Source organism: Phoxinus phoxinus (assembly GCF_949152265.1).
Source record: "Phoxinus phoxinus genome assembly, chromosome: 8".
Classification (NCBI taxonomy): domain Eukaryota; kingdom Metazoa; phylum Chordata; class Actinopteri; order Cypriniformes; family Leuciscidae; genus Phoxinus; species Phoxinus phoxinus.
Genome location: NC_136883.1, coordinates 2933153 through 3057624, shown reverse-complemented (window position 1 = coordinate 3057624; position 124472 = coordinate 2933153). Strand labels below are relative to the sequence as shown.

Below are 124472 nucleotides of genomic sequence, written 5' to 3'. Positions count from 1 at the left end.
TCAATAGTGTCAAAAACGTCAATAGATTTTCGCCATAGTGTTTGTCAATCAAAAGTTTTTTTATTGAGTTATCATCTTATAACTCAGATGAAAAATCTGATTATCACTGTATTCCGGAAAATAAATCTTTAAATCAAGCGGCATGTACAAATGCAAAGAAATATATATTTGTATCAATAGGCCAATTGTTTGATCAGTTCAAGCCTAACTCTGGAATGGTTGTTATCTTTCTTTAAAATGAATAGCATTGTTTGACATTTTGTTGCATAAGATTTTTAAATGTGACTTTGGAGACATCCAGTCCTCTGGAAGTGATGTTCACCCAACACACAGGCCTATATACTCCATAGACGGAGAACAGGGCCACCGTACATATGTCCGCTGGTTTTCAGAGTATATATTTATATGAAAACATGCTGTCCAATGGTGTCAGGATGTACGTATTTATACAACAATATGGGTTTGTATACATGGATACGTCACAGTTGAACATGTTGGTCTTCCTTTCTCTTCTCATTGTTTCAAAACAAATAGCAATGACCAGCGGCCAGGGCTGTTCCCGATTCCCAGTTCATTACCATATTTGGGCATGAGAAACGGATAATGAATACTCCTGAATAACAGAAATAATATTAATTCGGCTGATTATAAAATTAGCAATATAACAATCGAAACATTATGTCCTATTGAAATTATATTTTCCTTGTAAATTCCAAACAACATTTCTTTTCCAAGAGGATTCAAATGAGAAGAAAGAGCACAGACTGCGGTGCCGTCGAGAAGTCATGCACTATTAAGAAATGCAATGAAACGCAGAGAACAGACTTGTTAGTGCTGTTTGTTTGTGCAAATTTAAGTTGGCAAGGGAGAGAAATGCACCGCCGACAGCCTTTCTGCGTCAGATTGAGAGAGAAAATATCTGGGATCATTACAAAGTCAGATACACACGACTTCGGCTTCTTCACACCTGCAGTTAACATGCATCGGGTCACAGTCAAACGCACTTGACCTCAGTAAAAGTCAGAAACGGTATAAAACACACAGGACTAACACACACGCGCTGATGGTCATGGATGGATTCTGTCCACATTTGAATAGATGCTAATGTGTTTTTCTTAATCATACAGAGATGTGCAAGTAATGGGCCTGCATGTGAGTAGCTTTTATCGGATTTAATTCTGACATAAAAGAGTAGCTTATAAAGGTCTTAGCAAAAATTTGAGTTTCATCACATATGTGACCCTGGATCACAAACCCAGTCGGGAGTCGCACGGGTATATCTGTGGCAATAGCCAACTATACACTGTATGGGTCACAATTATCCATTTTTCTTTTATGCCAAAAATCATGAGGATATTAAGATCATGTTCCATGAAGATATTTAGTAAATTTCCTACCGTAAATATATAAAACATGTATTTTTGTGAGTGAATGCAGCACAATCGTGAACATAAATGCACAACTTTAAAGGAGATTTTCTCAATGTTAAAATGTTTTTGCATCCTGAGATTTCAGATTTTCAATAGTTGTATCTCGGACACATGTCCTATCCTAACAAACCACACATCACTGGAAAGCATATTTATTCAGCGTTCAGATGATGCATACATCTCAATTTCATAAAATTGACCGATGTGACTGGTTTTGTGGTCCAGGGTCACATTTTTTATTATACATCTCAGCTGCAATTACATTTATGCATTTGGTAGACACTTTTATCCGAAATAATTGACAGTGCTTTTTATCAGGATTTTGATCAGCATTGGTGTTCCCTGAGAATTGATCCCGATTGGTTTGTCTATCAGAGATTTAGTCTAGTGTGCATTAAATCATCATGTGTTAGACTTATACAACAATCCTAGATCAAATCCCTTGGTCAAGTCTAACCCTCCCACATTCAAAAGTTTCTTCTGCAGTCCTCCAGACATTTCTGATGCTGCGATCTATTTGAGAGTCTAGAAAACCGACCAGAAAACAAGACTCCTTCACATGAATCACACAACAAGCCTTAAAGCAAACATTGTTCTCCATGAAGAGCTCAGAAAACTGCTCAGTCACGGGCATTCAAGAGATCTTAGCCAATTATTACAGACAAACATCAAAACTGATCTTCCACTATTTGCTCAAGTGGCAAAAATGAAAATGTGATTTAAAAAACTTGCATTCAATGCACCATTTTTCTTGACTGGCATTTGTTGTCGAGAATAGAAAGGCAAGCAAAAGAAAAAAAATATTTAGAATTGATTTTTTTATTCTGTTTCACTCTTTATAGAAATGCAAGGTTTATTCATGTAGTGAGACTCTATACACACACACACACACACACACACACATATACATTATATATGTGACCCTGGACCACAAACCCAGTCTGGAGCCGCACGGGTATATCTGTGGCAATAGCCAACTTTTTTTTTTGCAGCACAATCGTGAACATAAATGCACAACTTTAAAGGAGATTTTTCTCAATGTTTCCATTTTTTTTGCTCCGTCAGATTCCAGATTTTCAATAGTTGTATCTCGACCAAATAGTGTCCTATCCTAACACACCACACATCAATGGAGAGATCATTTATTCAGCTTCAGCTATCAATTTAAAAAAATATATTATTATTTATATATATATATATATATATATATATATATATATATATATATATATATATATATATATATATATATATATTGATATATGGAGGGAGAGAGAGAGAGAGAGAGAGAGAGAGAGAGAGAGAGAGAGAGAGAGAGAGATAGAGAGAGAGAGAGAGAGAGAGAGAGAGAGAGAGAGAGAGAGAAAGAGAGATTTTGAAAATAATGTTTAATATATTTACACTCACACAAGGTGTAGAACAAAATGTTATAAATATGTTATTACATTTCACTTGACGCTTACACCATCACATGGCATTCCTTTCACTCTATTTCACTTATTCGCTTTACATTTTTATTAGACTTGTTGTTAGTGAATATCAAACACATCATTATTATGCGGCGAGGATGTGTTTGTTATGGATGAGCATTTATATGTTTATCTATGAGTGAAAGTAATCTGACACCCACAGCAGTTTCCTGCCGGAACATGATTTCTCAGTCTCATCACGGAAAACATGCATTTTTAAAGCCACATCTGCACAGAAACGCTGCGAACAGAGATCTGCTGCTCTTGCTCGGCTCGCAGACACTAAACAGGGCTCAGGTCTGTTCTGATCGCATTCAAAAACACGCTTGATGCAAACAATAGAGTTTATATAACGGAGCACAGATTGACTGGATTAAAATCCTAAACCGTTGAAATAACGCCTGTGCTCGTTTGAACGTTCATTATGGGTAATTGAGAGTTGAAAGAGACAGGTACTCTTAAATCTGACTGCCAGAATTGATGGATTTCAAGCACCACAGAATTATGCAACGTTTCCATCCATGAGTTGATCCGTCGCAGAGATGCTTTTCACACTGTGCAGAGGACAAAAGCATCTGTGGAAAATGGCTGCACTAAACAGAAAATCCGGATGATTTTCAGGGTTTCTCTCTCAGCTCCATCAATCCTGGAACGAGAACATATGGCTGAGCTGAGAAGGAAAACCTCTATCAATAGTGCGGCAATAATCTCTCCGAAGAAACCAGAGCGATAGGAGAGGATGAGCAGGGGTTTGAGTCGACCTCCGTGTGTTTGCTGGAGTGACTTCAGGAGTTTTCTCCAAAACAATGTGAGGGAAAGGACATGTGTACAAGCTGACGGTTGGAAGCGGCGAGAGAGAAAACTAGCTATGGATGAAAGATAAGAGCCTCGAGCCCAAACACCATGCAGAGAGAGAGAGAGACAGAGAGAGGGAGAGAGAGGGAGGGGGGAGAGAGAGAGAGAGAGAGAGAGAGAGAGAGGGAGAGAGGGAGGGGGAGAGAGAGAGAGAGAGAGAGAGAGAGAGACAGAGGGAGGGGGGTGAGGGGGGGGGGACTTATTAAAAAAAATTATATCAAACATATTCAGACTTTGTGTGTTCACACGTTTTTGTTACTATTATTTATTTGTTATTTATATATAGCCTATATTACTTTACTTTATACTTTATTGTCAGACTGAGTCTGAAATTTTTTTTTACATGACAGTATATTGCAGGATGGTTCAGAACATTTTTTAGATGTTTCTCGAAACATGAGTGTGTGTGTGTGTGTGTGTGTGTGTGTGTGCGTGCGTGCGTGCGTGCGTGCGTGCGTGCGTGCGTGCGCGTGTGTGCGTGTGTGTGTGTAGGGCTATTATAAACACAAAAGTTGTGGACCACCAGATGCAGTTTGGGCCCAGAGAGCATGAGTCAGACTGTTTATAAGTGTGTGTGTGTGTGTGTGTGTGTGTGTGTGTGTGTGTGTGTGTGTGTGTGTGTGTGTGTGTGTGTGTGTGTGTGTGTGTGTGTGTGTGTTATGAAAGTTGTTTTGGAGTATACTGTATGTGGGAGTGGGTAAGGCCGACCTCTACAGCTCGGCTAAAGGGACTAAGAGCCTTATTTATGAATAAAAATATCTCTCTAAAAGGCCTCTCTCATCGAGTGGCTCCCTCGTTTCCTCACTATCTATATATAAGTATCCATGAAAAGGCTGAATCTCAGAGGAGCAGAGTGACATTTACAAATGATCATTGTCATACGGTTACGTTTTCCCGCATTAGAAAGCATTGCGTAAACCACGCAACTGTACACTAAAGGGAAATCTGATTTCAGAAGAATCCTGAATATCGCATGTTAATTAGAATATTAATTATAATTTACATATATTCATGTTTCTTCCAACTGAAGAGTAAATATGATTCTAGAACATGTTAAAGGAATAGTTCACATTTATATTTAAGATTATTGATTATATCTATGATTCTATCATTTACTAATGTACTACCCACCCGCCTGTATCTTAATAGGATGAGTTGGTCTGTTTTGGACAAATTTACCAATATTGAAGTTCATAAATGAATCATTATTTTGAGTTGGATCTTTTCAGTGAATCACTTTATTTGGTTCAAATCTGTGTGGACCAATTTGATCCTGTTATTCAAGCAAGCATCACAGTCTAAGCAGTTTTTGTGTTCAACAGGAGAAAAATATTGTCATATGGAACAACATGAGGGTGAAAATTTGATGACAACTTTAGATTTAACGTGAAATATGGGTATGTTATATAACATAGGCTGTATGGATCAAAAAGCTTATTAAAAGATGTGCAGAATTAACTCTCAAAATGAAAAAAGAAAATCACATATGGCTTTTTTAATTGGTTGCCTGAAAGACAGGACTGCACACAACTAAAATAGTTCAGTCTGATATAAGCGATTTCTGGAAAACCCACTCCACCAAGAAATGTAGTACAGCTGCAATGTCTGTTTCCTAAGAGCTCACAGTGTTGTTGTGTTTCTGTAAAGTCCTTAGAGACTTAGTTCCTCTTGTCACATCAGAATCGCCTTGTTAGACCCTTAAAAGCCATAAATGTTCTTCACCTATGGCTATCTTTGACCTCGGCCTCGCAGACATTACCTATTCATTGGCAGGAAGCCAATTAAATTCATCTGAGATCTTCATTGTCGAGGTTAGTGTGCACTTACTATCCTTCCTTCAGCTCTCCAGATAGATCTACAGATCACAGTTATTTTTAAATCACAGTAGAGGTTACTTATTTGTGGTAATGGACTCTTTTTGGGATGAATGAACAAAGAAACGGAGACGAAAGAGACCTAGACTGATTCGTTGTGCTGCCAGCCCTTTTGTCTCGGTTTCTTTGTTTTCACAGTTTTTATAGCGTGATCTAATCTCTTCTGTGGCTTCTGAGTTATGCAATACCATATGCCTTATCCAAGACAGTGATTATGGAACATAAGCCATTCCTACATTCACTTCTATAAGCACTGAACTCAAATAATGAGAATATCCCAGATCTAGAGAGTAAGAGAACTGTCCAGTTTCTTATCGGAAAGAAATATATTTCCCTGTTTTCACCAAATAAAATAGTTCCAAGCTACACACAGCAGGGGAGCGTTTCCCGAAAGCATCGTTAGCCAACGGGTCGCAAGTTCTGTCATTATCAGCAGTTGAACGAGTCGTGTTTCCCGAAACCATCGTCCTAATGAACATCCGCAAACAGCATCACAAACTTGTGTGTGTGGTTAGAAGCAGTTTCTTGTTTTCATGACATGTGGACTCAATAAATCCTGATCTTGAGCAAAATAAGCAAGCTGACATTCAGTGCAATCTGTGTATTTTATTTAGAATACATGCAAATGTCTTTTACGTCTTTTAGTTTGTCAAGAGATTTAAAGTGTCGTTCTTGAAGCGAGCGCATGTGTGAACGAGCTCTAGTGTGTAAGAACGACTCTGAGTGAATCTGGAAATAAAGCAAAATAACTGAGGTAAATGAGAAATAGTCCTCAGGTGCATGTCTGTAATATAGAGGTTTCGAGAAACAGTCGTGAGTTGATTTCTTCAACGATGCACCGCACTACGGTAGTGAAGCAGAGAGTTACGCCGTTGCGCGGGAAACACACCCCAGAACAGTTGTGTGTTTTCGAGTTTAGTTGTGTTTGCTCACTAAATTAATCCACATTTTGTAATGAATCGTTTGAGTGAATGATTTAATGACCTATTCATAAGGGTTGTGTTGATGTCACGGGGTGACAAATAATCCCCGGAACTGATTCCACCAGAGAAGTGTTCCCGCCGGGACACTTTTAGTGTAACACTGTCCCCGGGCTTGTGTGTGTGTCTGTCGTCATGACAACAAAACGGCAGATTGGCAACAGGTGCGGGGACTTCACTTTGAGTGCCTGATTGAGGCCACGCCAGCATTCTGAGAGGATAAAACACAAGGGGAAGAGAAGGCTGGTTGTTGTGTTTTTTTCTCCGTTGATCTGGAGTGTTCTCTCTCCGCGTTGTGTGGTTGTTTCTTTGTCTTCCCCCGGCGATCTGGTGTGGTTCTCTCCCGTTGGGAAATGTTTGTGGAGTGTTGCAGCTGAAGGACCATCGTGAAAGAAGAGGAGTGTTGCTTGTGGGATCCGAGGGCAGTTGTGAAGAGTGGAATTCGTCGTCTGGACTGGGAAAGAGTGAGATGAGCGATTGACAAATTGAATCTCATAACCGCATGTTTTCTACACTAAATTGGATACTGGTTTGAAGTGCTTGGATCACGTTGTATACATCGCACTGAGTGAAATATACTGATTCCTTGTCGATCTCTAGCCTCCCCCTCGGCCATTGAAACCAGCGAAGTGAAGCCGCTTGTAGTGGTGAGGAAATTATTCACCGCATCTGTCCCAACTCTGACTATCATCGGCTCTTCAGATCGAGACCTCTGGGTGAGTGTTGGCCTTACTTTGCACTTTGAAGAGTGGATTTGTAGTGCTGAAATTGACGTTTCCCATCACGTTGCATGTTTGGAATTGGACTGTCGTGTGTGTGTGGAAGATTTACCTTTTATCGCCGTGCACTCCCCATGTGTTATGCTGGTCTACCGTCCATCATAAGAGTCTAGCAAGATCGATTGCAGTCACCTGTTGGATGTCAGAAGGAAAAGCCCCCGTGTGCACACTACACGTGAGAACTGGTTACCTCTGCTTGAAGTTTGTATGCTGTCTGTCCCAGTGAAAGCCCGGCTCAGCTTGTGACTTTGTCTCCTGCCACCCCTGTGAGAGCTGTTCACCTCTATTCGAAGTGTTGATTCCGTCTGTTCCAGTGAACGTCGCTCAGCTTGTGACTTTGTCCCCTGCAACACACGTGAGAACTGTTTACCTCTGCTTGAAGTTGTGTGCTGTCTGCCCCAGTGAAAGCCCTGCTCAGCTTATGACTCTGTCTCCTACCACCAACGTGAGAGCTGTTCACCTCTATTTGAAGCATGGACTCCGTCTGCCCCAGTGAAAGCCCTGCTCAGCTTATGACTCTGTCTCCTGCCACCCATGTGAGAGCTATTCACCTCTATGTGAAGTATTGATTCTGTCTGGGCCAGCTAAAGCCCCGCTCCGCTTGCGACTTGAGTCTGCTGTAGCCCTGAAACCCACCTGTATGGTGCGAAGTGCCCGCCCTTTACAACTCCTGTGAGCCCGGATCCACCTACTCACCTGCGATATTCACCTGTGATACTCACCTGTTCAGCGAGTTGGCACCAGCGCCAGAAGGAAGTAAGCCTGACTCAATTACTTACCTGCGATACCCACCCGTGCAGTATCTACCACTGTGAGTTGGCACCAGCGCCAGAAGGAAGCAAGCCTGACTCATTTACTCACCTGTGATACCCACCTGTTCAGTATCTACCACTGTGGGTTGGCACCAGCGCCAGAAGGAAGTAAGCCTGACTCGTTTACTCACCTGTGATACCCACCTGTTCAGTATCTACCACTGTGGGTTGGCACCAGCGCCAGAAGGAAGTAAGCCTGACTCGTTTACTCACCTGTGATACCCACCTGTTCAGTACCTACCACTGCGAGTTGGCACCAGCGCCAGAAGGAAGTAAGCTTGACTCAATCACTCACCTGCGATACCCACCTGTTCAGTACCTACCACTGCGAGTTGGCACCAGCGCCAGAAGGAAGTGAGCCTGACCCCCCACTTGCCTTGGATTCCTGGGAAGAGGAAGGAAGAGGAATTTTAGATTAGGATTTTCAAATTGTTTTTATATTTAATAAAGCCTGTCATTCTTTTTATTCCTGTCTCCTGCCTCCTCCTTTGATACGCTCCTCAGGGTGATCCTGGTCTAGGGGTGGGTGCAGTCTGGCTTGGCCCACCTCGACCTGTGACATAGACTTTATTCTTAATTTTATATCACTTTATTCTTGTATGACGCTGAATTAAGCAGTGCATGTGTGTTTTCCTTCAGTACTAGGTCTGGGATTGTGGTGTATTCTTGGGTTTTCTCCGATCAATTTTTTGCAGGTCCAATCAGCGAACAGAGGGAGTGGCTGAGAACGATGACGTTGAGGTCGTGCGCTAGTTTGAGTCGTCATACGTCACGACCAAACGTTAGCGATTGGTTATGGCAGATCCAGAGTGACTCTGGGCAGATCCAATAGTTTTAAACTTCAAAAGAGTACCCGCCTACAAGGAAGTTAACGCTTGTCAATGGAGAGAGGCCAGACTCTCTGTACAAATGAAATGTGTGTGAGTCTGGTAGAACCAGGCTACCGCACTACGGTAGTGAAGCAGAGAGTTACGCCGTTGCACGTGAAACACACCTCAGAACAGTGTGGTTTCAAGTTTAGTTGTGTTTGGTCACTGTTTGGTGTTTTGGTGTTGACTTTATTCTTAATTTTATATCACTTTATTCTTGTACATGAGGGCGCTGAATTAAGCAGTGCATGTGTGTTTGACATATATTGCACCTAATCCACTTTGTCTGTGATGAAGTATGCAAACACAGTGCAAGCGTCACTCGGGAAGCAGACAGTGTCCGACTTGATGGATTCGTTTTCAATTTCAGGCGGCAACTCTTGCCAAACGGTCCGTGTGAAGTCATACACACTTGAAGACAGTCTCTTGCTTTATTACTGAATGAATAGGTTGAATGAATGATTCAGTTACTCACTCATTTAAACAGTCTCTTGCCGCCACCTACTGGTGGTTTTAGTTTCATATTTAAAAGTGTGATTTATTTTTCCCGATAATTTTATATTTTTTGCATTCAAAATTGTATGCTCAAAACATGATTCTAACAATACAAAGACCGGGTTTTGATTTTCATGGGATGCATGAACCGATAACACACTGATTGCAATGTACGTTCCAAATGTAATATATATGTGATCACAATATAAGGCTTTATTAAACCTCAAATATCTCTCTCTCTCACACACACACACACACACACACACACACACACACACACACACACACCATTCTCTGTTCTCTCTCTTAAAAACAATGCCCTGGGCCTGTTTATTCTGAAGATATTAGCTTGTTTCAGCATCTGCTGCTTCAATCCCCCAAAGAGTCACAGTCACATAGAGAACAGAAATATGAAAGCAGAGAAAGTGCAAAAGAATACCATTTATTTTGACTTATTTCAATTATATGATTCAATAAAAACTGTTTACTTCCCCTCTTGAAGTCACTGTGTTTCTGTGGGGTGGTTTGTCCCAGTTTAAGATCATCTGTAGGATCTAAATGACCGAGTATGTTGAAGAAGACAATATATTGTCAGTTTTTTTTAGAAGAACCTCTTCATAAAATCATGGTTCTGCTGAAAAGCAACTACTGTAAGCAGTCACACAACTCATCACAAACTTATCGTGACCCCAACCAGAGCCAAAGGTCTAATAACTTTATTACATTTCGACAGAACTGGAGTTAGAATGAGTGTAACTGTCAGAAAGAGAAAAGGGAGCGAGGGAGCGAGAGAGCAAGAGAGAGATTGTCTTTCAATCGGTCTTTTTCCCTTTTCCCCTTCTCGCAAATGAAATCTTTCACTCAGCAGTCAAACTGAGGCTAGTTAAAGTTTAATTACAACATCAATAGATGGATGTGTGCCCGCTCCAGTGTTCTCCTCTAACAGTGCTTTACTTCTGCCAGGAGAAGCCATTGGAAAGGAGAGTTTTTGTTATCCAATTTTACTTGCTGGATTTTCAACAAAATGCAAAATTGAAATTAAATTTTCTCCGAACTTTTATCTCAAATTGACCCTTCACAGGGAGTTTGATTGACAGGTGATTTGACCAATCATACTTCGCCATCCGCCATTTTGTCAGACAAAGCAGTCAGGAGAGTTAGTAGATTAACATGGGAGGATTTGAGCATGAGAAGCGGAGTGTACTGACGTCTTTCCGTGGTTAAAACAACATTCCTTCTGATGTTCATTCATGTTTATTTGATGCTATAAATGAACTAGAAGGAAGAGATGATCGGTTCACGAGCGGCTTTAACTGAGGCGACACAGCGATCTGTCACACACATTAAAGAGCCACAAAACGGTATTTAGTGTAAAAATTTATTTTAAAAAATGACCAAATTTGAAAGGTGAGACTTTGTTTAATATCAAAAGTAACTGAAAAGTAAGCTGGTCTGTGTCTGTCAGTGTGTTGTCCGTGTCCTCTCTGCTCCACGATGTGTTTTTCACTGCATGAGAACATGGTGTGTGTGTGTGAGAGTGGCGTAGCTTGTCAGACATAGCAACAGTAACTAAGGGTCTTTACGAACGGTCAATTGACACAAAATATAATAACAATTAAAAAAGTAAAAAAAATTAAAAAAGAACAATTTAATTTAATTTCATTTATAAAAATGTTCAATTGCTTATACACTAAAATTAAAACTTTCCCACAATTAGCAAAACCTCACACTCAAGGAGCAAAACACCGGTCTAGATTTGCACAACTGTAAGCACATTGTCAGCTTCACACTTTTTGCAAAACACTAAACACACTTGCATGCATTTGAGACAGAAATTTATCATGATGTCATTTCCTTGCAATTATTTTTTTATTTTTTTGTTGTTGTTGACTGACTTGAGTACATGAAATAAATAAAGATTTTCATTAGTCTGCACAATTGGTGTCATGTGGTGTTGTGAATTTATTTTGACACTTTCTCTGTGTAAATGCTAGAAGTGTTTTAGGTTGAGAGTGTTTACAGTTTTTTTGGATTGCTTACACACTAAAATTAAAAGTAGTACACTATTAGCAAAACCTTACACTCAAGAAGCAAAACATCAGCCCATATTTGCACAACTATAAGCACATTGTCAACCTCACACTTGTTGCAAAACTCTACACACAGTGATTTGCAAAACACTAAACACACTTAACATACATTACACACAAAAATCTATCATGAAGTCACTTCCTTGCAATACCAAAGCACTGACTGTCAAATTACCGCACCGTCAAACCAATTGGTTCAACACAGTCATCAGGTGTGCAAACACTTGTCTGCTTAATTGTAGACACACCAATCAGGTGTATAAGCACTATAAAAGGCAGCAGGTGAGTTCATCGGTCTTCAAGCACAATGGAAAGAGTCAGATAAAGAGTAAGACGAGGAGGAGAATTAGGAGAATTAGGAGAACAAGGAGGAGGAGGAGGAGGAGGAGGAGGAGGAAGGGGAGGAAGATGAATCAACAGAGGAAGAGGAAGAGATGGAGGCCATGCTGGAGGTAGAGGAAGAGGGAAGACAAGAAGGTGCTCAAAGAGGACCGAATCTGACAAATGAGATCCGCGCAACACTTGTTGACCACGTTGTCAACCACGGCCTGACGCTGAGGGAGACTGGGCTGCGAGTACAGCCAAATCTAAGCCGATACACAGTGGCAAGTGTGATAAGAACATTTCGATTGGAAAATAGGTACTAGATCTACACTGAACTACACAATTTTGCCTGACACTGTTCTTCAGAGAGTTTTACGAATGGATGGAGAGGAGATCCAGCATGAGTTCATTTACGTAGATGAGGCTGGGTTCAACCTGACGAGAACACGAAGGAGGGGAAGAAACATCATTGGCCACAGGGCTATAGTCAATGTCCCAGGGCAACGTGGGGGTATTATAACACTGTGCAGCCATTACACAGAATGGGGTCCTCCACCGCCATGCCCATTTGGGCCCTTACAACACAGCACTCATACTTACATTATTGGACCAATTGCACAACGTTAACAGCAGCAAATCAAATCGATCATATGCAGAGTTCATATGCAATACATTGTTGTCTGGGACAATGTGTCTTTCCACCGCTCTGCTCTGGTTCAGAACTGGTTTCAGCAACATCCACATTTCACCGTCCTATATCTTCCACCATACTCTCCATTCCTCAACCCTATAGAAGAGTTTTTCTCGGCATGGTGGTGGAAGGTATATGATCTCCGTCTCCAGGCTGAGGTACCCCTCATCCAAGCCATGGAGGAGGCCTGTGACCAGATGGAGGTAGCAGCAATGCAAGGATGGATTCGTCATTCAAGATGTGTCTTTCCAAGGTGTCTTGCTAATGACAACATTGCAACATTGCTTGCGATGAAATTCTCTGGCCAGATCCAGCTAGGCGAAGAGACAATGTCTAGTTTATTTTATTTATTTTATTTTTTTACAGTAAACTTACAGTACAATACGTAAAGTGACATTTTGTTACAGTATTATGAATCTCCATGTCAACATTTTGGGCGTGTTGAGAAATAAATGAGTTTCTTCAGTCTGCAACATTGTCTTGTGTAGTGTTTGGTGAATTTACATTATATATACTTTGTTGATGGTAGCCTACTCTAATCATAGGGAAGTAGAAGTGCTAAAAGTGTTTTAGGTTTATCACAGCAGAGTGTAACTCGTGCAAACAGAGTATAGTAATGTGAAACGTGTGTGTTTCATATGGTAACAAAGTGTGGTTTTTAAACAGAAGTGTATATTTTTTACAAGTGTGTTTAATTATGCAAAGGATCTGTAGTGTTTTGCTAATTGGGTTTGTGGTTCTGCTAATTGTGTGTAGTGTTTTGAAAACACGGGCCCTGTTTTGATAATCGTGCTTAAGCAATCCAAAAAAACTGTAACTGATGAGTCAGACCATATGATGGTTGTGTTTATGTTATGACAACAAAATAAGGTTTTTATAAGACACTGTATAGTTCTGACAAAAGTGTTCCATTTTGCAAATGATCTGAGGTGTTGTGATACTTTGCTGTAGTGTTGTGCTAATTGTGTGTAGGGGTTTGAAAACCCGGGCCCTGTTTTCAAAATTGTGCTTAAGCAATTTAATTTTTTTTTTTAAGAGATGGATATTATAATAAGAAATTAAATTTCCCCTGAACTTTTAAAGATGAAAAGACTACCTATAAAACAAAATAAAAATAATAATTAAAAATAAAAATAAAAGATTAGAAACCTCAGGAACTTTTAGGTATTCCAGAAGAGACTTTGAGGCCGCTCTGTTATTAAAGATCCTCACAGAACCGCAGACTGCAGAATCTGTTCTCGCTGCTGGTGATTGGATGAGATGAACTGTGTCTTTAGAGGGAAATGAAGCTGTCACACACTGGGACGATCCCTTTCTAGCCAGAGTCTGCCGAGGAACACACAACCTCAAAAACAGCCGGATGATCCACATTGTTCTTTTTTTCCCACATCCATCCTTTTTTCCATTTATTTCTCTGTCTCTGCTGAATAATTCCCTCACTGAGTATTTTGAAAGTAAGAGGAATCTTTTTCTGTGTCAGTGATGAAATGTAAGTACTGCATTTCATCATTGACACAGAAAATATTATTTTTATCAACTTCATGAAAACCGAAATGTGTTTTTTGTACCAAGTTTACAAAGTGCCAAAATGACACGGGAGTTGCACATTTTATATAATGTTTTATGTTTTATTTTTTATATGTTATATGTTTTATATATTTCACAATAAAATAAAATATAATGCAATAAAATATAAAACAAAACCCAAAATCTATCGGAATGGTAAAGAGAAGACTTGTATTCTAGCAGATCTAGTAGCTTATATAGTACAGTTAAGAGCCATTGAGTTGAAGTATAGTCCACTTTTTCAGCTGTCTTGATTCCAGAAGTACCTTTCCCATTATTTTTTCCCATAATGCTCTTTGAAAAGTCTTTGTTAAAGAGTTATATTCCATGAACCAATCCAATCAGCAATGAGGTGAACCACAACATTACAAACAAGCAGAAAAAAGTATTTGAGAATCGACAAAAAGACAACCCAGACAGCAACATAGTGTGAGCCCAGATCCAGCCCACATCCGGCCCACATCTGGCCCATATCCAGCCCTTATCCAGCCCTTATCCGGCCCACATCTGGCCCACATCCGGCCCACATCTGGTAGGTGCCGGATCTGGGCCGACACAATGTTGCTGTCTGGGAAAGGTATTTTAAAGACAAAGACTGAAGGAAGTAAAGGAAAGAACTACAATCACATGAAGCATTGCAAATTATATAATCGAATTAAAAACAGCAAAGAAATATAGACCGATAGATGTAGGCTGTTGATTACATGTATATAAACAATATATTTTACATTTGTTGCAAAACGTGCGCACATGTATAAAAGTAGTGACATTATTTGCAGTCCTTCATGGGAGTGGGCGGGCAATAAAGTCTTCTTTTGGTTTGACTTTCTTGTTTTGATTCTCTGATTGGTTGAGATTTGTCTTTGCAGAATCATGGGTAATGCAGTTTCTCACTAGCACTTTTAAAAATGATTATTTGACAAATATACATTGAGATAATGCTTTATCAAAAAGCAAATGCCATCGATTAACAATGTCATAGCTCAAGGTATGTCTGTCTTTAACCGTTTTAAGAGTTATCCAATCTTCATTTCCATATGTGATTTTACTTACAGAGCCTGACTGCTGCACTCCATTTGGCATAAATGGTTAGAAAAATGTATTCTCTTATAAATGTAAAAATGTCTAAGGCTCGTGTCAGGTTAGAATGGTTTAAAACGCACACATATTAGGTGGAGCTGTGGAATGAGTAGGAGAGGAACACAGGTAGCCTGGAGCCAAATACTTCAAACTGTAGACATCCCTCTGTGAGGAACAGTTTGCAGAAAATCCAATATTTCTCCTGACGCATCAAACACAAGGGTCAACAGGTACTGGACGTATTGTTCTGGGACCTTCATGATTACGTCAGAACCCAAAACCAAGCTGCTATATGAGTCTCCACTCCTCCACATCGGTGTAAAGCTCTTGAGTAACTGTGCTTCATTACTATACGTAAAACAACACTAAAGAACTGTTCCTCTGCGGTCGCCCTACAGGTTGGAAGCGGAATTGTCCATTACTGCTGCCGTAAATAATTTAGCCTACCGCCGCTACTGTCGCACACACACTCGCTGTTTATCCAGCACCGGCTTAGGAATGAACGATGTCCACAGACAAGGTTGAGTATGTTGCATGATTTCATGAAAGTATGATGTATTGCGACATCAGAAACAAAGAAAAACTAAATAATGACTATTGTAACGCTTGACGTAAAGCAAGTCAAATTTGTAGTTTTCTTATGTCTCATTCGAACTACAGAAACACGACCCGATCTGGCAAAATTACATAGTGCGGTTATAGCGGATAAAGGACCGCAAAGCCAGTCCAGAAGTGCCGTTCACACTGTTACGACTTGATGAACCGTTGAAACGATTTTGGAAACATTATTTTAAGGTAAAAAATCTTCTTTAGTGTCAACTTTTACTAAGAACTCTCTTTAGAGTATTAGTAGACTGTTAGATTAGTATCGGGTTAGTAGAATAAGTTGACATGTAAAGTTACCTATAGTCAGTAGAATATCTGTTGAGGAGCATCAAAATAAAATGTTAGCAGATATTAAGCAGATTAATACTCTAATGAGAGTTAGTTGACATTGCAAAGTTATTAGTAGAATGTCTAAAGTAAGACTTTATTGGAATAAAGTCTTACCTTTTCTTCTAAGAGTGAGTAATTGCTAGTAAAACTCACAAATAATTACAAAGAAATGGCAAGTAACACATTGAATTGGACGTAGAAGTAGAAAAAGACTACTCCAATAATCTTTATTTTATTCACAACTTTTTTTGACAGTATAGCTAACAAGTCCATATTTCCAACTTTAGCTTGATTTCTCAGTGTGATTCACGCTCCTGCTCTTCAACTTGCATTCCTTTCCCAGAAAATAAACAGAAAAACAAAGTGATAAAGACTTTCCCATGGGATCGCAGAGCTGTCTGTATATTCGGAGGCTGCGATGGCAGAACACGGTAAAGCAGATTGGACGTGTCAGTTATTATTCAGTATTCAGAATGGATGAGTCCTCCAGCACCTACGAAGAGTTATAATGGAGTGGAATTCAATAGGATGAAACCGTTTCAAATCAATAGCCTGAAATGCGTCAGTAAGAGCTGGATTTTCACAATGAATGCCGTTGGGTGTGGATTTTGTGTGTGTAAATTAGTCCAGGAGCTCAGGGACTTCTGTCCTGCAGCTGTATCTCTGTGTCTCTTCCCTCAGGATAATCATCATGTCCTCAGAGACGCTCTATCTCTCTCTCTCTCTCTCTCCTTTTCGGTGTATTGGAAACCTCTTGGGCACATATTCCTGGAACTCCAGCCACGGGAGAGAGGAAAAGAGGAGTAAAGGTACAAAAGATGAATTATTCAATCTGTCCTTCAGAGTTACATCGGATAAATAGACAGATAGATTATTCATGTTTTATACCTGAGGTCTCTGAGACACTGATCAAAAAATGTCAGCTGTGGTCATCGAAATGTACCGTGAAAAAAATACGGTAGCAACATTTTTTGATTTTGCTGTCAAAAAAAAAAATATTTCATCAATTGCTCTAATGTTAATATACCAACTACCACTTTTATATACTCTAAAAATCACCTTAAAACACAAAATATAAGGAAAAAATCAGAAGAAGAAAATTTTAGCAGCAAGCAATGAATACGGCAAACTGGAGGAGTGGCAAAACAATATAATTTTAAACATTTTTAAATATTGAGTCTTAATGTAAGATATTTAATGTGATCAAAATGAGGAGAGTAATCAGGTATCAATAATTAAATTAAATAAATACATTTGTTTCTATGACAATGGGTTTTAAAGTTATAACAACAATTTTAAAAAGTCATTTTTTTTTACTGGTGGTGGCGCTATAGAGTTGGTCCCAGAGACCCCACATTTGGTCGGATTACGATTCACGACCACTACTATAAGTGTGCCAAATTTCTTCATTTTTGAAGGTACGGTTCCTAGTGCCTTTGAATCTCATTGGGGAGGAATAATAATAAAGAAAACCCAAAGAAACAAAAGGGGCTTCAGAACATTCAGTGCTCGGCCCCTAAAAAAGTGCTGGTCGTCTTCTGCCAGGACATTATCTATTACGTTTACTGATATTTCCTTTAACACAACACAATGCAACGCGTAACACAAAGTACATGCAAAAACACCTGTGAAAAAAATTCAGATTAACAGTACAATGTGCCCTAGTTTATCATTGTGCAGGTAAAGAGAAAGACACATCCTGTATTAAACATGTACAAAACACCATCATGGTAACACACATGACACTGCAATTATGCAATAAACATTAATTAAACAACATAAGATGTAACATGAAACCCTAATGCATATAAATGATAGGGGAAGGGGAGAGTTATTTTGATAAAAAAAAAACTGTCAGAATTCTGAGTGTCAATTCACACTTTTTCACTGTAAATTATGAGAGAATTTCATATAAGATTAATACAAGTCAGCTGAACCTAACCTCTGACCTTTTCGCAGATTGGGTTAGTATGTTGATGTGATTAATTTGACCTACATTTAAAATGAGAATAAAAAATAATGTCCAACAAGTAAACAACATTCTTCAGGTCTTCACAATTTAACTTTAATGTTTTTGATTCAACACAATTGATTGAAATAACATTCATGATGTTTTTCCCCAGCTTATGTTACAATTGACCATCCGCAAAGACCCGCCCCCCTTAGTTACCGTTGCTATGTCCGACAAGCTACGCCGCTCTCACACTCGGAAAAAATGGCGGATGGCGAAGTATGATTGGTCAGATCACCTGTCAATCAAGCTCCCTGCGAAGGGTCAATTGCCCCAAACCTCACAGACACGAAGAAAATCCTGTAATATGAGTGACCCCAGCAACATGTGTCGGCCCAGATCGCGGGGAGTCCACATGTACCAGATGTGGCCTGGAGCTGGGCCGGGTTGCATAAAAACTGGAGATAAATACTGGACATGCAAAAAATGTTAAATTTATGCATTTGGCAGATGCTTTTATTTAAAGCATTGCATTCTTGATGCACATTTTATAAGCTCTTACTTTCCCTGTGAATCGAACCTATGACCTTGGTAGTGCACTCTAAAAAATGCTGGGTTGTTTTAACCCAAATCTGGGTCAAATATTGATGAACCCAACCGTTGGGTTAACAAATTTAATTAAAAAATGTAACCGAACTGCTGGGTTTGTCCATATTTGACCCAAATTTGGGTTGAGTGTGCCATGCTTTACTGTTTGAGCTACAGACAAATCTATTTTGTGCCACAAAATAATATAGATATATGCACAATGAGAGCTGTCCTGAGCATATTGAGGGGTGATGTCGAGTTAGCATTAACCCCATCACACTTAAATACAAGTTTGATTAAAACTCAAATGTTTGCACTGCTTGAACTCCCGTGCACTCGCTGAATGCAGCATTTGTTTAGATATAGGACATCTGTCTTGTTATGGGATAACCCGTCATCATCACCTGCTGAACGCTTCTTCAGTCACGAGTGTTGCGGCAGAACGTCGGCGTGCGGTGCCATGACAGAGAAACAGAGCCTGGCATCAGCAGTGCCGATCCATTTACAGTCAACACAATGCTCTCAGGACACCGTGTTTGGCCACACACAAAGAGCTTCAGGGAACATGTTACGGAGAACTGGCCGTATTTACATCTCGGACTTCCTTGAGGAGTATCAGTTCTCCTTTTTTGGTATGAGAATTGCAGAAGACCTTTTGAGACACTTTGCTTACTGTTTCAGTATTTATGGTGGGAACCCCAGAGATACCCAAAAAATAAATTTATTTTTAAAATAACCTCTTAATTTGACCTAATCAGTTCCCAGAAGGCGGATTTTAGGCCTGTTGCAGCTTTAACCCGTCTGTTGCATCATTCAGTATATGCACTTTTCAGCAATGGGAATGTTATCCAATAAAACAATATGAATTGGACCAAGAGCTGCATGATTAATCGTTAGAATTGCAATCTCGATCCAAACACCCCCGCAATCTTATTCCTAAATGACAGCGACTCATCTCCGTCTATTAAACCTTTGACAAGTAGCCTACGATCACAGCGAACACTCAGATCTGTGCTGGCGGGCGCTATGGTCGTCATGAGGGTTTAGACAAGCCGTCTTTTCAGCCACACAGTATCAGTGTTTCTGTGTTACACTTATTCAAATTATCACTGAAAAACTGGAAGAAAAGTTTGGATGTAAACACTGATGTCTACGGTAGCGATCAAAATAGTGCAAATCACCGTTTGAAAGTAACTTGATGCTTCAAATAGACATTGTATCAAATACACATACATCAACAACTGTCGACGACTGTAAAACATATTCGTCATTGAATCATTCATTCACGAGATGCGTTCAAAAACACTGATTCATCTAATAAAACAAAGTATTTGAGTGAGTCATTGAATCATTCATTCAAACCGATAAAAAAATTATAATTAGTGAAATACCTTTTTCAGGCAGCAATTAACATTTTGTCAGAGCCTCTTGTAAATTACATGTTATTTTGTTTAGTTTTCTATATAAAAAAAAAAAAAAAGATTTGCACTTTATCCAGAATCGTGCCGCTCTAATTTGACCCCACCAAAAAAACTGACTAATCCTAAAATACAATGATGATAGGCTAATAATAATAATAATAATAATAAAGCAAATTAAAAATCTAAACAACATAAAACTATATTATGGCATGTGAAAATGTATTTTATAGTTAGAGCCGTTATGTAGAATAACATTTTCTCCAAGGATTTTTTTCGCATATTTTTTGCAAGTGAAAATAAAATAATCAAATAAATGTAAAATCGTATTATATAAAATAAACTTAAAGCATTGTATTTATTATCAGTTCTCAGAAGATCAGTTCAATTCATTAATAAATATGCAAATAAAAAACATGATAAAGGTTACGTTTTATGCACATTCCGCATGTATAGCTGAAAACATCTGATTTTCACTAACAGTTAGTCATGCACGCACATGAGATACGTGTGTGTGTGTGTGTGTGTGTGTGTGTGTGTGTGTGTGTGTGTGTGTGTGTGTGTGTGTGTGTGTGTGTGTGTGTGTGTGTGTGTGTGTGTGTGTGTGTGTGTGTGTGTGTGTGTGTGTTACAGTGGCGGTCCTTAATTGTGCATTCTCGTTCAGGTGTATACAAACGATGTGTACTGAACAAAGACATGAGGGCATTCCGTCTGAACAGCTGGGCTCAGTGTCACAGCGCTACACCTCAGTGAACACCGCCAGGGAAGACACAAACACACACATGAGACGTGTTGAGGAGGAGAAGCCGCTGATTCCAATCACAGCACTGATTTCAAAATCCGGTCGCTGAGGACACTCGCGCAGTTGCGTAAACATACGATATGAGATTCGTAGACAGGTGTGTGTTGACATGTAGACAAAGATTGTGATCACGTAGTTTCTGGAGCAGGGAAAACCCTGTGCAAACCTACCAGCATCCGAGTCGTGACCTGAGTTTCATACGCAGTGCATTTAGGACGTGATTAGTCTCAGCCTCAGACGTCACGCCCACGGAACGTTGGCTAAACGTCTGATGCATATGATACACTTAACCGGAAACACTTCAGGAATGTCGAAGTCGTCATCTGATTGGTTGAATTTTATCGGATTTCCGGGGGGGGCGCGAGTGTCGTGTTTATTTTCGGTCCGCCGGGAAACAAAGCGCAGACGGGTGATTGCGGAAGAAAAACTGTTGTGTTTACATGAGTGACAATGAGCATTTATCAAGATCAGCTAAACGTAGAAAGTATGCGAGGTTCACGGCATAGACTCTTTAAGAGATGTCCAGGAGTTTTGTTTGAGGCACTTAGTGGAGACTTGTTGCACGCCGGTCTGTTGGTGTGGGGACATTTCCACGCCCCGAAACGTGACGCTGAACGAAACGAACTGTAATTGGTTGTTTGACATGTCGGTCAAACGGCCTTATGGGCGGGCCTTGGCCAAAGAAAGCTGCTATGAATTCCAGACCTTCAGCCGTCAGTCTTTTTTCCAAAATCTCGCTAGACTCAGGCCGCATTTACACTGCAGGTCTTGATACCCAAATCTAATTAGTTGACTATGTATCCTTTTTTTATGACTAGCTTATCTTCTTTTAAAAGTGACCCGTATCCAGTATGTGCATTACACATTTGGCGAAACAACCCAAGGTAGACGTACTGAGGCTTAGGAGAAAGGGAAATAAACCGAAAATGGTGCGATTTGCAATGGACGCAGATTAAATGATAATACAAGCTTTTGCTCTCCACACATCTATAAAGGTCAGCGAATCATACGCCATTCATCACCGTCACTTTCTCCATGACATACAACTCACATTGACAGGGAAATATCCAACCTGTCCGCTTACATGACAGATGCAAATGCACGATTTATTTACACGTAATATGAATGATGAGGCGAGGGCTGCACGATATATTGAACAAAAAAAACCTCACATTGCGATATCTTGTTTTTCTGCAATATATATTTTGATATGAAAAGCGTTTTCTCAGATGAATAGCTCAATTTGGTAAAGAATGAATCGTTCTAGAATGATTGGGTTGATTTTGTAGGACAGTGAATCTGCAAAGAAATTAATAAACAATACAAATTAAATAAGGTAAGTCGAACAGTGTTCAGGTACAGATATTGAATTATCAAATGTAAAATAATACTGCATCGTCTTCACTGCTGTATAAATTAAATACAATTTATCTTTGTTAATTAAAGCTACAAACAAGATTTTCTTTTTGTATTCTGTTGTTTGATTCACATTAATGAGCGGGTATATTAGGGTGCTGTCAGTTTAAGAGCTAATGCACGGATCACATTTTTCCCAATTTAAAGATATGGATCTGTTTTCTTTCCGAGTTGTTTATGTTCACGTAAGCCATACGAGACTGCTTATGAGGATACTCACGAGACGGGCATGTGTGAGTTCAAGCTCAAATAGACGAATCAACTACGATACCTTACTTGACATCTCTTATCCTGCAATTTAACACATCGCAAACTCCATGCTATTGTAAAACAATACATTGTGCAGCTCTAAATAAGGCCTGAAACTGATCTGAGAATATCATAATTAATGTGCTTTACACGTCCGGGTCTTTTCCGATCTGTAATGTAAATTCGGCCTTAGACGCTGAGATTGTTCCCAGCACTACAACCACACAATCCCTTTGTGAAAACAAAAGAAGTAACATACTTTTAAAAAGAGTATTCTTACGGAATAATATACTTAATATTAAAATGTGTTCAGTTATGTACAGCTAAATGAAAACTAATACAAGCATTTTATGTGCAATTAAATTAAAATATATGTTAAAAAATAATTATAGTGTTAATTTATATTAATTACATTGTAAAAAAAAATTTGGTTAAACAACATTTTTACTACATTGAAAAGATTGATTTAATCAACAGAAAATATGATGTTATCTGACCAACTTTAGACCCATTTATGTAGGACTTAAGTACATCTTTATATATCTAATTTCATAATAAATCAAACAAGTCATTTATGTGCTTTAGTTCTTTAAAGCAAAAGACACAATGATTTAAAATACTCTAAAGTAAAACTTTTAATTTGACATTATTAACAATGCGGGAGCTTTTTGTAAGTGTACTTAAGTGTGTTAAGAAACAGTAATGAAACTGTACCCTCTTTATGTACACTTACAGTAAGTAACCTTTTATTTCATATATTATCTGAAAGTACAGTTTAAAAAAATACGTTTAAGATTAAGATATATTAGCCTATTATATCCGGACTTTCAAAACATTGCTTCAAATGTGTTTGAACTATTAAAAGGCCCTCAGATATCACATAGAAAATGATGGTTAAGGCAATTGCTAATTTGTAAATCACTTCGGATAAACCAATCTGTTAAATTACTACATGTAAATGCATTTGCAACTAGCTTAAGCTGTAGTAAAAATGGTTTCTCTCACTTGTGTGTCAGATGTCTCCATCTTTAGACATCAACACAAACTGCTGCTGATAATAACAGAGCGCCCCAAATCTACCTCTTTACCAAAATATGTGTGTGTGTGTGTGTGTGTGTGTGTGTGTGTGTGTGTGTGTGTGTGTGTGTGTGTGTGTGTGTGTGTGTGTGTGTGTGTGTGTGTGTGTGTGTGTGCTCTTACCTGCACTTCACAGCGTGTGGGAAGGAAAGACCAGTTCAGGATTGGCACATTTTTTAAGAGAGTGTGGGTGCGCGGAGCACAACACAGCGTTCACATTATCTGTGCTCAACATTATCTTAGCTTTCAAAGAATAGTTTCAGAATTCAAACGCTGTCGGCAAACAAAAAAAAGCAACAGATTTGTTGGCACATGAAAACAGTTCAAGTGTGTAAAGAGAGCTGATTTTGCTATTGCAATTATGTAAAAAAGCAGCAGCTCTTTTCTGAGCCAAGAATCACACGCAAGCCTCATCATGACGATGAAGATGATGATGATGATGCAGGAGAAAATGATTTAAGAGCAACCACTTCGCCAGCTCTACTATCATTTGCATACACTTTTCATGCAAGATTACTGGCGCATTTAAACATCACACAAATCTGCCATTTACCAGCCGATGGCTCATTTATACCTGGATTTTAAATGTGAAAATATGCTACTTATCGTGCGCATTGATGGAGGCATCAAGCTAGCAATCTGTGTGTCGGATCTTGACACACACATGCGTATACCCGCACCTACAGGCATGTTGGACAAGGTGTCCCATTGATAACTTGCACTGACCTTGTTTTGGGTTGGCATATAAACAGATATTCTTTGATTATGTAACTGTGTGTTGCATAACCCACACTAGGATGACCAATCAGGTATGACAAAGCAATGCATCGTGGTTCTGCACTGATTCTGCAGGCGTAATGAAACCGCCGCTGTTCAGACACTCCAGCCTGTGAAGAAGCGGGCCAGTGACGCACTTGAATGACTCTGTTGTGCCCTTAACTACTTCACAATCACAAGTGGCCATCCTTCCCCACAGAGAGAAACTGCAGCTGCGATTTCTGTCTGCAGACATGGAACTGAAATAAAGGAGAATGTGGAGAAAATGGTGGAGAAAATTATGGGTATTCTCTAGTCGATGAACATACAACGATTGTAAACTCGTCATTGCTTTGCATTGTGGGATTGATGAGTGCACTCGGTAACGTCCACTATGGTTTCAGACACCACTAAATGGCTGTTACCTCAAATAGTGCCCTGCTTAAAGGTATAGGGGACGATTTCAGACACAGCCTTACTGTGAGTGACGACACGCTGACCGTCGACGTGTCTGGAGCGGTCGAATGTAGCATCTACCTATAGACTATATACGGCATGCACGATTATTTTTTATACTTTTTTTCAGCGTTGAGAATTACCACCAATCACACAAATCTCTGTTGAGCTCATAATGCAATAACCAATCAGATTAGTTTAGATTAGTTACCGGGGAAGAATAAAAACTGCGAATTCGCGGGAGCCAGCCAGACAGATTGTGAATTCTGACGTGGGAAAGTGCAGATATGATGTAAGTAAGATATTGATTTATAATCCTTTTGTTTTTTATGCTACTAAAACACTGAAAAAAAATATATATTTTCATGATTTGTTATCACAACTATTTTTCTTTTGTCAAATCCACTTAGATACTTAATGTGGTTCAGATAACATAATATTTTGAGATGCTTTAGGAGATTAAACCAATCTTCTTCTTTGTATTCAAAAAACTAAAAAAAATAATATTTCAATTGAACTCAAAATTTTAAGGCAACCAGGTAAACTTACTTTTTTAAGTTAAACCAACAATGATTTTTTTACAGTGAAAAACAATGTCTTGATTTTCTTATACATAAAAAGCAATTAAATAATTCATAAACGGTTCTTGACTGCGCGACATACAAGAATTACCCCACACAAAAACTGCATTCTTGTAATGAAATCATTATATCACGAACAATGATCGACAATAATTATGTTTTTCACTTACAAGGTAAAAAGTTGTTTTGATTTCAGCTTCAACCTTTTTGTGAATTATGTATGTGTGTGCTAGATCATCCTGTGTCAAACCATTACATTTAATCATGAATTAAAACAAATGTAATTTGGTCTCAGAGAAGGGGTTCTGACAGAAAATGTATTAATTCTGTAATTAAAGTAATTTCCCCACTTATTTCAAATTAAATTCATGATTTTCATGAAGTTATGAAGAAATTACAATAAATTAAATCACAAAAAAAGACAATAAAGCTGATGAAATCAGTGTAAAAACTAATCTTTAAAACTAAAATTAGTAATGATGACTTAAATAATAAAAGACTACAAATTGGACGTGTCACAAGATAGCCCTGTTTTCAATAATTACAACAATTGTAATCATTACAAACAATAACTAATAATTGTTATTGAATAATAATGCCAGAGAAACAAGCGATCAGCCATGTTTTGAACTTTGGTTTCCCTTTCGTTGTCACTTCGAGTTACGTCGAATGACGACGAATGGGGTTCGCTTAGAAGCCTATCCTCTTCGAACAGTAATAAAACGAGCCAATGGCAAGCAAATGCCATGGGTCTGCTGAATTTGCATAGCATAACTCCGCCCCACCTTGTGGGTATAAAGGAAGTGAGCTGGCAACATGCAGATATGTTTTCGCTTTCGGAGCCAAGAGCATTCTTCACTCCACAAGCCATTCTGAGATCATCTCTCTTCACTCTTCGAGACGAGCTACTCTTCAGAAGTGTTGGTGTGACGGCGAATTCCAGCGAGCTTCATATTGCCTGCCGATCTGTGCAGTGGTCTGCCAGTCGTGTGTCTCTCCCTGGGCGCTTCAACACTGCTGTTTGAGTTTTATCTCTCTAAAAGAGCTGCACGCGGCGCGTCTTTTTAAAGACGGTTCGCCCGTGTGTTTCTGGGTGCGATACACAGATTAAATCAGCTGATGGGCACGGACGCTGTCTGATGTGTTTGGGCAAACGCACAGACAGCGTTCGTGGATGCGTCATGTTCTCATTGCGGGGACATGACCATCGCAATGTAACGATCGAGACTCGATGACCTCCTCGAGAGAGAGTCCCCTCATCCACACCCCGATCTATTCTCTCCGCAAGAGGGAATACTTCGGCTGGTGGCCAGGGTGATCAGAGGCTGCTGTGTGGAACCAACCCGACGATCTATCCTCGGTCCACACACTCCTCTTCACATTGCAACCCGTGTGGTATCCGGATGAGATCGCTGACCAGTCCCGGCCAGAGGTCGCGGGCTGGTCCAGCATTTCATTCGATGCCCCGGCAGATGAAATCTTGTCTATCGCCGCATCACAAGGTGGGCGTGAGTACGCTGGTGAAGACTCGGCTGTGCTGCCTCCTCCGGGTGTGCCAGCATTGCCCGAGTCTGAACCAGAACTCTGCCATGCTTCCCCGGGCAGTCGCGAGCATTTGGGCTTGTGTGGAACCCTCCGCCATGTCCCAAGTGCTTAAGGCTGATGATTGGTTTTTGGGGACGCACCGGCACATGTCGGCCCGCCCCCAATTCCTTTCTTCCTGGACGTGCATGAAGAGGTCATGAGATTACTCAGCGGCCTCTTCCGCCTTCTCTGCCCTCGATGAGGTCGCGGCCAGTGGGTACACTGGGGTTCCCCCTATGGAGTGTTCTGTGGCAACACAACTGTGTCCCCACAGCGCCTCCACTGGCAAGGCGGCCCTAAGCACCCACCCACCCCAAAGCATGTAGGTTTTTGTCTACTCCGGTGGCAGAGATCTATAGAGCTGCGGGGCTGGCTGCCACCTCACTGCATGCTATGCCCATCTTTCAGGTCTACCAGGCCAGGGGTGCTCATTGCTAATGCACGAGGGTAGGGCTGGTCCAGGGCTCTTGCAAGAGCTGCGTGCCGCCACCGACCTCGCTCTACGGGCGACGAAGGTGACCACACGCTCCCTGGGTCAGGTGATGTCCACATATGTGGTCCAGAGACAAAAACTGGCTTAGTCTGGTTGATATGGGCGAGGCTGAGCGAACCCGCTTCCTCAACTCCCCATATCCCAGACTGGCCTCCTCGGCGGCGCAGTCGAGGACTCTGCCCAGAGTTCTCGGCTGCCCAGAGCAGACTGAGGCTCTGATCCCGCGGCCAGCTGCTCAGCCGCCGGCTCAGATGCCTCATTCCGCTCGCCGCCGAGGGCGCCCTCCTGCGACACTCCCTGCCGGCCCTAGCAGCACCCTTCACCCAGGCCGTGCCGTGGAGGTAGTCGCAGGAAGGCGCCCCAGCCCGTACCAGCCCCGCAGCAATGCGGTGCTCCCGTTACGGGCAGCTCAGAGATGGGTTGCAGTTCTTTCTAGGAGGTGGTTGCAGGGCCACTCCTTCCCCCGGTGGAGGGCCGGGGGAAAACCTCTTTTTCCAAAGAGCTGTCTCTCCCATCTCTGAGCACACAGAGTTCTCGGACGACAGTGCGCGCCACCCTCGGGTCCCGCCACTCTCGCCCTCCTCTGTCACAGAGTTCTCGGATGACAGTGCGCACGCTCACGGGCCTCGCCACTCTCGTCCCCCTCTGTCGCCAGACCCCTGCCAGAGCACGCCCCTGTGGAACGCTGGTCCTTCCCTGGCCTCCTCTGGCAGGACGCGGCTAATGACCGTGCCCCCACACCGGGCCGCTATGCCACCCACGTCTGGGCCGGTCATTCCGCTTCGCTGCACCCCCGGGGGGACGTCTGTCGTTCGCATGACCCCGCTGGCACAGTCCGTGGGAGCCTGGTTAGAGCTTCCCCCCTGTCCCGCTGGCTCACGCGAACCATCAGGCTCGGCTATGCGATTCAGTTCGCACGGTCTCCTCCCCGCTTCAGGGGAGTCCGCTTCACTATGGTCGGTGGCAATGCCCCTGTCATGAGTGCGGAGGTCGCCACCCTGCTGGCGAAGGGTGCGATCGAGACTGTCCCTCCAGCCGCAATGAGGTCCGGCTTCTTCAGCCCCTACTTCATTGTCCCCAGGAAATCCGGTGGGTTACGGCCAATCCTGGATCTGCGCGTCTTGAACCGTTCCCTTCACAGGCTTCCGTTCAAGAGGCTCATGGCCAAGTGCATTTTCGAATGTGTGCAGCCACAGGATTGGTTTGCAGCGATCGACCTGAAGGACGCCTACTTCATGTCTCCATTTTTCTCGACACAGACCGTTCTTGCGGTTTGCTTTCGAGGGACAGGCATACCAGTACGCAGTTCTCCCATTCGGGTTGGCCCTGTCTCCTCGCGTCTTCACGAAGGTCGTCGAGGCAGCCCTTGTGCCGCTACGGCAGCACGGGGTTCGCATCCTGAATTATCTCGACGACTGGCTAATCCTAGCTCACTCTCGGACCAGGGTTGCGAACACAGGGACCTAGTGCTCCGGCACCTAGCCCGTCTGGGCCTTCGGGTCAACTGGGGGAAGAGCAAACTTTGCCCCGTGCAGAGGATCTCTTTTCTCGGTAGGAAATTCGACTCGGTCGCCATGTGCGCGCAGCTTACGAGCGAGCGCGCGCAGTCACTGCCGACTTGCCTGAGACAATTTGAGGGCAAGAGTGCGGTTCCACTGAAACTTTTTCAGAGGCTCCTGGGGCATATGGCATCTGCAGCCGCGGCAACGCCGCTCGGATTGCTTCATATGAGACCGCTTTAGCACTGGCTTTGCGATCGAGTCCCGAGGTGGGCATGGCGTCAGGGCACGTTCCGAGTACCAGTTACTCCGACCTGCCATCAGACCTTCTCCCCGTGGACGAATCTCAGCTTTCTAGGCCCAGAGTGCCCTTAGAACGAGTTTCCAGGCATGTTGTTGTCTCAACGGATGCCTCCTCCACGGGCGCCATGTGCAATGGACATGCTGCCGTGGGCTCCTGGACAGGACCCCACCGCCTATGGCATGGCAATTGCCTCGAGTTGCTGACAGTACGTCTCGCTCTGCACCGCTTCCATGCGCTGCTCAAGAACCAGCACGTACTAGTCCCATCAGACAATACCGCGACAGTAGCGTACATCAACCGACAAGGTGGTCTACGCTCCCGCCGTATGTCGCAACTCGCCCGCCACCTCCTCTTATGGAGTCAGAAGCATCTGAGGTCGCTTCGAGCCATTTATATCCCGGGAGACCTGAACTGTGCAGCCGACGAGCTCTCACGGCTTCAACCTCTTCCTGGAGAATGGAGACTCCATCCCCAGGCGGTTCAGCTGCTTTGGGATCAGTTCGGGGACGCACAGGTAGACCTGTTTGCCTTCCACGACTCGTCCCACTGCGCCCAGTTTTACTCCCTGACCGAGGGCACGCTCGGCACGGACGCACTGGCGCACAGCTGGCCGCGGGGCCTCCGCAAGTATGCGTTCCCCCAGTGAGCCTTCTTGCACAGACCTGTGCAAGATCAGGGAGGACGAGGAGCAGGTCATATTGGTTGCGCCACACTGGCCCACCCGAACCTGGTTCTCCGAACTTGTACTCCTCGCGACAGCACCTCCCTGGCCAATTCCTCTGAGGAAGGACCTCCTTTCTCAGGGACGGGGCACCCTTTGGCACCATCGTCCCGATCTTTGGAACCTCCACGTGTGGCTCCTGGACGGGACGAGGCAGGTTTGAGTACCCTACCACCAGCGGTGGTGGCTACCATCACTTCCGCTAGAGCGTCGTCCACTAGACATGCCTACGCGTTGAAGTGGAACCTCTTCGTCTCTTGGTGCTCTTCTCACTCAGAAGACCCCAGATCATGCCCGATCAGTGTCGTGCTTTCCTTCCTGCTGGGTTGGAGCGAAGGCTGTCTCCCTCCACCCTAAAAGAATATGTTGCCGCTATCGCCGCACATCACGATGCAGTTGATGGTAAGTCCGTGGGAAAGCACGACCTGGTCATCAGGTTCCTGAGAGGAGCGAGGAGACTACAGCCTCCTCGCCCTCCTCTCGTTCCCTCTTGGGACCTCTCGGTGGTACTAAATGCCCTGCAGAGTGCTCCCTTTGAGCCTCTGCAATCAGTGGAGCTTAAGTTCCTGTCAATTAAGACAGCGCTCCTGGTTGCTTTGGCCTCCATCAAGAGGGTAGGGGACCTGCACGCATTTTCTGTAGACGAAGCGTGCCTGGAATTCGGGCCGGCCTTTTCTCACGTGATCCTGAGACCCCGGCCTGGATATGTGCCCAAGGTTCCCACCACTCCCTTCCGGGACCAGGTGGTGAACCTGCAAGCGCTGCCCCTGGAGGAGGCAGACCCAGCCTTGGCATTGCTCTGTCCAGTACGCGCCCTCCGTGCTTACGTAGACAGAACGCAGTGTTTCAGGTCCTCAGACCAGCTCTTTGTCTGTTATGGTGGGAAGCTGAAGGGAAAGGCTCTCTCCAAGCAAAGGTTGTCTCACTGGATAGTGGACGCCATTGCTTTGGCTTACCAGCAGCAAGGTCGACCATGCCCCCTTGGTGTGACGGCCCACTCCTCCCGGAGTGTGGCCTCCTCTTGGGCTCTAGCGCATGGCGCCTCGCTAACAGACATCTGCAGAGCTGCAGGCTGGGCGACACCCAACACATTCGCCAGATTCTACAATCTCCGAGTGGAGCCAGTGTCCTCCCGAGTACTCGCTTCAACCAGCCGGTGCTAGGACCCGCTCAGGTGTCTTTGCTTGCTCGCCATTCCACTCCACGGACTGGATACGTGCGATATTCCTCAGGTGAGCCTGATAAGCCCTGAGTTCCTCCAGCGCTGTTGACGTCAACGCCAGAATTATGCCTCCGGCAGCTTTCGCGTGGGCTAGGTGCCACCATGTGCATGGTTCCCCCTCTGGGCGACCCCCACATGTGTATTCCACTGTAAGCCTCTCTCGAGCATGTGTCTTTCCCTTGGCAAGCCAGTCTGCCACCCCTGGGGTTGAAATACTCCACCCTACGGGCTGGACACCCCAGTGTTCTCCGTATGCACCCCCTTCCGGGTCATATGTGTGTTTTTTAAGTCCCCCCCCTTCGGGCGGGCACTGATTGCATATTTCCACTGTGATATGCTTCCCAGTGTACCTTGGTATTCCTGTGTTAAGTAGGAGTCCTTCGTCCGTGCTAGTCTCACGACAGGGAGCTCAGACTTACGCAGGGCACTGGAAGACAGCCGAGGTGGCGTGATTGGACTGGAAACCCCATTCGTCGTCATTCGACGTAACTCGAAGTGACAACGAAAGGGAACGTCTCGGTTACGGATGTAACCCTCGTTCCCTGAGTAGGGAACGGAGACGTTACGTCTTCCTGCCACTTCCGCTGTACCGCTGGAACAGCCTGATTTCAGCCTTGGCTCCTTCAGCGAAGAAACATATCTGCATGTTGCCAGCTCACTTCCTTTATACCCACAAGGTGGGGCGGAGTTATGCTATGCAAATTCAGCAGACCCATGGCATTTGCTTGCCATTGGCTCGTTTTATTACTGTTCGAAGAGGATAGGCTTCTAAGCGAACCCCATTCGTCGTCATTCGACGTAACGTCTCCGTTCCCTACTCAGGGAACGAGGGTTACATCCGTAACCGAGACGTTTTGTGGTATCTGTATATTTCTGTCGAAGAGCATTTAGCTGCTGAAGTGGATTTACTCATTGTAGAGTTACTGAAAGTTATCATGAGCATTGTAATGTTTAAAGCGGATGTCATAACAAATGTCAGTAGACTGTGAAGTTTATAAAACAAGCGGTTTGTTCAGAAATCCGCAAGATCTTACTTTCGTGCTGTGAAAACACAAAACTGAAGACGGGACACAGGCGCAGTGCTAATACAGGGACAGGGCTACATAAGGTCTATCTGTGACTGAACAGATCCGATTCCAATGATTTCAGAACAAATGGACATTGCTTGGACATGTTGGACATGTTAGCATGTTGCTAAGCTAACGGTGTAGTTCCAAGAAGCATGAAAGCAAACATCACAATAATATTTTGTATAAATATCATCTTTATTATTGTACTGTCTATACAACATTGAATGAAATAGTAGCCTATATTTATCATTATTCTCCCACCATTTTGGATGCATTTATCCCTGGAACTATTAACTACTAACAATCTATTGTGAGATTGCCGATCAGAAAATAAAAGGTAAGAGTCTTAACTTCTAGAACGGTCTTTGTTTCTGATGTGTAGCTACATATGATGCCTTCATAAGCAACCGGTTTATGAAAGCTGTTAGTGCATGGTTTGCTCATTCGTTTGAATGACAGCAGAAGTTCACCTCTCAATAGGTATTGTTTGCTGTGTTGGGCTGCCGAGTCTAACCGAGGCCTTGCATTCAGAACTGACAAATCTCCAGATGTTCCTTCCTCTGTGAAGCTCTGAGTAATGAATGTGACTCAAACAGAAAGGCAGCTCCCCGCACTTCAAATAGAGACAAAATCCATAAAGCCGAAAGTGAACATACGGCCATCATGTACATGTGATGTGCTTCAGTGCAAGTGTTTCACTCTCCCTGTAAACACACCTCGCTCACACTGTCACGTACATGAATCGCCCTCTTCAGGCTGTGCGAGGGATTGCCTCACCATCACTTTTGCTCAGAGGACAATTGGGTTACACTTTATTTTAAGGTGTCATTGTTACAGTGTAATATTAATTAACTGCATGTACTTACTATAGGGTTAGGTTGAGGGTTAGTTGCATGTAATTATGCATAATTTACTATAGTAAGTACATGTAACATATGTAACAAGGTCACTGTAAAATAAAGTCAGATTAATCACAAAATGAAAGAGGCTCACTTTAAAAGTTTAGCTGATATCTACCCTTCTAAGTGAGTTCATAAGTGTTACATTTAACTTTAAAAGTGCACTAAATTCTGTAATAATTTACTTTATTGACTTTCTGTACAAAGTGCAGATTTGGTTATCTGAAACCAAGGTTGCTGTTCTTCATCTGACCTTGTCCTTTGCAGATATTGAGTATGGGAACTGTGAAGAAGAAGGCCATATAGGAGACACATGTGAGATCTTTTTCTAAAAAGAAACATCCGAGAAGCAGGAGATATAAGCACAACTCTCCATTTGTTCTCAATTAAATCTCGCCAATGAAAAACGAGGTTTCATTTCAAGTTATTAAATACTTATGAGGTTCACAAAATATCCAGTGGTGATTTAAAAAAAAAAAATTAAGACAAAATTAGACAAAAATGTGGAAATCACATAGGATAGAATTCAGTGACGTCCGAAGATGAAGATATTGTTTTTTAGTGTTGTATTTACATGCGCTCATGTATGTTCTTACGTGTGAACATATACATGTGTCATGTTGGGTGTCAGGAGTGAGGATGAAGATATAAAATGGCCCCCTGGTCTTCCAGTCTCTTAAGAACTTGTCCCTCTTGGTTGAGATCATGGTAGGAGTTCTGAAACAAAAAGGAGATCCAGTAAAGCAAAGCAATGCTACAGTCTTAGAAGAAAAGGTTCTATATAAAAGGGTTCAGTCCGGCAGAACCTTTTGTGGGTTGTCATCGTGGGATCATTTTATAGAATTAGTTTTTATTCATTAATTGGTTTTAACACTTTTTTTCGATAGTCCACTTCACAGCTCTGCAACTTTTCAACTACATGTCAACTAGCAGTCATTGGAGTATTAGTAGACTGATGCTTAATATCTGCATCAGTTATTTTGATATCTACCCTTAGAAGGTCCCTTAGAAGGGTAGATATCAGATAAACTTTTAAAGTGATCCTCTTTAATTCAGTTATTAACTGATTTGACACTTAATATCTGTATAACACTTTATTTTGATGCTCCTCAACAGTCATTCTACTGACTATAAGTCACTTTACAACTGCATGTCAACTTATTCTCCTAACCTGAACCCTAACAGTACTACTAATACTGTTAATACTGTACTAATAATAAGTTGACATGTAGTGGGCTTTATGCACAGCTGCACTACTTCCTGAACTTTAGGCAGCTCCTTTGTTTCCTGTCTGCCATTATTGGACAAACTGATTAATCCAGGTGTGTCTGATTATTGTTGTTGGTCAGTTTGTGCATAAAGTGACTTATAGTCAGTAGAATGTGTGTTGAGGAGCATCAAAATAAAGTGTTAGCAGATATTAAGCAGACTAATTCTCTAATGAGAGTTAGTTGACATGAAGTGGAATGTCTGAAGTGGACTATCGAAATAAAGCCCAGTTTTTTGTGGTTTTTTTTCATTTAAAAAAACCAACCTTCATGGACTTCATTGTTTCTTTTCCATAGTAGTGGATGGGCTGTTTCTGGTTCCGGGACTCTGGATATCCGAATCCAGCGACGTGCACAACGTCACAGTAGTTTAACGCCACAAATACTGCCAGAATCCCAGTGGTGGGATGGATTGGTTTCTGACGGAGAAACAGAGGAAGTGCTGTTTAGATAACGTCTGTTTAATAGTGTGTGTCCTGCAGGGGGCGGCTGAAGACAGCTTTAACTTTCCTATGAATGCTTACACACTTGGATTTTAGCCCAAGTCATCTATATGAATCTATAGCCGATTTTATTCACTTTTATCTATGCAAATAAGTCCAATCAAATGCTCTCTCTCCACTAAGGTCCATCGGCAACCGTCCAGCAAGAAACCTGACAGTGGCTATTTTTTTTTTACAGAATGAGCTCTATGATATGCCCTGCACAAACCGGACATACAGTACGTGTGTCAACATAGGACATACATTTTTTATGAGGTAAGCATTGTAAAAAAAGTTGAACACACACCTACGCTGCAATACAAACAATGCCATAAACCACGTATTCGCTGTGAACCTTTTGTACACGGAAAAAAAATAATTCATTGGATTTACTCATTTGAATAGTGGACATTGGTTGCACACACATTGTTTGCTTTGGAAGCCACTTACACAATTGTGTTCCATCAACACAGATTATTCACGTTTAAACAACACAGACTATTCATGTTCAATCAACAAAGTAAAATATACTAAATACAATTTGATAAATCTAACAGGTGACCAGTCTCCCTTTTTTCAGTGCATGAACCAATCTTAAATGCTAAGTTTACACACTCCTTCAGCCAAAGCGTTTACTATAAGTGTTGCTGAATCAGTCCACAACCTAACCAAATGCTCCACTCTTCTCCAAAATGGTAACCCTCTGTAATTTAAATGGGTCTAATAATTGAGAAAATTAGTTTTTATGTGCATATGATACGCAGTTTACGCACTTCATTGCGTGTAATACACACGCACCCCACACCACTAATTCTACCCAAACGTATAATACACACGCACCCCACACCACTACTAAACCTACCCTAACCAACCCATGCGTATCCTATGCACGTAAAAACTCATTTTCGCATATAAATTACACGATAAACACACTGCGTGCTATAGAGACACATTTAGTGTGATCCAACATTTATTCTCTCTTAATTCAGCCATTCCGCCCAGTTTCAGGTAATGCAACACAAATCATTCATGTAATCCAACACAAATGGATTAAGTAAACTTACATTTTACATATATTTAAGCAGATTGAACACAATCAAATTAAGTTTGGACAAAAATATTTAAGCAATTGTGTTGCTTAAACTAATTTTAATCAAGCAATTTGAACAAGCAACAAAAATCTTTTTTTCCAGTGTATGTTGGAAAATTTCTGCTTAGTGGAAAGTAATGGATCTTGGCGTTTTCCAGCCCTGACTGCTTAAGTTGCATCTATCTCTCTTTTTCCAAGTCATTAGCTTTTCCGCATTGCTCCATGATTTCCGTAGCTACTGATCCGTTCAGTCCCACACAAAGTATCCTCTCTAAACACACTTGTATTCATCTCCTCAAAGATGCGAATCTCAGCCTCCATTTCAACAACATCGTCACCATTTTCACATCATGTTCAAATTAAAACTAGAGACTTCCTACTTTCTTCTTGTTGTTAATTGTCTTTCCTTTCCAAATGGGGATGTAAACATTTGCCACTGCGCTCTGTGTTACTCATATAGAACATTTACAAATATCAAGCTTGATAAGATTTAAATGATCAAACAATATATGTATTCAACATTAAAGACAGAATTGTGCTTGTCAAATGGTAGTAGAATATGTTCACAGATGAAATACTGTCATGAAATATAACTGTAGAAGAACTCACTTCATACATCTACTATACATTACCAAAACAACAGTTGATTAAAAGTCAAAATGGCTCAGAAAAATTTATTAGTATTATAATTAGAATGAAATTAGAATCAGGACTAGCATCACTTGGTTATATTTTAAAATATTAATATGAATTTTTTAAGTGTCCAAATACTGTTTTTGTGCCCTGTAAATAATCATTTGTGTGCCTTGTAAATGGTAATAATAATAATACCCACGTCCCTCCAGAGGATAAGTGGTTTGGACAATGGATTGAATTATAATATTATAACAGACTAGCTTAATGATTTAGTTAGTTATTTTCCATTTTCTTGTTCTGCTTCTATTTTTAGAAGCCAGCGGTTCTGCTTGCATTTCCGGTTGAAAGCGCTCTCTCGACCAACACAAAGGATGAGAGTCTGTAGACTGTGGACACTTACTGTTTGTTGGTAGTACAGTAAGTGTCCAGGTTAAGAAATGAAAGCTTTAGTGTAAGTTCTGCCGGGAAGACTCAATTGTTACGTTACTTATTACCTTCTCATCTATCCAATCACGTTCTAATATTCTAAGTATAAAAGATCCATTCTTACACTCGCCTGAGTTTGCAGATGCTGACGCTTCCACTTACCCTAACCCTCCCCACCACCACAAGATGGTTCTTCCCTCCATCCTCCCCACCACCACAAGATGGTTCTTCCCTCCATCCTCCCCACCACCACAAGATGGTTCTTCCCTCCATCCTCCCCACCACCACAAGATGGTTATTCCCTCCATCCTCCCCACCATCACCAGACAGTTCTTCCCTCCATCCTCCCCACCACCACCAGACGGTTATTCCCTCCATCCTCCCCACCACCACAAGATGGTTCTTCCCTCCATCCTCCCCACCACCACAAGATGGTTATTCCCTCCATCCTCCCCACCACCACCAGACGGTTCTTCCCTCCATCCTCCCCACCATCACCAGACAGTTCTTCCCTCCATCCTCCCCACCACCACCACCACCAGACGGTTCTTCCCTCCATCCTCCCCACCACCACAAGACGGTTATTCCCTCCATCCTCCCCACCACCACAAGACGGTTATTCCCTCCATCCTCCCCACCACCACCAGACAGTTCTTCCCTCCATCCTCCCCACCACCACCACCACCAGACGGTTCTTCCCTCCATCCTCCCCACCACCACAAGACGGTTATTCCCTCCATCCTCCCCACCACCACAAGACGGTTATTCCCTCCATCCTCCCCACCACCACCAGACGGTTCTTCCCTCCATCCTCCCCACCACCACCAGACGGTTATTCCCTCCATCCTCCCCACCACCACCAGACAGTTCTTCCCTCCATCCTCCCCACCACCACCAGACGGTTCTTCCCTCCATCCTCCCCACCACCACCACCACCACCACCACCAGACGGTTCTTCCCTCCATCCTCCCCACCACCACCAGACAGTTCTTCCCTCCATCCTCCCCACCACCACAAGACGGTTATTCCCTCCATCCTCCCCACCACCACCAGACGGTTCTTCCCTCCATCCTCCCCACCACCACCAGACGGTTCTTCCCTCCATCCTCCCCACCACCACCAGGATGGTCCCTTCCCTCCATCCTCCCCACCACCACCAGGATGGTCCTTTCCCATACCTCACGGGGGGTCGGCTACGCCCCTGCCTTCCTCTTCAGGCAAGAAATGCAGAATCCCTACCCTCGGATCGCGAGTTATGGACGAGGCCTACGCCAAATAACTTTATTGCATATATTGCTTGCTGGGCTGTTAATAAATGCATAATTGTTACAGTATCTTTTCTCCCGAGTCTTTCTGGTAGAACTAGTTTGGCCAGCACTATATGTTGATGTTTGACTAAAAAGATCACTCTCTTTCAGTGTGTTTTTTTTTTACTAATAGCTCCAGAAGCGAGTGTGGATGTGCACGTGTGTTTCCCCCATGTTTATTGACAGAGTACGGCTCTGTTTGCCACCCTCTCAAGCATGATATCTCTGTGATTCTGGCTGTCGGCCCAGAGTTAGCAGGGGTCCCTGTCAGCGAGGAACACGGGAGGACAACCTTCTTAAGCAGCCCGAGGAATATAAAGAAGTGCATCTGTTGCACGTGTGCCCGCCTGACAGAAATATGTAGAGGAGTGGGAATCCAAAAAATACACAAGTACACAGAGAGGAAAGAGGATGTATGTGTGTGTTTGTCTAAGCCTGACTGATACTGTGCTAAGTTTAAAAATATAGGTGACAAAATGATAGAAAGAGAGAGAGAGAGAGAGAGACAACTACAAAATAAAAACAAAGATACACTTAAATATACATTTCCAAGCAGCCATCATTATCAACATCACAAATGCATTGATGTATTCCCCATTTATATTTAAACATTTCCATATCTCTGACCAGTTTATAGAAAGTAAATTAAATTTCAATGCGAGATTTTAGTAAACCTTTTAAAATGGACACCACATCAGTTGATGCATCACCACTCAACAGCTTTTTCCGTGACAACCATATGGCCAATTTTGCCTCCCTTTCTTTCCAGCATCTCGAAACAAAACCAGCTGTGGTGTCTTAAAAGATAGCAAGCAACCCTCCTTTTCTTGCCATGTCCCAGTCTCACTCTCAGCAGAGACACTCAGCTCTGGAAACACACATTTGTCCACCTCCTCTTCAAACGTTTCTATTCCCAGTCTATAGTCCTGTGGCAGAGACTCTAAAATCTGATTCAACACTTTCTGTGTCAATCTGATTGATCTTAGTCCCAATTTAAAAGCTGTACTTTCAGCAGTTATCCATTCTTTTGTTTCCATTAAATGTTCAATCTTTACAATTTTCACTTTCCACATGGCTTTTCTGAAGGTGTCTGATTTAGAAATGTCCAAATCTAATTCAAGATTAAAAAGTAGTGGTTCGTCTTTCAGCCATAATGTCTGTGTCCCATTTCCACTCCGTGAAAACTTAAAAAGTGTCCATGATCTTAAAATCGATCTATAAAAAGAGCTCAGTCCAGAAAGGTCCAGTTTATTAATTTCCATAAGGAAAAGATGGCGGTCTAGGCCCATGTTTCCCGGTGTCCTCAGGAGGGCACAGGCAACTCCAGCCCAGCTCACCTCTTCTCCATACAGCAGTCTCTGTGCCGTCCGGATTCTGAAGGCCTTTATTCTTGACGTGACGTTGATCAGCCCCTGGCCTCCTCCATGTGTAGGCAGATAAAGAACCGCCACCTTCAAACAATGATGTCCCATCGAGAGACAAAGACTCCACCAGTCTTTGCTGGATTTCTCTCACCAGCTCTTCAGGAGGTTCAAGTATTGCCATTTTGTGCCATAACGAAGATGCAACCGAATTGTTACAAACCAGTACCCTCCCCCTGTAGGATAGCTGGAGAAGCAACCATTTCCAATCAGACAACCGAGCACACACTTTCTTCACTAGGCCCTCCCAGTTTTTTTCTTTTATACTCTTCTGTCCCTAAAAACCCCTAAGTATTCGAAAGCCACCAGGAAGGACTGGACCTTTAAAATCTTTTCCACACCACAAAGCATCACATTTACCCCAATTAACAACTGCTGAGGAGGCTTTGCCATAACACTCTAAGCATCTGAATGTCATTTTGTTCCCGTATTATAACTGTGACTTCATCAGTTACAGCGTATGCAGAAAGTTTAATATTAGAAGATATAGTATTAACCTTTAGACCCATTAACTCTTTCCTCAACTTACACAGAAAAGGTTCAATTACAATACTGTACAGGTGACCTGAGAGAGGACAGCCCTGTCTGATACCTCTTTTTACACATATAGGGATACTCAACCCACCAGCCATTTTAATCATACATCTTGCCTCAGTATATAGGAGTTTAATTTTTAAAATAAAAATATCCCCAAAAAGCCTTCAAAGTGTCAAAAATAAAAACATGGTCAACCCTGTCGAAAGTCTTTTCTTTATCTAAAGATAACAAACCCAAATTAACATCATTACAATGAGTAAAATCAAAGACATCCCTTATTAGGTGAAGGTTATCTGTAATGGATCTATTCTTTATACAATAAGATTGATCCTTATGCACAATTTCTTGTAACACCAAGTTCAGTCTATTGGCCGAACATTTACATCTAAGTATCTTATATTCCGTGCATAAAATCGCTACTGGCCTCCAGTTCTTTAAAAGAGTCAAATCACCCTTTTTTTGGGAGCAACGATAAAACAGCACGTTGACAACTTGTTGGGAGAGTTACATCAAGAAAGCATTTTTGAAGTATTTTAAAATAGTCCTCACCAATAGTGTCCCAAAAGAACTTATAGAATTCACCAGGAAGTCCATCGAGTCCTGGAGTACGACCTGAAGAGAGACCCTTTACGGCAGAGGTAACTTCATCAAAAGTAAGCTCAGACTCTAAAGAAGCCTTATGTTCTTCAGTTAGAACAGGAAGATCCTTAAGTAGCTCATTCCTACAGTGTTCAACAGAGCTTTCCGCAGAGTACAAACTTCAATAAAAAGCCACAGCAAGTCTACGCATCTCCAGCGGATCTGAAGTGACATGTCCGTTGATTTTTTTCCTCAGTCCATAGTTCTTTTAGATTATCAGCATCATTGTCAGTCATTTTTGTTCAATAAAATCTCTCTTTCCAGCCACTCCAAAGTTTTTCTTCATTGTAAAGAGGAATGAGATGCATATTTTTGGCAAAAATCTCTTATATGCACTTTCCCAAATTCCCACCACTGTATAATACTTTCAAAAATAAAATTTTCTTGTTTCCAGGTCTCCCAAAACAATTTAAGTTTCACAAAATTGCTTATCTTCCAAAAGTTTTGTATTAAAATGCCAATACCAACTTTTGTGTGTATTTTTTGCCAAAGCAACTGCAACAGTAATTAATTTATGATTAGAAATAACATTAGGAATGATATTTGCATATTATAAGACAAATAAAAACGATCCAAACGAGCAGCAGAAATATTTTAATTACAAACATTCACCCATGTATATTGCTTTGTAAGGGGATTATGATCTCTTAAATTAGTCCCATGACTCAAAACATAGTCTCCTTTCCACCATAATCCCCAATCAACTTCATTGCCATGAGTATGGGTCTCTTGTCGGAAAGTAACACTTAAATCCTTCAATTTAATCATTTCTGATAATATCACATTCTTCCTCCCATCTCTCATCCCATTGATATTAAGGGATCCCACCCGTAAAAACTCCATGAAAGAGAGAAGGAGAAGAAAAAGCAGAAAAGAGAAGCAAAGTTAAAAGCCACCATAAAAGTTTTGTTGTTCCCCTCGTTATTCTTTCTGTTGCTATTTTCTTTCTCTGTCTTATAGCAGTTGAATGTTTTTTAAGACGGAACTTCTTTTGTTGTGAGATTTCTTCATAACTCTTTCATACCATCATCAGTAATCTGTGAACACTCATCTACCTCATCAGCAATGTTCTCCTCTGAACCTCCTGCCTGAGCTCCATCATCAACTATCTCCTTTAAAACTCCTTTTCTTCCATCATTCATCTCAATAATATCAGAAGCAGTAGCATTCTGCGAGCCAATCTGTACAATAGCATCAGTATGATTCACACCTTCAGCATTGACACTCACCTCATCTTTCACCTCCTCTGTCACTCCATCATCTTGTTCCACACTCCTCTGCTCTGCTACAGCATTATGATGTTCAACAGTAACTCCAGTATCAGCTCTAGATGTGGACGGCCTTTGCTCATCTCGATGTGGTCACGCGAAACGTTTATGGCCCAAATCACCGCACTTGAAGCACTTAAAACTCTCAGTGCTCGCATAAACCATAAACAAGTTTTCTGCGTGATTCACACAGAAGGAAACTTCAAGAGTATGTGTTGGTGAATTAAGAAACATATAGATCTGACGTCTAAAAGAGAGTACATGTTTGAGTGCCGCATTTTTACACCCGAGGGGAATCATTTTTACAGGGATTCCACAGTTTTTTTTACAGGACAGAGGTGACCAAGGACTCCATACCAGCTTGAGACTTGAGGTCTCAAACTACAGATAATTGACCATACAAACATTTCACAATAACAAATATCTTGGCTCTCATTAAAAAATAAAATAAACAAGCAGAATCCCAAATTATCATGTGTGAGTGAAACTTTGGTGAGGTAAACGTTTCCCAATTGGCTAGTAATTTTATTAGAAACAGCATACCATCAACAAGTCGATCTGTAAGAATGATAGTCTGACCTTCCTTACTGCAAACCAAAAGCAAAGACACTACAATTCAAGTGTTTGGGGTCAGTAGGATTTTCTTATTGACTATTATTCATCAAGGATGCATTAAATTAATCAAAAGGGACTGTTTAGACATGTATACTGTCACAGAAGATTTCTATTTCAAATAAATGATGTTCTCTACACTTTTTAGCCTGACGGATGACAGACTTCCTCCTCAAGAATGGCTACATTGACAGCTCTGTGCAGAAAGGTGGTATTTCAGGAGTACCGGCTTGCCTAGAACACACTTGTCACGCAGCTGATCAGAGAGGCTCGTGAAGGAAAGGGAGACCTTGTGGTTCTTTTGGCTTGACCTTGCCAACGCATACGGAGCTCCTTGAGACGACCCTGGATCGCCACCACAAACTGAGTAAGATAAAGTACCTCATTCTGAACTACTACAGTGACTTCAGAGTTACTTCGGGAAACTTAAAATCAGAATGGAACCGGCTTGAAAATGGGATCATAACTGGGTGTACCATCTCAGTTATTCTTGCCATGAATATGGTGTTTAAGGCAGCAGAAGTTGAGTCCAGAGGCCTCCTGTCCTGACCTCACTGTAACCACACCATTAGTGCCAGGAGGCCAGTGGATGCTCCAGGGCCTGGAAAAACGTATTCATAAAGTGATGGGGGAAAGTGGTGGAAAAGTTCCACTTCCAGGTGGATGGTACTGAATTCCATCCATTACTGAGAAGCCTGTCAGGAGCCTTGAAAAGGTCTTTGACTGTAGTCTCAGGGATACTACAGCCATCCAAGCCATCAGGGAGCTTGAATCTTGGCTCACCACAGTCGAAAAAGATTTAAGACCCGGGTATACCAACATGGCATCTTACCTCGAGTCCTCTGGCCTCTACTGGTGTGTGAGGTAACCTTGACAACAAGCGAGACCATGGAGAAGAAAGTCAGTAGCTACCTTTGTAGGTGGCTGGGATTGCCATGCAGCTTGAGCAGCACAGGACTCTATGGTAAAAGTAACAAGCTCCAGCTCCCATTTAAAAGCATTGACGAGGAGTTCAAGGTCTCTCGCGCCAGAGAGGCACTACTCTATCGGGACTCCAAGGACCCGGGGGTGGCATCACGGTGCGGACAGGTAGAGAGCAAAGGTATTTCCGAGAAATTTTCCGAGTCCCGGGTGAGACACAGGGCTTTGGTGGGCACTGTAGCTATGGGCCAGCCAGGGTTAGGAGTCAACCCACAACCTCGCTATGACAAGGCCCATGGTAGGGACCGATGCCAGCTAGTCGAGGAGGCTGGTGTTGATGAGGAAAGGACCTGCAGGATGGTGGGCATGCGGCATCAGGGAGTATGGGCAAGGTGCACTGGAGAAGAATATCAAATCTCCACATCTGGGGTAGGAATGACTCACCAGCATGTCCTCTGTGCCCTGGGAGGGGTTCCCTAGAGCACATCTTAAGCAACAGCCCTGGTGCTAAAGTCTATTGCTATTCCATCTCCAAAGCTAAGCATGGCTGCCACCGGAGGAACATCACTTTTGTCAAGGCCGGGGAGCAGCCATATCCACAGCCTAAGCCGGCAGCCGGGCTGTTCACTTCGGCTTTGGATTAGGAGCTTCAAGTTGATCTGGGGAGGCAGCTCAAGTTCCCGGTCTACATCGTGGCAACTGGATTGAGGCCAGACGTGATGCTAACATCAGCCACTTCGAAGCAGGTGCTCTTGAAAGAGCTCACAGTTCCCAGGGAGGACCGCATCGAAGAGGCGAATGAACGTAAGCAGTCAAGGTATCAGGAGCTGGTGAAGGAGTGCAGGCACGCTGTGAGCCCATCGAAGTTGGGTGTAGAGACTTTGCTGGTCGGTCACATTGTAAGGTCTACACGCTGTTTGGCATTACTGGGGCTTTGAAAAGGAAAGCCATCAATTCCACTATGAAGGCTGCAGAAAGGGCCTCTAGATGGCGTTGGCTTAAGAGGAGCAATCTGTGGGCCAATGCTGCTGAGACACAAGCAAGGGCCTGATCAACCCTAGCTGGGTCACCTGGGTGAGGGTGTATGATGTTGAAAGACCGGAAATGGCCAATGACCTTAGGAACATAACTAAAAATCTGTCCCAGCTCATCCTAGGGTGTATCTTTGATGTAAAAATTGTGGTTTTCACAAAAACTTGAAGCAGCACAACTGTTTTCAACATTGATAATAATCAGAAATGTTTTTTGAGCACCAAATCAGTATATTAGAATGATTTCTGAAGGATCATGTGACTGGAGTAATGATGCTGAAAATTCAGGAATAAATTACATTTTACAATATATTCACACAGAAAACAGCTATTTTAAATTGCTATAATATTTCACAATATAACTGTGTTTACTGTGTTTTTGATCAAATAAATGCAGTCTTGCTGAGCATAAGAGTTCTATGAATTAAAGTCTCGACACGATCCCAGTCGAGAAACAAGGGTCTTATCTAGCTAAACGATCGTCGCAGACCAGCACAAGACGAACAATTGTAGTTAAAAAGTATATAAATTTACTTCTTTTTTTTTTTGCAAAATGACCGATCGTTTCGCTAGATAAGACCCTTATTTCTCGACTGGTATCGTGTCGAGACTTTGAAGCTGCATTGAGACAGACATTTGAACCTTCTTTTGAAGATTGGGATATATGGTTGCCTTTTAAGTCCATTCTCTGTAGAAAAATCCTGGAATGTTTTCCTCAAAAACCTAAATTTCTTTTCGACTGAAGAAAGAAAGACATCGATATCTTGGATGACATCGGGGTGAGTAAATTATCAGCAAAAAAAATTTGACAGTGAACTAATCCTTTAAACTTGTTTCGGCTTCTTCTTCACATTTTTTGTAATCTGGAGATTCATTACTCTTTCAGAAGATGCCTAACAGCACCCCCTACCGTATAACAGTGGAAACACAGAAAGCTGGACATTTCCGTCAATGGCAGGGAAAGAGTTAAAGGGGTCATGGGCTGCATTGTTTTATTGTTTCATAATGTTTCCTGGGGTGTACTTATAATGATAGTGGGATTTTAGATGTACATTTTAGTATGATTTTAGATTTAGAAATAAAAGGCATTTTTCCTACCCTGATTGTAGCCCTCTGATTTGAACACTCTGCCCACTGCTATGATTGGCTAACAGCTTTGCATATGAAATAGCTAGTATTATACGTGGAACCCTCTCAAAAACTTAGCACGTTTTTACTATTACAGCACTAAACTACTTGTGAAAAGTGATAATTACAGCATTACAATTAGACTTATGGCATTATATTTAGATTGTGGCATGAAAGGTTGCAGTGATGAGCATAGCCGATCACAGACACATATGCAGCGATCTCGTCATTGCAACTCGGTTTCTGCACACTAACGAATGCTTTCATCATAACTAACAGTGCAAAGTCAATGTAAATAAGAGATGCGTTGATTATTACGGGAGTTTTGACGTGAGTCCAAAACTCAGTGACAATAACAAACTGTTTGATTGACAGCTACAGCTATTGTAAACGGAGATTATTAACAGATAAATAATATTAACAGATATATAATAAAATATTATTTACACCCTAATAAGAAAACAATGTGAAGTTGACCGTTTAGTCACTGGTTGTCATAAGTCTAGTCTGTGTTTCTGTCTTGTTTCATGTTTAGCAGCTCTTGTTTAGCTTGTTGCCTTTGTATTTAAGCCTGTGTGTCTAGTCTTTGTTAATCCTTAATGTTTGTTTGCTGGTTGTTCTGGTCCCGCGCCTGTTTCCTGAGTCTGAGTTTATGTTTGTGTAGTTTGTGTAATAAAGGAATACTGCAAATGGATCCTACTTCCTCGTCTGCTTCAACCACCCGTGACACTGGTTTGATTTACTGACAGGATAAAGGATATCTGACTGTAGCTACATGAATCATTACATCAGAAATCACTGGTCACAGATCAGGCATTAGAATGAACCGGGTTACTTGCATGTTGTGGAAATACTGCCAAGTCCATATCGTAAAAGCCTGCGGCTTTTTTTGGAGACTGATTTACCACAGAATCCAGTGAAATGTAACGAATGCGAATAAATAATGTTCAACTGAGACACACATTGTTGAAAATAAAATGTCAACATTCCTAGCATTAGGATCCTTCTGAAGGTAATGTTATTTTTAGTGCAGTGAGTGACCTGTGCTCTTCTCTCTTCCTCATCTCATGTGCAGATTTTCTTCTGCAGAGGCGGTCTTTTACTACCTTATTACGTCATAAAGAGGCACATTCATGAACGAGTCATTCGCTGAGCCTGTAACAATAAAAGCTGATTTTGGAATAACAAGGAAGTTTTCAGTTCTGAAACGTTCAGGATATTCCAACGCATTCTCATCCTGGGGCGTCATATACTGACACTTTTGACATTTCGTCTACATCCAACGCACATGGCACGCTTTAGCGTCAATATGACACGCACAGAGCTTGGTTCGGTTATGGTTGGGTTTAGGTCTGGGGTAGGGTTAGGGTTAGACCGCTAGGAGGCGCCTTCTGGCCCATATCTATCTGCGTCTCATATTGACGCTAAAGGGTGCCATGTGCGTTGGATGTAGACGATATGTCAAAAGCGTCAGTATATGACGCCTTGGGATGAGATCGGGCTGGATATTCTTATAATATGATGAACTCTTATATGTCAAAACCTCAAGGAAATTTTGATTTCTCATTGCATGGGTCATTTAAGGGAGGCAGTTTTAATGTTTCACATTTTTTGAAGAAATAAATGCAGCATTAGACTTTTAATTATCAGTTACAAAAAAGTGTTACAATTCTCCCTTCATTAACATTACAGACACTACAAACACATCCTTATCACCTCCACATGTAACATGACATTTTTCATGGGAGTGAATTCATGTGGGAAAAACCTCCCTCTTACTCACAAATAATGAGATTAGAAGGGAGCTGGTGTTCTGCTCACTAATGGAGACTTCGAAGTATCAGGATACACCACATGTCAACCGACTGGACCCTCTCTAATATTTTTTATTAGCATGGCACATGCAATTCTGCCTTGGGTAACCTTAATGTAAAGAATCCATATATGATGCATTAAAATGATTTTTGAGTCTCATTACAATCGTTTCATTACTATCAAAAGTGACACAATTTTCATTTCTGAAATTATATCCACATCTGTTCTGCCAAAGTAAGAGCGTTTCCATAGTGATAAGAGTGTTTAACATTCCCTGAAACCTGGCCATGTGTGCAGATCTCACCTGTTGTCGGCGTGGTTGCAAAGGAATTTGCAGAAGCTTGCTGGCTGTTAGGCGAAGAAAATATGGGTCCAGGACACGGATCTGACTGGTCGGGCCAAGCCAGATCTGGGGAGGAGGCTTCCAGAAACCCTTTCGAACCTAAATCAGGCACAGAGAGAAAACAGCTCCTCGTGATTACTGGGAAATTGGGGGGGAATCTGGCACAGGTTTAAAAAACAACAAAAAACTAAGTGAGACGGACTGACCCTCTTCTCGTCATAAAGGATCTCTTTGAGCCAGCGGAGGTCCTGTTGTTTGAAAGGAACCAGGACTAGCCGAGTGTCCGGGTCATTGTGGATACCCGGATTATAGGAGGCGGATTCGGGATAAAACAGACGCAAAGTGGTCTTGTTTCCAACATCCTCCTCGTAGCCTCTCACTGGGGCGTCATTCAGCCTGACACACAAAGATATGAGGCCATTTATATTAAGGTTGAAGGTCAAATCAGAGCTGGGTATACTGAACATGTTGACTTCAAATCATGTTGGAATAAGCATTGATAATAAGTGTGCGTAGGCTATAATATCAATGCAATGGACCACAATAATGCAATTCTAAGTTGAGAATGTGTTAAGAGTTAAGAAATAATAGCAGAAACAACTTGGTTTTGTGAAATATTGACTGTGAAATGTAGTTTGTACACAATTTGTGCTCTGTTGATGAAGAATAGTGGTAAAGCTTGCCAGAAAGCACTACTCGTTTAGCCGATTTATGAGGTGATAGGCTAGTGCAGCCAAATTGCATTTCCCGTCATTCCCTATGGCAGCAAGAGATTGCTAAAATACATAATAAAGACAATTACAGACCTTATTTACACCATTTGCCATTGATTTTGCTACACTAGTGCTAAATAAGCTCCCTGATTTGGCAGTAAGTTAAAAAGACAGAATAAATTTGAAATTGCCTAACACATAGGCTATATATTTTTCCAGACAAAATCTGTTCGTACATCAGCTCATAATTATGACCTCCGAGCTTGTAAGTAGGACTTGAATGCTGCAATTCATCTCAGCGTGTGTGTGTGTGCGTGCGTGCGTGCGTGCGTGCGTGCGTGCGTGCGTGCGTGCGTGCGTGCGTGCGTGCGTGCGTGCGCGCGCGCGCGCGCGCGTGTGTGTGTGTGTGTGTGTGTGTGTGTGTGTGTGTGTGTGTGTGTGTGTGTGTGTGTGTGTGTGTGTGTGTGTGTGTGTGTGTGTGTGTGTGTGTGTGTGTGTGTGTGTGTGTGAGAAATAAAACTTCTCAAACTAGAAAGAGCCACACCTTGTGAAAACTTGAACAAACAAACAGTTCTTATTATGGAAATAATGTGTGAACTAAATGTAAATGTTTACTGACACTCAAATGCATGTTATTTATAATTAAATGAAAACGTAGTTTAAATGTATAGTGAATACAATTAGTTTAAGTAGGACTTTAGTACATATTTATATGTAATTTCATAATTATTTATATTGTCTTTCAAGTATGGTTAAAGTGTTCTGCTGAATTTAGTGACAAGCATTTATAATAAACTAAAATATATTTTAATGTCAATTTGTTGAAACTTGTATGTCATGTATTTAAAGGCATTTTGCAATTACACATTTGTAATGATGAAGTTGCATAAAGTACATTTAAAATATGTTAACTTTAAATGTAATATCAAATAACACAATAGTTAAAATTATAATCAAGTGTTTTACATGTGCTTTAGTATGCATCAAAATAAGTGTATTTCTTTAAAGCATGACAAAGGATTACTTAAAAAAAAAATTAAATGTGCTTTAAAGTAAAACTTTATTCTGCCATTATTGCAAAGTGCACTTTATAAAAGTGTACTTAAGTGTTTTAAGAAACATAGTAATGAAAGTTTATTCTCTTTTTATTTCATTAATATTATATTATTGTATTAATTAATAATATATAATAGTATTATCAGAAAGTACAGTTGAAAAAAAATACTTTTAAGATTTGAAGTACACCACAAGTGCACATTCAAATACAATTAAGCACACTTGTTTTTCAGAAGGGATCATTTAGGAACAAAAACACATTAGCATATTAATGGAGGCAATTGTAATGTGATAAATAAATGCAGCATAAGAGACTTTTTTTAAAACATTATCAGTTAAAAACCAAAGTGTTAAGGCCATTGCACACTGAGTCCGAAATTTTTTTTTGCGTTTTTTCGTATTCGTGATTCGGTGGCTCTGAATTGTCAAACACCATTCAAATTGCTTGTTACTGATGCGAAAAACGCAGAAAATCGAACCCGTTTAGATTTTTTTTTATGACGGACGAAAGTTTCGGAGGCAGTGTGCAAGCGTGATTGACATAACGTGAGGTCGTATTTATTTTTTAATGTGCGAAAATTTCGGATGCGAATTTCGGACTCAGTGTGCAATGGCCTTTACAATTCTCCCTGCTCTCCACTGCTTCATTAACGTTACAGACACTACAAATACATCCTTATCAACTCATTTTTCATGGGAGTGAATCCATGTAGGAAAACCGCCTCTCTCTCACAAATGAGATTATAGGGGAGCTGGTGTTCTGCTCACTAATGGAGACTTCGAAGCATCAGGATTTGTAACTCGACACCAAATGTCAACCGGCTGGACTCTCCTCCCCCGCCGTGATTAGCTTCTGAGAACACGGCGAGGGGGGGGGGACCATGGAAAAATACACTCAGCCAAACTCTGCCGTTTGTTAGAGGCTTACAAGAAATAAAATGGCATTAGTTCATTCCAAGGCTATAAATCGGCTTGAGAAGCAAAGGTTGAGAAACAGTAGCCAAGCAGCGCTCTAATTGCAGGAGGTATTGAGCCTATTATTTGCCACTCAACAGACTTGCAATAAAACAAGAATGCAAAATACAAGCCAGACTAGTGGAAAGGCTGTCGCTCTGTAGACCGAAAGAAAAATATATTCAATGGATAGATGGAGATGGAAAACGAGATGGGGAGGGAAATTAACTAAAAAGCTCGCAAAGCTCATAACTAACACTTTCTGAGAAATGTAAAAAAGATTGAGGTCTAGTAAATGGTAAATGAAAGCGGTGTAATAGAAACCCTGAAAGAGGTCAGAGAGAGGTGGAGGTGTTTTTTTACCTGATCACCACGTCGTATTTGTTAATGATCTCCCCCAGTGAAGTGTTTTTTATGGAAAAGCCGTTTCCAATGACTGCACATGTCCTGCAATCTAAACTGCTGACACAAAAAAGGCACTTTTCATGAATAAGGTACACAATAGAGCCTCAAAAAAAAAATTACAGGGCTTGACATTCACTTTTTTGCTCACCAGCCACTGTGGCTTGTGGTTTTCCAAAGTTACTAGCCACACAGCATTTTCACTGGCCACAATTTTGACATTGATGACATGGGGAAAAACTGCCAATAGATATTTTTAATATTATCTCATAATTTGGAAGCTCGTATATATGTCTGCTGTCACTTTAAGACCTGACGCACATATCCATTATACTGTGTTACACATGCGTTTTCTTTCTCTACTGTTTGCGTTCACTTAAAACATAACTGACTTGTTCCATTCGACCGTGAGTGGACTGCGAAGTGGACTTCACAGGGTATTCCCCCATCTTAAGTGACACTCCAATCCGAAGGGAGCAAACATGTTCAGTTCATATGGCACTGCAAACGGCATAGGGAATAAGGGAACATCGATACATTACTTCACAGGAAGTGGAGAGCGAAAATCTTCCAACTGTCATTGCACATCGCGTCACCAGAAGAGTTTTTACACGGCTCTGCAAATGCATTTGAGTTTACGAATGCATTTGAGTATTCATATATATTTTGTTGTTTTTATACAAACTAGAATATTTTATGAATGGTTAGGGCAATGAATGCTACATTTGCATATTCTATGGTGTGAATAGGTATGTAAACAAAGTAAAAGCTGAGGCGCGCTATCATTTTTTATTTTACTTTATTTACCTCAGAAAAGTTTACTATATGCAGCTGTGCATGAGAAAGAAAGTGCACGAGATGAGACTGCTACAACTATTAAGACCATTGATTTAAGAACACATAAAAATGTATTTTCATATTGAATGACAGTTAGAGCACAGCTTCAAATCTGTTAATAGTCAATTAATAGATGTAATAGTAAATTAAATATACAAGTAGTCTATGTAATAAACATGTTTTAATTATATTTATTAGATACAAAATGTTTTTTGTACATGCATATTATATGATTTGAAATCTGAAAGTAAAATTACAACATTTATGTTCTATTGCAATCTGCGCAACCCGTTGTTGCCTTTCTTCCAAAATAGTGATTATTGTCAGTGAAGTCCACTTTAACAGATGTGCTGTGCTCAGGGAGTAGGGAGCAGTGAACACTGCGTAGGGATCCTGTCAATCGGGACGCACCTACTGTGTTCTCTACTCGACAAGACCAGCATTGTGACATTATTTTGTGTGTATTTGACTGTTATTTCTAAGTGCAATAAGCCGGCGGCTTTATTGAGGCATTCAGTGTGAACTCAGCTAGGGCTGCACGATTTTGAGAAAAAACCTAATTGCGGTTTTTCTGACAAATATTGCGATTGCGGTGCGATTTTCGATTTTTGCGTTCGATACTTTTAAGTGCATAAAACCTAAAATTTTGAATAAAATGTGTTGTTACTTCGACACAGAGGGTTAAATGAACTACATACATAGTGATTGAGGTAATGAGATTGTTTGATGCTTCGTGATTATTAAATACCTGAACCTAAATACCAAAGAATAAGAAGACATAATGGAAATTAACTTAAACACTTGGTCATTTGTTTTTAAATTCTTTAACACTGAAAAATAGAAAATGAATTCTTATTAGATTTAGATTTACAATTAGAAAAACAAAATAATTCTGTAGTCCACTGCCATTTACAGAACATGAAACTGTTATATTGCACACATTTTAAAATAAGAGTAATAATATAATAAAATAAAATAAGTAATAAAATAATAGAATTACGGTGAAAAAACGAGACAACACAGACTCATATCAACAAAAATACTAGGCCATCTTGGTTAATGTTTCAGAAAAGTTAAAATGAGAAGAGTTACAGTGTTTCCTTTAGGATTTTTTTAGCAGTGGGGAAAGGTCTGTCCAAACAACAAACACCCCTGATGCTGAGCGTAGCCTATGCTTGCTAAATGGTACCCCTGGAGCCTGTTCCTTAAGTCTGTTTACACCTATAAAATAATTTTAAAAAATGAGTGATGTGAGGGATTATTGATTGTCAAACAATCTTTTGGGTGCCCGCAGCCCGCTCGCAGTGTGAAGCGTGTGTCTGCGATATTTATACCCGCTCGCAGTGTGAAGCGCGTGTCCGCGCTATTCTCCAACATGCCCGCTCGCGGTGTTCTTTATCAATCAACCAAAGCCGGTCGCGGGGGCGCCGCCCTCGCCATCTTTCCATTCACTTCACTGTTGCTATTTAACCAGAGCGAATGAGATGAGTGCGTCACGTATGGTGTTTGTCAACGCGCCTTTGGAGAGAAGTGAAAGTGACCGCTCGGCTAGTATCGATACTTCGGGAAATTAGAATTGGTACCGTTCAGATATTTCAGTATTTTTGACAACACTAGTGTTAGCTGCTTTGCTGCTGACAGAAAGCCGGAGCACTGCATACAACCTTGTTTCCGTTGCCATTTCTAAATGGCCAGCAAGCCAGGAACGCGAGATTCGACCATTTTGATTGGCTAATAGGTTTGTCACTCAAATATCAGAGGCGGGGGAAAAAACCTCAGACTCCTGAGGTTAGGTTATTGCGGGAGTTAAAACCTCAATATCGATGCGATAAAGGTTAATCGTTCAGCCCTAAACTCAGCATAAGTGAGGCAACAGGGTTTTACTTCTCCTTTTACAAAACCGTCAAATGGTCATTACATCTTTTTAGTGGTTATCATATGGTAACCGAGATAATTTTGAACATTACCAAGAACATTATTGAAATTTATCACAGCATATCATAAGGAACTGAAGCAAATGAGCGAATCTGAGGAATGGCTTATCTAGACACTTGTGGAAGCTGCTCAGCCGTACTTTACCTCTCAATGTTTGCTGGCATTGTGTAGCTGGAAATCACTGCCAAGACCTTCAGAAGCAGGAGCTCTGCAGTGAGAAAGAAGAAAGTATTTGAACAAAGTGCACCATTATGAATGTATCAACATGAATGGATCACATGCAGAATGATGAACACCATGTAAATCCTTCTTGCTTTGCAGTAAAAGCATGCTGACTGCAGAAAAAACTAACAAACTTCTTTATATTAGGTTGACTGAAAGGCTTCAAGGGTATGTAAGGTTTCAACAACCAGATTTATGTGATCATGTACTGTACTTAGGCCAGATTTAACATAAGCATTCGCTTAATGACATTGCACTAGATTTAACCATTGTATTAAAGGACAGATTATAACAGAGAGGACCAACAGAAGCTGTACATACCGCTGCCTTTAATACCATAGGGCAGGGCTTCAGCTGACAGATGTTCCCTCCAGAAGAAATCCTCCAGCTTTAGAAAGAGCTCAGTCTTTCGGCTCATGCTGTTTCGGTAAAACAAAAGACAGACTCAAAAATAAAACTACTAATAATGCTTTGTTTCTCAGTTTTAGGATAATTTCAAGCCAGACCTACAATTCCCTACCTACCTAATTGCATTTTTAGTGTACTTGGTTACACAACAGTGTCAGTGACAAAAACATTTTCGGAAGAATTGATGGCAAAAAACTGAAGAATAATTCCCAGTGGTTCCCTCGAGATTATACTATGGGTTTTAATAATGTATTTTTTATTTATGAGTAAGATAAGGTTGGTGGTATTTAGGGATTCAGGACCTACTAACAAGATTTAATTTTTTTCAGTATTCAGTTTTAAGAAGTTTTTTGAGCCATCCATACTTTGAGATCTTGTAGATAGGAAGTGATGTAAGAGGGAGGAAAACAGTATTGGGCTGAAAGGTAAGATAGATTTGTGTATCATCAGAGTAACAATGGAAATTTAGACCATGACCCTGGATGATCTAATCAAGAGGAAGCATATAGACTAGAAATAGAAGTGAACCAAGAACGGATCCTTGAGGTACACCACAGGAAAAAGTGACATATATGTGTTTATTAATGCTTTTATTAATAATTTTACTATGGGTTTTAATAATGTTTTTTTTTTTTTTTATGAGTAAAACAAGGTCGCTGGTAAATCTTGACAATACTTGGACGTTTTGCTCAACAGCTTAAATTGCACACACCCATGTCAAAAAAGAGAGACTTTTTAAGCTTTTATGTTTATGTTTAAAAACTAGTAAGTAGATAAGACCGTTTGGTGTGTGAGTGCAGTTTACATAGAACAAATTGTCCAAGTATGGTCAATATATGTTTATCACACACCTTATTTTAATCATAAATTAAAATATATATATACATATTAAAACCCATAAGAAAAACTTGAGGGAAGCACTGGTGATTTAGTCTATTGGCCTGTCAAATTATGCAAAAATATTATTTAACATTTAACAATGTATCCTATGTTTTTTTATAATTAATTTAGGATGCATAAAATGCTACCTATAAAACTAGCCTTTGAGTTAGAGTTAGCCATTTACATCACAATCAGTTCCACAACAAAACGCTGTCAAACACAATACATAATTTAAAATGTGGGTAAAGTTACATTGTGAAAAGGCAAAAATGGCGATGACTGTTTGTCCATTTACAAACAACACAGATACTTATTACACAGGGCACAGGGCACACTGCTCTGTTGTTCTTGTGTAAAGCTCAAAAGCTCAAAAGCTTGAGATTGACGTGTTGGTTTTAACCAAGCTAGTCTGTCATAAGAGCCCAGCCCGATCATTACACATAGATGTGTTGGTTTTACAGTGCTGCCAGTCGTCTACACACTCCCACAGCCCATGAGTGTCTTTTTTCCATTAAGTGCCCTGTTATTCTCTGGCTACACCACTGAGTACAGCTGCAAGAGAAATCCAGATGATTTTTAAGAGCTGCTTTTAGGCAAAAGCTGTCCTTTTCCCCCCGGAAATCAATATGCTGTGCGTGTAAACAAAAGAGCTATAATATTGTGTGTTATTTATATAGCGCCTTTCAAGAAGGACACTTTACATAAAGTTGACAAATCACTCAAATAATACAGATGTACAATCAGGGAACAACAAAGTGAACAGGCAGTCAGACAGAGATAATATAACAAACAAGACAATAGCCAACATAAGTAAGGAACTGATAATGAAAGTAAAAAATCTGTAAACCAAACATGCTGTAAATAAATTCGTTTTGAGTTCAGTCTTAAAGGTCTGGAGTGAGGAGCGGTGCAGATGTTTTGGGGCAGCTGGATGCCCTACCATCAACAGTAGATAGTTTGAACTTGGGTAGTACAAGCAAATTCTCAGAACTCAATCTAAAAAATACGGGCAGGAACATACAGTAAGGGTGTATTTGCATTAATAAACACAAATCTTACGCTGTCACTGTTTTCCGTGGTGTACCTCAAGGATCCGTTCTTGGTTCACTTCTATTTCTAGTCTATATGCTTCCTCTTGGTCAGATCCTCCAACATCATGGTCTTAATTTTCATCGTTACTCTGATGACACACAACTTTTCAGCCCAATACTGTGTTTAAGCGATTAAGGGTTTAAGTGGGTAGGCCACCAAACTAAGAGTTACAATTGTCCAGACGCAAGGTTATAAAACTATGAGCAACAGTTTCGGTATCTTTGAGATTTGACAAAGGTCGTATTAGGATAATGTGGAAAAAACAGGATTTATTATCGGCTGATATGAGGTTCAAAGCATAATTTGGAATCAAATAGTACCGCAATAATCTGTATAGTGGGTAATGGATGAACCATAACTCTGTCAATGTGAATGGAGGAGTCATGTTGGAAAAGACAAGGGATTCAGGACCAACTAACATGATTTCTGTTTTGCCAACTTCTTGTAGATAGGAAGTGATGTAAGAGGGAGGAAAAAAGTATTGGGCTGAAAGGTAAGATAGATTTGTGTATTATCAGAGTAACAATGGAAATTTAGACCATGACGTTGGATGATCTGACCAAGAGGAAGCATATAGACTAGAAATAGAAGTGGACCAAGAACGGATCCTTGAGGTACACCACGAGAAACAGTGACAGAGAAATATGTGTGTTTATTAATGCTTTTATTAATGATTTTACTATGGGAATAGCGACAGATGCTAATAAATTGTTGCCTGTCCAAGAGATGTGAAGTTAGCCACTGAAAGAGAAAAGTAGAAATACTGATAGCAGTTAGACGAGATATGAGTATAGTGAATGGCAAACATTATAAAAAGATGCAACTACACCTGAAAAAACACTATAACTTTGCACACCATATGATTCATGACGTTGAAAATTGGTGTCCATCTTCTTTGGTGGACGTCCTGACATATCCTCTACTACTTCAAAAAACAAGGCCACCAGCAGCCAATCAAATTGGATTTAATTTAAATCAACCAAACATGGATTTAAATCATTAGGAATGATTTTTGCTTTGATACTAAAATGTTAGACTTTCGAGATCTGACAGCAACATGAATCGGGGATGATTGGTAAATCCTAGGGCTGGGCGATATGGCCTAAAAAAAAATCCCTGATTTTTTCACAAAAAATCCTATTTACGATTTAAATCGATTTGTTTCTCCCCTATTTAAAATCAATCTGCAGATGACAAATAAATTGTTCAAAACAAGTTTTAGCTTTATTGAATTATATAAAGTGCAATCAGAAACAACAAGCCAAGATGGCCGGCTCTGCCTTTGTAAACAGTGAAAATGTAACATAACATAACGTAACATAACTTAAAATGGGTGGATTGGGATTGGTGGGAATGTAAAAAAAAACAAAAAAACACTTGCATCACAATTATACGTGTATTGTGATTGTCAAAACAGTTGGTGACTAAACAGAATTTTATTAAGTTTAGTGACAACACAATGTTTACATGGTGGTACACTGACTGTATGCTACTGTTTTTATTATTGCTTGACACAAATTTCACAATTTCAATTCTTGTGATTTGATTCTGATCTTGATTCAATATCGATTCCTTTGGATAAATATTAGGTACATTGCACATACGTTAATGTGTTATGTACATTTTTCTCCTCCAAAAAAAAAACTCACCTACTGTAAACATACAGAGCCCTGTCAGCTGCTATTATTATTAAAGGTTAAAAATAACATCTCAAATTTATTTTAATGAGTTTTTATAATGACAACGTTATAATATTTTATGATATAGGTGAAAATATAATAAATATGTAATATAGTTATCATATTTAGCAAAATACTCCTCTCTACAGACAATTTTTTAAGTCCAACTAACGTGCTATGGTTATGGCTTTCCTGAGGTAAACGTAACGTTACGTGACTGTTCTCCAGCTGTTTATGGACCTCTTTCCGCGGTTGAAAAACACTTGATCGATGACAACTGCGGCTGAGCAGTTGAGTCTGAACTACAACCGAGTCTCACGATGAATGTGTGAGAGTTGGCAGCCCTGCAGATTCAGTTTGCAAATGTTTTTGGCGGGTGTGCTTGTGCAGCCGCGGTCTTGTTCATTTGCCATGTTGTTTGTGTAGCTCTATGGCACTACGGGAGCCCAGAGGGAGCGTCGGCGGATATTATAGAGAAAACCGATTTTCATTCAAACATATCGACGTACACTACACATTCGAGTGAATCGATAAAATCGATTTATCGCCCAGCCCTAGTAAGTCCTTAAATATACCTGACATTAACCATGTTAAGCATGCTGTTAAAGAAGACTACAATGTTTGCAGCAAAATCTCTATAGTTCTGGTGAATGAATAAACAAACAACTAAATGCAAAAGTTAAAACTCCAGATGGATGAAAAGGCTCTACATGCTCAGATCAGATAGGGAATGGCCAGCTGTGTAAACTAATAACACTGATGATGCTACACTAGAGAAAACACACTTTGTTATAATTCTGTTCAAATACTACTTAACCCTCATAAGCTTTTCCTAAGCCTCCTAAGTGAAAAAGGGGTCACACCTTGGCTGTTCACAGTCCTTTTTGACGTTAAATTACTTCGAATTAAATTAAATAACACAAATTTCCCCAAAGTGGTAACAATACATTTATACATTTCTTTGGGTGTTTTAAATTATGGTGCTTCTCTGCAGTAATAATATACACTTCTACAGGTGAAACTCGAAAAAAATTTATATCATGCAAAAGTTCATTTATTTTAGTAATTCAACTTAAAAGGTGAAACTAATGTATTATATAGACTCATTACATCCAAAGTGAGATATTTCAAGCCTTTGTTTGTTATAATTTTGATGATCGTATGGCTTACTGAAATAAATTAACTTTTTCACAATATTCATATTTATACCTGTATAAGATCAAAACTTGTTCAAAAATTGTTATGACAATATTATTAATATATATTTTCTAGATTTATAAGCTGTTTTCCTCATTATATATATATATATATATATATATATATATATATATATATATATATATATATATAAAAAAAAAATATATATATATATATATACATTGCTAAGCATAAGTGAAAACACCCATGCTAAAGTTGACTAAATGAGGAATAAAAAAATAATCTTTTGGAAATTGATCTTAATGCCTCAATTTAAAAAATGAGGAAAAATCCAACCTTTAAGGACATCAATTTTCTTTGTGAATGAACTCCTTCAAATACAGGGTGCATAAGTCAGGATACCCCTACTGTATGTTACATTCCCATAGAGATAGGCAGATTTTTGTTTTTAAAGGCCAGTTATTTCATGGATCCAGGATAATATGCATCCTGATAAAGTTCCCTTGGCCTTTGGAATTAAGATCATCTCTCAATGCAAATCAAACCAGCTATTAGGTAGGCTAAAAGAAATAAAACCATGCCAATCTCTAGGATTTTTTATTCCTCTTTTTAGTCAACTTTAGCATGGGTGTATTCACTTATGCTTAGCACTGTATATCCTGTGTATAAAATTTTTTTTTTTTTTTTTTTTTTACGTAAGATTTGCAAGTAGCGCATACAATCAAATACTTGTTGACGTTGTGGGGAAATTTTTCTGTCCCCATGAGGAAAACAGCTAAGAAAGAAAAGAAAGAAAGAAAGAAAGAAAAAGAAAGAAAAGAAAGAAAAGAAAGAAAAAGAAAGAAAGTTTTATTTCAGAAAAATACTGCTTTTCACCAAAAAATTTAAATGCTTTCATCATTTACTTTCTTTCATGCTCTTTTGAAAAATGCCGGTAACACATACAGTAAGGTTTGGCTACTATTGACTTTCATTGTATGAATAATAAAAAAAAATATTAAAAAAGTAATCCAAGATATGTGTAACTGTACTTTTGAGCTATGCCCTATGTTATATTTATTGAATTATGATATGGAAAATAAGTTTCCTTTTATAAAAAAAATTGTGTTTACAATGTTTTCTTATTTTGCTTAAAAATGTATACTTACTGCATGGATTTCCCAGTCAGGACCCACACTGGGTCAATGGCTGGAGCAGATATATAGATTTGTTGCCCATTGAAGAAATTACAAGTAAACAGCATTCAAGACTGCAAGAGTTCTTATCCACATGGGCCTTAGTACTAAATTATATAGAGACTATAAAATGATAAACTTACATGGGATAATTTTATATCTTGTCGATATATTTGGCAGTATTCTCTTTGATGTTTTTTGTGAATGTTTTGTGTGTGTATTATGTGTTAAATTGTGAATAAAAAAAGGAAAAAAAAGTTTTTTACATTTCTCAGAATTGATGTCATCTTATTTTATGTTCCACAGAAGAAAGAAAATCCAACTTCAGGTTTAGAAGAACATGTGGGTCAGTAAATGCAGACAGAATTAATCAATTTTCAATCTCTGTAAACTACAGTTTCAAATAAGTTTCCACAACACAATTCACAGATCACATACTTGAAATGAAGACTGTCCCACTTCCTCTGCAAGCGAAAGTTGTGACATACTGAGACAGTGGGTTCAGGGGACTTCCCGCTTCCTCCATAGCTTCAAGACAAGATAGAAAGATAGTTTCAGTTAAAGTTAGCATACGTACACCTTAAAAGCTTCTGCATGTTTCAGCCTGAGAAAATAAAAAAATATTAAAATAAAAAAGCCATCTGTACCATAATAATAACCAAAGAAAACAATGGATTTTATATGTAGAGCAGGTGACAGTACTAACCTCTCAAAGTAGAACTGGGAGCAATAGTAACAGATGAAGAACAGCACAACCGGCAGGAGTCTACAAAACCATGCTAGAATAGAACGAGAGAGAGAGAGAGAGAGAGAGAGGAGAGAGAGAGAGAGAGAGAGAGAGAGAGAGAGATGAGAGAGGATGAGAGAGAGAGAGAGAGAGAGAGAGAGAGAGAGAGAGAGAGAGAGAGAAGAGAGGAGAGAGAGAGGAGAGAGAGAAGAGAGAGAGAGAGAGAGAGAGAGAGAGAGAGAGAGAGAGAGAGAGAGAGAGAGAGAGAGCTAATGAATTAAAATACATATATTGTAAGATTTGTTCAGTTATAAACTGCCACACACTGCATTTAATAGCATTTGCATAGTACAGTAGTGACCAAAAGTTATGTATACTGTATATACCCAGTGGGGATATATAACGACCCTACAATTAAATTATCAAAATATGAGGACAATATTATAATTTTTTAATATATATTTTAAATATGAGGGAAGATATTAATATTCCATTGGTTCTCTCTTGTTTTTGTTTTTATGTGTTCATAATTTCTTTGTAAGCACAATTTGGCATGTTTCATTGCGTTAACATAAACATCATTTTAACATAGTATTATTTATCAATTATTTTGACAAATAATTTGGTCAGATAAAGACCTTTAATATAAAGAATAAAGATAAAGATAAAGAAAAATAATATCCCCTCCGGGCATCACTTTTGGACACTAATTTGGACAATAATTATTATCATTACTATTATTATCACCGTTGTTAGTCATCTAGAATAATTTCCAATAAAACAACAGACTAGACTCACACTAGTTTTCTTGTGCCTACTTTTGCATATTATATTGTGGCACATTAACATTATGGTCTAAAAAGCTCCTAATGTTTTGATTGTAGTCCATTTTTAATCTGAGCACTTTTGGCATAAAAAATTCATAAAAGTTAGTTTTTTCATATAATGAAACTGCACTAATAAAGTGTGTTCGCATGTACTTACTTTTGGCTGATTTTAAGGTCATCTTCACATACGCCTTAGCCCTTCAATTTTCTGAACGGTCCATACTGTTCTCCTAATGAAACACAAAGTCGCATGCTGTGAAAAAAAAATACTGTCATCATAATCTCTCTCCTCCCACCACAGAAAAAAAGGTAAAAATCCAAAGAAGACAAACTGGGAGCTTAAGTGTTCTATCAAGCATGTCTTTTGTCTGTCTGACCATTTCACTTCCTCACTCTTTCTATGTCTGATCCTACAAAGTGTGTTTGAGGTGTGTGTTGGAGGTGGAGTGAAGGGAGCTTTAGTCTTTGTTTAGTTTAGTTTAAACTGGCAAAGTTTAGTCCCTGCTTGTTAATCTGGCCTTGTAGATCGAACACGGGATTTTGGATTAAATCTGTTAATAAAGCTATTGATGTCAATCAACAGACTACATGAGAGATACACACATGCACATGTACACACATTTGGTTTCCTGTTTCCTTTTTTAGATATAAAGATCTAAAGGTCACTGAGTTAGGATATGACCAAAATGTGTATTGTTCTCCAATAAACCAAATAAATATTTGCAAGTGATTTTTTCCAAATTGCAAGGATGTATTAAACATGTTACATATATAGACTGCATGTATTACATTTCAGTGATTTTGAAGCGATTTCAGTGGAAGATTAGTCGCTCAGTGAGACTTGAATTCTCCCATGAGGTAATTTAGACACAATGAAATGAGATAAAAGCATTTTTTTTTTTTTTAAGTACAGTACCCCACATGTATGATAAGTTTATGGGTAATTCAGAATAAAAATGAAATGTATTAAAGACTACAATAAAAACAGTTATGTGAATTTCTCTGAATCATGAATACATTGAATGGAAAGCCAGAAGAATGTGTAAAAGCTCTCCAGTTTGCAGTTATCCTCAAATGAGTATAATGCTATTAGCATGGGTGTGTTCAGGATGCACCAGCCATCTTTACTCTCACCAAAATACATTATCTGTAAAATTGTCTTTAAGGTCAGGAAGTCAGCTCTAATACAATCAATAAAACGCTAAAGCGCCACGCAATAAAGCATACTGAACATTTGCATTTTGGCCGACTGTCTCTCAATAAACAGTATCAACCGAAAGTGTTTGTCATTTTGCATGCAACCTATCGACTTGCAGTAAGAGGGGGAAATTATTCATCTTGGTTCTGACATGCATTTCTTCTTTGAACAAACATATCAAGGTGTCACATGACCAGCACCTCTGGAGTGTGTTTCTAGTGCTTTTTAACACAACGTCAACATGAGCATTGTGCTTCTAACATACGATATTAAGTTGTCACCCTTATTGTTACCTCAAAAACATTTAGAGCTAAAATCCAGTTCTGAACAAAATAAACCCATATGTTTTCTACATGTTCCTAATTGGATTGTATGACCTTGGCAAATATCCTGTAGAAAATCCCTTTTGTTAATATTTGACTTCTGCTTTTCCATAATTCTCTGAAGTTTCTAATAGAGCCTCTCTCACTAGATCCTGTAGTGTTCAAGACTGATAGCATGAATCTAAAAGTGTGCAGATGAGAGTATATATATATATATTAGGGCTGTACACGATTAATCGCGATTAATCGAATTAAAGATAAAAGTTTGTTTAATATATGTGTGTGTATTGTGTAGAATTATTTTGTATACTTGTATATAAATACACACACATGCATGTACTGTATATATTTAAGAAAAAAAATTATTTATATATAAAATAGTTATATTTATATATAATATAGATCATATAAAAATATATGTGCATTATATAAATGCTAATATTTCTCAAATATATACATGTATGTGTGTGTGTGTTTATATATACAAAATAATTATACACAATACACACACATATATTATGTAAACACAAACTTTTATTTTGGATTCGATTAATCGCGATTAATCGTTTACAGCCCTAATATATATACAGTGCTATGCATAAGTTTAGACACCCATGCTAAAGTTGACTAAAAAGAGGAATAAAAAATCATCTTTTGGAAATTTAACTTAATGCCTTAATTTAAAAAAATAGGAAAAATCCAACCTTTAAGGACACCAATTTTCTTTGTGAATGAATAATGTATCGTAAATAAATAAATTTTCTTCCTTAAAATACAGGGTGCATAAGTTTGGACACCCCTATGTTAAATTCCCATAGAGGCAGACAGATTTTTATTTTTAAAGGCCAGTTACTTCATGGATCCAGGATACTCTGCATCCTGATAAAGTTCCCTTGGCCTTTGGAATTAAAATAGCCCCACATCATCACACACCCTTCACCATACCTGGAGATTGGCATGGTTTTTATTTCAGTTAGCCTAACAGCTGGTTTGATTTGCATTGAGAGATGATCTTATGGAAAGTACTCCATGCCAATCTCCAGGTATGGTGAAGGGTGTGTGATGATGTGGGGCTATTTTAATTCCAAAGGCCAAGGGAACTTTATCAGGATGCATAGTATCCTGGATTCATGAAGTAACTGGCCTTTAAAAATAAAAATCTGCCTGCCTCTATGGGAATTTAACATAGGGTTGTCCAAACTTATGCACCCTGTATTTTAAGGAAGAAAATTTATTTATTTACGATACATTATTCATTCACAAAGAAAATTGGTGTCCTTAAAGGTTGGATTTTTCCTATTTTTTTAAATTAAGGCATTAAGTTCAATTTCCAAAAGATGATTTTTTATTCCTCTTTTTAGTCAACTTTAGCATGGGTGTCTAAACTTATGCATAGCACTGTATATATATATATATATATATATATATATATATATATACAGTGTATATCAGGGCGTGCACTTCATTTAAGCTACAAAATGCTCTGCGTACTCGAGCCATTTCAGAGATTGAGTTTGTGGACTCGCTACTTAATCCCTAGTCATTTAAGGTGTAAAATAAAGACGACGTCTGTAATTTTGTTCAAATGTGAGCCAGTTACGGAGGGTTTCGGGTGAGTGGATCCACAGCAGCTTTGGCGTCTACGCTCTATTGTTGTGTATCGTCATCATTGTCCTGCGTTCTCATTGGTTTGCTGGCATACGGGGGATTTGATGCGCAGGGAAAGCTGTCTGTGAATCGGAGGGAAAATGTGCTGTTGCTGCCAGATCTCGATCACCAAAAATCACAGAAAATTTGTATATGATAGAAAACAAACTTAACTAAACCAAATGGGGGAAAAAGTCATAACTGAAACTATTTTCACAGCATTTCATTTTCTCCATAGGGAAATTTCATTTATGAAAACTTCTAAACCGTTAAAGACAGATCTACTGTGAAAAACTGGAAAAAAGCATGATATCAATAATAAACACAACATAAAATTGATACTGCAGTTGCTGTTCTGTTCTGACTGTGAAATGATCATGTGTCCAACACCAAAAAACGAAAAGTTCCCCTGTGGAAATCAGGTGTTTAATGTGGTTTATGTGTCTATGTGGTGTTTTCAGTATGCTTTAGACAAACAATGTGCACATTCATAAGTCAACACCATTGCTGAGTATTTTCTCCTTAAAACATAAATACTACTTTTTAGAAAAATATAAAAAGCCTTTATTATTACCGTTACGTTGTAAAGAGCGATACCGTTGAGCAGCGTTTGAGTGAGTGGAGGCGGGGCTAATTTGCATATGCATTGATAAGGGTGTACAGTCACCCAAGGGTGTTAAGTTACATTCACGCTATTTTACAGGTATGAACATTTTAAATATGTAAGTTTGGTGTTCAAAGATGAGTTTTAAAGGATACGATTATTGACTACAGGGGGACTTTAAAAGATACAACTTCTCTAAAGAGCATCTAAATAAGCAAGCAATAAGCAGAAATCAGAATTAAATGGCTGTTTTCAATAGTTTAATCTGCAGTTTAACAATATGAGAGAAAGCATAAAAATATCTATGACCTGATTGAAAATAGAATCCAATAATCCTGTTTAACCTTGGCTCTGCGTCCAGACACAGACAACATTCAGCAGCAGTCAGAGCAAAGTCCTTGTGTCCCAGCATGCTCGGCATTAAAGACTTTCTCTGAAACATGCGATTCTAAGTGAAAAACAATTAACACATTTGACATTAACAAGCAAACAATGAGTCCCCGCCTCAGGGTCCTATCCCCAGCTCGGACTGCAGTGATTGAGAAAAGGCCATTGCACACTGAGTCCGAAATTCGCATCCGAAATGTTTGCACGTTAAAAAATAAATACGACCTCACGTTATGTCAATCACGCTTGCACACTGCCACGAAACTTTCGTCCGTCATAAAAAAAATCGAAACGGGTTCGATTTTCTGCGTTTTTCGCATCCATAACAAGCAGTTTGAATGGTGTTTGATAATTCAGAGCCACCGAATCACGAAGATTTCGGACTCAGTGTGCAAAGGCCTTTACTCTAGTAAACGCTACAAAATGGCAAGTGGAAATATTAGTTTAATTCAGCCATAAATATCATGCAGAAGTTCATTTATTTCAGTAATTCAACTTAAAAGGTGAAACTAATATATTATATATGCTTATGAAAACCCCAAATTCAAAATTAGAATAATGTGAAAAGGTTTTCATAAGCTGTAAGCCATAATCATCAATATTATAACAAATAAAGGCTTGAAATATCTCACTTTGCATGTAATGAGTCTATATAATATATTAGTTTCACCTTTTAAGTTGAATTACTGAAATAAATGAACTTTTGCACAAATAATATGACAATTTTTAGAGTTTCACTTGTATATTTTTGAACCAGAACCTGTTTCAGAAGAAGAGGATTACACAGGGTCATCTGCAAGTCAATATATCAGAATGATAATGCATTTTATGTATTCGTCTCTAACGTCGGACACATTGATATGATTAGCCTTTGGCTTGCTAATGTTATACAAACCATGTTCCATTCGCCATTTCAGTTCTGGTGTTGACTTATGAATTTGCACATTTGTCTTGAAACACCACATAGACATATAAAAACAACTAAAAACTTGATTTCCACATATTTAACAACATCCCTTAATAACAAGTTCTTAGGATTCGCATCTTAGTCAATGTTTCTTCATAATTCTCATTTGAAATGTCATATGCAAATAATGTAACGGATAGATTTTCTCCCAACATTTTTAGACCGTTCCTACGCACCCGATTTAATGAAACTAAAGTTTTAGCATCAATTCCATCCCCGAATCGTGTAATTACACCAAACCCTATCACCTCTCTGGATCATTCTGTTCTGCACACTTCCAATGTAAAAACACAGAGGTGCATTCAAGGTGCTTCTAACGAGCTCCACATGCCCACGGTCACACACAACCTCTCAAACAATGATGGTCTGTGTGGCAAACGCAGAGCAAACAGAAAAAGGGGCGGTGGTAGGTTAGCGGTAAAGGCATGGGCTGGCAAAACATATTTTGTGGGACACCAGGTAAGAGCACTGTGTGTGTGTGTGTGTGTGTGTGTGTGTGTGTGTGTGTGTGTGTGTGTGTGTGTGTGTGTGTGTGTGTGTGTGTGTGTGTGTGTGTGTGTGTGTGTGTGTGTGTGTGTGTGTGTGTGTGTGTGTGTGTGTGTGTGTTCGTGTGTGTGTGTGTTCATGGCATTATCATTTAATGATACAAAGTGCATAACTGTGCAAAGTGCAAAATTCTCATGTGAGAGTCGAGGCATGAAAGTCTTGCAATGCAATGTACCTGCACTACAAAGAGTAATATTAATAAGCTTGATAAAAAAAAGAAAGCAAAACATTCTGGCAAGGGTGTGCCCTTAATGTGCCCCTATTATGCTATTTTAAAGGCTCCTATTTTATTTCTTATAGAGAAAAATAGAGGCTCCTATAGAGTCTTCTACAACAGGTTTACATGCATCGAAGGTCAAAAAACACAAAAAAAACAAATACCACATTTTTCAATGATTCTCAAGCGACTCTGGATGAATCAATCTCTCTAAATTAAGAGTCAAGAGTCAAGTTAAGAGTCGATTCTTTCTTTTGGGATACAATAACTTTATTTATTGTGCACTTTAGACTTTAAAACTTTGCAGAACGTTTACATTCACAAACTGCTATATTACACACTGCATGAAAGGGAATATTCGAAAAAACATAATAGGGACTGTTTAAAGTTATGAACAAACATTATCCCAGTAAGCAGTAACATTATAGAACGTTTGTTCAAAATGATCTGGTCTTTAATAATGTTCTCAAATGTTGTGTTGACCAATGTTCTTTAGCACAAACACATTATTTACACATTGTATTTCTGAAATGTTTTGGACGTTCATCTAACATTATTTAAGTTACTCGCCTACTTGTTTCAGAATTTTTAAGTGAGATTTAAAAGGTAATCTTCCAAAAAAAAAATCAGAATGATAATGTTAATATTCCTCAATTAATTAATTAATACACATAATAAAGAGGCGGGGCCCGGTTGAGTTAGTTAGTAGTATGTTGAAACTGGCGGTTTTATGGTGCGTTCAAGTTATATGGTGGCGGGTATATGGGAAGTCGTGTTTACGACTTTACGTTCAAGTCACTTTCGTCGGAGTAAGATAAGATGGCGGAGTACTTTCTCTTAATTAATTACACAAAAATACAGCGAGGTTCTTAAACTCTGGTTCTAGAAAAATAAGAACAAAGATTTGCATAAGGTGTGTGTCACCATTATGTTCAGTTCCTAGACTTTCAGTTGTTTTCATTTCATCACCTATGTTTCCCTGTCTGTTTCCCACCACCAATCTGTCTCCATGGACATTTGTAATCACCATCACAGTGTATTTAAGTTCCTGTCTGTTATCAGTTCAGGGTCCGGTATTGTTCGTGTTTTACATGCTGTCTCAACTGTTCCTGTGTATCCTGAGTTTACTTCATTAAAGAAAGGGTTAATTCTACTTTCATCTCCGTCATCCTTCCTTCCTACCAGTCGTGACAGTGTGCTTTGGTTTTTTATGTTTTTAGTTCATTTATGAAGCCTCTGCAAACTTTATCGTTGCATATTACATTGTTTTTTTTGTAATGCTATCATATTCTGTGCAGGCGATTAGCTTACTGCGCTGTAAATAGAAACGCCTAACAAGCTAAATACCTTGTATTGTGTTATTCCGCCATGTTTCTCAGTGACACGCCAACAACTCGTAAAGATCGGGGCTTAGAGAAAATCCAGAGCTCCCCACTGGTGTTTACGACATTGTGGTGGCGTTCATGTGCGTTCAACTCGATGTAAAAACGATCTATACGAGATGGCTTGAACGTACCAATAGTGTGGGACATTTCCCAAACACACTCGAAGCGCTCGACCAATCACAAAACACTGCTCCAGCCGACCAATCAGAGCACAGTGTGCTTTTCAGAAGGAGGAGCTTCATAGAGATAGGAACTAAACAGGGGAGCGTTTCCCAAGAGCATCGTTAGCCAACTGTGTTCGCAAGTTCTGTCGTTATCAGCAGTTCAACGAGTCGGTGTTTCCCGAAACCATCGTTCTAACGGACAATCGCAAACAGCATCGCAGAGTTGTGTGTTTGAGCGACAGATCTCAACCTGTGGTTAGATGCAGAGTTTTTAGTTTACATGAGATGTAGACTGAATAGATCCTTATCTTTAGCAAAATAAGCAAGCTGACATTCAATACAACCCGTGTTATTTATTTAGAATACATACAAATGTAATTTACGTCTTTTAGTTCGTCAAGAGATTTAAAGCGTCTTTTCTTGAAGCGAGCGCATGTGTGAACGAGCTCTAGTGCGTAAGAACGAGCCTATGATTGAATCTGGAAATAAAGCAAAATAACGGAGATAAATGAGAAATAGTCCTCAGATGCCCTGTCTGTAATTTATATCAAAACATCTAGCGTTAATTCAATCTCAAACAGATTCATTAAAAGAAGTTATTACTCCACCACGTGTGTGAGGTCATAAACCAACGTGGTTGAACGACAACTTTGCGACAGTATCACAAAAAGTGATATAGCATATATTTTAACATGTCTTAAAGGAACAGTTCATCCAATAATGAAACTTCTGTCATCATTTACTCACTCTCAAGTTGTCCCAAACCAGTATGAGTTTCATTCTTCTGCAATGTGGCTAACCAAAGAGTTGACGAGGGAAAAATACTATGGAAGTCAATGGCTAATCATGTCAACTTTCTGGTTACCCACATTCTTCAAAATATCTTTTTATGAGTAGCTGATGACAGAATTTTCTTTTTTGGGTGAACTATATCTTTAAGAAATTGCTGCTCAGGACGTAGAAAGCTGACTAAAGGTCACTAAGAAAGGGAAGTTGAACTGTCTACTGGGTAAATTTGTGGTCTGAGAAAAACATGCACAAAAACATGCACAGCCTGGCCCTTTATCAGCAGGACCACGAGCAAATGTTGCATTGAACTATTTGCTTAGAAAAAGGCCTAGACTATTGACATTTGAAGATTATTCATGAGCAAAACAAAACTATGTGCGTCAATGTAGGCATAACATTAAGTGAATGACTATTTGATAACTATTTCAAATCTCTCAATGTGTGTACTGTAAGTTTGAGATTATCACTCACAATGGTAAAGGTTATTACGTTTTAAAGTAAGGCGTAGATCTGAAACTCATGCGAAACATTTGTATCCACACAGATCAAAATCTCACTTTTGATTGGGTTTGCAAACATTACAACACTTTACAGAGACAGAGGCGTCATCTGAGCAATCACGAGTATTTAAAAGCGTTCAAAGGAGGAGCCACCTCAAACATCCTGTCTCAAATCCTCACCGCAAATATGTCTGTGCAATACATAAATGCCTTTAAGATATTGAGTGATCATTGTGTAACATTTACATGTTCTGTCAATCTTAGCCAGAAGCTCATAGACTGATGAAACCAGGCACAAGAGAAGCCTTGTGTAAGAAACATTGTGCAAGTGCAACCTCTCACATGCGCAAGTCAAAAAAAATGCTACGTTTTGACAAGTAACAAACTCTAAAAAGTTTTGACAAGTAACATTTCTCTGCTCTCTGCTATATATTTTGCAATGGGACATAAAAAAAATGTTGTGAATGTGTGAGACTTCTAAATAATTTGCTGCAATAAGTAATTAACTGGAAGAATAGCAAAGTAATAAACTATGTGAGCTACAAACCATTGAGATGATGAATACAATACTGTAATTCATTAAGAAATACCAGTTTGCAATATTAAAGGGATAGTTCACCCAAAAATGAAAATTAGCCCATGATTTACTCACCCTGAAGCCATCCATTTTTCTTTCAGACGAATACAATCAGAGCAACATTGGAAAATGTACTGGCTCTTAAAAGCTTTATAATGGGAGTCAATGGGTGTATGTTTTGATAAAGTGCATCCATCCATGATAAAAGTGCTTTAAACAGCTCAGGGCAGGGCTCCAGACTGCGACCAAAATTTGAGAGTGTGCGACTGAATTTTACATCCAGTCGCATATGTGCGACCAGTCATTTTTTACACGTTAAACGTGGAAGGGGCTTATCAATGAATCCGGAATGTGTGGCAGGCCAATGAGTGCGAGAAGAATAGGGAATGGCTGACTGTAAGTGGCTAATGTGTGGAGGGGGAGGGTCCTAGAGATAATCGAGCGCGCGTTTAAACGTCTGTGGGAAGGAGACGGAGACAAATATCACAACCTGCTATGAGCGTGTGAGCAACGCACAAGCGAACTATTGACTCGTTCTTCCAACCTGCGGCTACTGTGCCAGTTAAATTCACTTGCTGGCTTACCAAATAATACATTACAACAGCGATAATCAAAACGATGCGAAAATGCTTGAACGTGACCTGTCATTTACGCCGTCATCACCCGGGAGTTGATACTGCACGAGCGCCGGCGAGACCTGGGGCCTGTACCATGAAGCCGGTTTAGGTGGCTAGCCAGCTATGTTTCAGCTTAGTTTCCGCCAACCCTGGGTTTTAGGTACTATGAAAGCAGCTCGGCTTTAATCGGTGTTCGTTGCCATGGTATCTTACGCTGCACGGCTAGCCTGCTCCGGGGCAGGTTAAGTTCTGGATTCGAAATCTCAGACTGAAGTTTGACCAATCAGCTGTGAGCAAAGAAACATATAGGTGATGAAACTAATTCCCAGTGTCTGTTGCAATGGCTTTACATTTTCTTTCAAATCCTGTGGACATCTAACATCAAATTGTTAGACGAGCACATCGTAGAGAAAGAGTTTTTAATCAGACAAAATCCCCTTGCCTTTCCTGATAGTTTGTATGAAAGATACTGATTTTCTGCGGAAGGAATATTTTATCTTTGCGAACTTCTTGAGCCGCACATAAATAATTTAACACGTCGAATTCATTACTGTACCGCAAATGGTATTGTGTTGCGTTTTTTTGCAAGTGGCACAGATCGGTGATGCACAGCATCTAGGGGTTTGTCGAACTATTCGCAAGGGGGTCCTCGCTCTGCAGGAGTAATAGTTTCATTAATAATGTTCCCCGGACATATATCGACCATGTCCATAAAAGAGGGCTTTTATAAAATTGCCGCTAAGATAGCCTATAATGATAGGGTGACATCACAAGAACAAATTTTTTTTCTTTCAAAAAGCAAATTTCACAAATGTACTACAGTACATGTTAAGAATTATTTAAAATATTTTTTTTATTATTCGGTATGATATGATTCCCTAGAGTCATTGGAAAAATAGACTGCACACATGTTGCTATCTCCACTTCTCTAGGAGAACATGAGCAGATTATGTTAATAGAAAGTCCTTTCACACCCTTATGTTCAGGTAGAGCTGATGTGAACATGTGAAATTAATATTTTCTGTGAGATGAATCTTTAAATTAATAGTAACATTAACAGATATAACAATAATCTTCTTTCTGTGAGTCTGTGTTGTGTCAGCACTTTGAGGAAAGCAAGTTAAATTTGGTACAGTATAAACACTGTTAATTTGCAACCTACAAAATAACCATCATGATGACAACCATCATGATAACCATCAGAGCAAGATAAAGTTGCATTAATAAATATTCATGCTAAAGTGTTACTTGGTTAAATAACTTCACATACTGAGATCAGTTTAATCCAGCTGTTTGTTCTCCAATTTATTTATTTTTTAAATGTGGAGCCTCCTCAGCTCATAGTCAGGCTCCTTTAGTGCAGTCTAGCTCTAGGCTCCTTGCAGTCTAGCTGAGATGTGTAAGGGACAGTCCCTGTTTTATGCCACACATTCAAATGTTTGCCTTAATAAAAAGCCCAGTGCATTCACCTCAGCAACTGTCTCAGAACACAGACAGAGTGTCTTCATCATTTCCTCCACCCTAATAAATAAAAGTAGGGCAATATAAAGCATAACTGTTATAAAGCAGGTTCTGTTTCTGGTGTTCTGTCTGCTGCATTCTGACCTCTGTGTGGGAGACTGTGTGTGTGTGTGTGCTGGCTTCAACAGGGACACTGCATTTCCCTCGACTGCAGAACATACAGTCAGCCATATCTAAAACTTAAAATAGTAATGTATCGCACACGTACCCAGTGTTACTTGCTCAGAGGAGCCAGCACCAGGGTCAGATTGTACAGCACCTGTAATCCCATCCATAATCTGAATTTCACCCTTTTTTTTCCGGTTTGTCTCAAACAAGTGTTTGTGATCAAATGTTTACAAAAATAATAAAAGGTTGTGTGTAAATACTTACTACTTTGAATTATATTTTTATATTTTGTCTTTATCTGCTGCCAAGAACGTTTGGAGTTGCATCTACAAATAAGTGAATATTAATCTTTATTAGTATATACATGCGCAGTGTTTATATATTATAAAAATATAGGCTATATTTCACACACACATACATTCATAGCCTATAGCCTACATAATTTTACATGAATATAGAACGTATTTGTTTAGCTTACACATTAACGCAATCAGCAATCTTTCTCCAACAGTCTTCTCTTGCTTTGGCAGCAGAGACCGTATTGTTTCGAGCTTGTAATACATATTTAAATTAATCGTAATTCTGAATGATTATCTCTTGCTCCTCCGCGGAAAAAATGTATCGCTCTCGCTCTATCCATATCGAACACGATTGGTTGTTCGGTGCCAACGTCACTTTGGTATGTGCACGCGCTCGTGGATTAAGCATAACTTAAGAGCAAAGCCTGAGTTGACAGAGAAAGTTGATGAGCTGCGTCATGGTACCAATAAAGCCTGATTGCATCGGTTTGGTTTTGTCAACTCAAAACTAATCCTTTAACTCCGAGTTTGTTCAGCTACCTTCATGGTACAGGCCCCTGAACTGCAGACGTTACCATCGGTGTTTAAACTAAACTCATTTATGTTTTGCCAATGTAAACATTCAAGAGCAAGACGTGAAAGAGAACTCGCGTCTAGATTTGTGCGCGCGCGTGTGTGTGTGTGTGCGCGCGCGTGTATTCGTAGCCCTACTCATCTCAGACAGCGCGCAAATATTGAGTTATCTTTCAAGTCGAAAGTGCAAACTTTCATTTGCACTTGAATGGAAAAATTCACACAAAACATGGCCGTCTTGATGAGTATCCTAGCAGATATAGTATCTGTTATGCCTTAAGCTCTGGATTGAGTAGCTTTTGTAACTTTAATAAGGATTAATCTTTAATTTATACAGTCAAATATGCAATATTATTTTACATTTGATTATTTTATTCAATTTCTGTACCTGAAAACTAATGTTAGACCTGACAAGCATAGTTTATAATATTAGTAGGCTATCTTTGCTCTATTGTATTTATTTGTGCTTTTGCTTGGTTAGATTATTTGTTCTTATTTTCTTTTTTTTTTTGACAGTAGGCCTAGTCTTTTTTTCCCCTGAACACATACCGAATCATACCGAAACCGTGAACCTAAAACCGTGATACAAACTGAACCGTGAGCTATTTGAAACGTTGCAGCCCTAGTACAGTGTCACAGTCGGATGATGATTCAGAGTGAGAGGTTTTAGTGGCGAAAAAGGCCGAACCCACCATGTTCGGGAAGACTGGTTGAGGTAGTACTGTAAGAAGACGAATTCCATAAACTGCGAATGTTGCAGTCGCTACCCCATAACTGCGGGGAACACGAAGTTTGCCGACAGTGCAGGCACTTCACAGTTTAAACACAATACTATATTTAAACACAATCTTAGCCTCAAGCATAGAGTATGCTGTGACATGTTAATAAATCAACTGCCGGTTGCTTTTAGAAGAAAAGAGGCTGTAACGTTAAATCAGAGCACAAAGGCATTGCAATTTCTGCATCTATTATCAAAGTATTTATTAGTAATACACTTGAAATTAGTAGAAATGTGAATATTTGGTTCTCAGTTGGGGGCCACTGTGCTCCTAGTGAAAAAAGTTAGTCTGGAGCCCTGCGGGGGGGGGGGGGGGGGGGGGGGGGCCAAGCGATGAAGGGAAGCGATGAAGTGAAGCAATGTGTTCGTGTAAGAGAAATATCCATATTTAAAACTTTATTGACTAAAATAACTAGCTTAGATAAAACTCTAAGCTAGTTATATTAATCTTTAACTTCGATTGTATTCGTCTGAAAGAAGAATGTCATATAGACCTAGGATGGGTTCAGGGTGAGTAAATCATGGGCTAATATTAATTTTTGCCTTTAAGCAGCATAAAAGGTTGCTTTTGTACAGATAAACCACTGTGGATGACAAATTCACAAATTCACGTGATTGGTCTGTGCCCGTGGATACAGTAAGAATGACTCTGGGATGATGTCAAGGACATGCAGATAATAAAATTATTATAATGATAAATAATAATAATACGAAGAAACAAATCAACTTTTATGATTAAAAAAGAGTTACAAACCTTGTACTTAAATTTTCCCTGACATATTTGCATTTCTGTCAGACAAGTTTGCAAATCACCATCTTTTACATTTGGCTTGCAAAATGCCATAGATTAATTTTGACACTGGGCTCAATTTCAGCTCATTCACAGTTTGCATTTACAACAGCGTGATACATTAAATAAAATGAGTTTTACAAAGAAGGAGTAGTGTACACACTGCTAAAAGCTGAAGCCTAGTCTTAACTGGTGTTAGAGAGTTTCTGGACAGCTAAACCAGTTAGCAGTTAGACCAGATGAACAGTTGCTTGGCCAGGCTGGGAGAGTAGACCAGCGTAACTCAGCTAAGACCAGAAAACATCTCAGTATGATTTTTACTGGTCTGTTGGCTGGTTTTAAAGGGGTTTGGAGACTTTTTTGCTGATAGGCCACAGATATAGACTGGCTTGGCCAGTCTGGGAGACCAACAAGACCAATTAAGACCATAAACATGCAAGAGTATAGATACTGGTCCATCATTTATGAATAACTACACAGGACCAAACGAGTAATGCACTATTAACATTCAACCAACTACTATTAATTAACAAGAATTAACGAATCAGTCATTTATAACGCTCAATTGAATGTGGTAGATCTATGGAAGTAAAATAATGCCAAATGTTTTTGAAATATATCACTGGGAAATGCTGTGATCAGCGGGAAACTTTGCACGTTAAGTTCATATTCTGAGTCAATCTGCTTGCCTGTAGCCATATAGTACACAGCCTCAATAAGGTGCGAGTTTGGTCTTTTATATCACTGTATTAGTCCATTAAGCTAAGCGTTTTATATGTCTATCAATCCTGAATTATTGAGGGAAACCCTAGAACTGCAGTACATCGCCGCAATATAAAGTTAAGGCAACTAAACAACCAAGAGAAATATATGTCTACCTCAAATGTAACATTTGTTCTGTACATCAGCATTGGGGGAATAACATTATAATCTCGCTCACGGTAGAGAATGATGCATGTAGGCTACACAGGGACCGTGAAGACACGGAATTAAACATAAAAACAGCCCTCATAATAATCACAAATGCACTTACATTTCTATAAATCAGTTTTTATGAATGAATGGCTTGCTCTAACTGTTGCTCTGGTCTTCGTCAACAACACGCGCTTGCACCCCCTGCTGGTGAGCTTGATTAACAGCAGATGGAGATTATGCTCGGTAATCTACTGCTTTTCCTGCAGTTCCTGGATGTCACTGTTGAATTTACTGTCGAATTTGAACCACTGAATTTGTGGAAGCGAAATAAAATGGACTGAAAATTGCTTGTTGAATATTATAGGTTGTATTTTTAAACAGTTTGAATATTTTGGAAGTGAAATCTGAAAGGTGAATATGGATTATTGAAAAAAAAAAATTGTAATAATGAAAATGTGTTTGAAATGTTTTGAATTGGAATATTCACAGCTTAAATATACACACATGTTGAATTTCAGCCCATAAAAATGCGCGCCCATGCAAGCAGGGTTAATGCAATGCATATTTTTTTCAAGTAGTGCAATTCAACAGGCTTTTTTATTTCAAAAACATTTGTCATTATTTTACTTCCATACAGATCGTTATCAGTAATATTTTTTCATACCTCCCAAATGACTAGGAGCTACTAAATACAGGTTAATAACTAATGTGAATAATGTATAATTAATTTTAAAGTAAAGATCATGGTAACCCATTAGTAATGACTCAAGTATAACCAAATCCCTTCAGGAGGAATTGCTAATGATTTGGATCAGTTTTCTAAAATGAAAAGCATGATAACTCTTTGAAACATGAAAATAAAGTGAAAACTGTCTAATATTGGATGAAGTCACTAAGCTTTTGAGATTTTTTAAGGTTTTGGATAGTGATGATGACACAAGTGTTACTACACATCCTTCTTCACGGTTTCTTGTTAGTTTAGTTAATAGTGTTGTGACACTGCCACATTAGTTTAGGTATATTTCTTAAAAGGAGTCAAGGAGTTTAAGTATTTAATTGAGTGCATATAGGTCTGTAGGTTTCATATAATATCTGAGTGATATGTATATGTACTTATTTATATGTATTTTTTTTCTCCATGTTTACTTCCACTGTGTGTAATGGTATAGGAAGGGTGTTTGGTATTAGGCCACTGTTGTTCGGCCGATACGCTTATCACCGCGCACCCAAACTTATATCTAAAGGTCAATCTTTCAAAAGAACCCCTTGTGAAATTTTAGATAACACAGCCTGAAGTAAAAATGTTGATTGTTACAGTGTTAATAGTGCATTACTCATTTGTTATGTAGTTTTTAATTATTGACGGAACAGTATTCTAAAGTGTGACCGATAAAAGCGTCAGGTAAATGACAGAAAACCAACTACCGGTAGACACAACTTCTTCATCACCAACTAACGGATCGATATTGCATCATCAACTCAACAACGCCTTTAAAAACTGTTTACCCGATAAATCTTAGTAAAAAAAAAGAAGATATATAAGAGGTCTTTGACACTGTTACTCTGTAACATTGGAAACAATGTAACATTCTATGTTCTATGATGACGTTCAATGTTACACTGGAAACAATGTAACATTCTGATGTTGCTGACAGACATTATGCCGAAAACAATGTTAATAACTGCTCAAAAATCACTTATGTATTCCTTTTCAGTTTCAACTCGAGGCCACAGATGTAGACTTGTCTCAAAACTTAGTGAACTGCCCACATCGACAGCATGTTCGGGTCTCATCAACACGGAGTATAAAGGCAGCGCAGAAGATTTTGAGACACAGCTCAACGAGCTAAACTTACTGTGGATGAGACGTAAATCAACTTACCAGCACGCACGTATCTAGATGTCAATAAAAACACAATGATAAGTCCGTAAATTGAACGTGGATTGTCCGGAGAGTCCCCCCTCTCCCCCCAGATCGAGCTCGCTGTACAGTCACATCATACGGGGAAAGTTGAGATATTCAGTGCGCGCGCACGGGCGTCTTTGCTCTTCAAATGGGATGCGCCGTTAGATGACTTCACTGATTTTAGCGTCACGTTGAAATACGCCGGATGGAAACAATCGCTTTTTTGGCTCTCCCAACAATATTAAAATCTTTCGGTCGCTGTTTTCGTGAGCCTCGTTCAGTGGGGTCACCATTCATCACTGTACTGCACAGAGTGTACCCTGCCCAGTACCCACTGAAGACTGTCCGCCGGCGCATGCGCATTCGCGAACGACTGGTGGATGGATGTGTGAGAAACTTCAGTCGTTCATGTTATTGTGGAAATTGTACTTGATATATTCATTTAATTTGATGGACACGTGTGTTGTCTTATTAATCGTTTCGCTGCTTCATAGCTGACTGTAGCCTAATAGTAGTTACATTGGGAAAACGTACCCCGTTATAAGGTCACAAAAGGTCTTTCATCCAGGGCAAAACATTTTAAATTGTGTTTTTAAATGGCAGCCAATTTACACAAATTGACAAATTAGCAAGGATAGATAGATAGATAGATAGATAGATAGATAGATAGATAGATAGATAGATAGATAGATAGATAGATAGATAGATAGATAGATAGATAGATAGATAGATAGATTAATTTTCCACCACATATTCTCACACATTTCAAACCAAGTTCACTGTTTAATATAATTTTTTTAATTAATAGCTCAAGTCTTCCTTCGTTATGTTGGAACTAATTAATTTGATATCTTATAATTTGGACACACAAGTAAAATGAGCTAAACAAAGTTCCCAAAAGTTCATCATTATAGGCCTTAAGATTACTATTAAAATCAGTACATTTGTTTTTATCTGACAATAAGAGAGTTGAAGAGGGCTGTGGAAAAGTTGTTTTAGTCCAAAAAATCATATTTGTAAACATAATTAAATTAAAATTAATTACCTTAAAAAAAGTTTAGAAAATAAACAAAATTTTATACATCACGAGGAATCTTCACATTTATTCACACAAATGCGATGAGAGAGGACTTACCGTGTTGATATACTACTCAGCCTTCAAACCTTCCAAACTGAACACTGTTTAGGAAAATATTGATTTATTTAGTTAAAAAAAGGAGGTACTATCCAGGGTGGTTTGGCAACAGTATTGTGCAAGTCATTACGTCAATAGCTGGGAAAACCAACTCCACTTTACAAATATTGGATTCACCAACCATTATGGATGGACTGAAACTCCTGATTTCTATAAAAGATAAAGAAAGATAAAGAGGTGAACTGTCGCCAGCAAAGGTTTTAAAGGGTTAGTTCACCCAGAGAATGTCTAATATGGGGAGAACTGCCACTCACAGGACGAGTGCAGAATGAATGGAGGTCTATGGAGCTTTACCCCTCAAAATCCACTTTTCTCAGGATATAATGTTTTGTCTAGTAATTTGAATGTTGTATTCGAAAGGAGATGCAAAGAAATTACACATTGCTGCGTGATAGATTTTGGGGGAGTCACTTATTTGCTTTAAAATGTCAAAGACGTCATACACATCGACCAGAGATACTGCTTTACGGCAATCCTTCAGTCACTTTGGTGCTTTCGCGCTCTGCACTTTCTTTTCTCTCGAGGCATCGACAACAGGTAAACACACAACACTGACACCGGTAAATACACAACACAGCAGACACAGGTAAACACACAACACAGCAGACACAGGTAAACCATAGCTATCTCACGACCAATTCGTACGAATTTAAGTGATTAAAAGGTGGCTAATTCGTACGAATTTGTACGACCTCACTCGTACGAATTTGTACGATTTGTCTAAACCCACGTGACGGTTGGGTTTAGGGGCGGGGTCAGGGGTAGGTCATTCGTATGAATTCATACGATTTTGGCAAATCGTAAAATATGTACGATTTAGCAAAAAACGTACCAATTCGTACGAGTGAGGTCGTATGAATTGGTACGAATTAGCCACCTCGTAAAATTCGTACGAATTGCCGTGAGATCGGGTTGGGTAAACACACAACACAGCTGACACAGGTAAACACACAACACAGCGGACACAGGTAAACACAGCGGACACAGCTGACACAGGTAAATACACAACACAGCAGACACAGGTAAACACACAACACAGCGGACACAGGTAAACACACAACACAGCTGACACAGGTAAACACACAACACAGCGGACACAGGTAAACACACAACACAGCTGACACAGGTAAACACACAACGCAGCTGACACAGGTAAACACACAACGCAGCTGACACAGGTAAACACACAACGCAGCTGACACAGGTAAACACACAACGCAGCTGACACAGGTAAACACACAACGCAGCTGACACAGGTAAACACACAACACCGCTGACACAGGTAAACACACAACACCGCTGACACAGGTAAACACACAACGCAGCTGACACAGGTAAACACACAACGCAGCTGACACAGGTAAACACACAACACCGCTGACACAGGTAAACACACAACACAGCTGACACAGGTAAACACACAACACAGCGGACACAGGTAAACACACAACACAGCTGACACAGGCAAACACACAACACAGCGGACACAGGTAAACACACAACACAGCTGACACAGGTAAACACACAACACAGCTGACACAGGCAAACACACAACACAGCTGACACAGGTAAACACACAACACAGCTGACACAGGTAAACACACAACACAGCTGACACAGGCAAACACACAACACAGCGGACACAGGTAAACACACAACACAGCTGACACAGGTAAACACACAACACAGCTGACACACGCAAACACACAACACAGCGGACACAGGTAAACACACAACACAGCTGACACAGGTAAACACACAACACAGCTGACACAGGTAAACACACAACACAGCTGACACAGGTACACACAATGCAGCTGACAGGTAAACACAAAACACAGCTGACACAGGTAAACACACAACACAGCGGACACAGGTAAACACACAACACAGCTGACACAGGTAAACACACAACACAGCTGACACAGGTAAACACACAACACAGCTGACACAGGTAAACACACAACACAGCTGACACAGGTAAACACACAACACAGCGGACACAGGTAAACACACAACACATCTGACACAGGTAAACACACAACGCAGCTGACACAGGTAAACACACAACACAGCTGACACAGGTAAACACACAACACAGCTGACACAGGTAAACACACAACACAGCTGACACAGGTAAACACACAACACAGCTGACACAGGTACACACAATGCAGCTGACACAGGTAAACACAATGCAGCTGACACAGGTAAACACACAACACAGCTGACACAGGGAAACACACAACACAGCTGACACAGGTAAACACACAACACAGCTGACACAGGTAAACACACAACACAGCTGACACAGGTAAACACACAACACAGCTGACACAGGTACACACAATGCAGCTGACACAGGTAAACACACAACACAGCTGACACAGGGAAACACAAAACACAGCTGACACAGGTAAACACACAACACAGCGGACACAGGTAAACACACAACACAGCTGACACAGGTAAACACACAACACAGCGGACACAGGTAAACACACAAAACAGCTGACACAGGTAAACACACAACACAGCTGACACAGGTAAACACACAACACAGCTGACACGGGTAAACACACAACACAGCGGACACAGGTAAACACACAACACAGCGGACACAGGTAAACACACAACACAACTGACACAGGTAAACACACAACGCAGCTGACACAGGTAAACACACAACACAGCTGACACAGGTAAACACACAACGCAGCTGACACAGGTAAACACACAACACAGCTGACACAGGGAAACACACAACACAGCTGACACAGGTAAACACACAACACAGCTGACACAGGTAAACACACAACGCAGCTGACACAGGTAAACACACAACACAACTGACACAGGTAAACACACAACGCAGCTGACACAGGTAAACACACAACACAGCTGACACAGGCAAACACACAACACAGCTGACACAAGGCAAGGCAAGGCAAGTTTATTTATATAGCACATTTCATACACAGTGGTAATTCAAAGTGCTTTACATAGAAGAAATTAAAATAATTACATAGATAATAAAAGAAATAAGAATAATTAAAACAGTTTAGAAAATAAAATACAGTGCAAACAGTCGGACGAACAGTGGCACAGTGCTCATTCAGTAAATGCAAAGCTAAACAGTGGTAATTCAAAGTGCTTTACATAGAAGAAATTAAAATAATCAAAAGAAATAAGAATAATTAAAACCGTGTCTGAGATGGAAGTGATTGAGCAGGTTTGCGGTGCCACTGGACCTACAATCCAGGGACGTCCTCTACTGGGGTGGTGTCTTACACCAGTATTGCCCAATGGGCCCCCACAGAGCATGTTTCACTTTTGCTGTTTTAAACAAACAGCGAACCTCTATACTCTCCGTAGTATAGATAATCTTCACTCGCCTCGTCGGAGTGAAGCTCTCCCGTTCCCCTTCAAAATCTCTTCCAATCAGACAGCCCTGATAATTAATAATCACCCCTATCTGAGATGGAAGTGATTGAGCAGGTTTGCGGTGCCACTGGACCTAATCCAGGGACGTCCTCTACTGGGGTGGTGTCTTTCACCAGTATAGCCCAATGGGGCCCCCATAGAGCACGTTTCACTTTTGCTGTTTTAAACAAACAGCGAACCTCTATACTCTCCATAGTATAGCTAATCTTCACTCGCCTCGTCGGAGTGAAGCTCTCCCGTTCCCCTTCAAAATCTCTTCCAATCAGACAGCCCTAAAAATTAATAAAATCTTCCTAAAATCACAGTTTGGAAAATAAAAAATAAAAAATAAAATATAGTGCAAACAGTCGGACGTATTTTATATCAACCAGTAGCTATTATAGATCTTTCTTTTAAAAGGATCTTCTTACGACTTACATGTATCACAGGTAAACACACAACACAGCTGACACAGGTAAACACACAACACCACTGACACAGGGAAACACACAACACAGCGGACACAGGTAAACACACAACACAGCTGACACAGGTAAACACACAACACCGCTGACACAGGGAAACACACAACACAGCGGACACAGGTAAACACACAACACAGCAGACACAGGTAAACACACAACACAGCGGACACAGCGGACACAGGTAAACACACAACACCGCTGACACAGGTAAACACACAACACAGCTGACACAGGTAAACACACAACACAGCGGACACAGGTAAACACACAACACAGCGGACACAGCGGACACAGGTAAACACACAACACAGCGGACACAGGTAAACACACAACACAGCGGACACAGGTAAACACACAACACAGCGGACACAGGTAAACACACAACACAGCAGACACAGGTAAACACACAACACCGCTGACACAGGGAAACACACAACACAGCGGACACAGGTAAACACACAACACAGCGGACACAGGTAAACACACAACACGGTTGACACAGGTAAACACAGCGGACACAGGTAAACACACAACACAGCGGACACAGGTAAACACACAACACAGCGGACACAGGTAAACACACAACACAGCTGACACGGGTAAACACAACACAGCGGACACAGGTAAACACAGCGGACACAGCTGACACAGGTAAACACACAACACAGCTGACACAGGTAAACAAACAACACAGCGGACACAGGTAAACACACAACACAGCGGACACAGGTAAACACAGCGGACACAGCGGACACAGGTAAACACACAACACAGCTGACACAGGTAAACACAGCGGACACAGCTGACACAGGTACACACACAACACAGCTGACACAGGTACACACAATGCAGCTGACAGGTAAACACAAAACACAGCTGACACAGGTAAACACACAACACAGCGGACACAGGTAAACACAGCGGACACAGCGGACACAGGTAAACACACAACACAGCTGACACAGGTACACACACAACACAGCTGACACAGGTAAACACACAACACAGCGGACACAGGTAAACACAGCGGACACAGCGGACACAGGTAAACACACAACACAGCGGACACAGGTAAACACACAACACAGCTGACACAGGTAAACACACAACACAGCGGACACAGGTAAACACACAACACAGCTGACACAGGTAAACACACAACACAGTGGACACAGGTAAACACACAACACAGCGGACACAGGTAAACACACAACACAGCTGACACAGGTAAACACAACACAGCTGACACAGGTAAACACAGCGGACACAGCTGACACAGGTACACACACAACACAGCTGACACAGGTACACACAATGCAGCTGACAGGTAAACACAAAACACAGCTGACACAGGTACACACACAACACAGCTGACACAGGTAAACACACAACACAGCGGACACAGGTAAACACAGCGGACACAGCGGACACAGGTAAACACACAACACAGCGGACACAGGTAAACACACAACACAGCTGACACAGGTAAACACAGCGGACACAGCTGACACAGGTACACACACAACACAGCTGACACAGGTACACACAATGCAGCTGACAGGTAAACACAAAACACAGCTGACACAGGTACACACACAACACAGCTGACACAGGTAAACACACAACACAGCGGACACAGGTAAACACAGCGGACACAGCGGACACAGGTAAACACACAACACAGCTGACACAGGTACACACACAACACAGCTGACACAGGTAAACACACAACACAGCGGACACAGGTAAACACAGCGGACACAGCGAACACAGGTAAACACACAACACAGCTGACACAGGTAAACACACAACACAGCGGACACAGGTAAACACACAACACAGCTGACACAGGTAAACACACAACACAGCTGACACAGGTAAACACACAACACAGCTGACACAGGTAAACACACAACACAGTGGACACAGGTAAACACACAACACAGCGGACACAGGTAAACACAGCGGACTGTCATGATTCTGCCATCTAGTCATCGTCTTTCTTTAGGTCTTGAGGCAGGATCATGACAGACCCATGTTTTATGTGCAAACACATGGCCTTGTTGGGCCATGTGCTTGTGTTGTCTCGTCTTCTAGCCCCGCCCTCCTTGTTCTCCTCGTTAGTCATTATTGCTTTACCTGTGTCACCTGTTGTTATCATTAGTCTCGTCATTATTGCTTTACCTGTGTCACCTGTTTTGTTATCATTAGTCTCCCTATTTAATCCCCTTGTGTTTGCTGTCCTGTGTCGGTTCATTGTTAATCCATGTCAAGTTTGTGAGTAACCTTGTTGAGCTATTTCTAGTATCAGTTGTTTGTCTTCTAGTATTTTGTCAGTGTCTTTGTCTAGTTAGTCACCATAGTCCTGTCCTGTTTTGCCCCCTCGTGGGCTTTGTTTTCCCTGTTATTTGTATAATAAATCGTGTTGCCTTGACTACTGTCTGCGATTGGGTTCGTCCTTCCTCCACCCTCATAACAGAATGAACCGACCTATACAGAACCCAGCAGACTGTATGTCTGTTCCTGCTTTACGACAGTCGACTGACCAGGAATTTTGGTGGCAGTCGGCTATTGCCGACAGCAAGTTGGGCAAGCTTCCTTTCCCTCCCCAGGGAGAGCGGTCCCTGAGGAGATATGTCCAGGCCGTGGAAGCAAGGAGGCTTTTCTTACCTGAGATCCTCGTCAACCGCTACCTCGTCGCGGGTCTCAATGTTCCCCCTCCTCTGGCTGAACGGGAGAGGCTGGTTCATCGCCCGTTCCGGGACATGGTGGACTGTTTGTGTCAAAGGGAGCCGCAGGGTCCCACCGTGTCGTCACCCCCTGCCAGGCTGTCTGTGATCCCGGAGGGTCGCGTCTTAGGCGTTGTTACGCAGGAGGAACAGGGGTGCCCCACTTCGACTCCTGATGCGTCATCCGCACCTGTAGGTCTCCGCGGCAAGCGAGGGAGACGGATCTCGTGGGAGTCTGCTTCGGAGTCTTCAGCGACGGAGTCAACCCTGCCAGAGTCTGTCCTCCCAGCACCAGTTACGGTCCCTGCTGAGCTTCCCCTACTGGTCACAAGCCCGGTTTTGGTCTCTGCTCCGCGGCCAAGGAGAAAGAGGAGGAAGGGAGCCCCCCGTCCTTCGTCTCTGCCTGGAGTAGAGCCCGCTGCAGCAGTGAACGCCGCTCCAGAGCCCGCTTCAGTCAACGCTGTTCCAGAGCCCGCTTCAGTCAACGCTGTTCCAGAGCCCGCTTCAGTCAACGCTGTTCCAGAGCCCGCTTCAGTCAACGCTGTTCCAGAGCCCGCTTCAGTCAACGCTGTTCCAGAGCCCGCTTCAGTCAACGCTGTTCCAGAGCCCGCTTCAGTCAACGCTGTTCCAGAGCCCGCTTCAGTCAACGCTGTTCCAGAGCCCGCTTCAGTCAACGCTGTTCCAGAGCCCGCTTCAGTCTACGCTGTTCCAGTGCCCGCTTCAGTCAACGCTGTTCAAGTGCCCGCTTCAGTCAACGCTGTTCCAGTGCCGGCAGCAGAGAGGGTTGCTCATGAGTCTGCAGTCGTGAGAGCTGAAGAGAGAGCCGCGGCTGATTCTGCTGCTAAAGCAGTGTTACAGTCAGTTTCAGCTAGTCAGGAGATGCCTGTCGTCATTGCTGCCAAGACCCTGTCTGATTATTTGTCACGTCTCGTCCAGATCCTAGAAGTCCCTGTCAAGCCTGTTTTGTCCCCAGACCCCGTGCCTAGAGCTGCAGAGAAGACTGTTCCTGAGTCGGCTGCTCGGATTGCTGTTCCTGAGTCGGCTGCTCGGATTGCTGTTCCTGAGTCGGCTGCTCGGATTGCTGTTCCTGAGTCGGCTGCAGTGAACGCAAATCCTGAATCGGACATGAGAAGCGCATCTTCCGAGTCTGATGTGAGGAGCGCTGGTTCTGATTCGTCTGCAGAATTCTATGACCCGGTTCCAGCTCCGCAGTCTGCTGCTGCATTGCCTCTCTTCACTGCCCAGCCACCTACTACATCCCCTGTCTTGAGTCCTGCTTCATCTCCTACTGTTTCCCCCATCAAGATTCGTCCCGTATCGTCGCCCCCTGTTGTCCCTATCAAGTCGCCTTGTGTTTCCCCGGTCAGCCCTGTCTGCACTCCGCCCCGAACTGTTTCCCCCAAGACTGTTCCTCGTGTGTCCCCATCCAAGCCCGCCCGGATTCCTCGCCCTCAACCCTCACCCCGTAAACCCAAGACCACAGTCCCACCCACCCACCCTGGACATTCCCCTATGAACTCTCTTGTTCCTCCGCCCCCCCTCCAGTGTTTGTTATTTTTATTGTTGCACCCCAACCCTGTCGTTGTGTTTTCGTGTCTGCCTTTAATGTTATTTGTCATGTTTAGTTGGTTTGTGTCTTTGTCTCAGTCCGTCATGTCCCGTGTTTGATGTACCCTTGAGGAGCGTCTGGAAGCCGCTCCTTAAGGTGGGGGTTCTGTCATGATTCTGCCATCTAGTCATCGTCTTTCTTTAGGTCTTGAGGCAGGATCATGACAGACCCATGTTTTATGTGCAAACACATGGCCTTGTTGGGCCATGTGCTTGTGTTGTCTCGTCTTCTAGCCCCGCCCTCCTTGTTCTCCTCGTTAGTCATTATTGCTTTACCTGTGTCACCTGTTGTTATCATTAGTCTCGTCATTATTGCTTTACCTGTGTCACCTGTTTTGTTATCATTAGTCTCCCTATTTAATCCCCTTGTGTTTGCTGTCCTGTGTCGGTTCATTGTTAATCCATGTCAAGTTTGTGAGTAACCTTGTTGAGCTATTTCTAGTATCAGTTGTTTGTCTTCTAGTATTTTGTCAGTGTCTTTGTCTAGTTAGTCACCATAGTCCTGTCCTGTTTTGCCCCCTCGTGGGCTTTGTTTTCCCTGTTATTTGTATAATAAATCGTGTTGCCTTGACTACTGTCTGCGATTGGGTTCGTCCTTCCTCCACCCTCATAACACGGACAGAGCTAGTTTCTGCTAGAAGACATTCTGGTCTCGCTTCGGATGCCACGTCGTAATCAGTCCTTCACTGACCAATCAGCGTTCATTAGCAGAATGATAGCGTGTTATGGGCAATAACAACTCAACCTGTAAGAAATCATAAGTACTCGTTCATTCAACTTTCGACTTATAACCAATGTTGAACTTGCAAAACCTACAATCAAATCTGAGATTTCTCAACGGCAATCGGGTGAAAGAGACAAATTTATCCGTCTAGCTCCATAGACTCCCATTCATTTTGCACTCGGGCGATCGCCCCCAGTGGAACTCTGGTGGAACTACAACCAAAATTCTGTACAATAAGACTTAATAGGGAGTGGCCAGGCTCTCCGTAGACGGGCTCTGGTTCACCCAAAAATGAACATAGAACATCAGAACGTAGCCTCACTATTGGTCATGTGTGTAATGATGCGTGTGATGCTGACCAATAGTGAGCCTGCGTTCTGACGTACAACCCAGAAGCGCTGCGCTGTTACACTACGTGAACTCACCCAGAGGAACACACAGAAGAAAATTAATAGTTGAATAAAGTCGTTATTTTTGTTGTTGTTTTTGCGCACAAAAAGTATTCTCGTCGCTTGATAAACTTATGGTTTAGGCACTTTAGTCACTTGGACAATTTTAAACATTGTCTTTACTAACTTTCTGGACCGGCAAGCTTCAATTACAATAGAAGCCTATGGAGGAGTGAGACACTCTCAGATTTAATCACAAATATCTTCATTTGTGTCCCGAAGATGAAGGAAAGTCTTACGGGGAACAACATGAGGGCGAGTAATTACTGACAGAATTAATTTACATTTTTGGGTGAACTAACCCTTTAAAATTATAGTTTATATATATGTGTGTGTGTGTGTATAAAGAGACCGGGGATGAAGAAACACCTTTTGTTTGAGCATAAGACATGCTCATAAACAATGATGAGTCATATTTACCACAAAAAATTCCCTCAATGTGCAACAAAAAACTCATAAGGGATTAGTTGTAACATTTTTAATGAACTATCTTTATATCCCCACCCCTAAGAGTCATAACTTGACTAACTGCTTTAGCATGTGGGTTTGAAGTTAGCATCAAATTAAACTAGAGAGACAGCTACACTCTAAAAAATGCTGGGTTATTTTGGACAAACCCAAACGTTGGGTCAAAAATGCAATTAAATTTTTTTTTATGTAGGCTAACCCAATGGCTGGGTTTGTCCATATTTGACCCAAAATTGGGTTAAAACCACCCAGGATTTTTTAGAGTGTACTTTAAAAAAACTGTATCTTACTGTAAATGATTGCTTGGCAAAAATATATATATATATATTGATTTTTAAAAAAAGACTTTCCTTCCTGAAAATTATTTTTTTTGGTCACAAAATGTACAATGTTGTCACTTCTTCTGTGAGCTCATAAGGGATCTTCACAGATCTTTTCTAACTTGTCAAACTACAAGTGTTACAACTGACCACATGTTAACACTACACACACACTACACACACACACACAAGAAACAAAATGAGCATTGTATCAGAGTGGGCTTAATTTTAAATACAACATAATCTTATATAATCCTCCAACAACCCAGCTCTTTCTGAGTAAGTGGTATTTCTCTCTCTAATGCAAGGTTTTGCTGTTATGCACATACTTACACTTCTCTGATTTCATCTGTGAACCCGCAGTAAAGTAGTATTGTACAATCATCCAAACAGTTGTTTGTGGATTTCTCGACCAATTTAATGTGGGCTTTATTGAAACTGTGCTGAACGCTTGAAGCCATATTTGCCGATGGGGATTACGACATGTGACATGTTATTTGCCAAGAACATTTAATCATAGCTGAGCAGTTCTTTGAGGTGTCCTGCTGGTTTACATGGCATAACTGTGGCTTAAACCCATCCTGAAAGCATTGAAATGCCAGTGAAACATCTTCCTCGAGCCACAGTTTCAACCACAGATGACAAGCAAAAAAAAAAAAAAAGCAGGCATGATCTCTCTGTGGTGAAGATAATATCTGCATACATTAAAACTGATACATAACACTGATGAGGAAATGCTAGTCATGTAATTTATATCTGGAGCAGTTTTAATTTCCTTCTGTGCGTATGCATGTGTGTGTGGGTGGGTGTATTTGAATGAGAGAATCATTTTAAAATAATTTGTGGTTGGGTATATTACATAAGCACTTTCTCTAATCTGACTTTGACCTAAAAACAGAACGGGAAACATATGTCTCATCATGCTTGAGCTCATGACTTTCTATTGCCATCTAGGGCTCATTTCACAAGATATTTTAACACAATAAAAATGTTTACATGAAAGTCTTATGGAAAACAAAAGAAGGATGTACTGTACAACTTGGCTTGTTTGGGTGTCACTTCATGGAAGTGAAGAATAGTGTCATTGCGGTCAATGCAATGAATGTTCATGTGTCTTCTCAGCTGTTGGACTGAGACTCGTTGCTGGGCTTCTCCTTCTCACACATGTCCTTCAAATCTGAGAAAAAAATAAAAATAATGTTGTTGAGATTCTATATTCTGTTTCCAGACGAGACAAAACATAGTTATCTCCCAAAGTCAGTGTGGAGAAGTTATAAATATAAACATTCCCATCTGGTTTACAGAAATTAGGCTTTATCTCTGATGGGAGAACATTTTGGTCACAGCAAACCAATAAGAGGACAGAATCAGGAGGAAAAATTGTGCAAAAAAAAAAAAAAAAACATAATTTGTGGCACGGTTCAAAGTGTAAAAGCATGACACGTTAGGAGAAAAGGTGAAACTTTTGGTTAATTACATTATTATATAATTAAATTATTTAAATTATTGAATTTGCACATGAGTTGCATTATATGGATTGCTTTAAATTTAATTTATTTTCACATTTACAGTTTTTTACGATCGCTATGACAGTTTTTTCAATACTTTTTTCTAAACTCTTAACGCACCAACACACAAAACACACAATTGGCAAAACAATTAATTTCATGCTCAAAATCACACATTGTAAACTAAACTCCAAAACTAATTTTCATAATACAATAATACACTAACGCAATACACTATATCTAACAAAACACTGCAAACATGTTTCAAAATCAAATAATTATTCAAAACACTAACACATGTTCTCTTCCAACAGGAACATTTAGTCAATCATAACACAATGACAAAAAAAAACACTAACATCAGCTGAAATTACAGATTATGTTATGTGTCAGGTCTGCCCTTATACAAAAGACAGTATATTGATCATAGATTGTGTTTTGCACTGTAGTTTCTGTAGACTTTATTTGCAAAAGGACTTTATTGCAAGATATGCCTCTCCCTTGTCCTGGTACTCGTCTTCCTCTCCCTTGTGCAGGCATTTTTTCCATCTCTTTCTTTCTTTCTTTCTTTCTTTCTTTCTTTCTTTCTTTCTTTCTTTCTTTCTTTCTTTTTGTTTCTTGTGTTAACTGTATGCATTTTGTGTCAAAGCAACAAGAAATGTGTTAATTGTATAGCCACAAAGACGTATGTTGTGCTAACCGTGTTAAGAGTTTAGGAAACTTGTTAAATGTGTTGAAAAAACTGTCATAGCGATTGTGAAAAACTGTAGGGGTGATATCAGCTAAATTGGGCCACTTTTCGGTAAATCGTTTGGGACAATAATACAACACCATATATGCCCTTTCCATGTGTTTTTATGATTAATAATGACTGTTTTTTATCATTTTGTGTTGAAATTATTTAATAAAATATAATTATTTAGGCCCAACAGTTCTTAAAACATCAGCTGTGCCAACTTTTTTTGCATGAGCAGTTTCAGGTAAAATGGGCCAGTCAAACTGCAAAGGGAAATAGTCATTTATCATAAATTTTAATTTTAAAACACAATTGCTTATACAGCCACATAACATTTAAAGTGCATTAAACAAACATAAAAAATGCCATTTAAAAAAAAACTTCTCCGGTTACTTAACTGTAACCTTGTTCCCTGAGAAAGCTACAATCGATGCTGCGCTGCTCAGCGGATTGGGAACGTCTTTAATCGTGACCTGCTGTGAATATAGTGTGTAAACACGTCGATGGAATCGACCGGAAGTAATATAGCCTCGGTCGGTGACGTCATCGGCGCGCCCCCGCGACACGAGGCTATAAGTAGATGAGCCACAGGTGCAACATCAGGAAATTTTGTCTGAAGAGCAGTCCTGGGACATCTTCAGCACGGCAAAGCAGCGCAGCATATCGTTCCGCTTTCTCAGGGAACAAGGTTACAGTTAAGTAACCCGGAACGTTCCCTTTCGAAAGCTACAATCGATGCTGCGCTGCTCAGCGCATTGGGAACGAGAATACCCACGCCGCCGTGCTTGAACATGTCTGGACTCCCACGGTTGTGCAGGTGTGTTTCACAAGACCGTAAGAAGGCCTAGACATTAGCTTGCAATGTCGACTCAAGGACATGAGAGCCCGGAGTGGCATGAACATCCAAACTATAAAATCTTATGTGTGCGGAGAGGACCAGCCTGCCGCATCACAAACAAACTGCAAGGGGGCACCTCTTGCCAAGGCAGCAGAGGAGGCGACCCCTCTGGTGGAGTGAGCCCTTAGACCCGTTGGCGAAGCTTGGCCGCGCGCCTCATAGGCAAGAGCAATAGCATCCCTGACCCAATGTGACATGGTCTGTTTAGTGGTGGTGGCAGCACCCCTGTTGCTGCCCCCATAACAAACGAATAGTTGCTCTGACTTACGTCACTGGCTAGTTCGGTGGACGTAGGCCTGAAGAGCACGGACTGGACACAGTCTGTGAGATCTCTCCTGCTCCGGCGTTGTGAACGGTGGAGGGCAGAAGGCCTCTAGAGTGACCAGATGTACAGCCGAGAATGGTACCTTAGGCAGGTAATCAGGATGAGGATGCAAAATCACTTTCACCATTCCTGGGGCAAAGTAGCAGGATGGCGATATTGACAGAGCCTGTATGTCCCCGATTCTTTTTAGAGAGGTTATAGCCATAAGAAAAAACATCTTTATGGTCAGAAGTTTATCAGACGCTGACTCTAGAGGTTCAAAAGGGGGTCTCAACCAGACCCTCTAGGACTATTGTTAAGTCCCACGAAGGGAAATTTGGTTCTTACGGGAGGCCTCAGTCATCTGGCCCCAATATTGAAGCGAGCGAGCAGAGGATGTCTCCCGACTGGCACCCCGTCAACCAAGGCGTGGCAAGCCAAAGAGCAACCACATAAACCTTGAGAGTGGCGGGGCATGTGCCTGTTGATAATTTCTCCTGCAGGAAATCCAGAACTGAAGCAATCTGGCAGTTGACCGGATCTGCATTATGTACAACACACCACCTTTCAAAGACACCCCATTTGTTGGCATAACTCTTTCTAGTGGAGGGAGTCCTAACACTTAGAATGGTCTCAAAAACGGCAGGCGAAAGCCCAGTGTCCCTCAGTTGGTACCCATCAGGGGCCAAACATGAAGATTCCACAGGTCGGGCCTGGGATGGAATATCGTACCCTCCGCCTGGGAAGGTCCCTCCTTTCCGGAATCGCCCATGGCGAGCCGTTGAGGAGAGAAATATTTCCGAGAACCATACTCTGTTCGGCCAACGCACCGCTATCAGTAAGAGGCAAGACCCTTGCTGGCGAACTCTGGCTAGAACTCCTGGGAGCAGAGAAACTGGAGGAAACGCATACAGGCGCATTTTGGGCCATGTGTGCGCAATCGCATCCAGACCCAGGGGGCTGGGTGACTCAGAGAGAGAGAGGAGACATTGCGCTGTCCGCTAGGCGGCGAAGAGGTCCACCTCCGCTTCATAAAATCTGGTCCAGATCTGTTTTACTACATCTGGGTGGAATTTCCATTCCCCCATTGGTAATTTCTGTCCGGACAGTAAATTTGCTCCCACATTCAGATACCCTGGAAATGTACACTGCCCTGAGTGACAGGAACTTTTCCTGGGCCCAGAGAAAATCTGCCTCACTATTCTGTACAGATTGCGTGAGCGTAGACCTCCCTGGTGATTTAAGTAAGAGGCTGCCGCTCTAGCACTAGGACATGACAGCCTAGGACATGACAGCCTCTCAACTGAGGGAGAAAGTATTTCAGGGCCAGAAATACATATTCCATCATCTTGAGGCAATTGATTTGCTTGTCAAGATGATGCCTCCCCAAACCCTTGGGCTGGACGATCACTTAAGACCGCTACCCAGCCCGGCAGGCAAGCGTCTGTCGTTAACATTATGCGACGAGAAGACGCACCAAGAGTGGGACCCAAGGTGAGGAACCAGGGTCTGAACCACGTAGAAAGGGAACGAAGCTACAGCGCGTAACCCTTACCATAAACATGGATTTTAGAAAGGACACAAAACACACAACGCGTGCTCTTGCCTCTATTTGCCCTTGGGGAATTTGAGCCACAACTGAAGTGGTCTCATGTGCAAAAGGCCCAGAGGGATCCCTGTGTACGCAGCTGCCATGAGACCTATCCTGACCTAGCCAGATGTTGCTTTAGGGTGTTTAAAAATGGTCTTGACAAGCGGGGGACAGTTGTGCCCCCGATGGTGACAGAGTCCCATTTAAACCCCAAGCACGTTGGAGAGTGAACGCTCTTCTTAGCGTTGCAACTCAACTCCATAGAGAGAAGCGTGGATCGATATTGATGTCGAAAGCGCAAGCTCCTGAGACTGTGCCAGTATCAGTCAATCGTCTATGTAACATGGCTAGGTCGAATGGAAGAACCCGATATTGGTAGACTTCGCCCCCAAAAGCAAACCTCGGGAACTTCCTGTGTTGTGGCAATATTTCTATGTGAAAATATGCGTCTTTAAGATCGATCGTGAAGATCCAACCGTGATGTTGAATTTGCAACACAACCTACTTGATAGTTAGCATCTTGAACTTGAGCGTTCTGACGGAACGGTTCAAGCCTCAAAGACCTAAAAACGGACGCAGTTCCCCATTTCTTTCTTGTGACAGCAGATGCGCCTACTTCTGTTTTATGGTAGTGGGAACACACCATTAAAACGAGGAGGGCAACGCATTCCTTTTTACTGTCTTTAGGACACAAAAAGAGATACTCTGCAGTAGCTTCCACGCTGCCAAAGTCTCTTTAAAGGGTACCAAATTTAATGCTTAGAATTGGGGGAATGTTAAATGTTCTGTGTCCTGGGCGATAACAGGAAACAACAGAACCTTCAACATTTCGCTGGAAACCGCTACCCCCTGAATCACCAAAGGTGGCAGGGATGTAACAGTGGTTTTGTGAGGGTGTCAGGTAGGAGCTGGTTGATGTATTTACATGCCCTGTCCCAAAGGGACACACCCCCACAGACCTGGGACAAACAAACTCAGGATTTCTGTCTCTGGTATATTATGAGGCTGCTGAGCGCGACGAAACGGTCCCCAGTCATTACGAGGGGGAACGCAACTCGCCACACTCTGCTTTTGAGCCCTCTTTTTTTTTTTTAAATCAGATCAGCCTGGTACGCCTGCAACACTGCCATAGTGTGCAGAGCAGCACCAGTCTGACCCCCACCAGCGTGGATGTCATTATACATGGCTTGGTGGGGAGTGCTGACTCCTTAAATGACGATGAGCCACAGAGAAGAGATAGCCAGCGAGCGTCTCTTCGGACTGGCACATCATCGTATGCACATGCCCCATGATAGTCTAATAAATTGACGTCAAGGGCACAAAGAATAAGGTTTTCCCCATGCACGAGTTAACGTCATGGAGATCCTCAAGGAGGACAGTCTAGCTGTAATCTGGCCACTGCACGAGTCACCAACTCGAGTAACCTCTCACACGCTTTATCAACGAGAGAAGTGCTCGGAGTCGGTACTCTCAAAGTCCATCATAATTATTTAGATGGCTTTTTCAATATTTAATCCCTCAGAATTAAATGTGGCCAAAGAACAGCCAGACAATAAATTATTCCAAGCATTTGATATATTGCATTGAATATCTGATTTCTCATCATCATTCAATTCATCAGCAATAAATACAGCCAAATATCAATCAGACACGGTCTGGATGACAGGCTGTATTTAAATCTTTCATAAGATCAGCCTGGTATGCCTGTAGTGTACAGCGCAGTACCAGCCTGACCCGCTGAAAATGCATGTGATAATACGATCCCAGGGGAGAGAAAGCCCACGCGCGTCTCTCCAATCTGAGACAGCATCATATAATCGCGTGCCTCTGCACCCGCGATAGTCGAATTGGTCGACGTCGAGGGCACAAAGACTCGTCATGTATATATATATAATATATTTACATCTTTATTTATAATCTTTGAGTGTCTTTTTGTTGTGATCAGTGTAGTCTGGCCACTGCACGAACGATCGCCCCGAGTTCTCCTTTTATCATCACGGGAGGAACGCTCGTAGGCGGCAAACTCACGAGATTAACATGTCCTCTGCCGAGCCGAAGAAGCGCCGAGGCACGCTTCGGTTGTCAGGCAAAAGGACATCGCGATCTGGAGAGAGAGCAAGCGAAAAGGACGCACCCGTCTCTCGCTTCTCAGCCAGATCGACATGCGAGCCCCACAATCGCATTGTGGGTGCCACCCCTTTGAAATAAGCAAAGCGAACGCGAAGCACTTTAACTGTGAACATTCCACTGTGCTCGAATTCACCATGCTCAAACGCAAGGGCAGCATGCTCTTTCCCAAACCAACAAAGCAGTAAGCGTGTGTATCCAGTTCTGACATAGGACGAGAACATGGAGGGACACAGCGCTTACTCTGTTGACACATTTCTCTTTCTCTTTTTACTTTTTCTAAACTCCTTTTTAGATCGTAGAGAGATGAGAAAGAGAAAATCTGCACACTGTCAGTGATAAACTAAATAACTCCTAACAAAGATCTGTAGTAGATAGAGAGGAGATAAATGCTTGCACACCAAACACAGTGAGATCTCTGAAGACAAAAGACCTGACATTGCACCTGTGGCTCATCTACTTATAGCCTCGTGTCGCGGGTGCGCGGCGATGACGTCACCGACCGAGGCTATATTACTTCCGGTCGATTCCATCGACGTGTTTACACACTATATTCACAGCAGGTCACGATTAAAGACGTTCCCAATGCGCTGAGCAGCGCAGCATCGATTGTAGCTTTCGAAAGGGAACAAACATTTTGGGTGCAAACCCACATATTAAAATGTGCAATTAAAAAAGTTTTTGGAACTGCCTGTGTGTGTGTGTGTGTGTGTGTGTGTGTGTGTGCGTGTGGCAGATGGGAGTTTTAGTTACTGAAACATGTTCTGAGGGCAGAAAGGAAAATGATTGGTTTACAGCTTCAACCAATGAAACTGAAGCAAAGGCGGGGTCAAGACGTTTGAACGTGCAGAGGGATATTATTAGTCGGACTCGCAACACACAAGAAAAACGCTTCGTGGGGAAAACGCATTTATTGCAAGGTAAGTGATTTTACCATATATTTTGTTAAAATTCAGCATCCTCTAACGTTTCTTAAGATAATCAGCGAACATTAAAATGCACAGAACTAATCATCGTCTAAATATGGTATTGTATGCATTTTGATTCGACTGTTTACTCAGTCGACCGCAACATAGCTGCTTAGGACGTAACTGGTGTAAAACCTATGTGTAAAACATGCTTTTCCAATGCTATCTCGCTGTGTGTGAAATTGATATGCGACAACAGAACTCGTTCAAATCTCCGAGAAATTTCAACGGTCAAACTGATACATCTCCCGTCCTCGCGCTGCTCTCAGGGCAGGAGTAACTCAATAGATTCAGATCGCTGTTATTTTAGTGTATTACGCGCTGCTCTCAGGGCAGGAGTAACTCAATAGATTCAGATCGCTGTTGTTTTAGTGCATTACGCGCTGCTCTCAGGGCAGGAGTAACTCAATAGATTCAGATCGCTGTTATTTTAGTGCATTACGCGCTGCTCTCAGGGCAGGAGTAGTCAATAGATTCAGATCGCTGTTATTTTAGTGCATTACGCGCTGCTCTCAGGGCAGGAGTAACTCAATAGATTCAGATCGCTGTTATTTTAGTGCATTACGCGCTGCTCTCAGGGCAGGAGTAGTCAATAGATTCAGATCGCTGTTATTTTAGTGCATTACGCGCTGCTCTCAGGGCAGGAGTAACTCAATAGATTCAGATCGCTGTTATTTTAGTGCATTTCGCGCTGCTCTCAGGGCAGGAGTAACTCAATAGATTCAGATCGCTGTTATTTTAGTGTATTATGCGCTGCTCTCAGGGCAGGAGTAGTCAATAGATTCAGATCGCTGTTATTTTAGTGCATTTAGCTGCTCTCAGGGCAGGAGTAGTCAATAGATTCAGATCGCTGTTATTTTAGTGTATTACGCGCTGCTCTCAGGGCAGGAGTACTCAATAGATTCAGATCGCTGTTATTTTAGTGCATTACGTGCTGCTCTCTGGGCAGGAGTAACTCAATAGATTCAGATCGCTGTTATTTTAGTGCATTACGCGCTGCTCTCAGGGCAGGAGTACTCAATAGATTCAGATCGCTGTTATTTTAGTGTATTACGCGCTGCTCTCAGGGCAGGAGTACTCAATAGATTCAGATCGCTGTTATTTTAGTGTATTATGCGCTGCTCTCTGGGCAGGAGTAACTCAATAGATTCAGATCGCTGTTATTTTAGTGTATTACGCGCTGCTCTCAGGGCAGGAGTACTCAATAGATTCAGATCGCTGTTATTTTAGTGTATTACGCGCTGCTCTCAGGGCAGGAGTAACTCAATAGATTCAGATCGCTGTTATTTTAATGTATTATGCGCTGCTCTCAGGGCAGGAGTAACTCAATAGATTCAGATCGCTGTTATTTTAATGTATTATGCGCTGCTCTCAGGGCAGGAGTACTCAATAGATTCAGATCGCTGTTATTTTAGTGTATTACGCGCTGCCCTCAGGCAGGAGTAACTCAATAGATTCAGATCGCTGTTATTTTAGTGTATTACGCGCTGCTCTCAGGGCAGGAGTAACTCAATAGATTCAGATCGCTGTTATTTTAGTGTATTACGCGCTGCTCTCAGGGCAGGAGTAACTCAATAGATTCAGATCGCTGTTATTTTAATGTATTATGCGCTGCTCTCAGGGCAGGAGTAACTCAATAGATTCAGATCGCTGTTATTTTAATGTATTACGCGCTGCTCTCAGGGCAGGAGTAACTAAATAGATTCAGATCGCTGTTATTTTAATGTATTATGCGCTGCTCTCAGGGCAGGAGTACTCAATAGATTCAGATCGCTGTTATTTTAGTGTATTACACGCTGCTCTCAGGGCAGGAGTAACTCAATAGATTCAGATCGCTGTTATTTTAGTGTATTACGCGCTGCCCTCAGGCAGGAGTAACTCAATAGATTCAGATCGCTGTTATTTTAATGTATTATGCGCTGCTCTCAGGGCAGGAGTAACTCAATAGATTCAGATCGCTGTTGTTTTAGTGTATTATGCGCTGCTCTCAGGGCAGGAGTAACTCAATAGATTCAGATTGCTGTTATTTTAATGTATTATGCGCTGCTCTCAGGGCAGGAGTACTCAATAGATTCAGATCGCTGTTATTTTAGTGTATTACACGCTGCTCTCAGGGCAGGAGTAACTCAATAGATTCAGATCGCTGTTATTTTAGTGTATTACGCGCTGCCCTCAGGCAGGAGTAACTCAATAGATTCAGATCGCTGTTATTTTAGTGCATTATGCGCTGCTCTCAGGGCAGGAGTAACTCAATAGATTCAGATCGCTGTTGTTTTAGTGTATTATGCGCTGCTCTCAGGGCAGGAGTAACTCAATAGATTCAGATTGCTGTTATTTTAATGTATTATGCGCTGCTCTCAGGGCAGGAGTACTCAATAGATTCAGATCGCTGTTATTTTAGTGTATTACACGCTGCTCTCAGGGCAGGAGTAACTCAATAGATTCAGATCGCTGTTATTTTAGTGTATTATGCGCTGCTCTCAGGGCAGGAGTACTCAATAGATTCAGATCGCTGTTATTTTAGTGTATTACGCGCTGCTCTCAGGGCAGGAGTAACTCAATAGATTCAGATCGCTGTTATTTTAATGTATTATGCGCTGCTCTCAGGGCAGGAGTACTCAATAGATTCAGATCGCTGTTATTTTAATGTATTATGCGCTGCTCTCAGGGCAGGAGTACTCAATAGATTCAGATCGCTGTTATTTTAGTGCATTACGCGCTGCTCTCAGGGCAGGAGTAACTCAATAGATTCAGATCGCTGTTATTTTAGTGCATTACGCGCTGCTCTCAGGGCAGGAGTAACTCAATAGATTCAGATCGCTGTTATTTTAGTGTATTACGCGCTGCTCTCAGGGCAGGAGTAGTCAATAGATTCAGATCGCTGTTATTTTAGTGTATTACGCGCTGCTCTCAGGGCAGGAGTAACTCAATAGATTCAGATCGCTGTTATTTTAGTGCATTACGCGCTGCTCTCAGGGCAGGAGTAACTCAATAGATTCAGATCGCTGTTATTTTAGTGCATTACGCGCTGCTCTCAGGGCAGGAGTAGTCAATAGATTCAGATCGCTGTTATTTTAGTGTATTATGCGCTGCTCTCAGGGCAGGAGTACTCAATAGATTCAGATCGCTGTTATTTTAGTGTATTATGTGCTGCTCTCAGGGCAGGAGTACTCAATAGATTCAGATCGCTGTTATTTTAGTGTATTATGCGCTGCTCTCAGGGCAGGAGTAGTCAATAGATTCAGATCGCTGTTATTTTAGTGCATTTAGCTGCTCTCAGGGCAGGAGTAACTCAATAGATTCAGATCGCTGTTATTTTAGTGCATTACGCGCTGCTCTCAGGGCAGGAGTAACTCAATAGATTCAGATCGCTGTTATTTTAGTGTATTATGCGCTGCTCTCAGGGCAGGAGTAACTCAATAGATTCAGATCGCTGTTATATTAGTGTATTATGCGCTGCTCTCAGGGCAGGAGTAACTCAATAGATTCAGATCGCTGTTATTTTAGTGTATTATGCGCTGCTCTCAGGGCAGGAGTAGTCAATAGATTCAGATCGCTGTTATTTTAGTGCATTACGCGCTGCTCTCAGGGCAGGAGTAACTCAATAGATTCAGATCGCTGTTATTTTAGTGTTATGCGCTGCTCTCAGGGCAGGAGTACTCAATAGATTCAGATCGCTGTTATTTTAGTGCATTACGCGCTGCTCTCAGGGCAGGAGTACTCAATAGATTCAGATCGCTGTTATTTTAGTGCATTACGCGCTGCTCTCAGGGCAGGAGTACTAAAAAGATTCAGATCGCTGTTATTTTAGTGCATTACGCGCTGCTCTCAGGGCAGGAGTAACTCAATAGATTCAGATCGCTGTTATTTTAGTGCATTACGCGCTGCTCTCAGGGCAGGAGTAACTCAATAGATTCAGATCGCTGTTATTTTAGTGTATTACGCGCTGCTCTCAGGGCAGGAGTACTAAAAAGATTCAGATCGCTGTTATTTTAGTGTATTATGCGCTGCTCTCAGGGCAGGAGTACTCAATAGATTCAGATCGCTGTTATTTTAGTGCATTACGCGCTGCTCTCAGGGCAGGAGTACTCAATAGATTCAGATCGCTGTTATTTTAGTGCATTACGCGCTGCTCTCAGGACAGGAGTAACTCAATAGATTCAGATCGCTGTTATTTTAGTGCATTACGCGCTGCTCTCAGGGCAGGAGTACTCAATAGATTCAGATCGCTGTTATTTTAGTGTATTATGCGCTGCTCTCAGGGTGTATTTTAGCTGTATATTAGTGTAAATTAGTCTATTTTAGCTGTCCAGGCGCACCAAACTTACTTCAATGTGCACTTAACTTGTGAAACATGTAACAATAAGACTGTGATCTAAGTGCTATTTTGTTGTATGACATGTCAAAGAAATTGACGGTTTTGAGGGCGTTATAAACTTATTTTAGCTTAAAGATCTTAAGGTTTCTACTAGTAATTCTGTTTGTTTACATTGCTACCACTTTACAATAAGGTTTCATAAATGTTCCAGGCACCAAGTTTACTCCACAAAAGAAAGTAGTCCAGGAAATATTTGATAATGAGGATGTTCATTGTTCAATATCCAAAACTGAAGCCTGCAGTTGAAATACATTTTACGTTGTTTTTCTATGACTGTCAGTGTACATTGAAACCAAAATCTTTATGTATTTAATTTGCAGGAAGACGTACACTTCAGGTATTTGAGGAACTGGCAGACATTTGGCCAGGCGACCCATGGCCTTGGTTCAACGACTACTGTCTAAAAGAAAAAAATTAAAGCACCTAAAAACCTCTAAGAATGATGATATGAACTAGTTAAAAGTACAGCAGTTTAATGATACATCTTTGCTCTGCATTTTTTGTGATATGTTGCCGTTTTATCATTTTAATCCACTGGAAATGTTTTGTAATAGTATAAAAAAGGAAAGTCATAATTATACCTGAATTGTAATATTGGACTATTAAAACCGTTCAATAAAAAATATAATTTGTGAACTGATTATTTACAATCAACGTTCGTTCTTCCATTTTCTTATACAAAGAATCTCCACAAGTCATTGAATGAAAAGACAGTAACAGCAAGATAAAACATGGTTCCTACGCATTCTCCATTCAAAAAATCCATACTTTTCTAAGGGGTGGATTAGGGTTCAGGCTGTAGGACTGCCGAATGAATGTTTCTGTCAGGACCACTGATGCTACTCTTAATTATCATTAAGATATTAGAAAGCTGTATATTTCTTGTCTATTACCACCCACTTCTACTTATACCAAAGATGGAAATAAGCGCAGTTACAATAGCTAAATATGTGGGAGAGCGTTGCTATAGTGTGAAGATATTGTATTGCAATAGGTAGCACTTCCAAATCAATACCAAATCAAAACTAGTTAGCACATTATTTGTAATTGAAAGGTTTTAATGACAATATATGGTTAGGTTACACTTAAAATAGTTACAAAATAGATGATATGATAACTTCTACCATTAATTGTACCCAGCATATATGTAAAAAGTTACCTGAAAGAGAGGGAGAGAGTGTAGGGAGTAAGATACAAAGAAAGAGAATAAAAAGGCCCAGAGCAACTGTTACAATCTTCTTTTATTCATTCTTTGACCATGTGACTGTAACCCAAATGTGAGATGTTCAAACTGACCAATCAGATAATTACAATTTCCCCCACTGTACTAAAGGTGTGAAAATTCGTAGACCCCCGATGTACACACATTTCAGTCAACAGGTCTTGAGCACTCTTTAAATTACATTTCCTTGTTTCTCTGCAATACTCAGTGCAGAGACATTAGGATCTTTTGCAAGCACATTTATGCATCACAAACTCAACTCTGTGAGATTGTGCGCTTGTATCAGGTGGAACCAAACGTTCTTAGTCTTTGAATCCAGGCTTTTTGTTATCATAGACTGGGCAGCATCAGAGGCGTCTTCAGTGTTAGCTCCTCTAATTCATCCAGTTTCTGCCAGCTCATTCAGGTAACTGAAGAATGAGATAAAACAACAAGTCAATAATAGACAGAAAATAAATGGTCTACTGATGTAACAATTAGGGATGGGCATTTTTGTCATTTTCTCATTTCGATCATCAACAGGTCTCAAAAACGAGTACTTGAGTAATCAGGGGGGCGTGGCGTGTCCGTCATGAAAATGTTAGGAAATGTTACATTTAAGACGGTTACGAAAATTAATGTTGACAAATAAAAATATGACATTAAACATAACACTATGATGCATCAATGTTTTCGAAAAAGAAACATCTAAAAGGAATAGGCCTAGCTGCTTGAGGTAAAGCTAAAGAGTAAATGATCCCTAGTAAACTGAAGCACGTTCTACGACAACCTATGAGATTAATAATCAGATAATCTAGATACATAAACGTAACATTACAACTTACATGAACAAAAGGACGCGAATACCCATGTGAACTAGTTTTTTTACAGTCAGTGGTTTGATAGGGAAATTTTGGATGTGCTATTCCCTTAACAGCGTGCTGATACACGAGCAACTAAAGCACAGAGAATTTACAACACTATCACAATCCTGTTCTCATTATAATGCTGAATATCTTGTGTATATTGGCGCTGAACATCTTTATGAGAAATTATGGTCTGTTCCCAACAACTTCCACTCCAATATATATATAGGCTATATCAAAATGTTCCTTCACTTAAGAGTTTAATTATCATATAGAGACAATTACATTCAATCTCAGTAATATGTAAATAGTATCACAGAGGGCAACCAACAACCATCTTGATTACAGGGACTTCAAATAGCTTGTCACCTTAAACATTTGACCGTTCTGTTTTAACAGAAGATCAAAGATGTGATCACTTCAGATAGATTGTATCACCTAAACCATTTGCTGTTCTGATTTCATTTACATTAAGAGTTGACTATTTGGGTTGATCACATCCTGAACAAATGGTAATCAATTGTAGAATGGGAATGGGACACAGAGAATCTTCTCAGACAAGGGGGTGTCTCTCTCAACTTCATTAACATACAGACCATAGCTGTCACAATAAGAGCAACTTAATTTACATTAAGAGTTGTAAACTGTATTAGGATAAAAGGTTTGAGATTTGGATGTCCTGGGTTCATTCTGACGCCGGTGAACCCAAGGTGCTTTTGTGTACCTTGCCACTGCTATGATGTAATAAACTTCATTTTTGAGATCTTTGACGTCCACTTAATTTCTTCTTACATCTTACACTTAATTTTATTTTGCATGATAGAAAGTGATTACAGTCATCATCACTGTGCGTTTTCAAAGCCAGAACTAGAAACAACCATCTTCCATCCTGCAATGGTGCTGAGACTGAGTGACTGTACGGTCGGTAAACTGCAGTTTTTTGCTAGCTGGTTAATAAACTAAATTAAACACGTCTTGTATTTGTGATTAATCGGATATAGACAACATAAAAGAAATCTTGCAACTTACATCTGCAAGGACGCGAATGTGCACATGAACTTGACCGTGCGAGTCTGATGTGTAACGTGAGCGAGCTTCCTTTAACAGCGCTGAAAAACTAAAGCTCAAAGAATACAAAATTATATTACAATCGTGTTCTCAGTATAATGTTATGTAATATAGATTGGCGCTGCACATCTTGCACTGAACTGTATTTCATGATCAAAGTAAGTCCTGGTATCTTTTTAGTACTCCTGCCCTGAGAGCAGCGCATAATACACTAAAATAACAGCGATCTGAATCTATTGAGTTACTCCTGCCCTGAGAGCAGCGTGTAATGCACTAAAATAACAGCGATCTGAATCTATTGAGTACTCCTGCCCTGAGAGCAGCGCGTAATACACTAAAATAACAGCGATCTGAATCTATTGAGTTACTCCTGCCCTGAGAGCAGCGCATAATACACTAAAATAACAGCGATCTGAATCTATTGAGTTACTCCTGCCCTGAGAGCAGCGCATAATACACTAAAATAACAGCGATCTGAATCTATTGAGTTACTCCTGCCCTGAGAGCAGCGCGTAATACACTAAAATAACAGCGATCTGAATCTATTGAGTTACTCCTGCCCAGAGAGCATCACGTAATGCACTAAAATAACAGCGATCTGAATCTATTGAGTTATTCCTGCCCTGAGAGCAGCGCGAAATGCACTAAAATAACAGCGATCTGAATCTATTGAGTTACTCCTGCCCTGAGAGCAGCGCGTAATGCACTAAAATAACAGCGATCTGAATCTATTGAGTACTCCTGCCCTGAGAGCAGCGCGTAATACACTAAAATAACAGCGATCTGAATCTATTGAGTTACTCCTGCCCTGAGAGCAGCGCGTAATGCACTAAAATAACAGCGATCTGAATCTATTGAGTACTCCTGCCCTGAGAGCAGCGCGTAATACACTAAAATAACAGCGATCTGAATCTATTGAGTACTCCTGCCCTGAGAGCAGCGCGTAATGCACTAAAATAACAGCGATCTGAATCTATTGAGTACTCCTGCCCTGAGAGCAGCGCGTAATGCACTAAAATAACAGCGATCTGAATCTATTGAGTACTCCTGCCCTGAGAGCAGCGCGTAATACACTAAAATAACAGCGATCTGAATCTATTGAGTTACTCCTGCCCAGAGAGCAGCACGTAATGCACTAAAATAACAGCGATCTGAATCTATTGAGTTATTCCTGCCCTGAGAGCAGCGCGAAATGCACTAAAATAACAGCGATCTGAATCTATTGAGTTACTCCTGCCCAGAGAGCAGCACGTAATGCACTAAAATAACAGCGATCTGAATCTATTGAGTTACTCCTGCCCAGAGAGCAGCGCGTAATGCACTAAAATAACAGCGATCTGAATCTATTGAGTACTCCTGCCCAGAGAGCAGCGCGAAATGCACTAAAATAACAGCGATCTGAATCTATTGAGTTACTCCTGCCCTGAGAGCAGCGCGTAATACACTAAATTAACAGCGATCTGAATCTATTGAGTTACTCCTGCCCAGAGAGCAGCACGTAATGCACTAAAATAACAGCGATCTGAATCTATTGAGTTATTCCTGCCCTGAGAGCAGCGCGAAATGCACTAAAATAACAGCGATCTGAATCTATTGAGTACTCCTGCCCAGAGAGCAGCGCGAAATGCACTAAAATAACAGCGATCTGAATCTATTGAGTTACTCCTGCCCTGAGAGCAGCGCGTAATACACTAAAATAACAGCGATCTGAATCTATTGAGTTACTCCTGCCCTGAGAGCAGCGCGAAATGCACTAAAATAACAGCGATCTGAATCTATTGAGTTACTCCTGCCCTGAGAGCAGCGCGAAATGCACTAAAATAACAGCGATCTGAATCTATTGAGAATTCCTGCCCTGAGAGCAGCGCGTAATACACTAAAATAACAGCGATCTGAATCTATTGAGTTACTCCTGCCCTGAGAGCAGCGCGTAATGCACTAAAATAACAGCGATCTGAATCTATTGACTACTCCTGCCCTGAGAGCAGCGCGTAATGCACTAAAATAACAGCGATCTGAATCTATTGACTACTCCTGCCCTGTAGGGCTGTCACTTTTGAGAAAAATCAAATTCGAACGGATATCAAATACCAGCCTATGTATTCGAATATATTCGAATATCTATTACCCCCCTCCCCTCACCCGCCGCGCGCGCGGAGAGAAAAAAAACGTCAATCGAAATTTTACTAGTTTGACAGTCATAAACAGGACTCCCAAAATTACACTTATAGGACTCATATCTGCAAATAAACCTTGCCTTTACATGTGCATCTGCACGGTGCCGACCGGTTGTGCAGGAAAGTATGCAGTCATACGAAGTTGGACGCCTGGCGATGCTCTGGCCGTCTGCTGCGTTTCTGGGGCGGTTTACACCTGGCCACTTCATGCGTTTGCTCAGATCGGATAGCTATCAAAACGATTCCATTTACACTTGGTCACATAGGCCTAAATGTGGTTTAAACCGGATATAAATCCGATCTTCAATTCCCGCGCTATATGCAGATTTCATGGATTTAATGTCACCGAAAGCAACAGATATGAGCTGCATTTTATTGATCATCAGCTAACATCAAAGACTGCAATAAGAGAGAGCGGCAGCCCTGGTAAGATCATTTCGTTTCTTTACTTTTAATGAAGATTATTATTATTGTGTGTTAAAGCGTCTGCGACTTACTTTCACTTTGATTTGCGATAGTTTGCACGTTGGCTTGACGCTTGATGAATAGATCATCTGCGGTGATGCGTGTTGCAGCGCGCTGTCATATCTGACTATAACATAGCAGCCTGTAACACGCTTTCAAAATAACACGCTTTTTTAAAATAAAAAGCAAACGGTCTAATCATAGACTGTAAAAAATGCGCTAGACATGGCACTTTAAAAACCGAATAGTTTATTTGAAGTTCGATTACGGATATTTCACATCATGTTCGAATGCATATTCGAATATCGAATAAAAAGTGACAGCCCTACTGCCCTGAGAGCAGCGCGTAATGCACTAAAATAACAGCGATCTGAATCTATTGAGTTACTCCTGCCCTGAGAGCAGCGCGTAATGCACTAAAATAACAGCGATCTGAATCTATTGAGTTACTCCTGCCCTGAGAGCAGCGCGTAATGCACTAAAATAACAGCGATCTGAATCTATTGACTACTCCTGCCCTGAGAGCAGCGCGTAATGCACTAAAATAACAGCGATCTGAATCTATTGACTACTCCTGCCCTGAGAGCAGCGCATAATACACTAAAATAACAGCGATCTGAATCTATTGAGTTACTCCTGCCCTGAGAGCAGCGCATAATACACTAAAATAACAGCGATCTGAATCTATTGAGTACTCCTGCCCTGAGAGCAGCGCGTAATGCACTAAAATAACAGCGATCTGAATCTATTTAGTATTCCTGCCCTGAGAGCAGCGCGTAATACACTAAAATAACAGCGATCTGAATCTATTGAGTTACTCCTGCCCTGAGAGCAGCGCGTAATGCACTAAAATAACAGCGATCTGAATCTATTGAGTACTCCTGCCCTGAGAGCAGCGCGTAATGCACTAAAATAACAGCGATCTGAATCTATTGAGTTACTCCTGCCCTGAGAGCAGCGCATAATACATTAAAATAACAGCGATCTGAATCTATTGAGTTACTCCTGCCCTGAGAGCAGCGCGTAATGCACTAAAATAACAGCGATCTGAATCTATTGAGTTACTCCTGCCCTGAGAGCAGCGCATAATACATTAAAATAACAGCGATCTGAATCTATTGAGTACTCCTGCCCTGAGAGCAGCGCGTAATGCACTAAAATAACAGCGATCTGAATCTATTGAGTTACTCCTGCCCTGAGAGCAGCGCGTAATACACTAAAATAACAGCGATCTGAATCTATTGAGTACTCCTGCCCTGAGAGCAGCGCGTAATACACTAAAATAACAGCGATCTGAATCTATTGAGTTACTCCTGCCCTGAGAGCAGCGCGTAATGCACTAAAACAACAGCGATCTGAATCTATTGAGTTACTCCTGCCCTGAGAGCAGCGCGTAATGCACTAAAACAACAGCGATCTGAATCTATTGAGTTACTCCTGCCCTGAGAGCAGCGCGTAATGCACTAAAACAACAGCGATCTGAATCTATTGAGTTACTCCTGCCCTGAGAGCAGCGCGTAATGCACTAAAACAACAGCGATCTGAATCTATTGAGTTACTCCTGCCCTGAGAGCAGCGCGTAATGCACTAAAATAACAGCGATCTGAATCTATTTAATATTCCTGCCCTGAGAGCAGCGCGTAATGCACTAAAATAACAGCGATCTGAATCTATTGAGTTACTCCTGCCCTGAGAGCAGCGCGTAATGCACTAAAATAACAGCGATCTGAATCTATTGAGTTACTCCTGCCCTGAGAGCAGCGCGTAATGCACTAAAACAACAGCGATCTGAATCTATTGAGTTACTCCTGCCCTGAGAGGAGCGCATAATACACTAAAATAACAGCGATCTGAATCTATTGACTACTCCTGCCCTGAGAGCAGCGCATAATGCACTAAAACAACAGCGATCTGAATCTATTGAGTTACTCCTGCCCTGAGAGCAGCGCATAATACACTAAAATAACAGCGATCTGAATCTATTGACTACTCCTGCCCTGAGAGCAGCGCGTAATGCACTAAAACAACAGCGATCTGAATCTATTGAGTTACTCCTGCCCTGAGAGCAGCGCGTAATGCACTAAAACAACAGCGATCTGAATCTATTGAGTTACTCCTGCCCTTAGAGCAGCGCGTAATGCACTAAAACAACAGCGATCTGAATCTATTGAGTTACTCCTGCCCTGAGAGCAGCGCATAATACACTAAAATAACAGCGATCTGAATCTATTGACTACTCCTGCCCTGAGAGCAGCGCGTAATGCACTAAAACAACAGCGATCTGAATCTATTGAGTTACTCCTGCCCTGAGAGCAGCGCGTAATGCACTAAAACAACAGCGATCTGAATCTATTGAGTTACTCCTGCCCTGAGAGCAGCGTGTAATGCACTAAAATAACAGCGATCTGAATCTATTGAGTTACTCCTGCCCTGAGAGCAGCGCGTAATGCACTAAAATAACAGCGATCTGAATCTATTGAGTTACTCCTGCCCTGAGAGCAGCGCGTAATACACTAAAATAACAGCGATCTGAATCTATTGAGTACTCCTGCCCTGAGAGCAGCGCGAAATGCACTAAAACAACAGCGATCTGAATCTATTGAGTTACTCCTGCCCTGAGAGCAGCGCGTAATACACTAAAATAACAGCGATCTGAATCTATTGAGTTACTCCTGCCCTGAGAGCAGCGCGTAATACACTAAAATAACAGCGATCTGAATCTATTGAGTTACTCCTGCCCTGAGAGCAGCGCGTAATGCACTAAAACAACAGCGATCTGAATCTATTGAGTTACTCCTGCCCTGAGAGCAGCGCGTAATACACTAAAATAACAGCGATCTGAATCTATTGAGTTACTCCTGCCCTGAGAGCAGCGCGAGGACGGGAGATGTATCAGTTTGACCGTTGAAATTTCTCGGAGATTTGAACGAGTTCTGTTGTCGCATATCAATTTCACACACAGCGAGATAGCATTGGAAAAGCATGTTTTACACATAGGTTTTACACCAGTTACGTCCTAAGCAGCTATGTTGCGGTCGACTGAGTAAACAGTCGAATCAAAATGCATACAATACCATATTTAGGTCGATGATTAGTTCTGTGCATTTTAATGTTCGCTGATTATCTTAAGAAACGTTAGAGGATGCTGAATTTTAACAAAATATATGGTAAAATCACTTACCTTGCAATAAATGCGTTTTCCCCACGAAGCGTTTTTCTTGTGTGTTGCGAGTCCGACTAATAATATCCCTCTGCACGTTCAAACGTCTTGACCCCGCCTTTGCTTCCGTTTCATTGGTTGAAGCTGTAAACCAATCATTTTCCTTTCTGCCCTCAGAACATGTTTCAGTAACTAAAACTCCCATCTGCGTGTGTGTGTGTGTGTGTGTGTGTGTGTGTGTGTGTGTGTGTGTGTGTGTGTGTGTGTGTGTGTGTGTGTGTGTGTGTGTGTGTGTGTGTGTGTGTGTGTGTGTGTGTGTGTGTGTGTGTGTGTGTGTGTGTGCGTGCATGCATGACAGTCAGTTATGAGTTGTGATATTATATATAGGAACCAATGATCTGCAGTAACGTGATGACTGTCCCCTTGTGGAAAAGAAGTGCACTTCAGCATACTTTCAAAAGAGTACTTTGCAGAAATTATATACTTTAAAAGAATATACAGTACTCAACTCAACTGCAAACTGAATGCAATTTGGTCAGACACTTGAAAATGTATAGTTTAAATTTATATTAAATGCAATTATTGAACTTAAGAAAGATTTTGACCCACTTAAGTATTTATTTAATTTTTTTATAATTCTACTGTTATTGAAATATGGTTAAAGTGTATTGTTGTTTAATGTAACAAGCATTTATGATAAACTAACATATACTTTATTGTCATTTCTATTTAAACGTGTGTCACGTATTTAAATATATTGTGATTATATATATATATAATCACACATTTGTAAGGATGAAGTTGTCATTTAAAATATATGAACTTTAAATGTAATATTGCGCACTTCTTTAAAGCACGACTAAAGATTATTAAAACATTTTTTTTTACAAATTTTTACATTATTATGAAGTGTGTTAAGAAAGTCATGGAAGTGTATTCTCTTCAAGTGCACTTAAGGGGTCCATTATTATATAATTAATATATTTTTATTCATATAGAGCTTTTAAGATGTGAAGTACACTACAACAAGTACACAATTAAGCACACCCTTTAAAAGGGTCAGCGTATCTGAATTAGTTTTGGAGTCTTTTATTTTGTATCTTGCTCATGTTTCCTCTTGCTTCATTATACTGTCCTGTTATAGGCTATGGTTTATGGTTTACGTAATAAAGTGTGTTCAGGATCACTACAACCTCAACTCACCTGAGCGTCACAGTTCACTTTCATTCTATGCAAAAGCGTGGCCAGGCCATTTGATTTATTAAGAGATTTCTTTAGTGTTCCATGAAATAATGTCATAAAGGTTTCAAATAACATGTGATAGAGTGAATTTGTGGGTGAACTATGCCTTTAAATATCTTGAACAAGAGCGCAATGGTGATGGATCACACACACTCAATAAAATATTGATACAGGCTGCATCTGAAATCGCATACTTCTCTACTATATAGTAGGCGAAAAAAGTATATGACAAACAAAGTCTGAATTATCATTGGTCATAAAAAAGTGACCGACTACTACTTCCAGTGAGATTCTCAAGTGTGCAAATGATGGACACTTTACGATTTTACGATTTACGATTAGAATTTATGAATGGAGGTTACATTATAATGACAACATGGTGGATGTATACATCCAGTTTACATGTATATTACACACATTGTTAGCGGCAGAAGATGGCCGTCACATTGTTAGGACGGTTAGAAGATGGCTGTTGTCTCATGTGACCTTGTTATTTGTACACGCTGTGACTATACAAATCACAACATGTAAATAGGAAAATGTTGGCGTTATTTTGCCACTTATTGGGAGCAGTATGCTAGCTGGAGCCATTTACCTCCAGTCTTTGTGCTAAGCTAGGCTAGCGGTGGGTGCGTCAAACAGAGTTACGGCACGCACAGAGATGAGAAGGGTGTGTGTGGACTTATCTATCTCTGGGGGATACGTACGGTGAATAAGCTAAAGTCCCAAAAAGTCGGCGTGTTCCTTTAACAAAGATGAACAAATACAGTAACAAAATGTATTTATCCTGGTTACTTCATATTAGTTAATACATTAATTAATGTTAACTAATGAACCAAAGTGTTACCATCTTAACTGTATGTTCTATATATTTTTGAACCCGCAACTAACAAGGCCACCCATAAGGGGGGGTAAAAGTTTTCTGGGGCCCAGCCGCTAGGGGGGGCCATGCAGTCCACCAATAATTATGTTCATCCTTAATATAAGCAAAGGTTACCATATTTTTTTTTTGAAGCAAAATAGCACCATTAATTGTTGAAAGTGAGAAAAAAATGCATTTTATTTAATGTTGCTTGAGTAAAATGTAGCCTGTGTCATAATGAAACACCCCTTTCCTGAAAATGGTCTGAGTATGCTATTTTTTGCATAGTTATCATATAATAAAGGCTAGATGTCTTACGGCGGAGTCTCGAACGGCATCACCGGCGGCCATCTTGTCACAGGGAAGCTTTCTGTAAGGTGAGTGATCTGCACGAACACAAATCCTCTTATCTCGCTGAAATCTTGACGGATTTACAAACGGTTTGGTTTCTGACAAACGTTATTAACGTGGCTATAATTCTGGATGCTTGAACATGTTGAAATATATAATATATTATTCATAAGTACGCAGTGTCATAACTACATCTCTGACGTTTATAACAAACCAACCCGTTTGAAAATCGGTAGAAAATTGAGCAAGTTATGGTTATTTAAAAAGTACATGCACCATTAAAACAATGTTACGAGTGAGCGAGCCCCCTGTGGTAAGATGGCCGCCGTGTGCGGACGTCGACCTCCATTGGCCAGCAGCGCGGACGAGACATCTAGCCTTTATTATATGATATCTATGATTTTTTTGTACTTAATATCGCGAGCGGGCGGGTACGCTGAGCGATAAGTGAGTTGTTGTCGAAAGAGATGGATAAAGCAAAAAAGCTGGCGGGGGCTAAAAATAGAAAAAGAAAGAGGGAAAAGGAGATGGCATGTCAATTGATGCGACAGCAGCTAAATACGTGGATGGTGAAAGGCAACAGGTAGGATTTAAAGTGTGACGTACAGGCATGTAGGCTTCTGGCCATCGGGACTACTGGGAGATTCCCAGTGGGCCGACGTGCTTTTTGGGCCGATACATCTATATATATTTTTAGCCTTAGCGGCCCATAAAACTCGTACATTCGTTTAGTTTTGTTTTGCTTAATCTGTGGCGCTGGGTTAGTGCCGGTGTAATGCATTGGTCAAAAAAAGTTTGACCAATAGTTTTTTTCCTGAAAACCGGCCCACGAAACACGTAGATCAGCGGCCCATTGGTTATGTTCTTGATGGTCACTGGGCTGGCCCAATCACATCTTTAATGTGAAGTATAGAAATATACTCTTTCAAGTATAGAAATTAGTAGGCTACAAAACTAGTAATTATGAAAGTTTCCTTTATTTTTCAGTGCATTTGTTTTACAATATATGGCTATTACTATCATGGGATTAATATTATAACTATGATTATGTAGTAGTGTAATGTAGACAGACACTGTAACTAAAAGAGGTTTTCATTTTTAATTTGCACACTGAATATGGGTTGGCGTTTTTAATTTTGAACTCTCAAAGTGCACCAGATTGATGAATTTAACATTAAAAAGCACACAAAAAAAACTCACTCGTTCCTACTCACTCATTACATGGCATACTTATTTTATTTTATTTTGTATTATTATTTAATTTTGGGGGGGGGGGGGGTTGGGGGGGCTGAGTCTCTCTCAGATAAATGTATGTGTTAATGTAGGAGAGAGAGAGAGAGAGAGAGAGAGAGAGAGAGAGAGAGAGAGAGAGAGAGAGAGAGAGAGAGAGAGAGAGAGAGAGAGAGAGAGAGAGAGAGAGCACATGCATGATATGAGTAGCCTAGCAGATTTGGGGAGGGCCCATTCACTGGACCTTTTCAGGGGCCCAGTCATTTCTGTAATAAACTTTATTTCACTAAATAAAGATAATATAAAAACACAATAGAGTCGCCGATTCGTTTGTAGACCAACAAAATATTCTACTCACATTGAAGCACGGTCTTGTACACTTGAGAGTAGCCACACTCTTTGTTCGCGTTCAGATCCACAGTAAATAAAAAGCGCAGCTCCAGCGGGATGTGGGATCTGGGCATGTTTATAACGGCAGGGATGATCCTCTGGGACACGGGTCCCTCGGACAGGACCTGGTGCATCTGATACAAGCACCACTCGTCCTTCAGAAAGTGTGGGGTGAGCAGAAGCACCCAGCAGTGGCTGTCCCGCACGGCCTGCAGGATCTCAGTGGACACAGCGCCACCTAGAGGACAGTCCCGGTCCTGCAGGAAACAGCGCAGGCCTTTACAGGGATCTTCAAGGAAACCGGCCAAACTCTGCGCTAGATCAATGTCCTTCTCAGTGTGACACACACACACGTCATATCTGCGAGACGAGCGTGAGGAGGAGGAGAGCACAGAGGGAAGAGGCGTTTCCGAAGCCGGCGGTTTGGCTGATGTGGAAGGTTTGGAGGAGGAAGAGGAGATGGATGTGGTGTTGAGGTGTGAGCACTTCTGAGAACATGTGCTGGCTTTGCTTTGGTTCGACTCATTCCGTTGTTTTCCAAAACGCTGACGAAACCAGCCTGCAAAAGAATGGAATTATGAACCTATCACTGTAAAAAAAAAAAAAAAGTTGCTGCCTTAAGTGCAAACTTGGATGTTTAAGTCATTTCAAATTAAAATACATTAAACTGAGTTAAAAAAAAATGAGTTGAATCTTGTTTGACATAAACAAAGATGAAGTTGCTTAACTTATTTTGATGAGTTAAAACAATGCAAAAACATACGTTGTCATAACTTATTGATCATATCTTTTTTTTTACTGTGTATGTAATATGATATGTTTAACATTACCTGGTTTCTTTGTATTTTAAATAATTATCAAATAATCCTTTTAATATATAAAATGTATCACAACTCTATGGTCAAGTACTGGTTACATTTTTTGGAAACTTTACTATTTGTAATGTTTTTGAAACAAGCCATTATTTGATCACAAATACAGAAAAAAACAGTAAAATTGTGAAATATTATTACAATTTAAAATAATGTTTTGCATCGTTCTGCATCGTTACTCCAGTGTCACACGATCATTCAGAAATCAGATTTATTATCAATGTTGGAAATAGTTGTGCTGCTTAATTTTTTTTTTATCACCTGTGATACTTTTTTCAGGATTCTTTGATGAATAAAAAGTTTTTAAAAAATAAGAGCATTTATTTAAAATAGAAATATTTTTTTCAAAATACCGTTCAAAAGTTTCTGGTCCGTTTGTTAAAAAATTAAGAATTTTTTATTCTGCAAAGATGTGTTAAAATGAAAAAAAAAGAGAGAAAGATTTATATAGTTAGAAAAGATTTATATTGTGAATAAATTCTGTTATTTTTAAAACATTTTATTCATCAATGAATCATGAAAAGAGTCTCAAGAGTCCACAACAATATTAAGCAGCACAACTGATTGCTGTGTGTTGTAATATGTCCCATAATGAATAGTGTTAATGCTAAAAGTGTGTCATGTGTCTGCACTGTTCGTGTGGTCCTGCTATCAATCACAATCTACAATCTCTATCTTGCCTCATACATAATTATTAACTTCTGCCTTTATAGACAACTCAGACAAGACAATGCAACACGACACTGAGGCTTACCCATAATGCTGCTGGCGCGGTTTTCCTCCATTCTTCTCCATCCTTTCAAGGATATAAACTACAACAGGCACACATGCAAACAATATTGCACAGTGCATCATACCATACACACAAAAGTATCTTTCATATGATATAAAAAAAACTGCATGACATGCACAGTGTCGTCTGTGTAATATTAATATCAGTTCCACATTTTTTCAGGATCACTTTTACTTTGTTAAGCCTGAATAGTTACATTTGTGATTGTTATGAAGTAAACTGCAAGTTAATATTGTCATTATATCATATTCAAAGCATAATGAACAGGTGCAATGTTCGACGGTGAGTAGATCAGCACTTACGGTTGTGTTGGGATGAAGAGAGAGAGCAGGTCGTCTGAGGCTCTGGTGCAGAAGATATTTGAGGAAGTTCACACCATCGGAAGGCATGCGTCATTATGCACATCGTATCATAACTTGTGGCCGTTTAAAACAAAATCATGATGATAACAAAAACAAATAGGAAGACCGTATACAAAAAGAGGAAGTGCAGAAAGCAAAGGGTGTCGTTTTGGATTTACTTTTGAGAGTTTAGATGTATTACAGAATTCTGAAACTAAAGCAGAAACAGTTTCCATTCTTGTCTTCTGTTGGGATTCCCCCAGTTATGATAAGAAACGGGCGTGGTCAATAATTCACCATGTAGAGAAACGAGTCAACTGTGGGAAGCTTTTTCACGCCACAGTTGCTACATTAATATGCACGTGCATTCAACATGCATTCATAGGACTCCATTAATATAGGAACTATTTAATAATGTTACATCATTAACAAATAAATACCAAAAAGTTACATGGTTTTTGCATCATTTCGAGATGTAAAAATGTCTGGATTGGGCAGGAATTAAAAAAAAATATGGTTTTATTGTTATTTAATAAGTATTATAATTTGTAATTAACTTTTATTATATATATATATATATATATATATATATATATATATATATATATATATATATATATATATATATATATATATATATATGTATTCACTCAATGATTAAGAAACAAGGAAAGACGATTGAAACTGAAATATGGAAATATAATAAAAATAGAAAACAGATGGTTGCTCAGTCTTCCGTAAGACTTTAAAGGGGTGGTTTAATACCCTTTTCACAAGATGTAAAATAAATATCTGAAGTCCCCAGAGTGTGTGTGTGTGTGTGAAGTTTTAGCACAAAGTATCCCACAGATATTTTTATAAAGCATGTTAAAGTTGTGACTTTTTGAGGGTTTGCAAAAACGCCCCGTTTTGTGTCTGGCCCTTTAAATGCAAATGAGCTGCTGCAGAGGGCGGGGTTTCAAGAGCTCGCGTGTGTAGGCCTGTTTATGCTTCTGCGTCGAATCGATGGTGTACCCCCGCGAACCCCTAGGCTTGTTTGAGATGCGCCTTGCCTCGCCTGAATTGTAGTCGAGAGTAGGCGGCTGCAGTGAGGGGAGGAGTGAAAAAAGCGCAGGCAAGCCGGACAGTTCTCTCTTCTCACAGTGGATCTGACCATGGATCTGACAGCTGTGAGATCAAAGATGGATATCGCGGGATTCACGGAGTTCACGCTCGTGCACAGTGTTGGTAATAAACTGGATGTAATTTAAGTTCTGTTGCTTTTATATGAAAATAAATATAATGAACAAGACACCCAAAGCACTTATTCAATCCCTCTCCAAGTAGCCTACGTGTTTATCAATCATTTGTTTCTTTACTACAGACGTGTTTTTATATATGGCCTATAGCCTATATATATAGGCTATATATATTTTTTTTTTATAAAAATGACATAATCACATAATCCATAGAGATCGCACTGTCAGAGAGTTTGGGAATACTCACACATAATGTATACACATAAAAACACGAAATCAGAGTTTTAAATTCAAACATTTAAAAAAAGAACAATACATCACGGTTGTTTAAACCAATGAGCATTAAGCTGTGTCGTCAGCAAGTCGTTTCCCATCATGCTTTTGAACCGCGCAGTCGGTGGAGAGCAACTGCGCTCGACTGCAGAATCCGACAGGTGTGCCTTGCGCTCGCGAGTGATTTTTGACATACGTCAGCATGACATCAGAGCCAGGCGGAACACAGTCGGACACATTTCTAACCGGCATGCATCTCGCGGTGATCACCGGTGATCGGTTCTGCGCAGATTTTGCTCATCTCAAACAAGCCTCCTCTCTGACCCCTCCGCCGTAGCTCGACGTGCACCTCCAAAAAATTATAACTACGTGGTCACACACCACAAGGGCTGTGATTGGTCAGATTATACATCATTTCCGGAGTGTAGCTTTTCCGGTTTCCCGCTATACCGCCATTCTTAAAGTGACCACTGCACTGTTTGTTTCAACGACGTCTTCTTTTTCTTCTTCGATTAAACATTTGCAATAAAATCATTTGTTGTTCAACGTGATTAGTGATTAGTTGCTGATGTCTCTAACCCGGGAGGAATGTTGTGTAGTCCTAGGCTACCAGCCGTTTGTTGTAGTCCTTTTCTTTAAAAGCAAATATCTCCCTTTGCTGTGAACTTTGAGCGTTGTAACTTTACAGATGTTGTTTATCCTCAAACAAAAGTTAGAAACGTGAAATCATACTTTACCACCCCTTTAACTCTTTGTATGTTTTTCTATATTTGCCCAAAAAGAATCCTGAATTAGAATTTTAAAAAGAATTGAACAATGTTCACAGAAAGCGCAATAAGTGCATTTTTTTAACTAGTGTAGCAGGGTGACTGAAACCACTTATGATGATTCCATTCACCTGTGCTTAGTTTAAGCCCCCGCCCCTTTCTTGTATGATATATGGGAGGTGTGGTTGCTACATGGTATGCGTCTTGGTATTGTCCTTGTGACGTCATCCGTGGTTGCCGCAAGCTTGGACTGTAAGCTGGCTTCCTCCTTTGCTGTGTGCTTGCTGCCCACACCTCGCAGGTATTAGTAGCCGTTTTTTATATAACAAGAATAAATTGATTGTGGCTGGTTACTTACGTTTTGTTTTTGGTGGCATTGATAGCATGTCATTGATAGCATGTGTTCCTGACTGAGCTGCTGTATTGCAATATGATGCGCGACTGCGAACCGGTTTGCGCGCCGGGATCACCCCGTGGTATGTAAGATTTTAGTTTTGTGTGTTAATAATTTGCTTCTGTTTTTAACATTATCTTTCTGCTCGGCAGGCTCCCCCTGCATAATTGACGGCCTCTTGGGCTATTCGTAAGAATCGAGTATCAATGCTGAACTGGGATCGCTTATAATTGCGACTGCGTCGCTGTTTTGCCTCAACGTCATCAGGATAGTAACTTTTAGTATGTTTCTGTTGCACGTACATTACTTGTAAGTATGGTGCGACTCGTCTGATTGTGCGGGCGGGCTGTCTTCTCTGGCTGCCGCCTATGGAACTCCATTGATTTATAAATCTATATGATTAAATGTTTTTGTTTTATTTCTTTGTTTATTTCTCTTTGTATTTTTGATCACTGAAACCGAGTGGATTTTGGTTTCATGTGGTATTTTGAGTCCTAATTTTAGGTCAAGGGTTTGAATCCTTGAGGTATTTGACATCTTATCTTCCCTGAGCTGTATTTGTTCGTTGTGTGTTTTTTTTATTGTTTTCTTTGTTGCAGGAGCTGGGTGTTTCTGGAGGGTGAAGGCGAAACTGCCATCTGTGTGGTGTGCTCACACCTAGTGCTGTGTCTTCTGGTATCTAACCTTCACGTGTGTGTGTGGCTGGGTATTTGTAGTGGACTATTGGGGGGGTAGTTTTCAAATTGGCAGCCGACCCTTACCTCCAGATACCTCTGCTCCTGGTTGAGTTTCTTTAAATTCAGTGGTATGTATGTATGTATGTGAGTGGATTCTGATCGATGGTGTTCCTTATATTTTAATGCCAGTGTAAGAGTTTTTAACTGTGAATTTCCAAATATTTATTCAACAATTATGGAGAAAATAAAGCTTTTCTACTTATATGACTCTGTCTTTTCACCCATCCAACCAAACGAACCTGTGTGCCATTAGGGCGATTTCCCTGGTTTTCCGGGGTGGCGTAGTCGATCATATTTTGCCGTTTCTGTTAAAAGTGGGGTAACCCTCACTCCATTCCTTTATACTCCCAACGCTACACTAGAAAAGAAAGTTGGACAAGACTGACTAAACAAAGCCTCAATCAAACTCATATTCCAACTTGAAATGTAGCCAACCCCTAAATTTTGTATTTTGCCTAACCGTGATCATAACAAGCAACGTATATAGGCTATATATATATATATATATATATATGTGCATATTAAAGTGTGTGCATGCCAATTCTCACGCCGAGGACACTGACACCGACACACAGGACAGATAGGGTGACCACCAGTCCCGCTTTGCGTTGTACCGCACAGCATTTTCACCCCTTGTCCCGCACGTCACATATTGAGAAAATGTCCCGCATTTCCATCAGTCTGTTGGTTTTTAATGATCATATTAAGAAAACGTGCATGCGATCTTTTGCCTTTTTAAGAAAGCATTTTATTTATTATTTTTGTGGCGTAGTTTTTCACCTATATTTAACAGCGCTTCGTCAGAAGTGCAAATACAACACCAGCCGTTTTTAAAATCCTATCCAATGGTTGAAATTAAAGGAGTAAACACGGTCACTGGTAGGTTGTGGCGGCTGTCAATCAAAATGTGGAGCAGTGATTCGTTCCATGTGTTCAACTTATTGCCTGCTGTGGTTGTTCTAATTCACATCCTTTCTAAAAAAAATATAAAAGTTTTTGGTTTAATAGATTCTTAATATATAAGACTGTCAATTAACTCATTTTATGTTGTTTTTTATTTGATTTGATCTTTATTTATTTTGTTGGATTTTAGTTGGACTTGGTCAGAACTGTTTCAAAAATAGTTATGCATGCCTGCTGCCTTTGGGCTCAGTGATATTGAACTTAAATGACATGTAAAATAAAGACATTTTATATTACATTGTAATGTAATGGTGTTTTCTGGAAGGGACTAAAGAACAAATCATTTTAATCAGCTGAAAGGCAGAATTCAAATGTTTTTATTAAGTTAGATAGACATTATATAACAGTTTCAGGTTATTTTTTAGTGTTGGTAACATGTCCCACATTGTCCCACACAAACTTAGTAATCGTCCCACATTTGGTTTGTTTGATGGTGGTCACCCTAAGGACAGAGGAGGTACTCTCGATGTGAAACAAACTCTCAGCTCTCAGATTCTGTCCATTTTATTACGAAATTTAGACACTAAATACCGTTTTGGCGCTTGTAGGCTAAATGTGACGTGAACCGATCATCTGTTACTTTTTATTTAAAGATACAGTATAGACTACAACTTACCGAAAGATGTCTCATACATATTATCGATCAATACATTACATCAGAACGTTACATTTACCTCAGGAAAGCCATTTAATGTCCATAGAGCTATAGGAGTATTTTACTAAATATGTTTAGGGCCTACTATATTTATTATAGTTTTTACTTATGTCGTTAAATAAGTGTTATTATAATGAAAACCACATTATATTTTATTTAATTAGTTATTTTTAACCTTGAATAATACCAGCCGATAGGGATTTTTTCTTGAGAAAAATTAACATGTAGGCGATCTACTGTAGGCTACCTAATTTTAATCCGAATGAGTCAATATTGAAGTCAATGAGTCAATATTCAAATTTGGAATCAAGCAATATGCTAATACAAACAATAGCCTACCAGTCATCTGTGTAAACATTGTAATATGTTGTCACTTAACTCAATAAAATTCTGTTTAGTACCAAATGTTGTGATAATCACAATTAGCCTACACATATTGTGATGCAAGTTGTTTTTTCATAGTTGTGTAATTTATAATATAATATTTATAATAAATAATATAATAAATAATATTTTATTTGAATTATTATTGTTAAAAAAAAATCATTTTTTCTTTTCTCCTCTGCAATATCTTACAATTCTGCAACTTTGTAAAGTTTGCTGTGGTGGAGCGGTATATTCTTATTGAAAGATATTTTATTTTTGTACCAAACTCATTACTCATTAAAAATTATGAAAAAACAATGCTGTGCTGCGCATAAATTATTTATAATAAATACTGCAATATTACACACACACGCACGCACACACACACACACACACACCGTTTTGATTTCATAACGCCTTGTAGTGACTTCTTTATTGCCCTGCTTGATGACTTTTATTTTGAAAACACATACCGGATATGCAGACGCAGCGCTCATACTGAATGAGGTACGTAAACAGCAGTTGCTACAACGGATGCCACTTTATATCTTTAAAGTAAAGTCACCATTAGCACATGCAAGTTCGTTATGTGTGTGTTATTTAAACAGATCAGCATGAAGACTCCCGTCAGTGTTCTCCGGCTGCCCCGCGGCCCGGACCCGAACAGCCGAGGCTTCGACCCGAACTCCCCGCGCTTCATCGCTCTGTGTCCCACAACACTCTCCTCCTCCTCCTCATCTGGAGCTGTTGATGAAGAGGAGCAGCGACTGCGCTCAGATCTGCGCGAGAGGTTTCTGCGGACTCTCTTATTGATGACTGACAAACAAGTTGAGTTCAACATGCACGAGAAAGTGCGCGTGCGCGCCCGGTTCGGCGCCTCGGACATAGACGTGCTGAACTTCCAGGTGTCCGGCCTGGAGACTCCTCTCGGTGTCCAGAAAGAAGCGCTTCTGCGATGCCAGGATGTGATTTCATGCTCGTTTGAACTGTGAGAGTTGAGCTGAGCCACTGG

The 124472-nt window shown here is 40.6% G+C and overlaps 3 protein-coding genes across 12 annotated transcripts in view; 1 reads left to right on the top strand and 2 right to left on the bottom strand.

The window, feature by feature from the left end:
* Positions 1–33932: 33932 nt before the first annotated feature.
* Positions 33933–80331, bottom strand: st3gal4 (ST3 beta-galactoside alpha-2,3-sialyltransferase 4). 9 transcript variants are annotated; one of them, XM_079620853.1, is made up of 11 exons: positions 80274–80331; positions 62485–62557; positions 61480–61552; positions 61212–61301; positions 54701–54798; positions 54302–54365; positions 51347–51445; positions 48467–48656; positions 48222–48359; positions 34871–35023; positions 33933–34053 (listed from the first exon to the last, which is right to left on the bottom strand). In XM_079620853.1, exons 2-11 carry the CDS (start codon positions 62504–62506, stop codon positions 33964–33966), a joined length of 1017 nt encoding a protein of 338 aa, XP_079476979.1. In that variant the 5' UTR covers positions 62507–62557; positions 80274–80331; the 3' UTR covers positions 33933–33963. The 9 variants fall into 9 exon arrangements, with proteins under 9 accessions (XP_079476979.1, XP_079476978.1, XP_079476982.1 ...); XM_079620852.1 differs by having other exon boundaries at positions 62485–62580; positions 80274–80315; XM_079620856.1 differs by having other exon boundaries at positions 51347–51442; positions 62485–62580; positions 80274–80315.
* Positions 80332–90441: 10110 nt separating this feature from the next.
* On the bottom strand, positions 90442–120161 carry tirap (toll-interleukin 1 receptor (TIR) domain containing adaptor protein). 2 transcript variants are annotated; one of them, XM_079621372.1, is made up of 5 exons: positions 120158–120161; positions 118029–118070; positions 117688–117745; positions 116030–116620; positions 90442–91716 (listed from the first exon to the last, which is right to left on the bottom strand). In XM_079621372.1, exons 3-5 carry the CDS (start codon positions 117716–117718, stop codon positions 91658–91660), a joined length of 681 nt encoding a protein of 226 aa, XP_079477498.1. In that variant the 5' UTR covers positions 117719–117745; positions 118029–118070; positions 120158–120161; the 3' UTR covers positions 90442–91657. The 2 variants fall into 2 exon arrangements, with proteins under 2 accessions (XP_079477498.1, XP_079477497.1); XM_079621371.1 differs by lacking the exon at positions 120158–120161 and having other exon boundaries at positions 118029–118542.
* A 3699-nt stretch (positions 120162–123860) lies between these two features.
* Positions 123861–124472, top strand: part of gemin7 (gem (nuclear organelle) associated protein 7) — a 2312-nt gene continuing 1700 nt past the window's right edge. Inside the window, exons 1-2 of the mRNA XM_079620845.1 lie at positions 123861–123967; positions 124069–124472. The exon at positions 124069–124472 is cut by the window's right edge and continues 1700 nt beyond it. Of these exons, the coding sequence (XP_079476971.1) occupies positions 123908–123967; positions 124069–124452 (444 nt within the window). The 5' untranslated portion in view covers positions 123861–123907 and the 3' untranslated portion in view covers positions 124453–124472. The remainder of the gene's footprint in view (positions 123968–124068) is intronic.

What these genes read in the sequence shown, in the direction of transcription:
- st3gal4 (XM_079620853.1), bottom strand. Translation starts at nt 62,506, where the DNA reads ATGACCTTAAAATCAGCCAAAA. An exon ending in CTATGGTATTAAAGGCAGCG is followed by an intron (nt 54,366 to 54,700) that starts GTATGTACAGCT and finishes TTCTCACTGCAG; the next exon opens with AGCTCCTGCTTCTGAAGGTC. An exon ending in AAATACGACGTGGTGATCAG is followed by an intron (nt 48,657 to 51,346) that starts GTAAAAAAACAC and finishes TTTGTGTGTCAG; the next exon opens with GCTGAATGACGCCCCAGTGA.
- tirap (XM_079621371.1), bottom strand. Translation starts at nt 118,115, where the DNA reads ATGCCTTCCGATGGTGTGAACTTCCTCAAATATCTTCTGCACCAGAGC. An exon ending in CTCTTCATCCCAACACAACC is followed by an intron (nt 117,746 to 118,028) that starts GTAAGTGCTGAT and finishes TGCCTGTTGTAG; the next exon opens with TTTATATCCTTGAAAGGATG. An exon ending in CCGCGCCAGCAGCATTATGG is followed by an intron (nt 116,621 to 117,687) that starts GTAAGCCTCAGT and finishes ATTCTTTTGCAG; the next exon opens with GCTGGTTTCGTCAGCGTTTT.